Here is a 115,505-nt window from a genome sequence, read left to right as displayed (position 1 = left end):
CAGCAGGCCTGACAGGAACTCCTCAACCCAGAGTCACAGTTCTTTGAGGGACTTCATGTCTCTAGGAGCTAGCCTGCCTTTGTCTCCCCACTACACTCAGTCATTGGTGCCCAGGGTCTCTTTGTGGGAGACTGGGAAGGCACGATTTCAGGTCTACCATACCAACCACACACACCAGTTTCTTACTTATTTGAGAGCGAGTCAGAGTGAGCACAAGCAGAAGGAGCAGCAGGCTCCCTGCTGAGCAGGACTCCATCCAAGGACCCTGGGATCATGATCTGAGCTGAAGGAAGATGCTGCGCTGGCAGCCACCCAAGTGCCTCATCACACCAGTTCCTAATCTCTCCAGTATGTTCGTCATCGTCTCCCAGAGGGCTTCAGCTGGCTTGAATCATAGTTGCTGGCAGTGATGATAACCTCATTACTCAGAATTGGCCCCAAATTGTACAGCCTCACCGTGAGTCCCTTCCTCATGAGAGTATCCTAAAATGTAAAATTGCCTAATACCTTTAAAGCTAGATTTATTGAGGTATAAGTTATAAACAGTAAAGTTTGCCCTCTTAAACTTACGTGCATTACTGGTCAGTGAGTTCTGACAAGTGCCTCATTTTGTTTTAAAAGCTAATTTCCCTCAAGACCAGGAAATCCTAAAAATGGTCAGAGGTTGTAGAGCTGCAAAGTGCAATGTGTAAGGTGCTACACTGTAGTGATTCTGTATGGTTACAAGAACTCATCTCTAATGTGATAGCCATACGGTAAAGGGATTCGCCATCACCAATTGTAACAACATTTTGGTCTGTTGTTTCAGGTAAATTAAAGCACTAGAAGAACTTATACATGTAGTAAGAACGATGTAAAATGTCTGAATGTTTGGGAGGCCTGATGCTTTGATACGGCTCTCATTGTCCAAAATGTTTTGGAGACTGTCCTTCACAATGGAAATTATGGATAATGGGTTCACAGTTGCTGGGAGAGGCTTCAGACTTAACTGGCAAAGGCAGACAGGCTAAAAGTTTATGGAATTGGTTTTGATGTACAATGTTGACTGGCCTCTGGTCTGCTTCTGGACCTCCAGGCCTCAGTAATTTATGCTGGCTTAACCCTAGGCCTGCAGCCCTAACTCGGAGGGGTTTGGATGTTAACAATCCTCCAGCTCAATGAGAATGCCTAGCACAACATTTCTTGGAAGATATACTATGGTCCTTAGTTTAGGGCCTTTTACTTAAAAAGATCTTCAGAGGGACACCTGGGTGGCTCAGCGGTTTAGTGCCTGCCTTCGGCCCAGAGCATGATCCTGGAGTCCTGGGATCGAGTCCCACGTCAGGCTCCCTGCATGGAGCCTACTTCTCCCTCTGCCTACGTCTGCCTCTCTCTCTCTGTCTCTCATGAATAAATAAATAAAATCTTTAAAAAAAAAAAAAAAAGATTTTCAGGAAACTAATATCCTGAGCTTGATGATTCAAAACACAGGGTAAAGGGTGAAAGATTTGTCAAATTCTTAGCCATGTTAAGCTACTCTACAAAAGGCACTTTGCCCATAAAAGCTTAACTTTTGTAGCCATAGGTGTTGAAATTCCAGAGACACCTGCTGCTCAAGGACCAAGAGCTAGGTTGACATGAACACCCTCCAGCTCTGATCTCAATGAGGCTGTGCCCTCCCTTTGCTCTGGTCCTTCCGTTTCCATAACAATCCTTGTGTATCATTAAAACAAACCCCTTCACTTACTCTGTGAGGTGGTCTGTTATTCCAAATGAAAACTTTTTGACACACACAAGGTTCCTGTTCATCACAGGGGTAATGTCCTTATCTATGGTATGTGTGAGCAATTTTTCAGTCTTTGAAAAGTTTTTGATTTTATTTTCACAATGATTCTGCTCTCAAGCTTAGTATGTATCCTACTTACAGGGGTTCCATTTTCCATTTTAAAATCTTTTCCTTTGCTGATTGCTACAAACTTACTCTAAGCACATGGTTAATGCTATTTGGAAGCTACTGTTGTGCTGCCTCTCAGGGAGCTGTCCCTTTCTATACACTAATAGCTCTGCAGAATCTGATACAGCTCTAGTCTATGTAACCTGAACAAGAGCCTGTTAGAGATAACTGGATCAGGCTGTTAATATTCCCCAAGTTTGCCAAAGGTTTTCTAGTATTTTTGATAAAACTCAGGCTTTAAGGAAAAGTAGACCCTACTACTAATTTGTATTTTAGACATCTGTCAAAATTCGTGATCTAGTAACCTGGTACATAGTTTTTAAAAATCTCTTGGGAATAATATGTTATTTCTAAATTAACCCTAGCTACAGTGTACTGGGGACAGACTATTAGATTGAGCCATTTATAGTTCCCTATAGGAGTATTTTGGACTTAATAGAAATGATGAGTGCATATATTAACTTGATACAGAGAACTGACCATAGGAGAAATAATTTGGTCAAAAATCAACATTTAAAACTCAAGAGTGTTTGCCGTCAATTTGTTGATGCTATTGAAGCTCGTATCTGAATCATCTATCTGGGACTGTTTTTGGTCTTCTCAGTTTCTCTCCTGATGGGAAGTCATAAAAGACTTGCATTGATTGCCTGGGGCTATTGTAACAAATTATCACAAACTGGGTAATTTTAAACAATAGAAATTCTCTCACAGTTCTGGAATCCAGAAGTTCACAATCAAGGTGGTGGCAAGGCCATGCTCCTCCAAAGGCTCTAGGGAAGAATCCTATCTGCTCTCTCTGGTGGCTTCTAGAGGTGGCTACAGACATTCCTTGGCTAGTGGCCACATTGCTCCAGTCTCTTCTGTTTTCACATTGTGTCTGTGAGTCTAATTTCTCTCTGCTACCCTTTAAGGACAGCTGTGATTACATTTAGGGCCTACCCAGATAATGCAAAATAATCTCAGATCACATTAGCAAAGGCTTTGTTTTCCCTACAAATTAACGTTCACATGTTCCAGGGATTAGGACATATTTTTTTCAGCCTACCACAGGCCTCATTGCTCATTTTCAAGGGAAAAGAAAGTGTCAGCACATCTCTGTGGGTCCTTAAGACCTCATTAAGAAGTTTGTGGGTGCCCCTTAACATGTATTTTAAGTCAGCCACCCCAACCCCTGACACTTCAAATCTGGGGAAACTCTGTCCAGCTATTTTCATGTGCTGTAACAAGTATAAGTAATAAGGAGGGACAAGAAAAGGAAGGAATAAAATTTTATGAAAGTCACTAGTAAAATGGCCCTTGTGTTCAAGGGCATGTGCTTATTTCATGACTAAAATAATTTTGAAAGGCTTTGGAAAAATCCTTGCCTTCTGACAACTCTGATAATGAGTCCTGCTTACCCTCACTCCCACCCCCAGTTCATTCCAAAGAAAGAAACAACAGTTTAAACCCATATCCAAGAAACTTTGACCTTAATCTCCTTAGTCCAAACTCCAAGGAAATCAGAAATAGAACATCTACTCCTAAAAGAGCCCAGCTCCCATAATTGCCACTCTGAGAAGGAGGGGTTCCCAGTGTAGCCTCGTGGATAGGCATGGTGGAAGTCGTCTTAGATTAGGAGTGGGCACGTTTGGTTTCAGGTCCCAATTCCACTTGAAATTCAGTAAATTTTAACAACTCATCTTTTCTGCATTTCAGCTGACATTAAAAAAAAAAAAAAAAAAAAAAACAACTCCCAAGCAAAGTGTTCAATAACATCAACATCTCTCCTGGAGCGATATCCTTCCATATGTTTTTCTGGTGCATACATCTGGTATTCCTTCAGGGCTAGAGAGGCATTATAATTGAATAGGCAAATAAGAAAATTTCCATTCCCACCCACTCCCATGTACTTTCCTCTGTCAAATGCAATCTCTAATTGAAATGGATTCTTCAGGGGTAGGGGGTGGGGTGGAGGGGGGGGGTGGAAGCAACCCCAGTCCAGCAGAAAATCTTCATTTAAGTTTAATTCTCAGTCACCACTACTGAGAGCCAAACACCTTTTTCTTCTTTTTTTTTTCAAACACCTTTTTCTAAGTCAATAGTACTAAATGAGAAATCCTCTCCAGTTCTCAGAACTAAAACGTGTCTTTGCATACTGTCCTTCTAGAAAAGAAATGGCTTCTCTTCTAGTGAATGAGAGCTTCTTTAGTATCCTGAAACCAGGGTGGGTCCAGCTTCTCTAAAACGGATGAAGAAATGTTAAATCAAGCCGCGTGACACAGGGCCTGCAAGGAGGGGGGAAATGAGTTTGTGCAATATAACAAATTTAAATTCTGCTTTCGCTGCTGAAATAAAAGCAAGAAGGGGAAGAGGTAAAAAAAAAAAAAAAAGAAAAAAGGAAAAAAAAAACGAAAGCAAGCAGGGACGGTTTCTCAGAGTGTCAGAGTGCTGGGTTCTTCAGGGTTTCAATTCCCTTTGGCCCCGTTGGCTTTGACTTCATTCCCATATTTGGGTCTGATAGGTGGAAGCAGAAGGAGAAGTCCGTGGGACACACTGATGGCCACGTAGCGTGCTTTGTTGAGAAATGAGTACACGGAACGGGTTAGATGCCTTTGCCTATTAAATTCCACGGTTGACCCAAGCTGTCGGCCATTCCCTGCCAACCACAGCTGCCTCCGGGCCTTGAGGTCCCGGCGTGTGACCCCCGCCCCTCCCGGTGTCCACGGCTCGGCGCCGTCTCACAGTGGAACCCTCCAGAAGAGAAGGCAGCCCACGGAGTTGCTGCAGGGCAGGCATTCGTTCCGCTTCTGCTGCCCACCCAGACACGCTCGGCGCAGGCACCGGGCGCTGCGGGCGGGGAGGCACCATGGACAGCTCTCCGGGCGCCGCCCGAGCCTCCGCCGCCCCGCGGGACACCCGGCCGGGCACGCGCCAGTCCCCGCGCCCCAGAGCTTTCCCTGGCGCCCGCGGGGACGGTTGGTACGCTCTGAAGAAGCCCACGCGGGCGGGCCGGGGGAGGCCGAGCCTCCTGTCCCCGCCTCCCCAGCGGGGCGACCTGCGACTCCCGCCGGGACCCCAGGGCGGCTCTCGACGAGGGTGGCCGCGCGCGCGCCGAGAAGGTAGAGACCCGCGGTAGGGCTCGGGTGGGCGTGGCCTGCCGCCTGCCGCCCCGCCCCCCGAGGGGCGGGCCTTCCGCCCCCGGCCGCGGCGCAATGCGGAAGAGAGGGGCCCGCCGGAGCGGAAGTGACGCCTGCGGCGGCTGTGGCGGCGGCGGCTGCGGGTGAAGGAGGAGGAGGAGCCGGAGGGAGAGGTGAGCAAGCCGGCGGCGGGGGGGCGGGGAGCGGGAGCGGGAGCGGCGGCGGCCGCGGCCAGACCCACCGGCAGCCGGGCGCGCGGGCGGACGCCTCCCGGGCAGCCTCCGCCGCCGCAGCGCGGGCGGGAACGGTGAGGGGCGACCGCGGGCAGCGCGGGGCCGGGAGCGGGGAGCCCGCGGGGCGTGCGTGGGGCGGGGGGCTGCGGTGACAGCGCTGTCAGCCCGGCGGCGGCGGAGCCCAGCGCGTCGGGGCGCGGGGTCATCGCCTCTGGCGCATCGTGGAGGGAGCCGGCGGCCGGGCCGCCTCGTCCGCCGGGGAGGGAGCGGCTTTCCCGGGACCCCCTGAGGAGCCGCGGTCGGGTCCGGGTGCTCAGCGCTCCCGGGGGCCTGCGGGCGGCACCGCGCCGCCCCCCCGCCTGCCCTTCTCTGCCGCCCCCGGGCGAGCCTCTGGCGTCGGATTAATCCTCTCCCCTCCTCCTGCCCCCTAAGGAGCTTTGGAGGCCGCCTCGCTCGCCTCCCCACCCCCCTCCCGGGCCGCCGAACGGCTTGAAGTTTCCGAATCGGTTCCCGAATCGGTTCCCTTTCAACGTTAGTGACAAACCCCGAAGCAGGAAGCTGATAAACAACTCCGGACGAAATACGCCCAAAAATCTTATCTTTTTTTTTTTTTTTTCTTTTCTTTCTTTCTTTTTTTTTTTTTTTTTGCAAACGTAAAGTAAACGAGTAACTCCTCCGAACCAAAAACCGCTCGTGGACTTAGAGTTAATTCAACCTTACGTTGCGTTTGCAGGGAGAATCGGTTAGCTTTTCTCTCCTCCGGCTTTTTTTTTTTTTTTTTTTTTTTTTTTTGATGAAATTAAGTGACGGCTTCTTTTTTTTTTTTTTTTTTTTTGGAATGAACCATTCTCTACCCCCCCCTTTTTTTTCTTTTTCTTTTTTCTTTTCTTTCCATCCTCCTCCCCCCCCCCCCCCCCATCAAAACCTGGCAAGGAGGACTTCTGGACGCCTTGCAGTCCTTGCTGCAGAAGGAAACGTTAGCTTCATTTATTCGTTTTTTGCTTGTTTTTTTTGCAGGGCTGCCTCTGAAGAAAGGAGAATGGCGTTCAGCAAAGGATTTCGGATCTATCACAAACTGGACCCCCCACCTTTCAGTCTCATAGTGGAAACTAGGCATAAGGAGGAATGTCTCATGTTCGAGTCTGGGGCTGTAGCTGTGCTTTGTAAGTCATCTGTCATGGCCCAACTGATCGTGTCTCTGTTTTGATTTGAAACCATTCCGATGCAGCCGGTTCTTTGGAGGACACCCCTGGCAACCCCTTTCCTTCACTGTATTTTGCTAAGCAGATTATGCTCTAATTTTCCTTTCATCAGACCTTATTTTAAACTTTGACTTTCTATCCTGCCCCCTGCTACAGGTTTCTTTAGGAGGTTTGGGGGTGGGGTGGGCTGGAGAATGCAAGTTTGGTTACAGGTTTTTGCTTTCTTGGGTTCTTTGGCTGCTCATAACAGTAAATCTTTCTTTCCAAAAACAAAACAAAACCATATATATATATTATACACACACACACACACACACACACACATATAGTTACAGTTTATATCACATCACATTAACCCATAAAGGCTTGCTTGACATCTTTACTGTAATGAATGGGATTTCTTATATATCAGTTATCATAATGAACTACCAGGGTGCTTATTTATCTGATCTTTTCGGAATATCTTATGTTGAGGCCCTTACATTTTTTATTAAGAAAACTGTATGTAAACTTCTAAAAGCTTATGTGGGATATGTGATTGGGTTCATATTATTTAAAAAAAAAATTTTCTTGATAAGTCTAAAGAAAAGGACTACTGTACCACAAGGAAAATAGCAGATTGGTATGGTGTAGGTTATTTTTGGGCAGATGGATGAAGTTAAAAATAAAAATACTAATTTGAATATTAATTTTCTTTCATAATCTAAGATTTTGGCAGATAACTCCAGCTTGGAGTTATTTGAAATGCGATTGTGGTTTTTTTTTTTTTTTTTTTTTGCGATTGTGTTTTTAAAGGCTTTTATTAGTGATAACTACTTTTTTTTTTTTTTTTTTTGTCATGTTTTTGCTTTGTTAGCATCAGTTTAGCTACTGGTCATATTTTATGAATTAAAAATAGTGTTTGAAGGTCATACTTACAGGGGTGCCTGGGTGGCGCTGTTGGTTAAGCATTCAGCTCTTGATATTGGCCTAGGTCATAGTCTCAGGGTTGTGGGATCCAGCCCTGTGTTGGACTCTGCACTCATTGCAGAGTCTGCTTGAGATTCTTTCTCTCCCTCTGCACCTCCTGCTCCCATGCAGGCATCCTTTCTCTCTCACTCCTCTCCCTCAAATAACTAAATAAACCTTTAAAAACAAAAAAGTCATACTTACAAATATAAGCCCCTAGATATTTTAAATTGTTAAACTTTGTTCAGATTCAGTAAGTGAAGAGCATACGTAAGGCCCTAACTTTTGCATATAGAACATTAACCTGATAAAATGTTAACCTGATCTTAATATTCTAAAATAGTAAAATTTTATCCTGATTGGGGAAAAGAGAGTGGTGACATAATGAAAAAGCTTAAGCAAAGTTAATGTATAAGAAATGTATATATTTTTGGTACATACAGTAACATGGCTTGAGTGAGCAAGAAGAGCTATTTGGGTTCTAAGAAACAAGTATTAATGAGTTATACTTTATGGACTTAATTCAAAGTTTTTTTATATTTAAATAAACTGAAATATATCTTGCTATAATATTAATTTGCAGGTTTTTTTTCATACTACAAACATAGTTCTTATACTCATGAATTCTTAATATCTGGGGGGAATGGTGTGGTTTAGTTGTGAAATACTTTTTAGCTGCTTGCGGGTTTTTGTTTGTGATGTTACCTGATTTTCTAATTTGTCTAAATTTTAAATGTTTCTTCAGTTGTGATTACTGGTAATAATAGGGAGTCAAATTCTCAGTTATCCAGTATATATAAGCCATAGTTATTAGAATTATTGCTATATTTTACTCTCAGGAAACCTGAGAATAATCATACTTCTAAACCTCTAATGGCTCTCTTTTATATCAAATAATGGTTAAAAAAGCAAACGACCTAAACGATCCATTTTGGCATTAACATTTACTTTAAGGAAGAAAATATTAAAAATACTGTCTTAACATTATTGAGTGTATTTATTTTCATTAGATTTAGACTATATAAACAATTCAGGAGAAAAAAGTTCAATAATGCCTTTCTCAGTAAAAGTAGCATAAATGGATGTATAATTTTTTGGATATGTTATTAGCTTTCCTAAAATAAACTCTATTGTAATAACTTAAAATATTACTATGAAGAGCTAACAGACCTATTTATAAATCCTTTACTTATAAAATTAATTTGACATTCATTTGGGAGCAATACCAAGGTGCATATTGTGCTGTAGAGTATTCATTTTTAAAACATTACATTTCTTAAAGGCCTGTTATATTCAGGGAACTGTGCTTGGAAGATACTGAGATGTTCTTTTTCTCTTTAACACTCCCAGCCCCTTGAATCTCAAGACATTCTGCTTATTAATATGTAAGAAGAATCTTTTCAAAACATGTTGGACATTAAACCAGTTTTTCAGTAAGATTAAGTTTAAAGTCTTCAACTTGTCCATCAAGGCCTTCCATAACTCGGCCCCACCCTGTGTGTCCAGTGTCAATATTGGTCTCCTTCAAGGAGACTTACTTTTTCTCAGTGTTTTCCCAAGTTACCATGCTTTTTTTCCCCCTTCATCATGCTGTTCCTATTGCACCTTCTTCCTTCATGGCTGCTAGAATGCTCTTCTCTTTCTTTTTTTTTTTTTTTTTTTAAGATTTTATTTATTTATTCGTGATAGACATAGAGAGAGAGGCAGAGAGACACTGGCAGAGGGAGAAGCAGGCTCCATGCTGGGAGCCTGACTCTACCGGCCGGGACTGGGCCAGGGATCACGCCCTGGGGGATGATAGGCGCCAAACTGCTGAGCCACCCAGGGATCTCCTCTTTCTAATTCAAGCTCTTTCATTCTCGCTCAAGCCTTCTTCCTTCCTGAGAATCTGCCCACCCGCCCAATCCATCTCTTGTCTCTTTCTTTTCTTCATTTTGCTAGAACCCAGTCTGTTTTGCAGGATAACCCTTTTTTTTTATGTGCGGGTTTGTGATTCTTATGTGCAGGTGATCTTTTTGAAAGTAGATGGTAAAAGTGACCCTTGCAGGAAGTAGTCGTGCCCCATAAGCTGATGGTTTCTACAGGCCTCAGTTGTCCTGGCTTTAAAGTTTAAAAACTCAGACATCTTAGGCAGTACATATTGGATTGACAATCACTTAATTTTTTTGGCTTATGCCAAAAGTGCCATGAGATACCCAACAGGAAACCTTATACACAATATAATTGTGTATTATTAGCACATATCAAAAAATGAGGTGCAAGTGAAAACACAGTAAAAACAATTTCAGGTCATGGATCTTTGTAGATCCTGAGTGTCTACTAATCTAGCCTCAGGACTCTGTCTTTATGTTGCTAAGTTTCTAAACTTAAATCAGCCATGATACTATGACTTAATCAATTAGTGAGCCAGTGGTTTTCAGCCTTGGAGGCACATTGTAATCACCGGTGGGGGTTTACAAATGCTGCTGCCTGGGCTCCAGCTCCCTAGAGATTCTGTTGTAATTAGGTTGTGGTGATCGTTCTGAGCATAATTTATATAGGCCTTTTTAGGATAGATTATGAGACAACTTTTTAGCTTGCAAATTTTATCCAAAGTAGCCACATTTCCAAAATTTTAATGCTATTATTGACTATTATGGGCCAGTAGCTAGTTTTCTTGAAACCTTCAGCCTGAACCAATTGCTAATGATCCCATAAATACTTTTGATACAGTGCCTTCAGTGGAACTTCTGTGCCTGGGCACTGTACTCCTTGAAAAAAAGATCCATATCTTAGTAATCTTTACATCTCTACTGCTTAGTTCAGTGTTTTACTCATGCTTACAGAATAAATAGCTAAATTAGTGCCTTGAGGGGGAGTGGAGATTAACCTAAACTAGCTTACAAAGTTGACAAAAATATAGTATTCTGTGTTTGAAAGTACGGTACCTTTTTCTCTAAAAATTTTTTAAAATCTTTTAAAGAATGCTATTTGACAGAACTGCTGATATAAAAGACATAAAAATTATCAGTCCAGAAAACCAATTAAACTGAAATTCGATGTCCGTGGAGCCAGTGGTTCAGTGTAGCAAGTGGATTCTCTGTGTCCAGTATACTATGTCTGGACCAGTATAATAAGCAGCAAGTGTGATGGGCAAGTTATAACACTATTTTTTCTTGGAAACTAATAGATTAAAGAAAACATCTACTAGTTTTTGTTTTAAGATTTTTAAAATTTATTTATTTATTCATGAGAGTCACAGAGAGAAAGAGAGAGAGGCAGAGACACAGGCAGAGGAGGAACAGGCTCCATGCAGGGACCCTGATGTGGGACTCAATCCCAGGACTCTAGGATCATGCCCTGGGCCGAAGGCAGGTGCCAAACCACTTAGCCACCTAGGGATCCCCACATCTACTAGTTTTGAGTCAGGTTCGGTTTTCCTCATCTTTCTAAAGTTATTCGCACAGAAAGACTGCAACAGGAGAAGGACAAGTAGCCAGTCTGACCAATGCATGCATGAAATTCACAAGCTGTCCCATTATTTTTCATCCCATCTCCTGCTTCAGGAGAGGTAAATAATTTACTTCATAATTGTATTCTAAGTAGAAAAGAAAGGGAAGGGAAGGGCAACAGATGGGAAATGAAGGATGATTCTAAAAACAAATTATGAATATCTGTTTAAAAGATGAGATGGAGGGCAGCCCAGGTGGCTCAGTGGTTTAACACCACCTTCGGCTCAGGGCCTGATCCTGGAGACCTGGGATCAAGTTCCGCATTGGGCTCCCTGCAGGGAGCCTACTTCTCCCTCTGCCCGTGTCTCTGCCTCTCTCTCTCTGTGTCTCATGAATAAATAAATAAAATCTTAAAAAAACAAAACACAAAACAGATGAGATGGAAAGTGGTAATATAAATTCCTTACTTTTACTATTAGAGCTTTTGCTCTTTTCAGTATATGCTAGTATGGAAGTAAGGATTAATTGCTTCTGTCTAGTGGTAAGATTATTTTCAGGTTTTCCAACTCAGGACTCAAATCATGTACTTACTAGACAGCAAGGCCATCTCACTGTACTCTGGATCTAGTTTTACTCCAGGTTGTCCATCTGAATTTCTTCATATATCTAATTTTTTCTTTATGGAAATATGAGCCATAAAACTATAGGACAACATTCTGGTGATCTTTGTCACAGAATGTGAATTACACTGCCTTTTCTATGACCATAAAGGAGTAATAATAGAAATAATAGTTGCCATTTCCTGGGATCTCCCTCTGCCAGTCACGACATGAAGCCAGAAGTTCCAAAACCTTATTTTTTTATGTGTCTCATTAAGTTTTTCACAGCACCCCCAGGCCACAGTTCTGTTTCTTAAATAATTAGGTCTAAATGTTAAATATGTCTGTCATAACAACCCCAGTGGCTATTTGAAAAAATGATGCAGGTAAATGGAACATAATCTATTTCTTTCATAAATAACCAGTTACTTACTAATGTGATATTAATGTACATGTTGAGCATTGAGCAGCTTTTCAAACCTTAGAATCAGACTGGACAGCTCCACCCTCATTTCCTGTTGATTTTAGAGTGGTACTTGCTTTTTGTCACAGCAAGTACTGAAAACACAGCATTACAAAGATATGGTACCATTAAAGGAATCTAATGTGAAAACTCTGAACTACCTCAAGCTCATAGTTTGAGCTAGGCAGCATCTGTTGAGTATCTCTGTGTTTCTTTCGATTTAAAATCTCCTGCAGCTCTTATGGGAGTTTGTTGACATGTCCTGGAGCATTTCAGCCTAAGGAGATGTGGTCATAGACATCCTTTATTTCATTTAATTCTGTGGATTATGCTTTCATCTCCATTTCACAGATGTGCAAACTGAGGCTTAGAGAGACAGAATAACTGGTCTAATGATGTAATCTAACCATTTTATTTTTTTCACTTTAATGATTATTATTTTGCTGTGAGAGTGGTGGTGATTATTTTGGGAGTTAGGGAATGAAGAGCAAAAATAAGGGAATGCAAGTAGAAGTTAAGAGTGAAATTGGTAGCATTTTCTAATGAGGGAAGTGTTAAACTTGCTGTGTTTTTGCCTACAGACTATTAATATATTAGGGAACATGATTTGATTTAGAGTTAGGTCATTAAAACAAAGTTGCTGTGCTGAGCCAAGTTAAATGTCAGGTTCTGAAATTTTGGATAACAAGTATAGTAGGTGGTGATGACAAGCACTGTGCATAGTTTTTTTTTTTTTTTTTTTTTTCCTTAATTGCCAAATGCTGGCAGTCAGCATGCTTACCCTTTAGATAAGTTGCAGTATCCTATCTCTTTTTAAGAAAAATTTCAAGTTGAGGGAAGAAGTGACTTTTTATAGTTGACCTTTTCTGCACAGAATGATGAAATTTAGACTTGTTATATATCACTTTGTGTTAGGGTTGCAAAAATGCATTTTCATTTTGTAAGTAATTTTTGGAATGTTCTATTTGATAGAAAAAGTAAACAGCAACTTAAATATCTATGCTTAAAAAGAAAAAATTTAGCCTAACCTTTTACTCCTGGGCCAGAGAGCGGGATTAGCTTGTTAATATAGGGCCAAAGTAGTAGTTCCTGAGTGATTTCCTTTCTCTACCACTTAACTTTGCTATGAGAAAATAAAAGGTGAAGCACAGTGTGTCTCTTATTGAACAGTGAACCCCCATTATGTGACTTTTATTATGTAACTTCAGGTTTACCAGATGTTCTAACTTGTCTTATAACTAGTACAAATCCATAATAGAGTTTTTCTTCTGATCATGATGTTATAACAGGAACTGGGTTTACCCTTTTACTTTACATAACAACAAAACAACTAGAATGAAGCAGTTTTCAGACATGAACAACAAGCAGGTGGCATGAGACACTGATCCTTGAGGGAGGGGAAACAAAGAAGTGAGCCTTATGATTGCTCTAGCAGATCACTCTGCTTACTACCTTGAGTACTTCCAGGCTGCAGTAGCAGTGAGATGCGCCCAAAGAAAGCCTGGCAGTCTCCTGAGTTGAGGAGACAGAGTAAGGAATTTGTGGAAGCCAAGTCAATGAGAATTCTCAGGGCTAGTACCGAAGAGGAGGTAGCTGCACAGTTTTAAAGATGTGCTGAGGGTTCCACTTGAGATTTCAGCTGAGCACTGAAACTGTCCAAGGCAAGGAAAGAACCAGCAAAAAGGAGCAGTAAGAAATATTCCTGGACCTCACCCAGGGCTGGAAATAGTTAAGCTGTTAACAGCTTCCAGAATGAAAAAATATTATAGTACTCTGGGAACTCAGTTGAATATTCAGAAGGGTATATTGCTTCAGTAGTGGGGCAGAGTAGCTCTAGACTAAAGGCTTCTGTGGTCCTATCTGACAAAGCTTAAAAGCAAGACCTAAAGGGATCAAGCTGTTTCCAAATAACCTAATTTCTAAAAATCTTCACTGTACCCTAGAACAAAGTTTAAGAATATAGGAATACAAAATAGATATCCATATATCCAGCATTTGACTCTGTAAAATTCACAATGTCTGGCATTCAATTAAAAATTGCCATACATGGAAAGAAACAAGAAAACACACCCCATAATGAGGAGAAAAGTCAATCTGTAAACACAGATGTTAAAATTAATAAACAAGGAGGGGCACCTGGGTAGCTCAGTGCGTTAAGTATCTGACTCTTGATTTCGGCTCAGGTCATGATTTCGGCTCTGCCCTGAACATGGAGTTAGATTCTCTCTCCCTTTCCTCTGCCCCTCCCACACATGCTCTCTCTTTAAAAAAAATCAATAACAGTTATTGAAAATATACTTCATATTTCTAAGAAGTAGAGGAGAGAATAAACATGTTAAAGAGAGACATGAGGGGTACCTGGGTGACACTGTCAGTTGGGTGTCTGCCTTCTGCCTAGTGGTGATCTCAGGGTCCTGGGATCAATTCCTGTGTCAGACTCTGCTCAGCAGGAATCTGCTTCTCCCTCTCACTCTCCCTCTGTTCTCTCTCTGACTCTCAGATAAATCTTAAAAAGACAAAAATGTGAAAGACCTAAACCAAATAGAAATGAAAATAATTATCTGAAATGAAAAAAAATACACTGATAGGGATTAGTAGATTAGACACTGCAAAATAAATGATTGTGAATTTGAAGACATAATAATAGAAAGTATTCAAAATGAAACACAGAGAAAAGACTAAAATTGATAAACAGAGCCATCAATGGCCTGGGCAGCAACTTTATATGGCTTATATATGTGTAATTGGAATCCTAGAAGAAGGGGATTGAAGCAGAAAAATTTTTGAAGAAATAACAGCTGATGTTTTCCAAATTTGGTGAAAACTATAAATCCATAGATCCAAGAAGCTAAGTGAACCCCAAGCAGAAGAAACATGACACAAACTACACCTAGATACTTTATCAAATTGCTTAAAACCAGTGATATGGAGAGAAATCTTAAAAACAGGCCAAGAAAAAAGACATAACCTACTGAAGAAAGAAGACATGAGATGAATAATGATAGACTGTTCTTCAGAAACAATCCAAGCCAGTGGATGTGGAACAACATCTTGAAAGTACTGAAAGAAGAAGAAAATAAAACTGTACACCCAGGTTTCTGTGCCCAACCACAATTAAGATGATGTAAAGACTTTTTCAGATACCCCAAAGCTGAAAAAATATGAGCCAATTATGTGGGTAGCAGTTTAAATAGTATAGCTTTTCTTTGCATCTAGTACCAACATGTTCAACAATGGTGATAAAGTCTGACTCAGTGAAATTTTATCACTTAGTTACCATACAAAGTTAAACATAAGTTAGTTAAACATAAGAAGGAGGGTGGACTAGTGCATTTGGGGTTAGTCTTGTAATTCGAGTGCCAAAAGGAGACAGAACTTAAAAATTGAATACTGTACTTTTATTGGTGACAGATTATATCTGCTTGAGTTTTTTAATGGTTGTAAATAAGAATTTGTGTTTTTATCTTTTTCTACTAAAACGGAGTTTGCAAGGGTAAGCCATCGTTGTTCCTCTTGTTGTATTACATGATATAAGCAGGTGCTCACATTGGAGTGCATTTCACAGCCACTGAACTAGTCACATTCTTGTGAGTAAATGTGGCATTTGGGGAGATGAATTAACATGTTGGTCAGTTGGACACTTTTTAATCACTCTTTTAGTTTAGGTTGAAAGATATGCTCTTTAAATTTCTGGATGATTTTGAAATAAGAAAAGAAAAGGAAGGGAAAGAAAAGGAAGGAAAAAAATATTTTGGGTTAAATTGTAGGCTTAAACATTATATATTACTATGTATTGAATGTTATATTTATTAAAATCTTCATTTCCATTTTATCATAGTTTTTATATAACATTATATATAAAGTGTGTTTACTTATATAAACTAGGTCTTACCAATAAATATTTATTATGAGTTGTGTTTCCTTCTGCTTACTAGTAGACCATAGGATGCTGTAGTCTTTTGAGTACCTTACTGAAATGTAGATACACAAAGTCTTTTAATCCTATGAACTTTGTGTGAAGTATAGGAAGAATGAATCTTATAATTAAGTAAATTCCTAGCTAATTGTACATTAGTGCTCATTAGTGATCTGTGCTTGGTCCACATTGGGTCTAGTCTTTGGCTTATTTTGTTGGATGAGTTCATCATTCTCTTGGAGAATAGGTGGAAAGTATAGTTTACCAGACTTGTAGATATTGCAAAGCTGTGTGGGACTGATACAGAGCTGGGTAGAATAATACTTATGTTGGATGACACAATTGAAATCTAAGGGAATGGATTGGAACACACAAAATGAACATGAACTTTCTGTTGCACTGGATCAAATTGAGTTTTGTATCCTTTCCTGATTCAAATGCTGTGGCTGTAGGGGTTTCATATGCAATTTGCATTGGGCTGTTGATTAGCAAAATAAGGTAGAAATTACTATCATTGTCTAGGTTTCCATGATACCCCAATCTGTATGGTGGCTACACAGTACAGAAAGGTTGGAATAGATACTGGGTTTATAGTCACATCGATCTCTGCACTCCCTCAAACCTGCTCTTCCTTATCTTAGTGGATTGCAATCCATCCTGCCTTGTTGTTTAAACCAGAAGAATCATTCTCTACATTTCCTTCTCTCCAACTTCACACGTTCAATCTACTACCATGTCCAGTATACTCAACCTTCTAATTTCACTGAGAATCCATGCGATTCACCATTTAGCTGGTTCTACCACTGCCAAGCCACTATAGTCCCTTTCATGGACCATTACTATAGCCTCCTTAACTGATCTCCTTGTTTCCACTCCTCTTACCCACTGTCCAGTCTCTTTAAAAACAATTTAGATGATTATTATTTCCCTGATTAAAACCTTTTTGTGGTTGACCACTGACTTAAAATCCAAGCTCTTTAAAATGATCTGCATTAAATCATTGAGTCCCTGCCTCCCTCTTCAGTCTTAGATTATTTTGCCTCTTGGTTTTTGTGTCCCAGCCACTTCGGCCTTCTTTTAGTTCTGAATGTACCAAATTATTTCTGATCTCAGAGCCTTCACATATGCTGTTTCTTCTATTCGATATTTATTTAAAAAAATACATTTACTCATGCATGTAGAAAAATACAGAAATCATAAATGTAGAATGTGATGAATTATTAGAGTGAACATATGCATGTTACCACTGCCAGGTTGAGAAATAAACATTACTGGCTTTCTAGAAGATTCCCTCACATTCTTCCCCAATTATTATCTCAACCATGATTTGCAGAGATATTCACTGCCTGATTTCATACAATCACAGATTAGTTTTATCTGGTTTTTAACCTAATGTAAATGGAATCATTCAATATGTATTCCGTTGGATCTGGCTTCTTTCTCTCAATGTTCTATATGAGAGATTATCTATGTTGTAGCATGTTGCAGTAGTTTTCATTGTCAAGTAGTATTCCATTGTATAATTTTTCCAGTATTTGTTCTGTTGACATTTATTTCTAATTTTGTCTGTTATGAATGACACTAGTATGACATGCTTATCCGTGTCTTTTGGTGCATATATGTACACATTTCTGTTGGATATATTTTTAGGAATGGAATTTCTGGGTCATAGAGTATTTGTATGTTGCCTGGAATGTTTTTATTATTATTATTATTATTAATTATTATTATTATTATTATTTGTTTGGAATGCTTTTACCTCCACTCTTCATTTGGCTAGCTTTCTGTTTATTCTTCAGGTTTCCTTGTAAAGGTCACTTCTGCAGGCAGGCTTATCCTAACCGTTGCTCTTCCCCTAACAATTTTAAATGAGTTCCTCCTGTTGTAGTCTTATTGGAACTCCATCATAGTACTTACTACCACTTAGAATTTTGCATTTGTGTAGTTATATAATGGCTATCTTCCCAATGGAAAGTATTAGAACACTGACTTTTTTTATTTGTAGAACTTTGCTAGAGTGCTGGTACATAGTAAGCATTCAGTAGACTGGTTACATGAATGAGTGAAAGGTTATTATTATTTTGAAATGTTGTCAAGATTGGGATTTGCAGTTTATACAGAACATTAATTTGGATAGTTTAATGTCTTTCAGCTGGAATTTTAATTATTTAATTATACAAAGAGAACCTTTTCCTTTTAAAATAATTTTTGTTTTAATGTATGGTAAAATGGAAAGTGGCTTTACTGCCAGGTAGTTATATGATCTTGAATGAATCATCTAAACTCTTAGTGTTTTTTCCTTTTGAAAATGAGTAGCTTGTTTTGCATGATCTCCAGGATCCTTTGACTAGAGGCTCTCTCATTCTACACCAAAGTGCTACCTGTATGCAAATAAGCTGACCACAAACTGCAGTGCATGCAACCACAGGCAAATTGTGATTCTAGGAAGAGCATGCTAATTTGTAATCTTGTTTTCACATTCTTAATGACTTTTTTTAGTTTGGTCTTATCAGCTGAAGAAAGTCTACTGCCCAACTGGAAGGTTTGAGTCACAGTAGAATGTTGACATTGGGTAGCAGGACCTTCATTAGGTAGCTTTAATTGTTTAATTTGAATTATTGTAATTCTAAGAAGTCAGAGAAATTTTCCTATAAACTTAATCCTCAATACCATTTAAATTTAAAATAAATGACTTTGTAATTATCTTGTGATCTTAGGTAATAAGTTAATTTTGTTTCTTTCTGTTCAGATGGTAGAGTTAGCAATGCAGGTCTGATCACCAGTTATTCTCTGTTTAGTAAGCCTCTGTTTTAGAGTCACACTCATGAAAATCAAGAAATAGGGATATGATTATGTTTTCATCTGACTTTCTATAGATGATGTTATGCTTCATTATTTGCTTAACATTCTAATTTGAGAAGAGAAGGTGTGATACCAATAATGCTGAATAATGTCAGTTATGTCGTATGATATAATCCTACAAAAGCAAGCCACTCCAGCAAAGGAGGGTGCTGAGCAATGTGCTAGAGGACAATTAGTATGTTAAATTTTGATGAAGACCAATTGATACATGTATACTTTTGAGTGTTTTCTGTAGTCTATAAATAGATCACCTCTTCAGCTTCTATTTTCATTACTTTCTGTTGCTTCAGTAGGAAACATAGGTTAGGCCTCCTTGCTGTCCTGAATTTGTTCAGTTAAAAGAACTTTGAAAGCAGTACAGAGCTAAAACAGCTGAGTGAGTTAAGTCACTTGAATAAAGGTGTTGGATGTCACTACCTCATGGCTTAGTATAGTTTTCAGTATTCCTCAACCTCTCCTGTGATGAGCCAGGGCCAGCTTGTTATTCTCCAAGACTGTTTTCAAGAGAGGAGGATACTAAAGCTAAGTTATTTAAGATGAATGTAAGGAAAACATTTATGGCGGAGTACAGCATTATTTACCCTTCCTGGGGTCTCCATTCTGGAATCGCTGAGTTTTCCTTCCCAATTTATTATATATTTATCATTTGATGATTATATGATGGCCTTAGAGTGGGCTATGGGGTCATTTTTTTTTAATATTTTATTTACTTTTTTATTTGAGAGAGAGCATGTGTACCTGTGTATAGGAGGGGGGTAGAGGAAGAGGGAGAGAGAGAGAATCTCAAGCAGACTCCACACTGAGTGTGTAGGTGGACATGGGGCTCTATCCCACGACCCTGAGATCATGATCTGAGCTGAAATCAAGAGTTGGTTGCCTAACCACCACCCAGACACCCGCTACGGGTCTTTCTAAAGGCAGTAGGACTTACGGCTTCCTTTCAAGTTCTAAAAGTCCAGATGCCCATTGAGCTTTTGATTAGTATACCTTTGGTTGAAGGTAATTGGAGGAAAGTACCTCTCAGATTACTTAGAATTCCAGTAGCCCCTGCTCTCACTGACTGGCCAGAGTTATCTTGCCTTCTCTTCTTTCTGAACTTATCCAGCATGCCAAAGAATGTTGTCAGAATAAGTTTTTTTTATCATTTTATTTTGGGAAGTCTCAAACATGCATCAAAAAAGGGAGACTAATGTCATTGTACTCCATGTATCTGTCACCCAACCTCCATGATTATCAACTCATGGACACTTGTGTTTATCTATATCCCTATCTACTAGTTCCCCCTCCCTATTTATTTTAAAGTGAATACCAGATGTCATGTAATTTCATCTATAAATATTCTTATGAGAATAAATGTTGGGTAGCCTCGGTGGCTCAGCGGTTTGGTGCCTGCATTCGGCCCAGGGCATGATCCTGGAGCCCGGGATCAAGTTCCACATTGGGCTCCCTGCATGGAGCCTGCTTCTCCTCTGCCTGTGTCTCTGCCTCTCTTGCTGTGTCTCTCATGAATAAATAAATAAAATCTTTTTTTTTTAAAGAATAAATGTTTATGGCACATATTTTCTTTTGTTTTAAATTCTATTCTGTGCCTCTCTTGCTGTGTCTCTCATGAATAAATAAATAAAATCTTTTTTTTTAAAAGAGAATAAATGTTTATGGCACATATTTTCTTTTGTTTTAAATTCTATTCTATGATCTTATTCGTATTCACATACTTACTAGGATTAAAATCAGAAGACTTTCAGATGATCAGTTCTATAGAGGTGTGGATATATTGTAAAATAGCCCCATGTTCTCCGGAACTGCATGTTCGCATTAGATGGTAAATTAAGAAAAAATTGAAAGCGTAAGTGAAAGGCAGTGTTGGGTGTGACAAGGGAAAAAGAGCTTTTCTCTTTAAGATAAGCCTTAGAGGAAGTTGGGTACTGTTGAACCCTGAGGTATTCCAGTAGTAACTTGGGGAGTCAGGCCCTGCCTTACTTTACATGTTGAACAGATGAGCCAGAGAAGTCCAGCTCTACCTGAGTTGAGCTGCTACGGGTCTTGATGGTGGTTAGAAATAAGTAACTTTTAAAAAGAAAGGTTTGTTTTTCCTAGCATCCTGTTTGCTTAACAACATCAACATAAACAGGAGAAAAAAAATACAGAGCAGTCTGTTCCCCTGATTGAAAACCCAGTAGATACCTTGAAAGACAGCCCCAGGGGCAAGGAGGAACCTGAACCTCCGTATCACCACACCTGCTGAACTCTCATTCCTTTCATTCTTTCACTCTGTTTTCCTTGGGGCTCTCCATACATCCTACCATTCCATAAACTCCACTAGTTTAAGCTCTGGTTAGAAATCATTTAACAAGGCCTGTGTTGCCCACTCCCAACCTCACACCCCCAGAGACATCCACCATAGATAGACATCATATTGGAAAATTTCCAGACGTCACTGTGAGGAAAAGTCAGACTTTAGAGCATTCAGATGCTATTGGTAGTAAGGTTAAATGTTTATCTTTTTCTATATTATTTAAAAACTCACAGCACATTCCCTTCTGTGCTATAACCTCTTAATTTGTTTTGGTCTATTAGATGAATACTTAACAATCGCAGTGTTCAGTGTCTCTGGTTAGGTTGGTATTGTGTTGAGATAAAAAGAAATGAGGGGCACCTGGGCACTCAGGTGGTTAAGCAACTGACCCTTTGATTTCAGCTTAGGTCATGGTATCAGGGTCATGAGATGGAGCCCCTGTTCTGGGCTCCCCATTCAGTGAGGAGTCTGTTTGAGATTCTCCCCCCCCCCCCCCCCCCCGTTCTCTCCTTCTGCTCTTCTCCCCATTTGTGTGCTTACGTGCTCTCTCTCTCTCTCTCTCTCTCTCTCTCTCATTCTCATAAGTAAGTAAATAAATCCTTTTTAAAAAATGAGGCCATTTCTGTTGCTGTTCGTATACAGGGAATGAGGTATAAAATAACGAGAAGGAAGATTTACTTCCGGCATGATCAAGGAAAGCATTTGAGTTAGGTATTGAAGGATGGGTAATATTTGGAAACAGAGAGATGACTAAACCGTGTTCCAGATGGAAAGAACACTGTGAACAAAGGGAAAACAATGTGGAGCACACAGAAGGAGCCACCCATTATTCATTTTTTATTCATTTTGGCTGCAGTGTAGGATGCCAGGGGAAATTATGAGGAAAAAGGAAAGATGGGGATGAGAGAGTGAAAATTGGTACATTTTGTGTTTTATCTAAAGGTTATACACAGTATTTTAAAGTACTATGGCTTTTTAATTTAAGTAATCTCTTTGTAGTGGAAGATTCCCAAACTATTTTCAAGAATTAAAAGTTACCAGAGAAATAGAACAATAATTTAATTAAGTCTCTCCCTCTTACATCATGTACTTCTATTTCATAGAGTTTCATAAAATAAGAGAATTCTTTCCCCATTAAAAAAATGTTTGGGGAGGAGGTAACATGATACTCTAAGCATTTATCTTAGTGCTTTGTAGAGATAAAAGCTTCTTAATTTAGGAATGTGCATGTGTTTAAATTTTATTTTTGATGGTTGCATTTCATTTTTTTTTTTTAATTTGAAGCATTGTCAAAGATACAGAAAAGCTGAAGTTCAGTACAAAGAACTTTTTTCTGATTTATTGGAGAATATTGCTGACATAATAATGTTCAGTCACCCACAAATACTGTTACTTATTTCCTAGAAAGAATTGCTCCTTCATAACTACAATATAACCATAAAAAAGTTAACATTGTACATCTGTCTAATCCTCAGACTCCATTCAAGTTCACCAACTGTCCCAACGACTCATAGTAAAACGATCCAGTTTAGATTTATCATTTTATTTGTTGGCCTCCCTCTTTATTCCCTTTTAAATCTGGAAAAGTTCTTCAGTCTTTGATGTTTACGGCCTTGAAACTTCTGAAGATGAAGGCCAGTTGTTTTGTAGAATGTACCTCACTTTGAGTTTGTCTCATGGTTCCTTGTGCTCAGATTCGGGTGATATGTCCTGGCAGGAATATTACAGAAGTGGTGCTGTGTCCTTTCCATTATATCCTGTCAGGGGGCACACAGTTTTGACTTGTCCCATTACTGGTGGTATTTATTCTGATTATTTGATTTAGGTGGTCTCTGGCAGACTCCTTGTATAAAAAGTGTTTTGAGGCAAGGTACTTCGAGAACATGTAAACTTCCCCATGACTCATCACACTTTCAGTTGATGGGCTTATTCAGTGGGTTGTAATCTGTTAACTATTTTAATTTGTTTTGATGCTTCAGATTGTTCCAGATTTCTCTAGTAGACGCCCCTTGAGGCTGGTTTCTTATTTCTGTGACATTTCTCCATTATTCTTTGAGTATTCCTGTTGTGACACAAGAATATGTTCCAGGCTCCTCTTGTCTCTGCCTTTGCCCTAGAATAGCCATTTTTCCAAGGAATCCTTAATAGTGGACAGTGGTATTAGAAAGCAAAGTCTGGGTGCTAGGTGTGGCCATTGCTATTGGAGTACTGCTGATCTCAGGCCCTGTCAATGGATAGAACTAAGGAGAATGTGTAATTATGTGTGAATATGTATATATATAGTTATACACACTCATTTATATCTATGTCTGTCCATCTGTCTATCTAGAAAACTAGGAGTTCACATTGGTAACTCTAATTCCTATCAACACTGCAGTGCCCATTCTAGTTTTCTCTCCTTCCATATTTGTACGCTCATTCACTGACAGTGAGGAACCTGGTTCCCATTATCCTGATCATTCCCCTTATGATCAACCACTTTCCTGTTGCCACTGAAGCTGCCTCCACCGTGTGGGTGCCTTCCTCAGCCTACAGGGCCTCCAGCACCCTGCCCTGGGCTTCCCTTCAGTGCACCCTGCCCTCCCCACCCTGCCCAAGCTTCAACCTGCCATACCAGGCCTCTCCCAACATCCCTGGGTGGGCACCACCCTCCTCACCCTACTGAGACTTGTCTTATCCCAGGCTGTCCTCCCCCCAAATGAGTGCCCTCTCTCCCTGCCTCTGGCTTCAAATCCATGCACAGAGCCATTGTTCTTACTCTGCTTGGGCTCTGACAACCTGCAAAAGACCTCCCTCAATTCTACCCCAAACCTCTGAAGCGTATATGGAAGAATAGGAAAACATCTACAGTCCTTTACATAAAAAAATGTTTAGGAAGAAAACACTATGTTCTCTTAGGGAATTGAAAGTGTCTGGAATTAAAATTGCATATGGCTCTGAAATTTCATTCACAAATTCATTTGACATAATATCTTTGAACTCCTACTGAGCGCCGGGCACTGAGCTCTGCCACTGGGGATAGAGCAGTGAGCTAGGCCAAATCCCTTCCTTCCGGGGATCCCTGGGTGGCTCAGCGGTTCAGCGCCTGTCTTCGGCCCAGGGTATGATCCTGGGGTCCCGGGATCGAGTCCCACGTCAGACTCCCTGCATGGAGCCTGCTTCTCCCTCTGCCTGTGTTTCTGCCTCTGTGTGTGTGTGTGTCTCTTATGAATAAATAAATAAAATCCTAAAAAAAAATCCCTTCCTTCTGAAGCTGCATTCTTTGGGGCTGTTTAAGAGGTTATCAGTTTGTTAATAACAAATTGATCACCTCTCTAACCCTGTTTCCTCATGTCAGATGGAAATAGTCGTAATTTTGCTGATGGGATTCTTGTGAAAATTAAATAATATGTGTTACTGTCATAATCATCACAGAAACAATATACAGATACTTCAACTGCAGCATCATTTATCACTCTAAAACTTATTTTAAAATTTCATTTAATAAAAAAAATAAAAAATAAAAAATAAAATTTCATTTAATAGTTTGAGGAGAAAGCAAAACATTCCTGGGAAATAAAGTGATATCTGCTCTTCAAATTATTTTTCCTTTCCTTAAGCATACTTTTATCTAGGAATAGGCACTTTAGTTTAAATTGTATGCCTGTGTGTGTGTGTCCTGTTTCCTGAGTCTTAGAATATAATATAAAAGTGTAAATAAGCAGCATGACATTTGTTGGCAATGTTTGAATCAGATGACAGTTTAATAGGTTTTCATGGGGCCTGAGAGACACAACATATTCATATATTTGGAGCACAGTCAATGAAAAGATAATTATTATACATGACTAGAAGAGTGACCATGTACCAGAAGAGTCAGGCACAAGAGATTAGGGTAAATATCTGGTAATATCTATATTACTATATTAGTGATGGTATTTAAATACATAGAGCATGTATGCTCTAAAACTAACATTTGCCCTGGAAGCCATGCCTTCTGTCATCAGAGATGTAACAAGTCTCTAACGTTTGCTTTAATGTATATGTGGTACTCTTAATGAGGCAGTATTTAGGGATAGGATCCTGATTTACTTTATAAAATATAATTAAAATTAATGTGACATTTTATATTTGTGTCATTTGTCATTTAATGTTAGGAGTAACAGTTACTTAAGCATATGTTGTAATAAGGAGAAGAAGAACTCTGGGAATGCAGAAGGAAATACAAATCCTCATAACTTTAATGGCTGGGTGAAATCTTACTCTCTAATTTTGTATAGGCAGCTTTGATAAAGGTAAAGGCCTCACTGAATAATGAGCATGCTAGAGAATTATGACAGTATCAGCTAATTGAGTGATTAATTGAGTAATTTAGTTTTTGCCTGTGCTGCCAGCTAGCAGAGCACAACTCATTCCAAGGCAGAAGTGGGTTAACTAGGAAGAAGGCTTATGAGTAGACAGTCCAAAAAGAGGTGTATCGGGCAAGGAAGATGAGATTGATGAAGTTTTGGAATATAGGTGAAGTTTGGTGGGGTGAGGTCCGGAGCCAACGACCAGGAAAGAATTCTTGAGACGTCTTTGGTGCAAAATGGTGGGGTTTTTTGTTTGTTTGTTTGAAGATTTTATTTATTCATTCATGAGAGACACAGAGAGAGAGAGAGAGGCAGAGACAGGCGTTCCAAATGGTGGTTTTATTAAAGCACGGGGACAGGACCTGTGGGCAGGAAGAGCTGCTGCCCCGGCTTGTGAGGAGTGACTGATCATATACCTGAGAGTTGGGAGGGGCATACTGTCCAAGGAATTCTGGAAGCAAGGTTTCCAGAATCTTGAAGGGCCTAGCTATTGTTGGGAAAAGGTCTTTTATTACCATCTAATAAAACCTTAGTCATGAGACCCTTCAGAGGTATATCGGTGTGCCATGTGCTTGGGGGATGATTGCCAATATGTATCTTGGGGGGGGGTGTTTAGAGATAAAGGAGGTTTCTAAAGGAATTTTTATATGTTAAAGTAGACTTACAGGATCCTGGGGGTCGGGCTAAGATTGCCTTCTGCCCTCAGCAAAGTATTAACATCCACTGAGGCAGTTGAGTCAGTAGAGGAATGTCCCTCTACCTGCTTCAAGACTTTTCAGTGTGCTGCCCTGGGCTTGTGCTTTGTCCTCAGATAGTCCTCTGTTCCCTCATCATTTCCCCCCCTGAACAATTAGAACCCTGGAGAAGAGCTTGGGGGCAAAGGAAAAGTTCTCTAATACAAAGTACTAAGGAATATTAGGCAAAGTAGTAGGCTGAGAAGATAGCCCTTTTGTTGGCTGTAAATAAAGATTGACAAGTTGGAAGGCATTAAGGATCTGATAATATGCTTTCCTTTTCTTTTCTTTAAGATTTTATGTGTTTATTAGAGGGAGAGAAAGAACACAAACCGGGGATAGGGGCAGAGGGAGATGGAGAAGCAGGCTCCCCACTGAGCAGGGAGAAGAGTGGAGCTCTACTCTGGGCTTGATCCCAGGACCCTGAGATCCTGATCTAGGCAAAGGCAGACGCTTAACCTACTGAGCCGTCCAGGGGCCCCATAACATACTTTTCTAATGTGGAACACATACTGTTGCCAAACTGTATTATAATTCTGTATTGTAGATGAATGAGGAAAGGAGAAAGGGGTCAGGCACAAGAGATTAGGGTAAATAAGGAATGAACCAGTCAGTCAGGAGGTGAGTTGGGGAGTGTGGAATAGAGAGTGGAAGGGGAGAACAGTAAAGAAGGAAAGAAATAGAAGAGAAAGGACAGAATGAGAAAGAGGATCACACCTTTCTGGATTTGTAGACTTTAGAATTATTTGGAATTGTCCATTGAGTTACAAATTATGGCTTAAATTTCTTCGGGTGTTTTTGGTAAATTTTTTAATATTTGCTAAGAACTGGGAAGAGTTTTCCTTTAAAGTTTCAGGATTTGTTTTTGTTTTTCAACAGAGTAACCATAACACCTGACCTAGGGATATTATTCTGTGGATTGTATTCATCAGCAAGATAACATTAACTTGATAGCAGAAGAAATGAATCAAGACAAAGGTGCAACTGAAGATATCCGTTCCTCTGCTAAACTCTGCAGTCAAGCGTTGCTGTTAGCTTTTATCATTTAAACATTTGTCATCTTCTATGTTTCAAGCACTATTCTAAATGTCAGGGATAAAAGGATGCATAGGACAACATTATTGCCTTCAAGGATTGGGCTGGTTAATGGGAAAGAGAAGTGATGGGTCTATATAAAATGTTTTGACAACATGAAGAGGGAGCTCTGTGAAAGAAGTGTGCCTGTAGAGGTTAGAGAAAGGTTTCCAGAAAGTAACTTTGTGTGATGTTTACATAAGGTGGTCAGGTAGAGCCTTGTAGACAGAAAGCTAGATTGCTGTGCAAAGGTGCAGGAATGTAAAAGAGTGCTTTGGGGGCAATTAGGGACAGTTTAATGTGATGAGAGCATAGAAGGGGGGCGGAAGGAGGGGGAAAGTAATTGAAAAATGAAGCAGAAAGAGGAGGTTGAGGCCACATTCTGAAAGATTGCTGGTGAAGGAGTTGGATGTTGTCTACTAGAGGTGTGATAACACAGGGCAGTGCTGGTAGTAGACATGGGCAAACAGGTGAGTGGGACAGAGAAGATTCAAAAACAATCTCCAAATAAATAAAATCTTTTAAAAAAGGGGGGGGAATGCCTGGGTGGCTCAGTCAGTGGTTGAGCGTGTGCCTTCGCCTCAGGGTGTGATCCCAGAGGTCCGGAATCGAGTCCCGCATCCGGCGCCCTGCGTGGAGCCTGCTTCTCTCTCTCTGCCTCTCTCTGTGTGTCTCTCATGAATAAATAAATAAAATCTTTAAAAACAAAAAAGTCTCCAAAACATGAGTATTATTTAGGGCAGTACTTCAGATCATTGGGAGAGGCTGGATTTATTCATCAGTGGTGCTGGAAAAATTTGTTGACTCTTTGAGAAGGACAATTAAGTTACTAGCTGAGGAAATATTTTATTTGATATATTTATATTAAGAATATCAGGTTTAGGGATGCCTGGGTGGCTCAGTAGGTTAAGCATCTGACTCCTGATCCCAGTTCAGGTCTAGATCTCCAAGTCATGAATTCAAGCCCTGCATTGGGCTCCACACTGTGCATGGAGCCTACTTAAAAAAAAAAAAAAAAAAAAAATATATATATATATATACATATATATATATACACACACACACATATATATGTATATATATGTATATGTATGTATGTTGTATTTAGATTTTTGTTTGAAACTCTGGCTTTATAACTAAATGACCCTGGAACTTTTTTTGTAGCATCTGCAGAAAAAGAGGCAATCAAGGGTACATACTCCAAAGTACTGGATGCATATGGACTTTTAGGTGTTTTACGATTAAATCTTGGTAAGTTTATTATTCAGTATAATTAATAATCTTTTTTATCTCTATTAATTCTAAGGATTTGAGAGATTGCTTATATATCATTTCATATTCCATATTTGAGCTAAAAGCATGGTAACATCTTTTAAACCCTAATTATGCTAATCTTGGGAAAATGTCAGTTGAAAAGGCATGTGACATACTCAAGCTGTTGTGATTTTAAGTTTCAGAGACATTATCCTATATGAACACTTTAAGATTGGTATCAGTTGTTAAAAGAGAAAATCAGGGCATTGTCTTTTTTTGTTTGTTCCAGTGCTTTAAAAAAAGACATCTTAGAACCACACTGATTGCTCTGGTTTATAGTAGAAAGGACATCTGCTTTGTATTTAAAAGGTCACAGCTTGAGTCCATCCCTGCCACTTAATGTCACCGCAGGCTGCAGAGTAACCCTTGTGACTGCGTAGCTGGAAGTGTGGCCCAAGGCCTGGTACCAGTCTGTGAACCATTTTGTTATTGGTATGTGATGAGATAAGGAGCTTGCACCATCATGCAAATCAACACATGGCTCCCTTGGTTGATAGAGTCTTACTATGCAAAAAAAGTCAGCTAAACTGAACAGTGAATTTAGTGAGGTAATTGATTTCCATTCTGGAACATGCACCTTTCTCACTGTGACAGTCCATGGGCCAAACTTTGAGGAGGACTGGTGTAAAGTGGAGATTTGTCATTTGTTATGAATCTATCACATGTAAAGCACTGTGCCTAGGTGCTTAGCTAATACTGCCTCAGGTAACCCTCACAGTCCAGTGAGGTTTATTTTAATCCTGGTTTGTGAGGGAGTGTATCTCAGGTTGGTTCTGTTAGCACACTAAAGTTGGTCTAGATAATAAGTGGCAGAGCCAAGATTCAGGGCCACTTCTGCCTGTCAAAGTACACCACCACTGAATTTCGCCTTCATGCTAATTTCATGGGATTTTTGCCAAAATCAGTGAAAATATCTATGAAAGTTTTTGTAAACCAAATTGCTTTATAAATTGTTATCAAGGGCTTTCTGTTCATATGTCGACAACAGCAGCTCACATTTATATTTTTTCCATTTCTTTGAACTGTGCTATTTACAAAGAGCTCCCACATTTATTGTCTTATGTGGATTTCCTGACAAACATAAAGGAAAGATGGGGAAGATAACATATAGATTATTTTTTTACTTGATAAATTTTTTAATATCAGATTAATCAAAGGAATAATTTCATCAATGTGAGATTATTCTGTTAATGTTTAAATGGTTCATGGATCTAAATGTGTTTAATCAAGGATTTTTTTCAACTTTTGCAAAAATCCAGTTGTAAATGTAAACATGTCCATGTCAGTTTAAAATAAGCATGCTGTCAGATTTTAAAAGTTGGAAACATGACAAGAAAGTTGGAGGAAATTTTGAATAACTTGAAAAATATTGGGAATTCAGGGACTTTTCATCCGATGAATTCTTTGGTTTTTGCAGGTGATACCATGTTACATTATCTGGTTTTAGTCACTGGATGTATGTCTGTTGGAAAAATTCAAGAATCTGAAGTTTTCCGAGTTACTTCTACTGAATTCATATCACTACGAATTGATTCTTCAGAAGAGGATCGCATTTCAGAAGTGCGAAAAGTTTTGAATTCAGGAAACTTTTATTTTGCATGGTCTGCATCTGGAATCAGTTTAGATCTAAGTCTTAATGCACATCGTAGCATGCAAGAACACACAACTGATAATAGATTTTTCTGGTGAGTTTGTGTTAACGTTTTTTCCCTTGGTAATCATGTGCTTGCTGTGCAATAGTTTGGTGATTTGGTGCATAGTGTGTTCATCAGTTATTTCCAAAGATAGCAAGGATGGGCATTGCTGATTGAGCACCCCACTGTCTCCTGCTCCAGAATCCTCAGCAGAGCATAGCAGGCAGCCAGTGTCAGCTTATTGAAGTTCCCATGTGACATGCAACCCATTTGCTCTGCCCAATCTAAACTGACCTTTCGTTTCTGAAATATATTTAAGATATTTATTTTAAAATTAAGAATGAATTAGTTGTAATCAAGTTGTGATACTCATATTTACTGTTCATAGTTTTGAGATCTTGTTTCTGGCAGTACTGTTTTTCTTTTTTCTTTTTCTTTTTTTTTTTAGTACTGTTTTTCTAAGACAGCATTGCCTCATTTTTTTTTTTAATTTTTTATTTATTTATGATAGTCACAGAGAGAGAGAGAGAGAGAGAGAGAGGCAGAGACACAGGCAGAGGGAGAAGCTGGCTCCATGCACCGGGAGTCTGATGTGGGATTCGATCCCGGGTCTCCACGATCGTGCCCTGGGCCAAAGGCAGGCGCCAAACCGCTGCGCCACCCAGGGATCCCCTCATTTTTAATTTAAAGGTAATAGGTGCATAATCTTGATTTAAGAGCAATGGACTGTGAAGAAGTGATATGCTAGGATAAAGGTTAGTACTATAATAAAGTAAGACTTAAGTAGGTAATGGATATTTCATGATTATGCATAAACTGTACTATAGTATGCACAAAGGTAAGCACATGTAACTATAATTAGTGCTGCTTTATTGGAGCTGACCAGTTTTCTAGGATATTGCTTCTCTTGTCCACAGTCAGCATTGCTGTGGGCATTTTCCCCTAACATCATGTAGCAATTATATTTCATTATGTTTGCACGTTCTAAGACCGCAGTCCAGGACTCTCTGCCCTTGGGTCTCCCTCAGTAGGTCAGATTCAAGGTGTTCTGGATATTTTCTTTTCCTCCCACTTGCACCATCTACCTATAGTCCTTGAGTGGCCCGTTTAGTCTGACCTATCTGTCTTGGGTGTCAGAGGGCTCAAAGTCAACAAAACCTTAGGATAAGAAACAAACTTTAGAGGAAGCTTTTTAGCTAATGTGCAAGTTTTTTTTGGCCCAGCATAGTAATACAGAGGAGAAACGAGGCAGAATGAAAAAAAGACTCCAGCATCCTAGAGACTTGGAACCTCACAAAGGAGGAGACAATGAAGGGCTGGGAAGGAATGGTTAATAGGGCAATTAAGTGGGCCTAGAGGTCAGCCCCACACTTTTTCTGATGGAAGAGACATGGAAATCCCTGAAAAGTTAAGGTGGCGCAGATGGGCAGGGCAGCTGCCCTGACTTTTTTCTCCCCACTCTGGTCATTCTAACCCCAAATATCTTAGATTAAGAGATAAAAATTTTCTTGCCAATAATTAGAAGTTTAAGCAGGTGTGGATGCATTGGCTCCAATGATCAGCAGTTAAGCACATTTGCTAAGTTTAACCAGTAGGAGTAATTTATTTATTTATTTCATTTACTTAAGGGTGGAGGTGGCAACAGTTTACCTAACAGACTGAAGGGGTTTATTGAATAGGAGACAGGTTGAACAAAAGGGAGACTAAAACACCAAAAATGAGTTTTGGTAATTTTACGCTTTCTACAATTTTTCCAAGGATTGGCATTCTTGAGCTTCACCTTGCATAGAAAAATGAAAGCTTTATGAATGTATTATGCATACTCTTGTAGCTTAGTAGAAATATTTTCCAGGATACAGCCAAGTAAGTTTTGTTTCCAGAGTCACAAACACCTATCACAAAAACTCCACTCATTTATTCCTTTGGAGATTTGAAGCTGCGGCCAGTTGAGAGTTGTTTATGAATTTAAATAGAATTAAGACAGCAATTCATTGACAGCAAAGAGAAATGAAAACTGATGGTAGAGAGAGAAACTACCTGAACAAATACATAGGATCCCACTTGTATTTAAATGGAGACAGGTATATTGCTTATACCTCTGCCATGACATGGGACTCTCTATGGTATCTGGACATACTGGATCACAGTCATTTGAACTTCACCTCAGATCAGTATAGGCAATAGTAGAGTATGGAGGCTTATGTCATATTTTGAAAATACTTAATGGCCATTGGATTGAGTGTTAGTCTAATAGTAATCTCACCATTCACTTACGTAGATGGTTTATCAGAACTGCACATGCCCACCAGCTGTCTTATCTCTACCATCACCTATACCCTGAGGAGGAGGGCTGGGCAGCTGCTGGTCTAGCAGTAGTGCTGTGTATTAATGAGACTAAGACAGCGAGATAGTGCAGAGTACTTAAGAAAAATTTCTACCTAAAACAGGGGAGTTTTAAAACTTGAGAACCAAGCTTCAGTATTATAGAAAATTCACTTTTATGAGACTCCTGGTTCTCTGAAAAGCCAGCCAGTAAGTTTTTCTGCACAACAATATATTTCCTTTGGTGATAAATTGGTCAGGATATTCCATATGCATTCTTTGGAGGGCTAGAGTCCAGTATAGAGCCCAGAAGAGGCAGTCAGCAGGATCAGAAGGTAGCCAACCTGGCAGGATTCCAGCCCCTATCCCTGCTTTAGCCATAGTGACTCAGCTCTGGTGAGTTTCCTACTCATTGGGCTTCTGTATGTTTATTTTAATAAAACTTTTTGCTCTGAAAAAATTTGAAAACGAGGCCCCCACTAAACCATTCAGAGTAATGGAAAAATCTAGACATGTATTAATATGGTAGCTACTAGTTCAGTTGGCTATTTAGAGCCTTATTAAAGTCAAACGTTAAGAGTAGAGCTTTATAAAGTGGGGTGGGAGTATTTGTATGAAATCCTTTTTTGGGGGAAAGTTAGGTTATATATACATTATATGAAAAGACAACAGAATGGAGCACAGATACTAAAAACATAAAAGATATGTTTCTTTTCTTTGAACCATAGATCATATGCCGGAGGATCACATTTTATAGCCTCATCTTTTGATTCCTAGCATGGTAAATGTAAATGAATTGACTTATTTGTAGGGCCTTTTAATTGAATGACATTAAATTAATGTTTCAGGAGCACTGTTTTAAAACTTATGCTGTGTTATCTGGTACTCAGTAAGCTAATGAGTTATTTTTTTTTCTGCTAGGAATCAGTCTTTGCATTTGCATCTCAAGCACTATGGTGTGAATTGTGATGACTGGTTATTACGCCTCATGTGTGGGGGAGTAGAAATCAGAACAATTTATGCTGCTCATAAGCAGGCAAAGGCTTGCCTCATTTCCAGACTCAGCTGTGAACGAGCTGGGACCAGGTTTAATGTCCGAGGAACAAATGATGATGGTCACGTTGCTAATTTTGTAGAAACAGAACAGGTACATGGTGTTTTATATTGCTTGATTCATGTATTAGAAGAGAGGCTCAGAAAATAATAGATCCATAGATTTCTACTGGATTCAAAACTCCTTTTCACATCTGTAATGTCATTTTGTGGTTGTTCTTGGCTGCTTACTAGCCTTAAGAAAGACTTCCCTAAGACAAACTTATTTATAAACAAACTTCGGTATGACTCTTCAAATGAGTAACAAGATTTTTACTAATTAGCATGATGTCAGTGCTATACGTTTTGGTATTGAATTTAAAAATCCTCAATTAGAGAGCTAGATAATTTAATAAAATGTTTTCTTGTGTGAAATTAAATAAAAAATAAATAAATAAAAAAAATTAAATCAAGCCCAGCTCTTAAAGGTAGATATATATACCAACTAAAAGTAAGTTATGACATTTGCAGTCAGAGAAAGACAGATACCATATGATTTCACTCATATGTGGGATTTAAGAAACAAAACAAAAAAAGAAACAAACAAACAAAAGTACTCTTAAATACAGAGAACAAATTGGTGGTTGCCAGAGGGGAGGTGGGGGAGTGGGGATGGATGAAATAGATGAAGGAGATTAAGAGTACACTTATCTTGATGAGCACTAAGAAATGTATAGAATTGTTCAATCATTATATCATATGCCTGAGACTAATATAACACTGTTCATTATATTTGAATTAAAAACATTTTTTTTGGCTCTGAAACTATATTATTGTACATTCAGGCCTCCCCCCAGCCCAACTCAGTACTTCAAATTAGTTTTAGAAAATATAAAAAGCTAAAGAAAAAAAATAAATATAAAAGTATGTGTGTAAAATATTGAGATTCAGAAGGCATTCTAAAAGTGATTTTTATGCTTATATTTTTACTATTTTTTTGGTTAATTTATGGAAAAACTATCACTAGTTAAGAGAAAAATCACACTTATTTGGTGGCCTTTTCTGGATATTTTGTTAGGACAATTAGATGTGAGTTGGTTATAAGATAAAACTAGCATGCAAGAGATGTTAGTATATTTGTCTTTGTAATGTAGAGGTAGTAACTTTGTGGAAATATTTTATATGTTATTTTTCTCTGTAGGTTGTATACTTAGATGACTCTGTTTCTTCTTTCATACAAATCCGGGGATCCGTTCCTTTGTTCTGGGAGCAACCAGGGTTGCAGGTATCTGTACAACATTGTTTTGTCTTGTGTTTTCTCTTGAATGTTTTCTAACCTCTCAGGGTAGTTCATTACTTCATTAGTTAGTTATTCAGTTTAGTAATATTAGCTAGATACACAAATGAGGGTCTAAATACAAGCATTCTTGGAATTGTCTTAGATATTTTTGTTTAATATTCTTTCAGATGTCCATAGAAATTCAACTGCTGTTTTTAATATTAAAATTTTAATGTTTCCATAGCACGTTGATATTTAGTGTTTCATATTTACTATCTCTGTATCTTTATATAACAATTTTGCCCCTTTAGGTAGGAGAATGTAGTAGTTAAAAAGGCATCTGAAACGAGACTTCTCAGTTTGGATCCTTACTCTGCCACTACTAGCTGTGTGTTCATGGGCAAGTGGTTTAACCCCTCTGTGTCTCAATTTGCTTATCTGTAAAATGGGAATGATAATATTAGTAGTTCCTCTTCATAGGGTTGTAAAGATAAAATGAAAAATATTAAAACCAGTGCTTGGTACCCACAGGCAACACTGTTGTAAGGGTTAGCTATTGTCGTAATCAGTAATATATCTGATACTGAAATTTTACTTTATGATTTGTAGGGACCAATCATCTGTAGTATGTTCTTTGGTTTGCTTCCTGATGGTTTCTTTTTAATTTTGTTGATATAAATATCTAATCTTTAAAATAAAAGATTTTTTTCATGTAAGTTCATAACATTAGATTGCCCATAATAGCGTGATTTTGCATTTTATTTTTATTACAAAATATTTAGTCCCTAAAGTATACATTATTTTCATTTTAGGCTTCTAGTGTGTATTGTCTAGTAAGTTTTATGCCTTAGCCTATAGTACTAAGAAAATGGACAGAAAAAAATCTTGCTTCCTTTTAGCTCACAGCTTCCTTTTAGCTCACATTTTAGGATGGCTGTTATGGAGAATGATTGCAGGCCAATTGAACCTTTGCAATACTGCAATTTATATAAGACAGGCCAAGAATTAACAAGGATTAAAAGCAGTTACAATTCCTGAGTTCTTGTCAAGAATTTTAACTTATGCAGGTTTTCTCTTTGGCATGTAGGGATAACTTAAGTAGATATATCTCTCACCAAGTCTCTTTTGGGAAAGAATCCCAACCCTATTCCACTTCCTCTAAACCTTTGTGATCAGCGATGGGTGTTTAGAATATTCAAGAACATTCCTAAAGCCTTGTTTTGATGCAAGGTGAATGCTTTTGCTTTAGAGACAGAGGAGTATAAGAAATGGTAGTGATCTATTTATGGGCTCTGTATTTGCCACTCTCTGTGATATTTTATTAGAAGCTCAGAATTACAGTGTTTGACCATTCAAGATGGTCGGATGTTGAGTAGTCACATTGATGGATGAGGCTACCCTCCTCCCTCCTGCTGTGATCTGTGGCTGGCCCACACAGTTTCTGTCTGGCTAATGTCATCTTGTTTATGGGCTGAGAACTGTGGATTTTTAAATCATGCATTTCTTGATAGAAATAATAATTTTTAAGACGTTGAAACAGTCCAGCAGTTCTACTAAATTGTCATGGAGCTGGCCTATTGTCTTGAGTTGAGGACTAAGTGATTCTCAATTATTTAGCTTAGTAGTTTTTAAAGTCAGCCTTTTATGGAACAGAAATGGATTATTTTTATAAGTATCTTTTACAGAAAAACATTCTCCCCATCATTCTAAGAATTGGTAATAGAGGAATGAAAATATTTTATCAATTTTTAAAAACTGAAAAATAGACATTAATTTTTAAAAATAAAAAAATGCCAAGTCCCCAAATTTATTTTCCCTTAGAAGACAAAGAACGGCTTTTGACAGAGACTGGTTGAAAACGATTGTTAGGTATCCTGTGTATTCTCAAGACTGGAATTAATTTTGGGGTTCCTTGAAGTCAGTGTTACCTAGTGAGATGTCCCACTTCAGAAGGCACGGGCAGAGAATCCTTAGGAGTTGTTCCTTGACTTGCCTTTTATCCTCCACAGTTAATTCCTCAGAGGTTTTTTAATTGTAAGATTTTGAAGGAATCACCTGAAATGATTAAATACAAATTCATGGCCTCAACTTCACATCAGCTGAAATATGAAATAGAGCCTCTTGGAATGGGGCCAGCAATATGTATTTTTAACCAGGTTCCCTACCATTCACATTTGAGAACTTCTGTGTACATGATGCTATTCTGCTATTCTTTAAGCATCTCTAAGGTCTGTTGACCTTCAAGCAGCTCCAAGCCTATCTGTTCCAACAGCCAGTCCTGAACCAGCAAAGGTAGCCTGCCCTGTGACACTTAGCCCAGCGTTCTCCTAGGCACTGGGACTCTCCCTTTCTTTCAGTTCCCACTGCTATCATCCCAGTTAGGGTCTTCTCATTTCTTCTTGCCCAGAAGACTCTCACAGTTTTCTAACTGGTCTCCTCCCAGCTCTCTGGCACTTTTCCCGGCTTTTGATATATTATGTTCATCAGATCTACAAGATGCCCTTTTCTTCACAATCTGTCTTCCTCTGCTTTCCTCTACCTATCTAACCTCATGCCTTCCTGTCTTCTAACAGGTGTCCTTTGCTCCCCAAATAAAGTTGTCATCCTTCAATATAGGCCATTCAGATCTCCTTGAATGGAGTCAGTCCCCCCTCCACACTGATCTCTTCATTAAATACTTAATACTTCCCCAATGTATATTATTCTATACTGGGTGTATAGTGTTGTATACTATGAGAGATTCAAAGACTGTACTGATGCTGCTTCAGAGAGAGCTTACCATCTGTTTGGAGAGGCAGGCCTTTTATAGAAAAAGCAAATGTCAGTATGAATTAGAGGAATTATAGGAGTTGTCATAAGGTGCTACACAAGTAAGAATGATATTTTAAGTGGTAGCAACTCATTCATTTTACTTATGACTTTGTTTCTTTGAAATTATTTAACATTTACAATTTACACTGTTACTCTGACAGTATGTTCTAGCTTAAATTAGCCTTAAAAGATGGTAAACATCATCAGATCTATGTCTAGTATTGAGTGTGCAACGATTTTTGGTCGAATTGAAGTTTTAGAAATACATGAACATGAAGCAATAATATTGATGGAAAATGATGTCCCATACCATCCAATTAACTGTTTTTTTAAAAAATATCTTTGATACAACTTTTTAAAAAAATTGGATAAATTTGTGCTTATTTTAAGCCTTAAAACTTTCTGGAGTACTACTTTTATCATAATTAATATAAGAGCTCTTTTATTATAGAATTTTTTTAGGCAATTGTCCTAAAACTTTAGTAATAAAATCAATCTAGTTTAACCAATATATTACTATTAGAGTATGATGTGTGGCTAGTTGTGTGTTATAGCAGGATGATGGGGAACAACCCCAGCCATTGCTTGAAAAACAGAACTTGTATTTTGTTTTACCTTCCTGACAGTTGGCAGTACTGTTCAAGATAAATATTAATCAATAGACAAAATGCTAAGTCTTGGATTTTTACAGAGTTATAGGCAATTACCTGAGAGTACTCCAATGAAGAGGTATCGACTTCTGCTGAATTTTCTTCAGTCTAAAATGCTTAATGTCCTGGGGTACACATCTTTCAAATTTTAAAATTTTCATGAAGACTACTAAGCACTATAAAGTAAAATTGAATATAGGCATAACATTAGGCTAATCTATTTCTTATTGAAAAGAAAAAACAAAGGGCATGTGGGTGGCTCAGTGGTTGAACGTCTGCCTTTGGCTCAGGTCGTGAACCCTTGGTCCTGGCATCCCCCGGTCCTGGGGTTCAGTCCCGCATCAGCCTCCCCACAGGGAGCCTGCTTCTCCCTCTGCCTATGTGTCTGCCTCTCTCTCTGTGCCTCTCATGAGTAAATTTTAAAAATCTTTAAAAAAAGAAAAAACATTAAAGAGAGGATACTGATTATCAGGAGAGTTAGTAGGTTGTCTTGCTTATCAGGAGAGAAGAATGATGAATGAATAATACTGTTAATTTAATTTTCAAATTGGATGAGCGTGTTAGAATTTATTTTCTGATTTTATCCATTGAACTGCATGACTGATTTGGTAGCCTTCTTCCCATGTCCCTTTATTATTGATTGATTGATTTTTTATTAGAGTTCGATTTGCCAATATATAGCATAACACCCAGTGCTCATCCCTTCCACTGCCCACCTCAGTGCCCATCACCCAGTTACCCCAACCCACCGCCCACCTCCCCTTCCACTACCCCTTGTTCGTTTCCCAGAGTTAGGAGTCTCTCATGTTCCGTCACCCTCACTGATATTTCCCACTCATTTTCTCTCCTTTCCCCTTTATTCCCTTTCACTATTTTTTATATTCCCCAAATGAATGAGACGATATAATGTTTGTCCTTCTCCGATCGACTTACTTCATTCAGCATAATACCCTCCAGTTCCATCCACATGAAGCAAATGCTGGGTATTTGTTGTTTCTAATGTTCCCATGCCCCTTTAAAGTCACTTTGTCCAGATTAGGGAGAATGAATTCTGGGGAACTTTGATCTCAGAGCTTCAGAGGGAGATGTTTAAAAGTGAAGCTCAGGGAAAATCTGGTGTTACTTTTATATTTCGTCTTGGCATCTCTTGTATCTTTCTTAATTTTGTCTCATCTTTCTGCTACTCTCCTTTGTGAGAACAGAAAAACTGTAACAAAACAGAAAGGCAGATATTTTCCATTTTGTTTAATTCTCTTAACCCATATTTTCTGATTCTGTGTGTGTGTGTGACTGTGAGACTGCCTTGGAAAGCCAGTTTTTCCAGGTACAGTATTGTTTTTAATTTGTTGACTTGATGTAGGTGAAGTGAATAAAGCATTTAGTGTAACAAAGAAATTTGTAGACCTTGTACTTGTAGTCAGCTTGGAAGAGTAGGAATTTAGTTCAGAAGACCTAAATTCCCATGTGAATTGTTTTTTGGAATTCTGTTGACCTAAGAGGACAAGTTATTTCACTTGTCTGAATTTCAGTTTTTTTATTGCCCAAATGGCAGTAATATGTTAACTTACACAGGGCATATAGTTTGAGTTTTAAAAAAGATAATGTATATGAAAGACCTCTTAAAAATATCTTTCATAAGTAAAAATTCTTGTTATTTTGTAAGTGTTTTATAACTTCTTTTTTTTTTATAACATCATGTTTTTTTTTGTTTTTGTTTTTGTTTTTTTAAGATTTACTTATTTGAGAAAGAGAGAGGGCAGACAAGCTAGGGAGAAAAGAGGGAGAAAGAGACTCCCCACTGAGCAGGGAGCCCGATACAGCTTGGTCCCAGGATTCTGGGATCATGACCTAAGCCAAAGGCAGATGCTTAACCAACTGAACCACTCAGGTGCCCGAGAAGTCATGTTTTTAAAAATAAAGGAAAAGGAAACCCTTTGAATTTTTTTAAACAATAATATGAATGAAAATCAATTATTCAATTTACTGTTGTATGTTCAGCAAATGAATTACTACATATTATGAACAGTTTTCCTTTGTCTACATGTTGGCTTCTAGTATAATTAAATGTATTTCTCTTGTGTAGGTGGGATCTCATCGTGTTCGTATGTCAAGGGGATTTGAAGCCAATGCACCTGCTTTTGATAGGTAAAACTGATTATTTTTACATAATGCTATAAGTTTTGATTAAAAGTGTTGTTAAACAGCAAATCTAGTTATTATATTTTACTGATTCATTTCAGCTTGCTTTGGCTGTAAGTAGAATTTTTTCTGACTACTAATTTAATCAGAAGAAAGTGATACCCAGTTTTGGACTTCTGGGGTTGGTACCACTAGGTTGTGGTCTTGATCTCCTGGCCTTAAAGCCACGTCTTTGGATGTGCTGTCTGATAGGGTAGCCACTAGCCACGTATAGCAATTGAGCACATGAAATTCAATTTGAGATGTACTGTAAGTATAAAATACAAACTAGGTTTCAGAGACTTAGAGCACAGCAACTTCTTTGACCTCAGCCACGGCAGCTTCTTGCTAGACATGTCTCCAAAGCAAGAGAAACAAAAGCAAAAATGAACTATTGGGACTTCATCCAAATAGCTTTTGCACAGCAAGGAAAATAGTCATCAAAACTAAAAGGCAACCTACAGGATGGGAGAAAATATTTGTAAATGACTTCTCAGTTAAAGGGCTAGTATCCAAAATATGTAAAGAACTTATCAACCTCAACATCTCCAAAACAAAAAATCCAGTCAAGAAATGAGCAGAATACATGAACAGACATTTCTCCAAAGAAGACATACGAATGGCTAATAGACACATGAAAAAATGCTCAAAATCACTCATCAGGGAAATACAAATCAACACCACAATGAGATACCATCTCACACCAGTCAGAATGGCTAAAATTAACTCAGAAAACAACAGATGTTGGTGAGGATGCAGAGAAGGGGGAACCCTCTTACATAGTTGGTGGGAATGCAAACTGGTACAGCCACTCTGGAAGACAGTGTGGAGGTTCCTCAAAAAGTTAAAAATGGAACTTCCCTACAACCCAGCAATTGCACTACTAGGTATTTATCCGAAGGATACAAACATAGTGATTCAAAGGAGCACATGCATCCCAGTGTTTATAGCAGCAATGTCCACAATAGCCGAACTATGGAAAGAGCCAGATGCCCATCAACAGATGAATGGATAAAAAAGGTGTGATGATTATATTTATATATATTACATATATATAAAAAATATAAATATATGTTATATGTATATATACTTGGTAACATATATATATATATTAGTCATCCAAAAAATGAAATCTTACCATTTGCAGTGATATGTATGAAACTAGAGGGTATTATGCTAAGTGAAATAAGTCAGTCAGAGAAAAATACCAAATGATTTCACTGGTGGAATTTAAGAAACAAAACTGATTAACATAGAGGGAGAGAAGGAAAAATAAGATGAAAACAGAGAGGGAGGCAAACTATAAGAGACTCTTAACTCTAGGGAACAAACTGAGGTTTGCTGGAGGGGGGTGAGTAGGGAGATGGGGTAACTGGGTGATGGGCATTAAGGAGGGCATTTGATGGTAATGAGCACTGGGTGTTATATGTAACTGATGAGTCACTGAATTCTACCCCTGAAAGTAATACTTACACTATATGTTAACTAAATTGAATTTAAATTTTAAAAATATTTTTAAAAATGCAAAATGTAAAATATCTTATTAATATATTACATATTGAAATGATATTTTAGCTATATTGGGTTAAATAAAAAAATATAAATTATTTTCATTGTTTATTTTTGCTTTTCTTAATGTACCTTCTAGAAAATTTAAAATTATGTTTGTAATTATGTCTGTTCCTGTTATATTTCCTTAGGATGGCATTGCTCTATAGCACCTGGAATGATTAGAAGCTAGAGAGAAAAAACCCCTCATATTTGGGGCCTATTTTTCTTAAGACTAGAACTGTTAAGGAGATCTCCCTGAATACCCATGGGGTATGTGATGTCCTCACATATGAGGTGCAACCCTCCTAAGTGGCTGCCATCCCCAAGTTGGATGGCTTGTATTCTCTGTGCTTGTCTGGCACCAGCCTCACATGTTGAAGAGGGTGGGTCCAGCAGCTCCAGCACAGGTGGAAGTCTCAGCATTGATGAATCAGAGGAAATGGGCATTAACTGAATTTTCATAAATTCAGAGTTTTGAGAAGAATGATTTGGTGCAATGAATTTGTATCCAGTTTTGCCAATTCTAGGAGTTTAGAAAACTGCCTTGAAGTTTCTATTTAATGGATTTCTGATTGTCCAAAAAAAAAAAAAAAAAAAAATTAGCTTACAGGCCCCTGTGCTCAGTAGGTTAAATATCTGCTTTTCACTCTGTCATGATCCTAGGGTCCTGGGATTGAGCTCCACCTCTGGCTCAATGCTCAGTGGGGAGTCTCCTCCCTCTCTCTCTCTCTGGTGCTCCTCCTGTTTGTGTACTCATTCTCTCTCTCTTCTCTCTGTCAAATAAATAAAATCTTTTTTAAAAATTAAGCTTATCACTTGATACATGCTTATTTCTTTTTTTCTTTAATAGGCATTTTAGAACACTTAAGAATTTATATGGTAAACAAATAATAGTAAATTTGCTTGGATCTAAGGAAGGTGAACATATGCTAAGTAAGGCTTTCCAGGTAGGCATGATCATTTTTTCTTCTGTTCTGGCCCACAGACATATAGAACAATATTTAAAAATAATATAATACAATAATGAAATTACTTTCTAGAAAAAGACTGGGTACTTGTTGGAACCATTACCTCTTTGGGCTACTAAGAAACAGTCTTGTATAATGTTGCTGAAATTGGGATATGGAAAGCTTTCAAAGCAATTGAAGCTGTTTTCTGAAATATGCTTATTTATGCTGTGGAGAAGCAGAAGAATATCCTCCCCTCTGAAAAATATTCATCTGTCACTGATAAAAAGATACCAGGCAGTTTCCTCCTTCATCTGTTCATTGCCTTGCCTATTTCTTAGAAACCATCGTCATTGTTTTAAACCTGAAATGAAATGGTGAATAATGCATTTGTATAACTGCAAGGCTATGCCTTCTTGTATTGATGAGAGAAAACCTGAGAATTTCGAGTAAAAAAGAATCCAAAGATATGTCCAACTTCTAAAACCAAAGTATTCTTCATAAATACTTATTGAATCAATAATGAATTAATGTAAATAATGGTGTAATAAAATTGTAAGCTTAAAAATGGTTTGAGAGTATTTTCTGAAGTTCAATCTAATGAAGTCTGGAAGTAACTTAATTATGTGACTGTTCTGTTTTAAGTTTGTGAAATAAATATTGTTAATAAACAGATTATACTTGAGAGAATGACTTAAAACACTTGAATGATATTATAAAAAATGAATTTTTAAGTCTTTAATAGGTTTTGTCTGAAATCAGTTACTTTATTTTGAGATTCTATAACAGATACATTGTAAAAAATGAAGTGCTAGGGTTAGAAATAATTTTTAATTTTCTAAACCAGATGAGAATATTATTTAAGTTCTCTGATGTTAATTATGTCACCTCATCTCTCGGGGGCAATGTGTGAGCTTTTACAAAAAAGATGTTATTGGATATCAGCAAGTAATTTTCCATTTTACTGCTAGTATTGATGCAAGCTTTGTGTGCGATCAGTGAGGTTTCGAGGGACAATGCTGAGCTTTAAATTTAAAATGTAAGGTTCCAAAAATAAAAATAAAATAAATAAAAATAAAAAAATAAAATGTAAGGTTCTGTTTTAATGTTACTTGGTAAGGTCATATTTAGTTAACATTTAGATGAGTATTTGCCTTTTTTACTTTCAGAGTCATTTGAAAGCTTCTGAACACGTTGCTGATATCCACATGGTGAATTTTGACTATCATCAAATGGTTAAAGGAGGAAAGGCAGAAAAATTGCATAGTGTTCTTAAACCTCAAGTCCAAAAGTTTGTAGATTATGGATTTTTTTATTTCAATGGAAGTGAAGTCCAAAGGTTTGCTCTATTTCTCTTTTCTTTGAGTTGGCACTGGTTATTGTAAAAGTTATTCTTAACATTGAACTTTTAAATTTTCTTTATATCAAAGTTTATAATAAAATAAAATATTATACTTGATTTTTAGGCTTGTTTTTCTTTACAGTTGAACAAGTAATATTAATAATAGCTTATATTATTGGGCACATATTATGAGCCAGGTAGTGTACGTAGTCTTTACATCTATTTATAGCAACAATTGTAGGAGTAGGTACTATATTATCTCCATTTACATTTGAGGCGACTGAGGCATAGGCAATAATTTGCCCAAATCACAAAGCTAAGAAGTGTTAGAGCTAGGATTATCTGGCTCCAGACCTCATGCTCTGAGAGGTATTCCCACTTCTCTCTTTAAACTAATCTTTTAATATTTCTTTTTTTTTTTTAACTGCAAGCTGCAATTTTATTAACACTATTTTTCTCTTAAACCAAGTTCATCATGCTGACATTCCCAGTGTTGGGAGGCACAGATACCATTAACCATCTTCATTATTTCTTCACCTCAGTAAGGACGTTTAAAAATGCCAATAGAAGTGAAAGACATTGCTTATTGTCTGCTTTAGTATAATTTAAATCTTCAGTTTTTTATTATGAAGTAGAGGAGGAAAATAAGTATTGAAAAAATTAAGATCAGAGTATAGGATGAGGTAAACTTTAGTGGATAAAGCTCAAACTTTCATTTTTTTTCAATTTGTGAAATATTTAGCATCAATGCCATAGAAATTGTAAAGGTCAGTAGAGAGAACAGATCGTAGGTTTTTAAATTTTCTTCCATAAATATTTATCTTTTATGTGCAAAGAGCTATGGGATTATAAATCTGAATACATATTTAGCTCCTGACTACTGACCTAATTAAAAATAAGTGGGTGTAGATAAAACAGATATGTGAAAAAGAATATATGACAGAAGATGACTGGTTGTAGAATCTAGATGGTGGGTATTATAGATGTTTGCTGTAAAATTCCTTCATCTTTTTTGTGTGTTTGAAATTGTGGTAATAAAAAGTTGGGGATAGAAAGTAGATGCTATATTTTAATCACCTTAGTTTTTCTCATTTTGTTTTAGCTTCATTATTTTTGTTTGAAACTAGCTGTTAAACTTTACTGAATTTGTTGCAGATGCCAGAGTGGTACTGTTCGAACAAACTGCTTGGACTGTCTTGATAGAACAAATAGTGTGCAGGCATTCCTTGGCTTAGAGGTAAAAAAAAAAAAAAAAAGTTGAAATGTATGTATGTATGTGACTTGTATCAAAAGCCTCTTTTCTTTCAATGTTCTTGTAATATTCATGTTTCTTACTGGTTTTCATAAAATGAAATTATGCTTCAGTAAAGGCGTTTCTTCTCTTACTGGGTCCCCCCCCCCAAAAAAAAAATTCCTTTTCATTTAAATAATTCCCTTACTTGTTTCAAATACTCTTTTTAGATAGGTGATATTTCACTGTATTGTTCCCTCACTTTCCCTTAAAAACTGCTATTTATACTATTCCAATAATTACTTCTTTTGCCTTTTGGAAGAATAAAATATATATAGATATGGGTATATACACACACACACACACACACACAATGTTTATATATTGGCCTTTGTTCTTTGTGTAATTTCTTCAGAATTGGGGAGGATCTTTTCCACATGTGCAAATCTATCGGATTATAGTTTTGAGAGTCTGTAACCCAGTACAATTTGCATGGTATTCAAATCAGTAGCTACAAAAACCAGGATCAGTGAAAATGTCTTTGTTAGTGAGAATGAAAGTGAATGAGACCCGGCTTCTGTAACCGTCTTTGTTTAAAACTTTTTTCCTTTACCACCTATGCTATTCAGTCTAATATAGTCTCAACTATATGACAAACTTACAATGCTGAGCTTTCTAAGTCTTTCCTGTTATGCAGCAATAGGGGTCATAAGGCTGCCGTTGGGTCTTCATTTACTTACATAGGAACTTAGCATCGTTCTCAAATACTATAAAAACAGGAATAGGAAATAACATGTTCTTACTTCTTTTAGATAATGATCTTAAATTTGGCCAGGACATTGGTTAATTAGTTATTTTGCAGCTGAGGTCCTTTCTATCTCAAAAAGCAGAACACAGGGTGTAGAGTTCTTCTGCATTTCTTCTCTGCTACAGAAATGCAGCCTTATGTAGCTAAATGAATTTTACTGTTTTGCCTTTTTAAAAACTCTATCATTGAGTCTTATCATTATAGTTTATATAGAAAATATGACAGAGACAAGAAAAGTGAAAAGCTTTTGGTCATTTGAATGGCATTTACCACATGGCTTGGATTTGTTTTGAGTTGTGTTTTTAAGTGGCTGAATATGTTTATTTAAAAGTCTTCATGAAACGTATAACAAGTATTAGTTCTCAGAATCTGAGTTAGGTGACTATCCACTGTTGGTAGTTAGGTGTGAGAGTGTACTCCCTCTAAAATAGCAATTGGTTGCCTGGTTACGAAATTTACTGCTAGTAGGCAAAGCCAAACTAGGAGTGAAAGTTAGTTTTTCCTTGAAGAGAGGGACCCATAAATGATAAAGGAGGTCCTGGAGGCTAATATTGTTTTCTTCACACTAATGAAGAACAGCTCTGGATCAGTCCTTAGGTAATCAAATGAACCTAGTTTAGTGGTTTTTTTATATTATTTTAGTTTTTTTTAATCTCTCTATAAATATGGATAATCGTGATACTTATAGATAAAAAGAAACACAAACGGGAAGGAGGTAAGTAAAAACACAAGGCATAAAATATGACTGGATTCCAAATAAAACATAGACTGGGTGAGAATTATGCATTGCTTTGACTGTCAGAGGCCAAAGTTCATACAAAGACCAATGACTCTTCTAAACACGTTTATTGTTATCTATGATGAAGGAGTTGTGGTAGCCTAAAGACCATACATTCTTGCATGATGTATTTCCCCTCTAGTTTCCCTTTATAGACTTTGCCAATATAGATTTTATGCATTAAATCAGACGGTCATGACTTTATTCAGAAATAGGACTAATTTATTTAATTCTGTGACAGTTCAAGAGCAACTCTACTTTTCTCATAATTTCCTGATTTTAATCACCCAAATGTGTAGAAACCAATCCAAAAAATAAAGAAAATTAGTTATTTCTATATATATTTAAATAACCTAGGTAGATATTTTCCGTGCCCTATTGCATGCAGTTGAATAATCAGTTCTTTTAGTGAACAAGGTAAGCCAGTCTGATTTATAGAGGCATTCTAATAAGGTTAATTTTTTTTAATAAGGTTAATTTTATCATTTAACCAGAAAGAAGTTCTTATTGCTATATGGGAATATTAAGGTACTTGTAAGCTTCACTGATGTGATATTTACTTTAAAATTGAAATGGTGAGACAGAACACAGCTTGGTAAACTGGTAGATTTTCAGAATCTAGTCCCATGTAGTGCTATAAACTATAAATTTTGATTCTTGTAGTTCTTAAAAAGTCACATCACAATGTATTAATATACTTATAAAAGTTTCTTCTTTGGGTGGGGGGATGGGGTGACTGGGTGACGGGCACTGAGGGGGGCATTTGAAGGGATGAGCACTGGGTATTATATGTTGGCAACTCGAACTTCAATTAAAAAAATAATAAAATAAATTAAAAAAATAAAAGTTTCTCTTGCTGTTTTAGATGCTAGCTAAACAGCTGGAAGCTCTCGGCTTGGCTGAAAAGCCTCAGTTGGTGACTCGCTTTCAAGAAGTTTTTCGGTCAATGTGGTCTGTGAATGGTGATTCCATCAGTAAGATATACGCAGGGACTGGAGCTCTTGAAGGAAAGGCTAAGGTAGATATAGATTTATCATAATGTTATAAAATGTCTTTATTTTCCTTTTAATAAGCTTTTAAATCATCTCTTTTTAAATTAATAATTGGTGGCGCCTGGGTGGCTCAGTTGGTTAAGCGATCAAATCTGGGTTTTGGCTCAGGTCATGATCGTATAGGTCCTGAGATCCAACACACAACCCCTCCTTGTAGGCTCTACGCTCAAGAGGGAATCTGCTTGGGATTTTCTCCCTCTGCCCCTCCCCTGCCTACACTCTCACTCTAAAATAATTAAATCATTAAAAAATTAATTAATAGTTGGGTTTTTTAGGTATCTCTTTCAGAATTCTATTTTATCATACCTTCATATCCTCTTTAGTACTTCCTTCTGTAGCGAATACTAGTCATTGGATGGAAGAGAGTTATTTCCTTCGGTCTGGGGGGCATTACATATGTTGTATTTAGTCATTTAGTGATAATCCACTAGGCCTATGTATGTATTGCTTGAATTTTTTTCATGATTTTCCCTTACATATCTATTTTACTTTTTATGTTGTTTATTTGGATTATAAATATGACTTATTTTAACCATAGTCATCCTAATAAAGGATCCTATCACATTTGGCTTTGTGCTCCTAGCACTTGATGCAGTGCCTACTGTTTAATTAGAATTGTGACAAATTACTGGATGGATGAACAAGTCCCTTGACAATTTATGCAGCACTTACTATATGCCCAATACCTTTAGAGCTTGGTTATTAAGTTTCTATTCTTTTATTTATCTTACCTTGAAAAGGAGGCTATCAAAATGTACCGAGGTGTGAGATGGACTTACTTATAATTCAGTGCCTTATCGTTACTTTTTAATTACTGGCATTATCTACAGACCACTTTCTCTTCTAGTATTAAGGGATGTTGAAAGCATACTAGAGATATTTTTCATTATTTTATATATTTACATACTGTCTTTTTAAGCCTTCTGTTCTTGGTTGGATTTTATTAACTTTTAAATTCCTACAATTCTTCAGATTACCTCAGGTGTAGAAATAAGGAATTTATCATTTTTATAGTTCTCTAGCCTCCTCAGAACAGTACCTGAAGTTCTTTGAAAACCATTCATCATCTCTAAGTTGTTGCACTTAGTTGTTGCATCATCTCTAAGTTGTTGCATCTCTAAGTTGTTGTTGTCTTTTTTTTTTTTTTTTTAAGATTTGTATTTATTTATTCATGAGAGACACACAGAGAGAGGCAGAGACATAGGGAGAGGGAGAAGCAGCTCCCTGCAGGGAGCCTTATCTGGGACTTGATCCCAGGACCCCGGGATCATGACCTGAGCCAAAGGCAGACACTCAACCACTGAGCCACTCAGGCATCCCTCTAAGTCTTCTTTTAATGTCTAAATCTTTTTCCTCTTCTATGTCTCATAAAATGCCATGCCTCTCTCTGTTCAGAGGTATTGGCCTTACCTGCAAAGCTTCTTTTGTTCAACTCACAGAAGTGATTTTGTTGACATTTACAAATATTTGCTTCTTAAATGGGCCCTATTTTTTGAAAACCTGAAATTGTTAAACCTCATTTATTATTCCTTTAAAATAGAAAATATTAAGTCTTACTGTTAAAACTCGATTCTTTACAACTGTTGCTTAAAATAATCTTTTATGTTCTTCTGTCTTCTTGTTTCTGGAGTGACTAAGACTATATATATATATATATATATATATATATATACACACACAGAGGTTACATATATTTTCAGTGGTCTTTTGTCTCTAACATAATAGAAATGAAGTTTCATGTATTAAATATACTAGCCTGAATTGAACTAAACTCTAACATCTGAACTGCTCTTTCTTTTCCTTTCTCTGGGTTCCTTTTGATTAATTGCCTGATAATATGAATGGTGAGTGTCTTTTCAAATAATGTAATTTGTTTGTGTTGTCATGTGGAAGACATTTCAAATTACTAATCTCTAAGGAATGAAAATTATATATTACAAACACGTATTTTTCTAAAAGGCAAGAGTTTTTTTTTTTTTCTAAACAGTCGTTAAATATGTAAGAGGGAAGGAAATCTTTATGGTAACTAACATGCTAAGTAAAATATGTATTCATTAAAAGTTATAATCAGGAAATACAGGTTTCCAGTTATGGAATGAATAAGTCATGGGAATAAAAGCTACAGTATAGGGAATATAGTCAATGGTATTGTAATAGTATTGTATAATGACAAATGGTAGGTAGCTACCCTTGTAGTGAACACAACATAGTGTATAAACTTGTCAAATCACTTTTAGACACTTACACTAATATAACATTGTGTATCAGCTGTCCTCAAAAAAGTAGCTATAATCAACTCTCTCACTGTAGGAATGGGCTTCAGTTTATTATTTTTATTATTTATATTTACATAAATAAATGACCTAAGATATAAAAACTAGTTTGCATTTAATATTTATTTATGAACTGTAATTATAAATTTCTTTTTAGACTAGTCCTTCATTCGTGTGTTCATTCAGTCTTGGTTTTAACTAATGTGAATTATTTAGGAACAATTCCAATTTTAGTTTTCTGTTAAAGTACTTTGAAGTTTTTCTGAGAGCATGTGAGTACACCATATCCTCCTTGATCTCCTCTGCTTTCACCCACCCATGCCATCCCCAATTCTGAAAGTTACAGTGTAAAAAGTAATTTTCTTGTTTTAAATAAGTACACTTCACTTTATTTCCTTTATAGTAAACAATTTTAAACATATACAGCTCTCGATGTCATTAGTGGATGGGGTTATAGTATTGAGCTTTTTTTTTCTGACATCTTTTTGTGCAGAGCTCTTACGCAAAAGGAAGAAACAATGACATCTTGAGCCATTTTAATAAGACGATATGATATTCAAAATAGAATGATTAGGTCCTTTTTATTGCAGTAAAGTCATTTAAAACTGGTTTAAAGTTTCCGAATGCCTAGTGAGTAAAATCAACACTATTTATAACAAAAATCCATGCTCTTTTTTTTTTTTCCCCCAACAGGCTGGAAAGTTAAAAGATGGTGCTCGTTCTGTTACTAGAACGATTCAGAATAACTTCTTTGACAGCTCCAAGCAAGAGGCCATAGATGTTTTACTACTGGGAAATACTCTAAATAGTGATTTAGCTGACAAAGCTCGAGCACTTCTAACTACAGGAAGTTTGCGTGGTATGCCTACTTTATATTTTGATTACTTTATGTTGTTTATATCCCTTCTAAAAGTCCAAGAAATAAATGTAAATTTATTTACATAAATATTTTTTTAGATCAAGTTGATTAAAATAGTTATGGGAGAAGTTTCTATTAATGTAATTTTTTAAAATTGTATTCTCTAAAGGAAATTGATCTTTTTTGAAATGTTTTTATCATCAATGGTATTACTAAACTATAAAATGAGGCCCATGCATGTTTTCCTTTACAGCTGTAATTAGGGGGTATATGGTTTAAGTATTGCTATATCTAAGGCAGAATTTCATAGAATATTCACTTAGTCCTTTTAACAGGACATCTAATAACCTAATTATGTAGAAAACAAATGCTTTATTGAAAAAAAATAGTACCTATATTGGTTATTTTGCTAATTTCTAACCCCAGATTTCTATAACTTGATCTTATCTTGCTATTGTTTGAACAAGCATTAAATCATATGAATTAATAATTTAGAATATTGCTTAATATTTGACATAAATATATGGCTTTCAGGGCGGCTTTTAATCTTTGAGTCTTTTATTAAAATCAAATGAATCTGAGCTCATATCATTGAGTATGTATTTAGTATCACAGGAAAACAGCATTATTGTAGAACTAGTGAATTAACTTCCTTAATTCCATATTTTTTCTGTCTTAACTTTTCAGCACTTTGAGCATTTTTACTTCTCTGTTATCCCCAAACCAAACCTTTCCCTGTCCATGTAAGAGATATTGTTCCCCGTCAGATGATGAACTCTTGGATAATTACTTGGTCAAATAGGTTATCATGGATTCTTCCAGAATTCTGCATGGCACTGGTAGTTGATTACAGTTAGCTGGGAGACTGAGACCCTAGTAAAGCTCTAAAAAAGTCTGATCTTAGCTACCACTTTTAACTTCAGGCTTTCTTCCTGGCTCCCAGCAGTGGAGACTTGGCCAATTTGCATTTTACCACTTCTTTCCTGTGCCTACTTTGATATGGAGGCATTACTAAATAACAATTGAAAGTAAACAATTGAAGAGGAGAAGCAAGGAAGCTAAGAATTCCCAAACCTGATCATAAGTTTTTTTTTAATATCCTTGCACATTTTACTATGTGTTAAATATGCTTAAAAAGAAGTACAGTCAGTTCCGCTATAATGCTTCTGAGAATGGGAATTTGTTCCAACATGGACGCTCTACGAGGGAACATTTGGAGCATAATGTCAGTTCTGCATTATTTTATGAATGGTTTCACCTAGCAGAATTTAGAGGAGTAGAAATATACAAAGCACACATAGACTAATGCATACACTTAAAACCTTTCTCTACCTCAGTTCCCCACATGTGTTATGAGATGTACCCATTCACATCTGGTATTACCAATTACCATCCCAATTTTAGAGAACCGTCTTCCATCTTTCACAATTACAGTTGACCCTAGAACAACACAGGGCTTGAGGTGCCCACCCCTAGAGTCGAAAATCCATGTATAACTTTTGATTCCTCAAAAACTTAACTACTAATTACTTACTATGGATTATAAGCCTTACTGATAACATAAACAGTTAATTAACACGTTATATATGTTATATGTATGTTATATGTAGTATATACTGTATTCTTACAATAAAATAAGTTGGAAAAAAGAAAACATTAAGAAAATCACAAGGAAGAGAAGATACATTTACAACATTGTAGTTATTGAAAAAAATTTACATATTGATTGGACTGGTGCACTTCAGACCTGTGTGTTCAAGGGTCAGCTTACTTACAAGCTCTACCTCCTGATGCCCACTTCTACAAGCAAACTTCAGGTCTTTTTCAACACAAAGTGCTATACTTAAATTCATACCTCTCAAGCTATTTAACAGTGTAAAACTGTACTACTATTTTTATTAGGTTCCCATCTTTTTTAGTATGTCTCTGTTGGAAGGTTTTGAGTGCTGTGCCCTAAACCCATTTTCCCCCTAAGCTCTGTGGCTATTGGAATTTGTATATTTCGGCGCTGCATGATTATTTTTTGGAATGTATATAGTTTTGTTATAACTGAACTGATTGTACTTATCAACTGAGTCCCAGAAAGAATACTAAAAGGTAGATATTAGGGTAGTATCTTTCATGTGCTTAGTATCCTCTATTTCAGTAGGTTTTCAGATTTGTACTCTCCCTCACATGTATGTGCACATGTACACATGCGCACACACAAACACAGGAGCAGTCTGAAAAGCAGGCTAAGGACTTCCTGATTGAAACTCTGGACATTACTGAATCACTGTAGGATCTTTCTAAGATGCTGAGGGTTTGCATCAGATATTGTCATATATTTCTAATATTTGGTGTCCGAAAGGCATCAAATTGACTTAAAAGAAAAAAATGAGGCCATCTTAGAATGTATTGTCATGACACTCTAGGTTTTAATTGTAACTTGTTGTTTTACTAATGATTCTTTGTTTTCTTCTTGATGCATCCATAGTTTCTGAACAGACATTACAGTCAGGTACAGTATAGAAACTGATCTGTAAATAAAAGCAAATTTTTCTTTATTTTTTTCTAAAGTTGGTATTGTAAATATAGAGAGCCATATAAATGGAAACTTTCTCTTATTTTGCCCTCAGATTCTAACAGGATAAATTAATATCTTGTTTTAATCTGAGAAAAAAATTTTAAGGTTGAGAAAACTAAGTACCTCATTTAGAAGAAAATATGTAATGCTGTCTATCTTCCTGTAGCAAATGCTTAATTCTAATTAAATATAGCTCATCTAGTTTTATTTTCACTTTTATATTTCATTGAACAAACATTGTTAGTGTTCTACCTTATACTCTTAATAGGCTAATGGAAAAAACCCAGACGACGCTATTTGGGATTAATTTCGGAGTACTATCTGTACTATTGATGATTGTTCAGCAGCATTTCTCACACGTTATTATTTGAAAAAGCTTTGACTTGTTTTCTCATACAATGGAGGAATTATTTTTTTGTAACCATAAGACCTGCACTAAAATGTGATCTGAACTCTTTTAAAAAGCATCAAGATTGCTAACCAAGTTAGAGGAGTTAAGTAATTAGGACCTAAAGGTCATTATTTTTCTCACATTTCCTACCTCTAAGAATCTCATGCCTTCCTTTTCTGGACAAGATTCATGAACTTGTCCTTAAATATGAGTCAGGAAAAAGGAAAAAAAAGGCTAAACTCTTTCCAGAAATTTAGCAGGAAAAGACATCTCTTCTTCCCTTCACTTAAGATTTGGTATCACTTGAGATTTGTTTTGCTTATTTACTGTTTAGAATGTTCTAAGACATTATTGGTTATTCTTGTGAGAAGGATTGAAGAGAGCACTTGGATATATTTTTGAGTTAGGTAATGAAATCCATTTTCTGAAATGATATGGCATTTAGGAATGGACATCTTCTTGAACACAGACTCATTTCTTTCTGCACATTAAGGTGCCTGTTAAGAATACACTAGAAAATTTTTAAAATGCCTTATTCCATTTATAAACTGATTTGACTTTATTCACACAACATGGCAACATGTTTTCACACAATTCATTATTTGTCTTGCTGAGTATTTTAAGCTGTTAAATCATTTCAGAACTTGTGTTTTGATATAGAATGGATCACAGAGGCAGTTTTCATAATAATAGCAATGGCAGTGCTAAAGACAGAGAATGATTCTTTAGGTACAGCCAGCTTTCAATTAACTATACCAAAGACCGGAGCAAATCATCTGCTTCCATTACCACCCAACACCTTATACAAGTAATCAGATCAAATAGCAAGAGACTAGAAGTCTACATGTTTGTCCCTGGAAACAGTGGGATGGGCCCTATATCTACAGTTCCCTCGGAAGGTTCACAGGTCAAACTATTTTCATTCTAATATTAGGATGCTATTTGCCTTTTCACTTTCATTCTCTCACAAGTCTGCTGTTTCTTAGTATCATAAAATAATTAATAATAATAAAATCATTGATAGAGAATAATAAAAAGGTGAGAATCATTGTGATTTCCTTTTCCTCTTACCAGTTAAGTACCAATTAAGTATTCATTCTCTGTTTTTAGATTGAAGTCCTGTTAAGGTTCTAGCTACATTAAGTGCCGAGAATTTAATTTAATCAAAATGAAGTGTGATTTAGAAGGAAGATGGATGGTAGTCAAAAAATATGCAGGAAAGAGATTGAAGATCCGAATGTATTGAGCATTCATTTAACAGTGATTTACTGAGCACTTACTGTGCACCAGGCACTCTATAGTCACTAGAAATACTGCAGTAAACAAAACAGACCAACATTTCTGCCTTTGTGGATCTTCTCCATGTCTGTCTCCACTCTTGAGACAGGAGATGACAGTGACAGCATAAATAAATAAAACTCGCAGTCTATAAATGGTGGTAAATGCTATAGAGAAAAATAAAACAAGGAAGGGAAATGGAAGGTTAGGGAAAGAATGCAGATTTTAAGAAGATGGTGAGGAAAAGCCTTGCTGGAAAGTAAAGACTGGAAGGTGGTGAGGAAAGAATACTGCAGGCAGTGGAGACAGTCCATGCAAGTCAGTGCAGAGGCCGCCTGGTAGGACCAGGCAGGCCTCTTACTGAAACAGCAGGGAGTCAGCAGCTTTGCAGTGAGCCAGCTGGGAAGACGTAGCAGATGAGGACAGAATGGTGATGCACGTTGTTTAGTGCCTTGTAGACCATTGTTAAGGACTTTGGCTTCTACTCTGAGATGGAAAGAATTTCATAGTGACTTCAATCTCTGAAGCCTCATTAGCATACATAATGTGTATTTTTGTCAGGGAGCCATTTTTCTTCAAGCGACCTGTCAGTAGCTAGATTCTTAAGTGTAAGGGTTCTTAAATGTTTTTGTTTGGAAATAAATAAGGTTTATTTTTTTCCAGCCTTCAAATGAAAGTTATATGAAAGTCAATCGCTATATTCCTAAAAATGTAGTCTCTAGTTTTGTACATTATAAAAATGGTATACTTACTTCACTGAAACAGAACTGTTTTGCATGTTTTACGTTGTTGCAATAATTTTGTAAGAGCATCTTTACCATGACTATTGTATTAAATGTCAAATTTTTTAAAAAATTGTGTTGATTACTTGCATTATGCTGGGCTCTGCATGTATCTTCTGCTTGTTTGTGTATGGTGATAGCTGTACTTTCCAAGCATTATTTCTCAGGTATAAAACTCAATTTCTAAAAGTGGTTTAATGCAGCTAAAATTTTGTTATGTTTTGTTTTTGATTAGCATCTTCCAAAGTACTAAAGAGCATGTGTGAGAATTTCTACAAGTATTCAAAGCCCAAGAAAATTCGAGTATGTGTTGGAACCTGGAACGTGAATGGTGGGAAGCAGTTTCGCAGTATAGCTTTTAAGAATCAGACACTCACCGACTGGCTTCTTGATGCACCTAAGTTAGCTGGCATCCAGGAATTTCAAGGTCTGCTTTTTATAGTAGGGATTCACTTAATAAATCCTGACTGTGATTTTATTAGTCTATAAAACACCTCACAATGTGCATTACCTTATAAAAGAAACTTGGATTTATAAGTATGAAGGCCAAATCTTTATAGGTAACCACACATATAAGAAAAACTGGTTCTGTTCTTTTAAACTGACACAAAGCAAGCTTATTTTGTAATTGATAATTTCTTAAGCCTAGTGTGTTTCATTTTTTAAATCTAGTTCTCTAGTTAATTACAAAGATAAGAAATTTGGGGTGGATTTTGAAAAATCTTACAAAACTGGTTGTGACATTTGTTGGTACTCTATAACTTAACAGTACTGATTTATCCTTGTAAAAACCCAGTTGCCATTCAGCCACCAACCTCTTAATAGCCCAAACCAAACACTGAGCTGAGGATGCTTTTAAGAATTGATTAGAATCATAAATTTAAGGCTGCCTTCTTTTTTTAAAATTCACTTTGAATTCCTTTTCAAATGATACACATCTAGCAAGTATTATGTTTAAAGGTGACATACACAGAAAAAATTGTGAGGTACAGATTTTCTTTTCTTAGTTACCTGTAATCAGTCACATCTTAAACCCTAAGATTTTCCCCAGACTTTTATTAAAATTCTCCTTTTCACTTATATTGAACCTAATTGAAATCGTAGTTGTCATAATACGTAGTAGTATAATAGTACTAAATAATACGTAGTAGTAGTAATAGTAGTAAATAGTAGTAATAGTAGTAAAATAACAGCTAACACCACAGTTCTCTAAGTGTGCACATCTAGTCATTTATTCCTCATAACAGACCTGCACAGACACTATTATTATTCTGATTTCACAGATAAGGAAACTGAGACATAGCAGAGGAAGTGACCTGCCCAAGGTCATGGTTGGTAATGGCAAGTCAGGATTTGAACTCAGGCAGTTTGTTTTGGGGTCATTGTGCCATACTGCGTAAATTTCTGGGCAAGTTCCTTAGGTTCTTCAAAGCCTCAGTTTCTCCTCTGTAACTAAAGGACAAAAATAATCTCTTATAAAGTGTGTTGCAAATGAGACGAGGCATGCATAATCCTTGCACATATTAGCAGTCAATAAATATTTTTGTTTTATTTCTCTATTCATATTATTTATAAGCCTTTTTCTAGCTACTCTCATTACTGAATACTTGGGCCACCCAACTACCCCTGGGCTGCTTATCTCAAGTAGCTTCTGTTCTCTCTCTTTGCTTGTCTGTTAGGAGAGAGCGAATGGCTGAAACAGGGGGGCATATCTAAACCCTCGATCTCTATTAATTTTCTTGGATTCTTCTAGGAATAGTAGAAAAATAGTAAAAAGGAAATAGTGAAAAGGTCAAGCCTCTGGTTTTCAAATTTGGATGTGAAAAATCCCTCCTGTTATCTAATTTGAGATAGGCACAGCCACTTTGTGCCTTTTCAGAAGAATCCCTTTATCCAATATCTATTCACTTCAGCCTTTGAGAAGTGGCTTGTTTCTCTGATACCCTTGGTATAGACTTTAGCGAGAATTTGTTGAAAATTATTTCTTAAAGAACTTAAGGATCTTGATGAATAACAGTCTTAAAAAAGCAAACTTGGGCCTAAATATAAGCTCACTTTAAAATAACTTTTCCCAATCATTTTTTTTGCCTATAATTTGAATTTGGTTAAATGTAAAACCCAAAAAAGGACTTTCATGAGATCTGGTGTTGATCTTAGTTGTGCTGGGTGGGTGAGAGGGGTGCCAATTGACTAAGGCTGTATTTTAAAAGTTTTTCTTGGATGCTTAATTGTAGATAAAAGAAGTAAGCCAACAGATATATTTGCAATTGGTTTTGAAGAAATGGTTGAGTTAAATGCTGGAAACATCGTGAATGCAAGGTAAGCCAGCAAAGTAATTGTCTAGTTGAGGGGCATAGAATGCAGATAACTAAGTAGTTGTTACAAAGATAGATTGAGATAATATATGTAAAGGTGCTTTTTTTTTTAAAGAGATATAGATTTATTTATTTATTTATTTATTTATTTAGATAGAGATAGATAGATAGATAGATAGATAGATAGATAGATAGATAGATAGATAGATAGAGATAGGAATAGAGGGAAAGGGAGAAAGAATCTTAAGCAGACTCTACACTGAGCATGGGCCAGATTCAGGGCTCAGTCTCATAAGCCCTGAGATCATGACCTGAGTGAAAACCAAGAGTCGATCGCTTAATCTACTGTGCCACACAGGCACCCCTTTGCAAGTCTTTTGATATCTGACTTAAAACAGCTGAATTCTCACATTTACTTCTATATTAGTCTGTTGCAGTATGTTGTTTTGATTGAAGTGTATGAAGAAAATCATATAAATATTTCATTGGAAATGGAACTAATTTAATAGCCTTTTCAGATACTTTCTTCTCTGATGCTACACCAAAGCTCAACAAATAGTTTCTTAAAGGTTAGTTCAATATGGAGTCTGAAACCACATCAATGAACTTGTTTTTGTGTTCTGTTACACTAAAATTCATTGGTCTATTTTTTACCCTTGCATGATTTTGAAACATCATGTATTGGTCATTTTGAAAATATTAGTTCACTGAGTTATATAAATTTTCCAAATTTTGACACATTTCATTGTATATCAAAGCATCATATTGGTTAGTCTCGTTACAGTGTCATCAGCAAATTCTTCAAATATTTGGAAGCTGCCAAGATCACAGTAGCAGATTCAAGTTTTCCAAAATTCTAATTTTTGCTGGAAAATTCAACTTTTATCATTGGAAATAAATACTATTGGTTGTTTCCCTTAAAAATGTTGGCTCATTTGAAAAATATTTGTCAAAATAACTTCTAAGTCTGCATAACCATAGTTTGTCATTAGTTCTTTCAAATAAAAATGCTTTTCCATGAAAAGAGTGGCAGTTAGTTCTCAACTCAAACTATCCAGTGCTTTTCTAACCATCTGTGCAGAAGTGCTTTGTGTGTATTTCCTATTCATCACATAGAATATGAAAAAGATAGGACTCAAGACTGAGCTTTGATCAGATTGATAACATTTATTGCTTCAACAAGGATATTCTGAGGTGAAATGATAATATTTTAAATGTAAGTGCATGGTGGTGAAGACTGATGTAATCCTAGTACGATTTGGTGTCTGGATTCATCTGCAACATCAGCACTTTTACTCATTGTTGCTTTCGCATCATCATGCAAATGTCAGTCAACACTGAAGAAGACAAAAAAGTCTTAGTAGTATTCTGAAGATAATTTTGACCTCATTGATTTGGGGGAACCCCAGGCCACACTTTGAGAACTACTGTTCTGAAATCTTATTACAAATGCAAATTACTTAAGTGGAACTTAAAGCTTGAGTGTTTTATTTTAATAAAGTATGCTTGCTTTTAAATGAGCAGTTGCCCATCTTCTGTGACATTTTTTAAGATTTTCAGAATAAAATTATAGGCTGAAATAGTATGGTATAGTCATCAATCTTGCAAACGATTACATTTTTTTTCTTAGCTGCAGTGAATAGCATTCATATAGGGAAGTAGAAGTCCAATTTCATTCATTTTGCTGTTTGGAATCTCTTTTTTGAAAATAGATATTCAGGTCTACAGGGCACCTGGTGGCTCAGTCAGTTAGGTGTCTACCTCTGACTGAGGTCATGATCCTGGAATCCTGGGATCGAATGCCGCCTCTAGCTCTTTGCTCCACAGGAATCTGCTTCTCCCTCTCCCACTATCCATGCTTGTGTTCTCTCTTTTTCTCTCTCTGTCAAGTAATTAAAAAAAAATCTTTAGGGACGACTGGGTGGCTTAGTGGTTGAGCATCTGCCTTGGGCTCAGCACGTGATCTCTGGTCAGGGGATCGAGTCCCACATCAGGCTCCCCGTGTGGTGCCTGCTTCTCCATCTTTCTATGTCTCTGCCTCTCTCTCTCTCTCTCTCAATGTCTCATGAATGAATGAATGAATAAATAAATAAATCTAAAAAAAAAAGAAAACAGATATTCAGGTCTTAAAATACAACATACTCTTACAGTTTCTACTACCAAATTGTTCAGTTGGTTGTCAAATTATTCTTTTTTAAAAAAATTTATTTATTTATTCATGAGAGACAGAGAGAGGCAGAGACACAGGCAGAGGGAGAAGCAGGCTCCCTGAGGGGAGCCCAATGCGGGGACTTGATCCCAGGACACCAGGATCACACCCTGAGCCAAAGGCAGATGCTCAAACACTAAGCCACCTAGGTGCCCCTAATCAAATTATTCTGAAGTAAAGTGATTATTCATTCATTCAACCAGTATCTATTGAGCCCTGTTCTAGGTACTAAAGATATATTAGTAAATAAGATAGGCAAGAACCCCTACTTCCATGAATCTTCTATTCTAGTGGAACAGACAGGCAATAAACAATAACTGTAGTAACTAAGTTACAGGTATACCTTGGAGATCTTACAGGTTCAGTTCTCAACCACTGCACTAAAGCAAATAGGACAATAAACCTAGTCAAATTCCAATGCATATAAAAGTTAAGTGTACACTATACTATAGTCTGCTAACTGTGCAATGGCACTATGTGTAACTAACAACAAACACCCCTTAATTAAAAAATACTTCATTGCTAAAAAATGCTGGTCACCATCTGAGCTTTCCACTAGTTGTAATCAATCACCATAACAAATATAATAAAAATAAGAAAAGTTTGAAATATTGTGAGAATTATCAAAATGTGACAGAGACAGGAAGTAAGCAAATGCTGTTGGGAAAGTGGCACTGATAAGCTTGCTTACACAGGAATGCCACAGACCTTCAATTTGTAAAAACCACAATATCTGGGAAGCACAATAAAGCAAGTCACAGTGAGACAAGATGTGCTTATATGTAGCATGGTAGAAGATGATAAGTGGAATGGAAAGTAAACAGAAGTAAAGAGGGTCAGCCATGTGGTGTTGTGCAGTTTCAATGGAATGATCGGGTAGGGTTCACTGGACCTGAGAAGTGAGCTGGATAAATAGAAGAAAGTCATGATTCTCTTCTTAGAATCCAAGTTGTAGTGGTAGGATTATGGTAGGTAGTAGAGGAGAATCCATGTGCTGGATTTGTATTTTGGGGTCGGTATGGCAGGGTTAGATTAGATAAATGGGCGTGAGGTCATGTTCTGGCTCACCACTTATAATGTGTGTGGCCTGGAACTGTAAAAACACACTCTTTTGCTCTCCTTGTAGGTTCTTGGGCATTCTTTGGAGATTCAGACTTATTACTCTGAAAATCTATAAAGACCCCAGCATTTATGCTACCTTCTCTGTATGAACTGTGTTTCAGACTAATTGAATAGTTGAGAAAAGTTCTTTATAGAAGAATTCTAACTTACTGCAAATGCCTATGGAATGCTGAAATTATAAAATCAACATTGTGCAACCCTTAATGAAGTAATGGCAGTGATCAATAGACACTAAAACCTTAAAAGGATTAATGGGAGAACTTTTCATTATAAAGAGTTGATTAGATTGTCAGAGTCTGCATAGCAGATCAGGTTTAACAGCACAGAGATTAGGTACTTCCTGCTTTGATGCAAGGGTGACTGTATTTGCCATTAGGTTATTTTTGCCAAAACAAATAAATAAATTTGAATGGGTTCCTTAAGCTTCTGCATTAACCAGTTTAAAGCAAATACGAGTGTTAGAGGAACAAGTTAAGATACTGTGAAGACACATCAGTCAAATCCAGACTGTTGAACATTTCACAGACAAATGGCCCAACTTCTTAAAAAAATAAATAGCATTAGAAAGGGGATGGATCTGGGAAGATTGAGAGACTATTAAAGATTCAAGAAATATAACAAGCAAATGCATTGTGTGGGCCCTGTATGGACCCTGTTTTATTTGTATTTTTATTTCTTGAAGATTTTATTTATATGAGAGAGGGAAGGGGCAGAGGGAGAAGGAGAGAAGCTCAAGCAGACTCCCTGCTGAGCACAAAGCCCAATGCGGGGCTCTATCTCACAACCTTGAGACCATGACCTAATCCTAATAGAATTGTGATTATGTAAAAATTAAAATGTCCATTGCATTAGATGGTACATACTAAAGTATATATAGGTGAAATGGCATGTGTCTTAGATTTAGTTTAAAATATTCTAGGTTCATGCATGTGTATACACATGAGCACACACACAAGTGAGGAGAGATAGAAGAAAAAAGATTGCCAAAATGTTACTTGTTGAAGCGAGGTAATAAGTTTATGGTGCTATATCTTACGATTATCTCTTTTTTGTACATGTTTAAAATTTTCCATGATAAGTTTTAAAAAGATATTAATTATAGTATGGAAAATAAAAAGGTGGAAAGCATGTCTGGAAGCATGTACTTCTCTGTTATCCTAATGAAAACTAAAGGAAAAAGTACAACTGTAGATTACTCAAATGGTGAGCACTCATTTGATAAGTATGCTCAGATTTTCTTTGTAAAGGAGTAATAGACTTTGAAGTATGTTATTCTTTTGGCTAAATTTTAGGTTTTTCTTTTTAAAGGAAACAAAAGATAGCCTACATAAATATTTCACTGTTGGTATGGATCTCATAATTGTTTGATCTCATGTAGTCTTATGAAATTTGAGTATATAAAGATATATTTGACAATTGCCTTATAAAGTAGGCTGTGTTGTAAATGTCTATTAAAAGATTCCCTTTTTAAAAAAAAAAAAAAAAGATTCCCTTTTTAATATTTTCTGGTAGCACAACCAATCAGAAGCTCTGGGCTGTGGAACTGCAGAAGACCATCTCCAGAGACAACAAGTATGTGCTGCTGGCTTCTGAGCAGCTGGTGGGCGTCTGCCTGTTTGTTTTTATCAGACCACAGCATGCTCCTTTCATCAGGTCAGTAAACACTGCACTCTTGGAAGGCTACATCCTACTATCATGTAACAAGAAAAAGACCTGGAATGTTTGTTGCTTCAGAGAAAACGCTCTTGAATCTTGGTTTTAAATGTGTTTTTAATTAAAGAGTCATTAATAGTTTTACCATATTGTTGCCCAGCCTTGTTCTCAAACTGTTAGTTTTATATTTATGTCATAGACATTCCTAATTTCTTATGTGCACAGAAATATTGGAAGTTCTGATCTTTGATTTAGAGTCCTTTGTTTTAAAGGGATGTTGCAGTTGATACTGTGAAGACTGGAATGGGAGGTGCCACTGGAAATAAGGGAGCAGTTGCAATCCGAATGCTATTCCATACAACAAGCCTCTGCTTCGTCTGTAGCCACTTTGCTGCAGGGCAATCACAAGTCAAAGAAAGAAATGAAGATTTTGTAGAAATTGCACGGAAGTTGAGTTTTCCAATGGTAAGCTCTTACTGATTGTTCTTGAAGATGAAACTTTTTTAAAGATTTTATTTATTTATTCATGAGAGGCATAGGGAGAGGGAGAAGTAGGTTCCTTGAGGGGAGCCCGACATGGGACGTGATCCCAGGACCCCAGAAGCATACCTTGAGCCAAAGGCAGATGCTCAACCACTGAGCCATCCAGGTTCCCTGAAGATGAAGCTTTGAAATGCACTTTAATTTATCCCTAATTCTCTATCAGTTTTTAAAAATTTAAGATAGTTCCTAGAAACATCAACAGTGGTCACCTAAATAGATGTTTCATGTGTTATTAGTCTCGGGGCAAATAAATAGGGCCTGGCCAGAGGAAGGCATATCTGAAGCATATCTGAAGCAAAGAAATAGTTGTAAAACATTTTTTAGATTGACTTTTTTGAACCTAAAATCCCTTCTCCTTGCCTTCAGGGAAGGATGCTGTTTTCCCATGACTACGTATTTTGGTGTGGTGATTTCAACTATCGGATTGATCTCCCTAATGAAGAAGTTAAAGAGCTCATAAGACAGCAAAATTGGGATTCTCTTATAGCAGGAGATCAGCTTATCAATCAAAAAAATGCTGGACAGGTACATACATATTTAAGAAGATTCTTGTGTTGAGAAGAAGGGGATGTTTATTACGAGACATGCTTTCCTTAATCATAGTGTCCTCCCCACCTTTTTTAAATTCTCTTGGAGTTTTTCTTTTCTCTTCTCTTTTTTCTTTTCTCTTCTTTTCTTTTCTCTTCTTTTCCTTCCTCTTCTTTTCTTTTCTTTCTTTCAGAGGGGGAGAAAAGGTGGAGGGCACAGGGAAAGGGAGAGAGAGAATCCCAAGCCCTGGGTATGGAGCCCTACAGTGGGGCTCGATCTCACAACCCTGAAATCATAATCTGAGCCAAAATCAAGAGTTAGATGCTTCACCGACCGAGCCACCCAGGTGCCCCTCTTGGAGTCTCTTCATACTTAAATACATGTCTCTAGTTTAACATACACTGAATTACCTTTCCTTAAAGAATAAAAAAAGAAAAGAAAAAAGACACATATTTCCCAGGAGGAAAAATATGGTAAGCCTCTGTAACATTCACCTTCAAGTAGAAGAGTATACATTTTTGGTTCTTTCTTTTTTCAATAGTAGTGAATTTAGAATCTTAGTCTTTAGAGCCAGTTTTTTGCCTTTAAGATCCCGTGAAAATCTACTTTATTCTTTTGTTTCTAATATCATCTAAAGATTTCTAAAACCTGTTTTTTAAAACTTACAGCCACAAAATTTTAAAAGGTTAAAATAATTTTTTTTTTTTTTTAAGTAAGAGGTAATCGAGGCCACTTGAAATGGTTCCTTTCTGATCATGTGATTTAAATTCTAACACTTTGGGCCCCACTTAACTTTTTAGGCTTTACTTCCTCATTTGATAATTAGATGTCAGACTATATGATTTCTAAAAATCCACTATAGTTTTAATTGTCTCTTAGAACTCAAAGGCCTGATAGAATTCCCTTATTCACATTTTTGTACTTTGTTTAATCAAAGGTCAAACAAGTGGCATGAACAAGTCCTAGGTTTTTTGTTTTTTTTTTTTAACCTTTGTTCCATTCAGTTAGAAGTGTTTATCTAATGGACACAAATTTTGTGTGAATCTCCACCGCATAATAAACATTTAATGAATGGCTGTCTGAATGAAAACAGAACTTTTTTTTTTTCAAATAATTTACTTTGCGTATGTTTGTTTTAGATTTTTAGAGGATTTTTAGAAGGAAAAGTGACCTTTGCTCCGACATACAAATATGACTTGTTTTCTGACGACTATGACACCAGTGAAAAGTGCCGCACCCCTGCTTGGACAGACCGTGTCCTCTGGAGAAGAAGGAAGTGGCCTTTTGACAGATCAGGTTCGGACATGGACTTCCTCATTTAAATTTGCTAATGCGAATTTTAGGAGGAAGAAGGGAGTGATATAAATGTTAAGGGAGGAGGGCTGCTTTTTTTCAACAAAGGTTTCTAGAATAGAAGAGATAAAATATAAAACAATTTTAAAAATATTCTCAGACTTGTTTATAAAAATTTAATTTTTTAGTCTATTTTCTTTCAGTGACATAAATTCATATAAAAAGAAACAAGGAAACACTTTTCTGAAATTTTTATGAAAATCTCAATGGAGTGCTAATGAAGGTTTTTAATTTGAATAACAGCAATAATCGCACCTCGGATAAACCTCATTGGCTACAATACTGCCACTGCGCAAAGCTAATTTGAATAACTAATATGGTTCATAAATATAATGAACTGCCATTTGTCTGTTGAATTACTTATGAAACACTATATGGTCACAGGCCTTTAATCTCAGAAGTAAAGCCTTAATTTTTACTAAGTAAAGCATACAATGATAATTTAACCAAAACACCTCTCTAACTTAAAGGTATCTAGACTTCCTGCTGACTAACAAGTGTATCAGGCATCCCAGCCTTGGGTGACTGAGGCCAATAAAGCAAAGCAGCTAGCTCCTTGCTCCCCATGATCTGTCATGCTCATGTAGCTTCTCTTGTGTGTGTGTGTGTGTGTGTGTGTACTTTTTATTTCTGACTACAGCTGAAGATTTAGATCTTCTAAATGCTAGTTTTCAAGATGGAAGCAAAATCCTGTACACATGGACTCCTGGCACTTTGCTGCACTATGGAAGAGCTGAGCTGAAGACTTCTGACCATAGGTTTAAATAGTCTTGGTACTTCTAATGGTGCTTGAAATTTATTTGAAATACATCCTTTCTTAAACATTTCTAACACACTCATCTTCCTTTATGCCTCAAGGCCTGTCGTTGCCCTGATTGATATAGATATATTTGAAGTTGAAGCTGAAGAGAGGCAAAACATTTATAAAGAAGTAATCGCAGTTCAGGGCCCACCAGATGGTACAGTATTGGTCTCAATCAAAAGTTCTGTCCAAGAAAATAATTTTTTCGATGATGCTTTGATTGATGAGCTTCTGCAGCAGTTTACAAATTTTGGTGAAGTTATCCTCATAAGGTGAGTAAGATATTTAGTGTCCAAAAGCAGCTCATGACTCATGAGTATTTTTCTGTATCAGAAATTACCTTTTTATTGTTTGAATAGCATAGGAGTATAGTAGACCCTTGAATAGTGTGGGATTTGGGGGCACTGACCACCCCCAGGCAGCCAAAAATCCACTAAGAAGTTTGACTCCCCCAAAACTAAGAGCCTATTATTGATCGGAAGCCTTACTAGTAAGGTAAACAGTCAATTAACATATTTTATATGTTATATGTCATATATCCTTATAATAAATAAAGTAAGTTAGGGGAAAGAAAATGTTATTAAAATCATAAGGAGGAGAGCAAACACAGTACTGTATGTATCGGGGAAAATCCACATAAGCAGACATGTGCAGTTCAAACCTGTGTTGTTCAAGGGTCAACTGTATTTTTATTTCCAAACTACAGGAATATCATACTATAGAAATGTTATTCAAAGGATTCATAGGTTTTGAAACTAAATTGTGGTTAGAAAGCTTTGCAATTGAGTAACAAAAGTTTGTGTGAACAATTGATGACAAAAATATGTACGCATTTAGATATGGTATCTTAAGACTCCCATACAATCTAATGTATAACACAACCCCATGGCAAAAATGGAGCTACGATCACTGTTTTATTTTTGTTAGGAGAGCTAGGAGTAAAGCAGAGTGACTTTTCCTCCCTCAGTTTAAGAAATCTGATGTTTTAAGAAATTTTAAGTACATTTAATTTCCAGCTAACAGAGAAACAGCACCACAGGAGGAATAGTCAGGAGTCATCCATTCCAGTCTTCATTTCCGGCTTGACTTAACCATCTGCCTTTTGCAGAACCAGATGCTTCTTTCCTTGTTTAAAAAAATGTTCTCTTCCAAGTGTTCAGCAGTTTTTGAGAGACTGAATGACATGTATGTGTTTGAATTTCATGGGGAAGAGGTTTGATTCCTTTCTGTGCTTTTCATCTACTCATTTAGGTATGTTTTATAGCTATTTGGATGCTAGATCTCTGTATTAGGTACTGTGGAAGAGCAGAGGAGAATTGAAGACTATTCTTGCTTATAATCTAGTTGGGAAGACCAGAATTGTGTAATGGCTTCCCTAGATCTTAAACAAAGTACTCCACAGACTGAGGATGGTGTGCTTTCTGTGGAGCAAGAAGAATGCCCAAGAAACCTAGAGCCCTTTCAGAGAGTAAAGGAGCAAATAGAGAAGAAATTGCATTTATATGTCCCTCAAAACTTTTTAACAAAGATCCATCCCAGAGCTTTAAAATAAAACAAAAATTTCTAAAATCCTAAGGTACTAGGTAGTACGTAGTAAAATCTCCCAAGTTTACAGATGAAAGTAAGCTTTGCCAAGTACAGAAAGCCAAATTATCAGGAGCGCCATGTGGGCAGCATTGTAGCAGACAAGTGTCCTCATGAGCAAACGTAAAAGAATCCAAAGTGTACATAAAGGATGAAAGACTCTGATAAAGAAAAACCTCTTTATAACCCAGTCTCAAAGGAACTTGGTATTAAATTTGGAGTCAAAAGTTTTCTCCAAAGTACTTGTCATCATTAGAAAAAATATTGGTAACAAAACAAGGTATTACCCTAACATTATAAAACTATGCATTTCCTCCACACATGGAATATTCTCATTGTTATACCTGTGGACAACCAACTTAGAATAGAAAGAGCAGACATGGAAGTAAACAAGGAGAGGACTACTGTCACCAGTAAAGCTAGACTGACCATTATCTTTTGGTCTAGAATAAAACAACCATTCAGGAGTGACCAAAGTCTGTAAACCCATTTATTTGTAAATAAGAGATTCCCTGGAAATGTAAACCGGGCAAATTTAGATACTTTTATTGAGAGAAAAATCTAGAAGCTTTTACCCTAGTAGTAGAAAACAGGAAGAAAACACAGCTTCTGAAAAGATCTACATAAGCCCATGGTTATTAGAACCAGAATCATGGGGGCACCTGGGTGGTTCAGTCAGTTAAGCATCTGCCTTTAGCTCTGGTCCTGATATCAGGGTCCTGGGATCAAGCCCCATGTTGGGCTCCCTGCTCATCAGGGAGCCTGCTTCTCCCTCTTCCACCTTCCCCCTACTCACATTTGCTTGCTCTCTCTCTCTCTCAAATAAATAAAATCTTTGGGGAAAAAAAGGAACTAGAATGTCTTGCTAAAGTTAAAAATGCATAAGGAGCACATTGCTAATTAAGGATAGGATCAAGAAATGAGCCTTGCCATATGACCACAAATGATTTGGTTCTACTACCAAAGAACAAACACTGTGGACCCCTCTTTATCCATGGTTTCAGTTACGTGAGGTCATCTGTGATCTGGAAGCAGATGATCCTCCCTCTGAGGTAGGGTCAGAAGGTCAGTAATAGCCTGATGTTATTCCATAATGCCTATGTCATTCCCTTCACTTGATCTATCATGTAGGCATTTCGTCATCTCACATCATCACAAGAAGGGTGAGTACAATCCAATAAGATATTTTGAGAGAGACCACATTCATATAACACTTATTACGGTATATTGTCATAATTGTTCTATTTAATATTATTGCAAAGCCCTTGCTGTGCCTGATTTATAAACTGAACTTTATTGTAAGTATGTATGTAGAGAAAACATAGTATAGACAGGGTTTGGTACAATCTGCAGTTTCAGGCATCCACTGGGGTTCTTGGAATGTATCCCCCATGGATAGAAGGAGAGCTGTTGTAATGTTTGAGGTTGGGGGACTGGTGAGCATAAGTGCAACTTTATGGTAGTGGAGTATAACCTTTGGAGGAGGGATCTTCTCCATTGGCAACATGGAGGTATTCAGGTATTCAGATGGGAATGATGTCCCTGTGTCTTTCAAATGATGGCATCCTGTAGCTTAGTAACTTTATGCCAAAGAAATTAAGTCACTTATCTTGGTCATATTTGGGTGATTGTAGAATCTGTTCCAGCCCTCTGATTTAGACAGGATAAAGTACTTATTCATGTTTCTGCTTTTTAGCCTCTTCCTCTTGATATACATCGGCCATACTTTTGAATCCTAGGTTAAGTGTGTGTATGTACACGTGTACATATATACACATTTACCCCTTTGAAAAATCTGCAGGGATTTCTGGTCTTGATTTGTATAATTGGGAGTCGCTCAATGTGTAAAATTGTTTCTATGAATAAGACTGATACTATTCTTGTTTTCCTCTTTTTTAAAAACCATAACATTATTACATGTCAGTGATCATCTTATTCAGAACTTGTTTAGTGTCCTTTTTATTTTTTCTTTTGGGGTTTATTTCAAAATTACAAACTTAGAATCATAGCAAAGGCCACTGAAGTCCCAAGAGAGTAAATGGCTGTCAGTGAATAAAGGCAAGGACCACAACAAACTAAGGCAGCTCAGGGCCAGTCAGATTTAAACATTCTAATGACAACTCCCTAGCTTATTTCTTGATCAACGGAAATTTGCTTCAGGGAAGTCATCGAGACCGTGAAAATATATAGTTCTGGACTACAGGGATAGGGGACTTGGATTCTAGCCCTGTAACTCATTATCCTTCTAGAGTCACTTTGAACAAGCCACTTAGAACCTCTGGCCCTTTTTTCCCTTGTCAGTGAAGTGAAGGATTAGATTAGCATGGATCACAAATGGGAGGTCCACGGGTCCTGCTTTATTAGCATAATATTTGAAACAAATTTGAATTTGAAAGCTTTTAGAGGAAGAGTGCCCTCTTCAGATCATCAGTGATCCTGTTGCTCTCCCCATTGTTTTTCACTTCCTGGCCTCTATGGGCACATTAATCAATAGTCATTGGGCTAGTTATATATAAGGTATTAATTATTTTTTATGGTTTATTTTTTTTCTTGAAGATTTGTGGAAGATAAAATGTGGGTCACATTTTTGGAGGGAAGCTCTGCCTTGAGTGTTCTGAACCTAAATGGTAAAGAGGTAAGGTAACATTTGTTGTTTCTAAACCATTTTGAAATAAGGTATCTGAAGATTATGTTTTTATAGACATGCAGCGAAATCATCTAAATGTATTTCCAGTACAAAGCCTTATGGTGTGTTTTAATATTTATTATTTAGACTAGGTTTCTGACTGGCTTGGAATTACTTTGATCCTCCCTAAAGATACTAACCACTGGTAAGAGACTAAGAAGAAAACGTGTTTACCACCTAATTGGATTTTTATTATATGGAAACTTTATTAATTGAGATACATATTGTGGCTCATTCATTGTAGGAAAGATTTCTATCAAATAAAGAAAATGCTTTATTTACAAGAAAACATGGGGAAGAAGATATACTGTATTCCTAGGAACTTGTTTTATTGGCTTAGATCATGGTACCCAGATACCTTATTCAGGTATAGGTAAAATAATTCCCATAGATGACAAATCCATCTCCCTGAAATATTTTTGGAAACTTTCAATTAGTGGAGGTATTCCTAACCTATGATTTAAAAATGTTATTGATGGAAGAAATTTACATCAGTGACCTAGAATAGTTTACTTCTATAAAGTCCTGTGTCTATTTTTTCTGAATGCTTTTGGATAGATCCTAAATTACTAAGTATATGGTCACTAGACTAGATGATCTAAAATCCAGGCCTAATTTCTCCCAAAAGTGAGCAGGCAACTCATAAGGACTTCTCTGAGCTTCCTCTTCTATCACATTACTTGAGTTTCCTTGGAATAAAAGTAAAATTTCCACACATATATTGCTTTTGAAAGAGGTTTTATATGCTAGTTTTTCCTAGTGTAATAGTCATACCCAAGCAAAATAAATTGTAAAGAAAGATAAAGAAGAACACTAATCCAACCATTACAAAATAATTTCTCTTAACCTTCATGGATGCATGTATATAAAAACCAATGGGATTACATATACATTTGTGTGTGTATTAACACAAGTGGGATATACATGTTCACATATACATACATGCACAGACACAAACAAGATTGTGTTGTAAATGCTGTTTTCTCACTACCTCTTCACTTGAGACTATGTCGTGGACATTTTTCTCTATGAGCAAATATGTCATTGTTAATGTCTGCATTAATTTCATTATGTGGATAAATACATAAATTTATTTAACAAACTCTTATTAATAGCTAGATTTTATCCAACTTTTAATTATTAAAACCACTCCAGGGAAATCCTGTGTACACTACAACTTTGTGTGCTTCTCCTGTTATTCCTGACCTTAGGATAAATCCCTAAATATTAAATTTGCTATATTAGAAAGTATAGACATATTAAAATTTGGTGCTTGCTGCCTAATTGCTCTTCAGAAAGTGTAGATCTAATTATATAATGCCTCAGATTACCTAAGATCTGCATCCTGATTGATGCTGGGTAATTTCTAACTTTGACAACCTAGAAAACCAAAAATAGTATGTCATTTCCATGAAGATTCAGATTGCTGGTTATCTTAATTTATTGGCCATTGGTACTTTCTAAATGAGCTGTTTATGTCCTTAACCCATTTTTCCCTGGGGTATTTATTCATCTTCTGAAGCAGCCTTGGTGTAAAGTTCAGTCCCTTTCCATTTGTGCTGCAGACATTCCTGTCAGTATTGTAACTTTATTGTGTCTTAACTGTATGGAAAATTACAGATTTTTTAACTTCTAGCTTTAGTTTCTTCAAAAGCATGTCCTCATCCCCAAGGATATAAATATTTAAGAGCAACTCTCAATTTGACCTTGCCAGCTTACTCCCTTGCTGAGTATTTCTTTTGCCTTTCTCTGATAGTTTAATTTTCCTTGTTTTATTTTTTCCCCTCTAATTCAGCCCTCTCACCTTTAAATCTAGTTATCTGCATTATGCTCTTAGGAAATACCCTCTCTTAGCTCCCTAAAAATATTTTGAAAATTCTGTAAAAATTATGTTTATGGAAAGTACATAATAATGTTTAATTTGTCCTTTTGAAAGTTAGACATTTCCAAATGTCTAGTCTGCTGCCTTTGTTAATAACATTATTTCAGCCCCAGATCTTTTAGGATGTAGATCATAAGAGTTCTTCCATTCCAGGGGAGGATCTGGAAAAAGTTAGTTTAAATGGGGTAAACCTAAAGGATTACCTTTTTTTTTTTTTTAAAGATTTTATTTATTTATTCATGAGACACACAGAGAGAAGCAGAAACATAGGCAGAGGGAGAAGCTGGCTCCTCACTGGGAGCCTGATGCAGGACTCGATCCCGGAACCCCGGGATCATGAATCATGACCTGAGCCAAAGGCAGATGCTCAACCACTGACCCACCCAGGTGCCCCCAAAGATGACCTTCTTGAGCATGTTCTTGAAAGACCTATGACGCGTGTTGCCAAGTTCTGAAATGGAATTGATTTGCTCTGATAGGCAGGTGAAGGATGATTAGCTTCTTATAACACTAACTTCAAAGCTCAGGGTGGATTCTAAATTGCTATTAAAAACCGTACCACTCCGGCCAACAGCTTTCAGTGTCTCCATTCTGTGCCTTCAAGGAATTCTAATTCGATAGCACTTGGAGCCAAGGAAGATCTGTACCCACAGAGGTGCCGGCTGTCTTCTCAGCATGTTGGTCACAGCTACACAGCTTATTTGGAAATACCAGAAAAGTTCACTTATTTTATATACTCCAGAAGCTCTTTAAATGAAGGGAGTTGAAACTATGTAGGAGAGAGCTTACATTTTAAAAAGCAAATTTGTTACATGGTATGAATTTTAAATGAGAATGGTTTTCTGGTGCATCGTCTCTGTTTGAGACCAGGGAGTCTGTGGCTGTCTACAAGTTTTTTGAGATTTATTTTTTAAATACATCAACAGGCTGGTGTGACTTAATTATAATGTGTTTGTTTTAGATTATACTTTTGTCTAAAAGCCACTCACAGTTATAGGAAAGGCAGAATGCCAATCCTTCTCTTCTAGAATTGTTTCATGTAAGAACAGTTACTTAACCTGTGGATCAGAATCAAAGGAAGTATAAAATTATGTAGCAAAGTCGTCAGTGAATTTACATCTGGCCAGGGAAAGATACTGGCTACAGCAAAGGAAACCTGGATCTGTGTGCATCTTAGAAGAAAGACCTTAGATTTAGCAACACGGTCTTTTAGAGCGAAGATTGGGAATGTTTAAGGTACTTAAAAATTCAGTATATATGAGACAGTATACATTGTATTGAATCTAGCTGAATGAAGTCTAGATTATTGCATAGTGTAACTAAAACAGTTGCTTTTTTCCAAGATAATTTTCATGCCAATGATTTTGTATTTTCCATCTCTTTTTATCAACTAGTTATTGGGTCGGACTATAACTATTACTTTAAAAAGTCCAGACTGGATCAAAAATTTGGAGGAAGAAATGAGTTTAGAGAAAATTAATGTTGCATTGCCATCATCGACAAGCTCCACCCTGCTTGGTGAAGATGCGGAGGTCACTGCAGATTTTGATATGGAAGGTTTGTTTATGGAACACATTGACTGACTTCTGTGCTTCTAGATAAGTGTCCTTCCTATCGGTGAAGTCTTAGTCTCCAAGTTTATCCATCTCTATCTTCTCGCCACACACAGAGCAGTATTAATTAAATTTGTTTTGCATTGTATTGTGTCTCTTTTGCCTGTACCTAGACTTCAGATTGCAAATGTATTGGCCATTCTTCCATTTAAAGGTTAAGATCTTTACAAGTGTAGGTTTATGTCGTTCTGTGCTAGGAGCACGAATTGGTATTTCTGGTATGGGGTTATGGTCCTACTAGTTGCAGTTACGGTAGAAAAGTAGAAGTTCAAAATGGGTGTTCTAACAACAGAAATGAGTTCTAAGTAGTTACAACAAAAGAAGATCCTTTTCAAAGTAATTTTTAAAGGATTCTCAAGAAGGCTAGGAACACATGCATTTAAATAGATCCATATAAATGTAGCCATTTCAAATTTAGTGTTTAGTATCCAGTTATCTGGATAATAATTTCCTTAAATGTGATTTTTTTTGAAGATGTTATGTATTTATTCATGAGAGACACAGAAAGAGAAGCAGAGACACAGGCAGAGGGAGGAGAAGCAGGCTCCATGCAAAGGAGTCTGAGGTGGGACTCAATCCCAGGAATCCAGGATCAGGCCCTGAGCCAAAGGCAGATGCTGCTCAACCGCTGAGCCACCCAGGCGTCCCTCCTTAAATGTGATTAAGAAATGAAGGTGCCTTCTCATGCTATATGCTGTATTATTCTAGCATATTTCCCATGACAGTGCATCCCTTAGTTTAAAAAATGACAATATATCATACTGTGAGGCCATGTATATCCAGTTAACACAATTAAAAGTTGAATCCTTACAACTCCAGCTTTCACGTTCCTCTGTTCATTCATTGGCATAGTCCATACATTTATATCCTACGTTGTATGTGCCAAGTGCATACTAGGTGCCAGAAATTCAACAGCTGTCATCCTGCCCTTCCAGAACTCCTAGCTTAGTGGTGTTACAAGTGACCAAGCAGTGAGAATTAGTGACAGAGATGCAGTAATGAACAACGCTGTGGTAGTGCACAGGACAGTTGCCTACCTCAGATTTGGGAAGTTGGGAAAGGTTTCCCAGAGAAATTGAAATTTGAGAATTAGATGAAGGAGAGAGAGAGAGTGAACCAGGAAGAAGGAACATACAGGAACCAAAAGAGGAAAAGGCTTAACGTTCTTGCATAAGTATTCCACTCATGAGGAAATAAAGGGAGAGAAAAGAAAGCAGGTGGGGGGGGAGTGATGTGGAGTGGAAGATGAATTTGGTTTGGAACATGTTGGACTGAGGTGTCTTTGGAGCCTTCTGGGCCCACATATAGGCTGTGGGTATGTGGACCTGGTGCTCCGCAGAGACCTCTGGGCTCACAGGGCAGCTCTGATGGCAGCTCAAGGCATGCTTTTTCATTAGCTTGGTAAAAAGGACTGTATAGAGATGGGAAAAAACTGGTCCTGGGAATGAACAGATTTTAAGGTCAGGAAAAAGGCAGCCGCTCACAAAGGGAAAATGAAAAAGAAACAACTATAAATGTCAAAGAGCCAAGAGATTGGCCTAAAAATCAAGGAAAGAACTGATAACAAGGAAGGCATAGTCAGAGGAGTCCTGTGTCACAGAGAGATGAGAAGATATGGAGACCACCACTTGCCCTTTGGATTTAATACCAATGAAGGAGGCTGTTGGCAACACTCATGAGAGTACTTTCAGTGCAGCGATGAAGGCAGATGGTGGTAAATTGAGGTGTGGAGAGAAGGTGAGGAAGTGGAGAGCGTGTCTCTACACAGCTCTTTAGGGAAGTGAAGATGGGGCTGGGGAGAGAGAGGCACTTGCTCCAGGGAGATTGGGGATCCAGGGAGTGCCATTTGAAATGAAAGAAGCTTGAGAGTTGGCTGACAATGTTAGGGACCAGCGGGGCAGAAGTGGTGATAGAACAGGTCACGGGGAAAATGGGGGTGGGCAGAACCACAAGACCTGAGTGCAGCTGTGGGATTGGACACAGCTTGGCAGCAGGTTGTTGAAGGGGATAGGGGTCCCATCTTAGGACTTCTTTTTCCTCTGAGAAGTGTTAAAAGTTGAGGTTATCTGTGGCAGTAGGATAACCCACAGTGTCTGGAGAGTTGAGAAGCTTTGAGATAAAGCCCCTGAGAAGGAGTCAGGGGAGAACCAGTCATGAAATTGCCAGGCAGCTTTGGGATCCCAGAGAAGGCTAAATATTGCAAATTTAATACAACTGCAATCATAGGCACCACGGGATTCTCTCCAGCAGCAGCAGCAGCACTCAGCAGCCCTGGTGCAGTGATGGAGAGGTTAAAAGTGGAACTGCTGCAGCTGGGACAGAAGAGTAGTGCGTGAGGGTGGCCGAGGTGAAGTGCCATAGAAACTGAGGACAGATCCAGAGAAGCAGAAAGGGATAGGGACCAAAAGCAGAGGGATCAAAGGCCTGGATCCTGATAAAGTCACAAGGGGCAAGAGTCACTGAGGGAGAGAACTGGCAGGCTGGGAGGTAGTGATCAGAATGAAGTGTTTTTTGAGTATTATTTCAGAGCGAGGGCAGTTGTGAGGGCTGTGTATGTTTGAGTGGAAGAGGATGTAAGGACAAGACCAAGGTATTATGGTTGTTGATGTCCTGTCTCCATGGATTTTGAGGTCACCCAGAAAGATGGTAGGACCCAACCATCATCCTACTCTCTGCTTAGTCCTTGATGAGTGGATTCAAGTCACTGGAAGGATGGAGGTTGGAGATGATGGCAGCTAGGGGATGCGGAGGGCGTTAACATAAATTCCTGCTGGCATAGCCTCAAAGAAGTAGACCTTTTTGTTCAGAATTGGAGGATTAGTGTTCTGAAACTGGAACCAGGTTGCAAAGGGCACCCTGCCTCTACTCTCCAACCCTGAGGAAAGGTGGAGAGATTGGGAGGCCTCAGGTGAGGAGACCTGACAAAGGGTGCATGGCTGTGAGGGCTGGAGTGGAGCTGAGGGCAATGGGGAAGGAGTGGTTCCATGGAGCAAGTAAGAAGGTTTGGAAGGAGAGTAGTAAACTTCTGAGTCAGCCAGCACTGAGATAGCTGCTCAGTGGAATATTGAAAGTCGTCATGTTAGCCCAGCTCCAGATGTTAGGCACTGCTGGCATCCTCTGCTCTGAGGTAATGGGCTATCTTTACAGTTTTCTGTAAGGGCGTATATACTCATTCTAGTTCTATACATATACATTTTTCATATATGTCTACATGTTTAACCTGTACGTGTTTGCAATGTCATAATGTTAGCGTTTATTTTGTGTATTGAACCTCTTAAAACCTGGATTGGTGAAAACAATCTCTGAGAAAGTTAAAATGGTGGTGATTTTGACAACCTCCTTTCCTTAGGTGATGTCGATGACTACAGTGCTGAAGTGGAGGAAATTCTTCCCCAGCACCTCCAGCCATCTTCAAGTTCTGGCCTGGGCACTTCCCCAGGCTCTTCACCCCGGACCAGTCCCTGCCAGTCACCGACCATATCGGAGGGCCCTGTACCTTCCCTTCCTGTAAGACCAAGCCGAGCACCATCAAGAACTCCTGGGCACCCGAGCTCACAAAGTGGGTATTTATTTAAAGTTCTATGTAACTTTCCCTAGCTGACCTATTTGATTTTAGGTGGTCAAATCTCTGATGCCTTTGGATCTGTCCCATGTTTTCTGTGCATGCAAAAGAGGAAACTTGTAGATGGTAAGCCCTGAATGGAAAGGAAACTCATCATCGCTTTCATTAGATGAGAGTTTTTCTTAAACCTTTTCTTCTGTGAGGTTAGGTTTATCCATATCTTAAAATCAATGTTTTTTTGGTCAGTATATTAAGATCTCATAACTATCTGGGCTTAACTATCTATCTATGCATAACCTGTATTATAGTATGAAGCAAGGAGAGACAAAGAATTTTTTTGAATTCAAATTTAAGAGTCATTACTCCTCCAAAATTGGAAGATTTGTCTCTGGAAGTTGTTATATCCTATCACTAAATCACTGTTCTATGCTTACCAACATCTCCAGAAAATGTCTTCCATTTCATAAATTTCTCCAGTTCTCCATACTACTACTCTTAGAGGACTGGCTTCATTAGATAGGTATAGGGAAAAGAAGAGATGTGTTTTTTCTTCTCTGGATAGGCCAGCAGGCTGCAAATGACCTCATTGAACCAACACTTTTGCCCTCTTGATGGGGCCACTCAGTAAATCAGTGCTCCTGGGGCCTAGCTGAGGTGTCCATATGGAGCTAGCTAGTGCTATTGCTTCTGTGGTCTCGAAGGGGAATTTAATGGCAGAACTGCTTGTGTTATTGGTAATAAAAATGCATGTCAGTGTGCTATAGTACCAATGGAGAAAATGATCAAAATTGTGAATATATCATATGTCTTGGTAAGTACCATATCTTTGTGCTCACACCCACGTAGAATCTGATCTTACTTAACATACTTTTCTAGGTTCTCCTGTCGACACTCTCCCAGCAACACAGCTACAGCAAAGAGATTCCCAGCCCCTTGAGCCCAAACGGCCACCTCCTCCCCGCCCGATTGCTCCCCCCGCACGCCCTGCGCCCCCCCAGAGACCACCTCCACCTTCAGGTAACAAACCGTTTGATTTCCACTAATGCCAGACTGGAAAATATTCCTCCATTCTCTTTTAAAAAGTCTTGCATTTTTCAAACCCGAGCTTCTAGATTTTGTTGTTTTTCTGTCATTGTTGCTACTACCTGAGCTTTTCTCTCAGGAATGTGGTAGGAGCAACAGAACAGGTAAAAAGAGTGTTTCCCAACTGGATTTCAGAGATTAGGTTTTTCTAGCTGCCTTCTTACAGGTGTGCACAAAATGTTTGGTTTGTTTTTGCTAATTTGATGTAGTTGTACTAATTTCTGTAAAATATATAGTTAGAACCAAGGAACAAACATACATATACTTATTTATGATCAAGTTTTATATGTTTGCTTAAATATTCTTTTTAAGTAAGTATAGTTAAAACTTAAATTGTTAGAAGTATTTGCATTAAATAATAGCTTTTTTACAGTACCAAGATACTAATATGTAGTTCCCACATGATATTTAACATCATGAATACTATAGTAAATATTTGACAGTTCTTTATTTAATGTCCTTTCCTTCTTGCTGCATATTTTCTTATGAACTATAAGGGGCTAGGAGTCCTGCACCTGCTAGAAAAGAATTCGGAGGTAACCATTTATATTTGTTCTAATACATGCTTCTTGGTTCATTTATGTTTTAGAGTTTGATCCGTGTAATGAAAAGACATTTTAGATTTGTTTGATAAAAGCCAAAGTGAATGATATTTATACTCCAAGTTAAAAATAGTGCCAAACTTCCATTATATTCCTGTTGAGTAAAAGATTATAGTTTTATAGTTTTATAGTTTTATTAGTGAACCGAACTGATTAAAGGCTTCCATTCTCCGAGTAGACGTAGTTGAATCAAGTTGAATCAAGGACTGATACACTTTTTCTTAATAAATATAGTTAGTTTGGTTACGCAAATATAATTCCCCTCAAATCACATTAACTTTAAAAGGAATTCAAGTATAGTAAATATGGTAAATATTTTCCAAGTATTTGATTAGTGATGCACTGGTACTTTCCTTTTCTAGAAGCTTAGCAAATATAGTGATTAGCAAAATTTCCTAGGAATGCAACTTAAAGTTATAATTATCTGAAATATATCTTTCATTTTGCATGGCTTTATTGTAACGTCATAAAACTCATGCTTCACTTTTTTTAACAATGATTTTTTTTTCAATAAGGAAATTTTTTTAATAAGGAAATTTTTATTAACAAATGGGTCACTTTTTTAAAAAGTGTACTTCATTTGTTTTACATGAAAATTTCTCATAAAAATCAGTTGGAGGTATACTTTTGACAAGTTCATTTAATCTAATTCTCAAGAGAGATTGAGGCTGATTATCATTGATCTGCAGAAGAACAGATTTATAAATCCACTATTAATATTGTTAAGGTTCACTCACTATGCATGTGTGGTTGTTCTATGTCAGCTCTGGCTACCTAATGCCATTGCTGGCCAATTCACATGTTATCACAGGTTGACTTTGCTTGTATATAGATTTTAAGGACTTTGTATGAAAAGTATAGCTTGATTATTTTAGCATGACAGCTTCTGCAGAACACTGTTGGATGATAATTTTTCCATTAACTTACAAAAAAATTAATTTTTCCCATTTTAAACTCCTGCTTTTATTTATACTTTTATGTTAAGTTCTATTTATCCCCTTCCTTTAATAAAGAAAAAACTACAGAAAATAAACTTTTAAGTGAATTTGTGAAAAATTATATCAAACTTAGAAATCTGACTGAATTTTTTTAAAGTTGCTTCTTTTCATAATTCTTTTGTAGGGATGTTTGCAGCATATTTTTTTGAAACTAAACTATAACCAATAACTATAAACCAATAACTCTTCTAAGGCAGTCACTAAGAGAAAGTCATTATACTACTTACAGAGTTTTCTTAAAATAATCCATCAAAAACTAACTTCTAAGAAACTAATATAGTCTCATAGAATTTTTTTTAAAGGTTTCATTTACTGATGAGAGACACACAGAGAGAGGCAGAACATAGGCAGAGGCAGAAGCAGGCTCCCTGTGGGGAGCCTGATGCGGGACTTGATCCCAGGATCACAACCTGAGCCAAAGATAGATGCTTAACCACTGAGCCACCCAGGTGCCCCTGTCTCATAGAAATTTAAAATGAAATTGAAACTATGATTTTTCTACCTTTGACTGTCAAATATTAGAGCTTTCATTAGTGATTTAACTGTGAATATAATGTGATGATCATAGAGCCAAAGCTTTCATTAAGATATTTTAAAATTCTGTACAGCTAGTAATCTATGTGAATCTGATGTGAAAAGAACAGTGTCATCCCCTTCCTATCCTGTTTGAGGAAAGAGAGGACTGGGGTTTGGGCTAGGCATCGAAAGTCGCTTTGGTTTGTATTGGTATCTTTGAAGAAATGTAAAGGAGTAAAAGAATCTTTTTGCAAAAGTCAGTTGAACGCAGAAATTGTTTTGTGTGCCTGCCTTTCATTCTGTGCTGTGGGCCCTGAACAATATACAGCTTCTGTTCTTTCTCTAAAAAGGTGTTGGAGCCCCTCCCAGTCCTGGGGCAGCTAGGCGAGAGATGGAAGGTAACAAGACTTCTACACCATAGAAATGGACCTCTCCTCTCACTTGTAAATGTCAGCCCCCCGTGTGTAAAGGCACACTAAACCTGTCCTTAGTCTACCTGTAAACTTCCTCACCTCTCTTGTGTACACCATGTAATCTTGTACTTCTTCTCTTTCCATCCTGTGTTGTAGGTAGTTTCTAACGGGTTCCCCATTTAATTTCCCTGCGATTCTTATGTCATTTTGCACTCTGTTTTGTATATATTTCATATCTACTTAGGATGTGGAATTACTGTACAATGTTTTTTTAAGAAGAATGCCTTTCAAAATACTTTATGAAGTCAGATGTTTAGAAATGTACTATGCCAACTCTGAAGTTTTACAAATTAATTAAAATTTATAATTAAACCCTATTAATTCAGGCCCAAGACTATGTACTTTGTGGGTGATTTCAAATAACATAAATTTTTATGTATAATGATGCTGAACTAAGTTTGCTTAAAAGACCATTAAGACAAAGCCATTCATTAAGATTATAGTTGCCAGAGGGCTGATGTATTCAATGTAACAATGGCACTTAAATTTCCTTTTAAAAAGAATAAATTTGAGATGCTACCTTTAACAGCCCCCCTCCGCCTTTTCACCCCCGGAGTGATTTATTTCATTTCATTTCATTTGTCCATTACCTTTCTTGTGAATTTGAACCACGTGTTAACACTATCGCCCATAAGGCAAATACTTAGTTGTAAGATATGCCTACCTTCTACCTTAGTCACAGGATTTTGTTGCAGAAATCTGAAATACCTCCTTTTAAGATTACTTAATCCATAGTGATATCTAGAGCATGAAGCTCTAAAACTGGGTTGTTAGGAGCACCCTTGTGTAACTTGGAAAATGCTGTTTGCTCAGGAGCAGTTTGTCTGCCAAGCTCTGAGAGGCAGTCGTGTCCCGTCTCATGACCATTCACATAAGCTGACCTTATGTTTTCGAGGTTCACAGGAGAGAACTCTGGAAAGGTCACCTTAGAAGTAGCTCTGTGATTGATATATCAGCCTGAGACCTAAGTCGTCTCTCATAAATGTCACTCTACATATTCTACTAATTTTTCTCTCTTTGGGGACATTTTCTTCAGGGCTGATAATAGCCTTCATCATTATCCAAAGCAGTGTACCTTTGGTTCCCATCTCACGCCCCCATTTGTGCTGATAATGATACAGAACAGCCAACGGATATTACACAGTGTTGCTTGAGTGTTTACTTATGACTCATTTTTTTTTTCCCCTTCTTGCTTCAAAGCACCCAAAAGCCCTGGAACAACACGGAAAGATACTATAGGTAAAAACACTTGAATTTAGCTACTTAACTTTAAAACTGGACCATGTAGACACTTGGGGATATAAGTGCATGGCTTCTTGTTTCTTTCTTTTTAAAAAATACCCTAAATACATGGTGTGATGTCTTTGTTTCAGGACGCAATCAGCCTTCACCTCAAGCAGGATTCACAGGCCCAGGACCTGCTGGATACAGTGCAGCCAGACCGGTAGGCAACACCTAGCCTATGAGCCAAGACATTTTGGTTCTAGGTCCCAGTTTGCTATTAGTCATATGTGTTATGTTGGGAAATCCTGTGGCCTGTCTAAAATGAGGGCATGGCACTTGATGCCTCCAGGGTACCTTTCAACTATAACATTTAGCACACTCTTCAAAAGTAATGAAATATACTTTATTATTTGAATAAAAGTGATATACTTAAGTAATTATGGTCACTAAGCAACTTAGAATCTCAAAGTTTATGAGAGGGCAATGTATTTGGGCAGCATTTTAAGCTTTTAGTATCTGAGTAATTAATGAGGATATAAAGTCATCCTTTAATAAGAAAGATTTAAAAACTAGATTGCAGGGAAAACGTTTATAATAAGAGTCCGTATACTAAACCTGGTTCTCAAGGTAGTAAAAGTAGGAGAGCAGATGGCATTTCAGGGCTTCTCCCTTCCTTGTAAATCTATGGTTTTCTGTGTTTATTGTATTTTCTCTTATATACATAATTATTCTAATGTTTACCTAAATGAAAATTTTCTCTGGGATCTAACAAATAATAAAAGAAAATGGAAACCAGAATCAGTGGCTTGTCCAGTGGCGCCTGGGATGCCAGGAGGTGGGGTGGAGCACCAGCGAGGTGCCTCTAGCTGAAGAGTGGAAGCGGGAGCTGGTACTCTCAGAAGAAATGCAGGGGCCTCTTCTAATGAAACTGCTTCTAATTCCTAATAAGAAATGGTCATAACATTTCTAAGACAGAAATCTTTGTCTTTCCTGTTGTAGCTGTCTAGTTAACATCCACCCTAAAAGTCCTTTACTCCACATAATATTACTCTCCACATTAGTGTCTTAGCAGGGCCCCTGGGTAGCTCAGTTGGTTGAGCGCCTGACTCTTGATTTCAACTCAAGTTGTGATCTCAGGATCATGAGATCAAGCCCCATGGTAGGCTCTGCACTGGTGTGGAGCCTCCTTAAAATTCTCTCTTCCTTTCTTTCTCCCTCTGCCCCTCCCCATCTGCTCATGATCTCTGTCTCTAAAATAAATAAATAAAAATAAAGTGTGGGATACAGATACAGATATACAGACACAGCTAGAGGATCTGTTACCCATTCCCCTTTTCTCAGAAAGGGAAAGTCACTCTTCACTGACTTTGCCAGCCACTTCCCAGAAGCACTTTATGTATTCTGTTTAATGCCATCAGAATAGGGAAGGTAAGTCAGGATTTTGTGATTACAATAATAACTTATGCCAAAAATAAGAACCATTGAGGGCTTAGCGCCTCCAGCAAACTTATTAAAATAGCGTATTTCTCACCAGTGTCTGTCTTAATGTATTTAATTTAGCACATTGAGTTAGTCATTCAGGAGTTTTTACATCTGTGTTTGAAAAAAAAAAATATCAGGGTGTGGATTTTCTTAAGTGTCTTAGTTGTGTATCTCCATCTCCTCTTGAGCTTTCACAGCATCCCTGGCTCCAATCAAGGTATTGCTTAGGGGAAGGGTGTGGCCCTGCCATTTGTGACACTTGAGCTCCGGTCCTGGCTTTCCTTCCTAGCTTTGTGGCCTTGAGAAAATTGTATACGTTTCTTCATCTTAATTTAAAATAGAGTTGGTAAGGGCACATGGGTGACTCAGTGGCTGAGCGTCTGCCTTTGGCTTAGGTCATGATCCAGGGTCTTGGGATCGATCCCACATCAGGCTCCCTGCACGGAGCTTCCTTCTCCCTCTGTCTGTGTTTCTGCCTCTCTCTGTATGTCTCTCACGAATAAATAAATAAAATCTTTAAAAAAAATAAGATAGAGATGATAGGGGCACCTGGGTGACTTAGTTGGTTAAGCATCTGCCTTCAGCTCAGGTCATGATCCCAGGGTTCTGGGATAGAGCCCCTTATCTGGCTCCCTGCTCAATGGGGAGCCTGCTTCTTCCTCTCCCTCTGCTCCTCCTCCTGCTTGGGCTCTCTCACTCATTCTCCCTGTCAAAGAAATAAAATCATAAAACAAAATAAAATGGAAAAAAATAAAAATAAATAAATAAAATGGAGAAGCTAAACCTATCTCGAGGGGTATTTTGAAGATGAAATGGAAATACCTATATAGAGTGCTTAGTTAACATCATGTTTGCCACATAAAAAGTCAAAATAACAGTCAAAAATAAAAAGGAAGGTTTTATTTATTTTTTTAATATTTTATTTATTTATTCATGATAGACATAAAGAGGCAGAGACACAGGCAGAGGGAGAAGCAGGCTCCACGCCAGGAGCCTGATGTGGGACTTGATCCCGGGACTCCAGGATCGCGTCCTAGGCCAAAGGCAGGCGCTAAACTGCTGAGCCACCCAGGGATCCCCAAAAGGAAGGTTTTAAAACTTAAAACTATCTGACTATAAATAGAAAGCAATTAAAATGACAAGATGGGAGCTAATGCCAGAAAGGAGACTAAATGAGATACAAAAGCAAACGTATTTATAAAATCTTATCTATCAAAAATAAATAAATGTCTCAAATGTTATGTTTCCCATTTTCAGACTGTTCCACCCCGTGCAGGAGTGATCAGTGCCCCCCAGAGCCATGCTCGGGCATCTGCTGGAAGATTGACTCCTGAAAGCCAAAGCAAACCATCAGAAGTCCCAAAAGGTAGACCCTATTGTAGAAATACCAGTTTTGTTCTGAATTTTTTCACTTCTCTTTTTCCCTCCTCTCACTTTCCACGATGTACTCAAGGAGGGAGAGCCTTCCTTCCTTCCATGTGCCTTGAGAAATGAGGCTGCTAGGTGGAGGAGTAGGGGACTAGAATCTCCCAACAGCTCACTGAAAGGAAGAACAGAATGTGGCTTTCAAGAAAATACCTAACATCTGAAAATTCATTGTTTAGGTCCAGTTCTTCTTCCTGAACCACTGAAGCCTCAGGCTGCCCTTCCTGTGCAGGCTTCTCTGCCCCCACCTGTTCAGAAGATGCAGGAGCCTCTTGTCCCTGTGGCAGCACCTTTGCCTCAGTCTGCCCCCCAGCCGAACTTAGAAACCCCGCCACAGCCACCCCCTCGGAGCCGGTCGTCCCACAGCTTGCCTTCAGAGCCTTCATCACAACCACAGGTAAGTCCCACTTGTGAACAAGATAGTATCTTTGATGCCTTCAGTAGTCTCTGAACAGACTTACTTTAATTAACTCTGCTGAGATCAGGGGTTCTCAGAGAGTGAGCCTAAAACCAGGTTCTTGAGGGACTTTCCAAATGGTTCCTAGGTGGTTTTATCTTGGTTACATTTAAAGTGTTTGTAACTTTTTCATTTTTTTAAAATGCACAATTTACTTTGGGCAGTTAATATATGAGGATAAACAATAGTTTATTTTTCTCATTCATAGCTAATATATTAGATTTGGCTTTTACTTCCTGGAGAGAAATTCCTCACTATTGGCAGTATGGTCAATTTCCAGTAAACAGAGAATAATCCTTTTATCCCTCCAGCTACAAGCAGTCATTCTTTTCTGAGGTGGAGCTGGTCCTAGGATCCTCAGGTATTTCCGTGACAGTCATTGGTCCAGTTTAAATGGTTTGGCTATGCCAAATGGTTGGTAGAAACCATCAAAAAAATAAGGTCACCTCATTAGTGTTGCACAGAAAGCAGTGCCATTACCTTAGTGGGTGAAATCATAGGATCATAAGGACTTTTATTATGCCAGTGTGACCTCATATTGGAAGAACTTCAGCATATACATACAGAGTTATTTTAATATAGCAATGGTCATGCATGCAAGTTAAATTGTTTTTATTGGGTGCTGTTCTACTTTGTTTTGTTATGTACATTCTAGTAAAATTGTGAATATAAAATTTATGTTTAGTAAGAACATTTTTTTCTTGTATAACCTCACAATTTTATCCTGATGTTTTAACTTGAAAATGCCATCAAGGCCAAAGAAATGTGTACAGTTTTATGAGTCTGCTTTTAACTTTGTAAAGTTCTAAAATACACAGATACTATACATTGGCTATGCCCCGTAAGCACATTTATAAATAATAGTTTATATCTATTTTTACAGATATCTGGGGATGTCCAGCTAGTAGGGAGAAGTTAACAGCTTCTTATGCTTCTATATAGTGAAAAACAGATAATAGAGTAAATATGAGTCTTAAAAATGAATATTGTTAGCAATTAGCACTTTCTCAGATGATTGGTCACATTTGTAAAAACTGAAGAAGGATACATAATTGAGAGAAATGAAATGTTCTCATAAGCTGATTAACATCAGAAAGTATTCTATGTTTTTTAGTTCAGAAAATTGAGGATGTTGGTGGTGTATAAAAATTGTAGAAATCCTTCAAACAGTAAATGTCCACTGTTTTTTTCTTTCTGCCAATCCACTTTTAGTGAGTCATGATTTTTTCTTCTAATATTCTTGTTGTATGTTCTATTGTATTTTTTTTTTAATGTAATTGGGGGGTGGAGCAGCTGGGTGGCTTAGTCGATTGGTGTACAACTCTTGATTTCGGCTCTGGTCATGATCTTGTAGTCCTGAGATGGAGCCCCGCGTCGGACTCCATGCTCATCTGGAAGTCTCCTTGAGGATTCTCTCTCCCCCTCTTCTTCTGCCCCTCTCCTGCCTCTTTCTCTCTCTAAAATAATCTTTTAAGAAAAATTTTTAATGTAATTGGAAGGCAAAAAAACTTTCAACCTAGCCATCTATTGCTTTCTACTACTGTTTTAAGACAGAAAGGGAGCATCTATTTCATGTAAAAGTCAACCTTAATTCCTAAAAGTCTGTAATGGTTTAAGTATTCTTAGACCAACATGAACATAGAATACTCTGAAAAACTTGAGAAAGAGCCAACTGTCCAGTAAGATTGCAATTTTCAGTAGGAAATCATAACAGAAAATCTTAACACAGGAGTATTATAGGACAAATATTCCCATGACTACCACATTATCATTTTCTTAGGCCATTTTCATTATTTTGGTTTCTCTTTTTGATTGGAATGGGTGTAGTGATTTGGTGGACGACAGCATGGGCTTTGTGTTTGGCTTGGTAGAGGATGTTCTCGAATCTTGTAGTATTCACTTCACTGAAATTACCAAAGATGTTCGTTTTAAATTCTGAATATTCTTTTTACCTCAGTCATTGATATCAGATTCCTCCAAACATTACATACACACTTTTATTTCTTGGGGGAGTGGGGGTCTTGTTTGTGTGCAGACCATCTTTGGGAACGATCACAGAGTGGTTTGACAGTTTCCTCTAAGTAGTGTTGGAGGGATGGAAGGAAGGGCAGCATTTTACCTTCTTGTGCCTCTTGAATTTTGAACCATAAGAATAATGCCTATTCAAAAAATAATAAATATCTAAAATTTAAATATCTTCCAGAGCCTTGGGTTGAAAAGGATAAGAATTTAAAATATGATATATTTGCTATTTTGGTGATATATGAAATAGTCGTAGAATTGCATACTTAACAATTTTTATAAGTCTTTATTAATTCTGCCCAAAATATGGAGGTATTTAAAACATAAAAACATATATGGCCCAGCTTTGCTTTTTATTATTATTTAAGTGCTCTCTGACTCTATAATTCTATGTCAAAAAGAGTCATCCAATTCAAATGATTATATAACATGTACAAAATGTAGAAATGCCTCACTTCTCTGCCTGACATGTAGCATCTTAGTCATCTGATTGTCATCTAAGGACCCGAAGTTAGGAGAGTCAACAAAAGATAAAGGAACAGCCTCAGTGCTGTACCGTTGTGAGAGCTGACAGAGGGAGAGAGAAGAGATCACGTAGAAAATCTCAGCATTCTGGATCTGTTCAATACCTCTTACCTTCTGTCTGTTAGTACCAAAGCTGATAAACGTAACCCTGACGTCATCGAGAAAGTATTCACTTAAATTCAGGAATCTCGTGGTTCGTAGGCAGGAAACTCTGTTCATGCTTAATATATTTCTGAATGTGACCCCCTCAATTGTCAAACTGAATTTTGGTATTTTAAAATAAGGTAAGCTTTAGACATTGGGGAAGAGTTGGTCAAAACTGTTTTTGAGACTATTGTGTTAAAAAAAATACTGCTATATTATGGAAAGGTGATTTCATTTTTAAACAACAAAAAATAGGGTCCATTATTTTGTTGTACCTTCCAGCTAATAAATTGGTGAAGTCATGATAGTGACTTCTGAAAATTTGCATGATACGGAATATGCCTGGCTCCTGATCATTTTGTTAAAATAAATACTGATTTTTTCAGTAGGGTACTGCTTTTGCAAAGTGGTGCCATTTTGTACATTTTCTAAATGCATAGGCTACTTTGTGGCTGTGTCCTACTCTTCGTGGGCTACCATAACAAAAATACCATAAAACGGGTGGCTTAAACAATAGAAATGTGTATTCTCACAGCTCTGGAGGCTTGTAGTCTGAGATCAGGGTGCCAACACAACTGAGTTTTGGTGAGGGTTTTTCCCAGCTTTCAGACAGCTACCTTCTCACTGTGTGCTCACATGCTCTTTCCTCCATGCTTCCAGTGGGGGAGAGAAAGCTCTCTGATGTGTCCCTTCAAGGGGACACTAATCCCTCATGAGGCCCCACTCTCCTGACCTCATCTAACCTCAGTCACCCCCCAAAGGCCATGCCTCTAAAATATCATCACATTAAGGGTTAGGGCTTCACCATATGAATTTGAGGGTAGGGGACTCACAAACATTCAGTCCGTAAAAGATTGCTGAAAATATCTTAGAGCTCCAAAAACCTAGTTGGAATATTATTTTTGTAGTAAAAAACTTCTTTGAAGTAGATAGTTATCAACCTCTGACAAAATTAAATCTTGAGCCCTAATTCAACAGTACATTTTTTATTCAAAATTACAAAAGAAATTGGAGTTGTCTCTTGAAGGTTTGGTTTGATCTACAAATAACTGCTACGCTTAGCTTCTGTGTATAATCTAGAAATAAAAGTATTTTGAAGACAGAATTCTTAGGGTTGCTGGTTGGTCTCAGATTGTTCTCCTAACTCTTTCCTTTGATGTCTGTGTTCCCTTTCTCAAAGCAGGAGCAACCATCAGGGTAACAGGTATTGGATTCTTTCTCAATCTTATCTGTGCTTTTCATCTGTCTTAGCACATTAGATGTATGAATCTTTTGGCTTCATACATCTAAGGTTTCACCCATTTTTAAAACCACCTGTCCACATTAATAAATTCTATTATCATACCATAAACTTGCTTTTTTTTCTTAGTATTTCAAATTTTTAGGAACCATTTTAGTTCTTGTTAATGCTTTATTATTTTTTGCTTTGTTTTTTATTAAAATTAACAAAACTAAAAAATGTAACTTCAAAAAGGTAAGCTCTAGGTTTTGGAAAGTCTATTTGGCAAGACCCAACCCTGTCCTGGTTTTAATGATAGCATAATTACATAAATACAAAATTCAACTTTTTTTTCTTAGGTTTCTTTTGGGAAATTTTTTTCAAAGAATTTTAGTAACAAGATTATTTTTGGTAAGGAAGAACTGATGATTTGGAAAGATAAAAGTGAATACTATTACAGGATTATTTAAAGGTCCTTCCAACACCTTTCTCTGTAAAGATACCATCATTTAAAAAATGTTAATTCATCACAAGTCCTGCTTAGATTACAAATTAATTCTAATACAGTGAATAGTGGTGTGGCTTTCATTGTAATTTCAAGTCTGATTGGGAAAAATGATCTTGCTTCAATCAAATTGCCTTTGACATCTCTTGAAAACAAAATTTTTTATATGAAAATAAAGGTATTTAAACAAATAGCATTTATTTGCCAAAGGCCTGCTATTCTAAGTTGGGCAATGCATAAAATTCTCCTGTCCTATAAATAGTGTCAGTGTTTTTGGACTGTTCTATCTGCTGTGGGAGAATTGGGTTCCAGACCTAATCAGGTACTTCATTTGTTGTATTAATCATAAATAATCCAGAGATTATTGGTAATATAGAGTTAATTGTAGTTTTTTATTCAATAATAGATCTTTTAGGCAGATTTCCATATATAAACCTGCTTACCTTCAATACACTTAGACTACAGTTTTGATTCTATTAAAGATTCTATTTTTGTACAAATTTATGGTCATATTCAATTGAAAAATATACTTGTTTATTCAATTATAAAGTATGTTCTAGGACAATTGAATAAAACAATCAGATACTTGAAAGTTACTCACTTAATGAAGTTATGCACCATTTCCTTGTACAAATGAACAGTTTTCCCTGTTAAAGTAGCAAGTTAATACTTGATAACATGCAAGTATGTCTTTAGGGGGGAGCTGCTGCTCTTTTTTTCAACACAGCTTATGAACATGTAGCTATTTTGCTTTAACAACTATGTGAATTAATTTTGGGTAGTGCTCCATTTGGTTACATTGTAGGTCTTGAGCTAAATTTCTCCCTCCCTGCCCTTTCCAACCCAAAATTAGTCTTATCTTTAAATTTGGCCTCAATATCCAAGTCATCTATTTAGTTTCAATAATTGTGTACAATTGCTGGGGTTTTTTAAATTGAAATGAAGCATATGAACTAATTTGCTCATAAAGCCAGCATCCTCTTTCCCATAAGAGAAGTTGGCTTTGCTCAGTCCCACAGCCACACTCCACTTCCAGCTGGCTCATCTATGGACTAGACCCTAAGTGCACACTTTTTTTAAAATTTTTATTTATTTATGATAGTCACAGAGAGAGAGAGAGAGAGAGGCAGAGACACAGGCAGAGGGAGAAGCAGGCTCCATGCACCGGGAGCCAGATGTGGGATTCGATCCCGGGTCTCCAGGATCGCGCCCTGGGCCAAAGGCAGGCGCCAAACCGCTGCACCACCCAGGGATCCCAGTGCACACTTTTTATGACCATAAAGTCCTTCAGAACACTCTCCTACGAGTTCACTGCCAACCCTGTCACATAGAAAGGACTGTCCCACTCATCTCTTAGAATTAATACACCAAATAGAAAATGGCTTTCCGCCCCCCACTCCGGGTTCAAACAATCATTGTGTATGATTATTAATAAGCATATCTGTTTAGAAACATTTTTTAACAAGATGGGAAGGTCAGTTAAAGAATATTGTCACATTATTCACAAAGTTCAGTCTATAAGGAGAACTTAAAAGGCAAAGAATGCTTTGAAAATTCATTTTTCCAAGTAGAAAAGGAAAAGATGCATTGTCTTTAGCTTATGAATACAAATATACTAATGAAATCTATTTTCATTCATAAAGTTGAATTTCCATAGTAACATTAACTTTAAATAAAAGTGTATTTAAAAGAAAAATGAAACCACATCATCATCATCATAGATGGGTGTTGGAAGTCTAATATATAAGTTTAGCATGAGTTCTGAGTATAGGTTTTTTTTAAGTTCATGCTAACATTTGATAGAATAGGGCATGAACAAAAGTCATTTGCTAATTCTGTAAAATTCTCCATTTTACCATATTAAAACTTGCATGAATGAAATGGGCTCTTTCTAATTTCTTTGGGATTTAAAAAATGTATTTAATAAAAGGGTTTATTTAGTAGGGAGTTTTTAAAGAGTAAGGTTTTAGTTGTTTTTCCTAAGCCACTAGAGTAACAAACTATACAAAGCTGCTTTTTACTTTCAAACTTGTATACTTGTCTCCCCCCAAAATGAAGAATAATTGAGATAGGAAGCATAGTGGGGGGTGTTAAAAGTAATATATTACCTTTTATTATTATTATTATTATTATTATTATTATTATTATTATTGAGTGCTCTCTTTTTCAGGTAAAAACAAATGGAATCTCTGCTGTCAGACTGGAATCACCATTAAAGAGTGACCCATTTGAAGATCTGTCATTTAATCTGCTTGCTGTATCAAAGGCTCAGTTATCTGTTCAAACATCATCTGTTCTAACTCCAAACCCAAAAGGGTTGATTCAGTTGCCTTCTGCAACACAAAGTAACATGAGTACTTTGAGTTCTGTAAGTTGCATGCCTCCAATTCCAGCCCGGAGTAAGTCCCAGGAAAATATGCGATGTTCTCCAAACCCATTTATTACGAGCTTGACCAGCACAAATCCTTTTACGGACAGGACTGCCGCTCCTGGAAACCCATTTAGAGCTGAGTCTCAAGAATCTGAGTTAAGTTCATGGCTTTCCAAAGAAGAGCCTGTTGCTAACAGTCCTTTCCCTTCTCTGAAGCCTCTTGGTTATAACAATAGCAAGCCTTCATCTTCATTTGATGGTTTTAAGGACAATTTTGATCTGCAGGGCCAGTCTATGGCAAAAGTCAGCAACCCAAAAGGATGGGTAACGTTCGAGGAAGAAGAGGACTTTGGTGTGAAAGGAAAGTCAAAGTCGTCTTGCTTAGACATACTGGGTCATCAGCCAAGTTCACTTTCTGGCTCCAGCATGACCTTTGATGATGACTGGAATAAAGGTACAGATGTTCCTCTCTGTGTGCAGCCATCAAGAAGACCACCTCCACCTCCTGTCACTCTGCTCCCATCTGGCACCACCCCTTCCGTAGCTCCTTTCACAACCTTGGCATCTAAGGCATCACCCACACTAGACTTCACAGAAAGATAAGTAACGCAGTAGAAAACTGTTGGTTTTTTAGGTTGGGCAGGTTAGAGCCAAAAAAATTGGGCATTAGTTATTCATAACGTGCAATAAGTAATTGTTAAGTGCACTGACGTTGTCATGAAATACCACTATTTAATGTGTACAGAGTTGGAATATGTGTATATTGGAAATAAGGAAAAACCCTTCTCATTATTAACTGGAGTTTTTGGTGTGTTTCTGTTTGGATAAGTCAGAGAGAGTAGTAGCCATAAACCGTGCTCAAAACTACTTGAGAAAATAGTCCTTATTCAGAAATTGGCAGTCTTCTCTGAAGAATCTCAAAAAGCCCAAATAATGTCCAGCTGACATTACTGCCGGCTCTTTTGTGCTTGTTAACAATTGGTGTTTCCAAGTATTTACCAAAGAGCTATCAAAGTTATACTGAAACAATTTTGGAAAGGCATGGCTTTAAAAAAAAAAAAAACGTGTGTGTACAGTGTGTACACACATACACGCATATATATATATACACATACACTTCCTACTTGTAAAACTCCTAAATTAAATTCTAGGATATAAGTCAGACAAAATTTTACCTAAAAGTTCTAACAGAGTTATCTTTTCAATATTTTCTTATTAAAGGGATGGCTATAATTGAAATCTGGACATTTTGTTAATTTTCTTTCCAAAACTAGAATCTCACCACAGACCAGATTTTCCTAGCATTCCATCCCCCTCCCCCAAACACATACATAATGCACATCTATGTTACTTTGCCCTCCAACACTTCCATATGCTTCTCTCTGGGAGGAGGTTCTTGAAGCTGGAAGCAGCCTATTGTGTGGACACTGTGATGTGGATGGACACTCCAGCCCTTACAAAAAAGCACTATGGCCTTATCTGTCAGGAAGGCACATACCTCTAAGTTCAAAGAGAAATATTAGAGCTAAATGTACTCCCCTCTCTCTGCACTAAAGTGTATGTTGCCCATTTCTACCGCACACTTGGTCTTTGCTGCTTCCACTCTAGAACTTCGTTAGCAGGGAAGGCAGCAATCCTCAGAATGCTTGGAATTGGGGATCTACTCAAGTGTGTGTGCTCTGTCCCTTTGAGAGGCTATGCAACACATCTGTGATGCTGCTTTACATATTTAGAGGCCGTCCCTCAAATCAGCTGTGGATTTTGTCTCCTGCACTGCCAATATGCAACTGATCCTGCTTTTGTTAATTTTATGAAGTTCACAGAATTTTTACACAATGTAGTATTTTGATATCATTAAATAATTCCAAACAGAAAACTCCTCGGGCAGTAGTTGTTTTGTTGTCGGTTTTAGTTAAAATCATCTTTACCCGTTAAGAGTTATATTAACGTTGCTTTTATAAAACGAATTGTATATGTCCACCTAAATTCTGTTGTCCACATTTAACCTTTAGAGATGTGCATTGGGAGAATATCAGAAAATAGAGTTCATGGCTAAGATTATGTAAAATGGAAAAGCACAGCAAACTGCATTGCACTTAAATACATAAAGCAAATCTAGTAGGAAAAAAGCACTTTTCTAAATGCTCAAATGTTATCAAAATACTATATTTATAGAAGTAATCCTCTCTGTTAACAGCCCAGATTTGCTGTTAGAAGTAACTCTTGTGAGTTTTATATTGTGCTTTTTGGGGGTTCTAATCATTTCAGCAGTAGTATATTTTAAACAGCAGTATTACTATAAGCAGTGTGCTTCAGAATGTGAATTAACTTGTTGAAACTGTGGCTTTAACATCTATGTGATTAGTGTATATGGTATTTGCTGTCCATTAGCAGAAGAATTCATTATAAACTTCACTAGTGCAGATTGCAGTTGTGTGAGCAATGTTTCCTATTGAATATAAACTACTGTCTAAAATATACATATCGTGCAGCAGCTCAGCCTTTATCAGGAAAATTATTTGGCAAGTTGCTGAAAGGGCACAGAGTTAGGAAAGTTAAAGGTATGCTGCAAATAACTAGCCATTATTCTGTGTTATTAAAATATTTACCAGCTCTGTTAAAAGCAGAGCAGAAATTAGACACTAAGGATCTCTTTGTGAATTCTTTGTTCTCTATAGTAGATTGCTGTTTATATGTAAGAATTTTATTGCTTATGTGGCATACAATATTTATAACTATATACTTTATAGAAGTACAGTATTAAAGTCAGTGGTATACAAACATTCTGTACATATCCTGTGAAATGTGCTGTCATATGAAATAAATATACCTGTCTTTACCGTGTTGACTGCTTTGCTCAAGAGGGAAGAATTTTTCTAAGCCATTTTCCTTGAACTTTTTTATATCCAAGTTTAATGATATCTGGGAATTAACTCATTGTCAAGTCAGGTGTTTTGATTCAAGACCTTGCTTCATCCATTTCACTTCTCTATATAATACTCTAAGATATTCTGAGACTACAAATCATCATTTAAGAAGTCCATGCATGTACTCTGTCAGGCCCTCATTCAAAGTCTTGTTGGCTTGAAAACAACACTGAAGGAGGAATGATGATTCTCTAACCCACAGCAAAATAAACAAGTGGGGGTAGAAAGGAAATAGGCTCAAGGACAGCCAGACATAGGACACTGACCTGAGGAACCCAAAGGCCAAGGCCAAGGCCAGTAGATCCCTTGAGTATTGCCTTTATGCAGCACTACATGATTGCTATTCAGAACAGAAACCTTGTTTTTTTTTTTAAAGACTTTATTTTAGAGGGAGAGCGTGAGTGGGGGAGGGGCAGAAGGAGAGGGAAACTCAAGCACAGTCCCTGCAGGGCTTGATCCCAAAACCCTCAGATCATGACCTGAGCCAAAACCAAGAGTCGGACACTTAACGAACTGAGCCACCCAGGCACCCCTAACCTTGATCCTTAAACCACTGGATTATGTTCATTAACCTCTAAGAAGTTATAGAGAATAATAGGCTTTTTAAAGGAACTTTGCATTTTAAGATGATTGAGATATCTATTTATCTATATATGCAGTTGTAAGAAATATTAGAGAGATTCCATGAACCCTTTACACAGTTCCCCACAGTGGTAATATTTTACAAAACTATAGTATAACCAGGATGTGAACATTGATGCAAAACATTCCCATCACTGGGAAAAGATCCTTGTGTTGCCCTTTTCCTGCTGCCTTCCCGTTGCATCCCATCTCCCCTCCCTTGTCCTTAGCCACCAATCTATTCTCCATTTCTATAATTCTGCCACTTGAAGAGCATTATATAGATGGAATCGTGGTAGATGACCTTTTGGGAGTGACTTTTTCTACTCAGCATAATTCCTTGGAGATTCATCTAGACTGCATGTGTCAATAGTACATTCCCTTTTTTTTTTTTAAGATTTTATTTATTTGAGAGCACAAGTAGAAGGAGAGAGAGAGAGAGAGAATCCCAAGCAGTCTCTGCGCTGAGTGGGAAGCTTGATTCCAGGACCCGGAGATACGACCTGAGCCAAAATCAACAGTCAGACCCTTAACCCACTGAGCCACCTACGTGCCCTTTGTCTATTCCTTTTTATTGCCAAGTGGTATCTCATGGTATGGATGTACCACGGCTGGTTTAACCATTCACCCACCCACTGAAGGCTATCTGGGTTGTTCCTGGTTTGGGACTGCTATAAATAAAGCGGCCAGGAACATTCTTGTACAGGTTTTTGGTGTGAACGTTAGTTCACTGTCAACCAGGTTTTGAGCAGTAGGCTTGATGGATACAGAATGGGACTCAGGATAAACAGGGGGATGACCTTATGGCCAGCAGTGAGGAGCTCAGATGCCGCAGCAGGCCCCCTTCCCCCTCTGGGGAGAGAGACCTTGGCCGTTGGTGCACGTCCCAGGACATGAAAACTCCTCTGCTCCCTGGGCTCCATACGCTGTCTGAGCAGCATCACTGTAGCCCTCTTCATGGGAGGCCCTGGGTCCACGGTCACACACCACCCGCGCGGCACGCCCCCCCCCCCCCCCCGGGATGAGGTGTCCACGGTGAGCGCCCAAGTCTCAGGAACACAAAGCAGCAGGTGCAAAGCAGCAGGTGCAACCTTCCAGTCCATTCCTATTCGGCAGCCCTGAAGGAGATAACCTTGCACCGTTATCAGGCTCGGTGCAAGCGTCCTCCCCGACGGGGCCCTCCATGTCTAAAGAGCCAGTCGCCCTATTTGGTTTCCTCTAGACTCCTGTGAGAATTGCCTTGTCCCCGTATTTTGTATTCTCTTTGTCACTTCCCCTGGACTGTGAGCTCCAGGACCGCAGCGACGCCTGGAACAGCGCCCGCTCAGTAGGAACCTGTCGGGCGACGGCTGGCTGACAGTCTGGGGACGGCCGCCGCGGCAGCAGCCGCCCGAGCCTCCCAGCACCGGGCCCCGAGACAGCCCCGGCCCAGGGCCGCCCCATACCCAGCAGCCCCCGCGCGCACTTCCCGAACTCCTCCAGCCCGGAAGCCGCGGGCAGCACTTCCGGAAGTGGTGGGGCGGACGGCGGAGGCGGTGCTGCGCGGACGGGGACGGGGCTCGCTGCGGCGCTCGGGGCCCGGAGGTGCTCACCGCCCCACTCACTCCCGACCTAGCAGCCTCCTCCCGTCGCAGCCAGCTCCCTGCGTGGAACCTCGGGCGGGACGTCCCGCGTCCCCCTCCGGCGGCTTGCGTTGTGTTGGGCGGTTGCCCAGACAACAGGCACTTCCGGAAGGGGGGCTCGGCGTCGAGCTGTGTGGATCGTTGCCAGGCAGCACCTGCTTCCGGGAGCGCGACGCCGGACCTCGCGCCCTGCGGCCTCCCCACCGTCGCTTCTGACTGGAGCCGGGGGCCTCTGTGTTTCTCTGTTGCTCCTGGCAACAGCCACTTCCGGGAGCGAGTGCGCCCCCCTCCCCCCCCCGCCGCGTCCCTCCAAGGCGGGCGCGCGAGCCCCGGGTTCCGGTCTCTAAGCAGCGGTTAGTCGGTGGTCGCGGGTCCCCCTCGGGTTACGGCCTCCCGGGCCTCCTCGCCGCCGCGGCGGGGTCTCCGGGGCCGCCATGGTTCTGCTGCACGTGAAACGGGGCGACGAGAGCCAGTTCCTGCTGCAGACGCCGGGGAGCACGAAGCTGGAGGAGATCACGGTGCGGGTGGCCCAGGTCTACAACGCGCGGCTCAAGGTGCAGCGCATCTGCTCAGGTGCGGCCCGGCGGCGCGACGCGGAGAGTGGGCGGCGGGGGGGGGCGGGCACAGGACCCCCGGGCCGGCGGGGCGGGCGGGGCGGCGGGGGCGGGGTGTCAGGTCTGCAAAGATTTGCAAAGACGTGCGGCTGGCGGGCTTGGAAAGGATCGCCGGGGTCCCCGCGAGGTGCCCGAGGAGGAGGCTGGGCAGAGCGCGTGCGCGGGACCTGCGCGGGCGGGCAGGGGCGGCGGCCCCCGGGCCTTTTCACCTGCGGCGCGCCTGCGCGTCTCAGTCCCTTAAGCGTCGGACTGGATCTCAGCTCAGGTCCTGACCTCGGGCTTGGAGTTCAAACCCTGCCCCGGGCTCCACGCTGGGTGTGGAGCCTACTTGAAAAAGCCTGAATGCACCGGGTTGAGACTTCAGTGGAGCACGCCCCCCCCCGCCCCCCCGCCGGGGGCGCGGGGGAAGCACCTCCCTGCAGGATGCTGCCCCCCAGGGTGGGAAGACCGGCCCAGGGCTTGGTGTTCCCTGCCCTTCTCCAGGAAACCCGAGCTTTTTTCTCATTATTACAGCATTTGGTCACTTCCGTCCATGATCTAGAGCAGCGCCGCCTGGAGACTTCCCCCCCCCCCCCCGAGGGGGGTGATCCCTACTTGTGTGTCCAGTAAAGGCACCCACTTGGCACGTGTGGCCGCCGAGCACGACCCCAGGAACTGCGTTTTTAATTGCATTTCTTTTTCATTTAGGTTTTATTTATTTGTTGGAGAGGGAGGGAGCGAGCAAGAGCAGGGGGTGCGGCGGAGGGAGAAGCCGACATGGGGCTCCATCCCAGGGCCCTGGGATCAGGACCTGAGCTGAAGGCAGATGCCCAGCTGACTGAGCCCCGATTTTTATTTTAATCTTTTTTTTTTTAAAGATTTTATTTATTTATTCATGAGAGACACAGATAGAGAGGGAGGCAGAGACCCAGGCAGAGGGAGAAGCAGGCTCCACGCCGGGAGCCCGACGCGGGACCCGACCCCGGGTCCCCAGGATCAAGCCCTGGGCTGCAGGCGGCGCTAAACCGCTGAGCCACCCGGGCTGCCCCGATTTTGACTTAAATAAAAGAGTTGAGTGCCGGCTGGTAGCTACCACAGTAGACAGCACAGTACTTGACAGGATGGTACACTCCAGATGTGATCTAGAATGTTACTGTTTCTAGAACTCTGTGATTTTTGTGCCCTGGAGAACTCCTTAAGGGTCTTGGTGTCTACCTTTAGGAGGCAGACACGTAGTTTCTTGGTGATATTTACTGATACCAAAACAAGCTCAATATTACATGTTTGTTTGTTTTTTCTTAAAGCATTTGGGGGAGAAAAGGGACTCCCAATTTCTTTTTCTATAAAATAATCAGTTAAAAACGTGCCAGATGTTAATTGTCATGTTAGTGACTCCTTCATGTGTTCTGCAGCCCCCATTGTCAACTGCGGTTCAGGCAGGCCCCAGTGCTATGCCTGCCACAGACCAGCCCCTTCCCCAGATACTTAGACTCTGGCGGGGAGAGAGACGGTAAAGACCCCGTGAAGTTAACACCGTTTGTTTTGTAGTACTGTATTATTACACGCCATCTGGTGTCCTCTACAGCACTGTGGGAAGACCTAGATCTGTGTGCTTTTCTACAGGAAGGAAGGAAGTGCACGCAATTTTGCAAGGTTAAAATGTGGATTAGGCGGTGCCCTGGTGGTGGCTCAGTCTATTAAGCATCTGCCTGCTGGCTCAGGTCACAATCTCAGGACCCTGGGATCAAGCTCTGCATCAGGTTCCCTGCTCAGCGGGGGACCCTGCTTTTCCCTCTCCCTCTGCCCCTGTTTGTGTGCTCTCTCACTTGCTTACTTTGTCTCTCAAATAAATATTTTTGAAAATAAAATGTGGATTAGTTTTGGGGTAAATATATATGGGATAGGAAAAGTATAAAGCCATGCTTTTGAATACTGAACATGATACTAGAAAACCAAAGTCTTGTCCCAGAGCCACTTTGGAAGGGCTGTGAACTGCCTTAAGTCCTCCCCACTAATCAGATTTACCCAAATTATTTTTTAAGTGTGTATATAAAATAGCAACGCTGAACAAGCAAGCCTCAGATGATAGAGGTGTAAATTAGGGGAGATGAGGATGTTGATGGTTTTTCTCCCAAAAACCTGCCTACCTCACACCTACCTCACAAGGTGAAATTAAATAAATCAGTGTGAACACACTTGGAAATTATAACGCCCTTTGTGGATGTGTGTTCAGAGTGTCGGTGAATTTTAATTTGTGCCTCCTGAATGCCAGGAAGTACAACCCAGCAGAGGATCAGAGCAAGGAACCTGCAGCCCTGCTGCCTGTGACCACAGTGAGCTCCTACATTCTCTGTCCTGCTGGTGACCTAGGACATAGCCATGACCATTTGTCAAAGGTCAAGGACAGGTCTGGCACAAACCAAGTGGTATCTAATGTTAAATAGGGAACCAATGGGCAAGACTGGTGACCTGTAGGGAGCTTACATTTCATTGGGGTACGAAGTGTTGTGATGATAATCATGATACATACTGTCTAACTTTTTCTTATTTTTAAGAAATGGAAGAATTAGCAGAACATGGCATATTTCTCCCTCCTAATATGCAAGGACTGACCGATGACCAGATTGAAGAACTGAAATTAAGGGACGAATGGGGTGAAAAGTGTGTACCCAGTGGGGGCTCAGTATTTAAAAAGGACAACATTGGCCGAAGAAATGGGCAAGGTAATCCAGCCTGCTGTTTCTGTGGGCACAACGTGCAAGCAGCTCTTTACATTGAAACACTGACCTCCGTTTTCTGTACAAACCTAGGAGATGCTGCTGCACTGGGTAGCTAAGCCCTTGTGGTGCAGTGCAAATCCAGAATGAATTGGGCGGGTAGAGGAAGCGTCTGTCTTCTTGCTTTTACTAAGACACTGCTAGCTTTTAAACCTGTTAGGTGAACCACTGGAAGCTACCATTATTGTAGGTAACAAATGGTGAAAATCAGCAGTTTCATGTGGTTCAACCTAATTGCCTTTGGGGGAAGTCATTGCAAATGTATTGAAGGTTCCGTTCTGTTTTGGTTTTGCAGATAACGGGGTTTATTTAGAGATTCCTTGAGAAAGAAGGAAATTAACGTGGCCACACGGGTCTCCCCTTGAATTGAAGGCATGCCTCTCCATGACGTAGAGCAGCTCAGTACCTGTCAGAGAATTCTGAAATTATTCCCCCTTTAGTGTGTGCTTGGTCATGTGGAATTTCAAGGAGGAAAGATGGTAACCCGTTCTGATAGCTTATCCCTTTCAACCTGTGAGAAAGCTCCATTTAGAAGACTAATTAATCACTGAGCAAACACTTAAGTATCTGCGGTGCTCCTAAAACACTGTTAGGAGCCAAAGAAATAGAGAAGTGTCCCTACAAGGACTTTACACCCTCAAAAAATACTTTTGCAAAAAAATTTTGAAGATAATAGCAATTGTATTATTTCCGTTGAGTTTTAGCCTGGAAAATGGTTGGCTGTCTTCCACGTCTTTTTGTATATAGGCTCCTTGTCAGTTTGGAGAGATTCTTTGCTTTATAGAAGAAATTGCATCAGTGAGAAAAATAATAGTGATAGTGTCTCAGAAGAATCAGTTAATATGGTTTGTGGTTCACCTTTAAACCAGTATTGTCTTATATTAGCCATTTCTACTCTAACAGGGCTTTAGGTTTCTAGCATTTGCACTGCCTGATTAGCACTTTTATTCATTAAGAAGTTAAACTTCGAGGTAGTCTTACCTGACTTCTCACAGTCCACTTTCGCGTGTCCCTCACCTGAATTCCACACAGGTCCTTCTCTCATCTCCCTGCTCCCTGACTCAGCCAGGAGGGATTAGGATACTAAGAATCGTTTTAAAGTTGGCCATTTCTCTTCCTCTTCCCTGTTTTATTTTCACAGCTCCAAATGAAAAAATGAAGCAAATTTTAAAGAAGACTATAGAAGAGGCCAAAGCAATAATATCGAAGGTTAGCTTTTTAAATGATGCCCTAAAGCCTGTCGTTTGAAACAGACTCTACTCCTGGCTTCCAGAGTTCTCCTCGGACCGGCCTTTGATTTCTGTTAAGCCTTCCAGAGGCAAGGGAGACCGGCATGCCTGGGGTGGCCCCTCGCTTTGTCTTCCCACGATGATGACACTGATGATGCCTTTGAGCACATTGAGGATCCTCCTATCCTTTCCCTCCCAGCTCCCCTGGGTGTCCTTGCTCTTGCCTTGTACATTTAGTATTTAGGAGACACAGAACTTTCTCCTTGGTCCTCCTCTCCCTCCTCTCTACTCTTCTCAGTGTTTTCCCTCCTCTGCCAGATGCATGCTTACCTCTGCGGTAACTCAGATCTGCCTCCTCCCCTGACTCCTTCCTTCCTTTGCACCTGAGTTTCCACCTGGTTCCTAAGTGGTTCTCCCTGAAAGCCCGCCAGCCGGGACTTCAATCTCAGCTCTCCTAGACTGGACAGCTCATTGATTTTCTTGCTCATCCCCGTGTTCTGGACCCGGGAAGAAGCACTTCCCGCAGATTTCCCCCTGGTGGCAGCAGAGCCCCCGGTGCCTCAGCGTGGGTCCCTTGAGGATGCCTGTCCGACCCAGTTCCTTGTCCCTCACCTCAGCCAGTTTTATTGCAGGCCTTTCAGGCACCAGCAAGGTGGCCTGAGTTCAAGTTTGACACTAACTACTGGGATCAGCTCGGATCCCACAAGTGGTAGGACGAGGCCCCAGAAGGACCCCCACACACACACTTAGTTCAGGCGCCAGGTAGCCCACACTGCTTCCGAATTGGCCCTAAATGTGGAATGTGGATGTTCCCACGACCCCCGCTCTACATGCACCAATCTGCTGGAACAACTCACAGAACACACTGCAAGTGCAGTACTTACTAGTATAGTTTTGTATCAAGGGTACAACTCAGAAACCGCCAGGTGGAAGAGATACTTAAGGCAAAGTCTGGGGGGGTTGGGGGCTTGCAGAGCTTCCCCACCCTCTCCTTCAAATATCAGTGTGTTCTCCAACCAGGGAGCTCTACTGAGCTTCAATACCCAGAATTTTTATCAGACTTTCATTACATGGGCAAATTATTGGCCAGTGATTTAAGTCCTCTCCAGCTCTCCCCTCCCCCAAGGGGCGGGTAGTAGTGATGGGGGTTGGATATGGAAGTTCTAACCTAACCCTCTAATCCCAGCTTGGTCTCCCCCAAGTGGCCAGTGGCCAGCCTTTCCCTCTAGCCCCCCCCCACCTCATTAGCATAAACTCTGGTGCCTCCAAAGGGACTCATTATGAATAACAACAGACATTCCTACCACTCAGGAAATCCCTGGGGATTTTGAAGCCCCTGTGCCAAGAACAGGGCCAGAGAGCAGATGTATCCTCCACTGTATCCTCTCCTGAGCTCTGCTGAGCCTGCCACCTGCCCTCCCTGAACCAGGGCATTCTTCACCCAAGATGAGGTTAGGCTCCCGGTGCCCCCCTCCTTCCCAGGAGAGGCACTCTGGCCTGCATGGCCCTTCCGGCCTGAGCCCCAGCTCCCTGGCCAACACTGGCTGTCCCGTCCCTCCACCCCCTGCAGACAGCCCACTGCTCTCCACTGCTTCCTTCTGCTTCTGCTGGGCCCGCAGCACCCCGTTCAGTTCCCGTCTTCACCCCGTCACTCACCCCTCCTGCTCCTGTGCCGCCTCCTTTCAAGGTGCTGCCTGACTTTCAGTGTGTACTGCTGAGTGTCCTGAGCCCCACTCAGAGTCAGCTTTATGGTCTAGGCCATGGTGGTTGCATGGAAGCCCCAGACTTAGACGGAGTGGCTTTGGTAGCGAGCACTGTTGGAGTCCTTATTGTCACGCTGGCAGTACCTGGCAAGAGTCTCCTAAAAGAGCTTGTTAAATATTTACTGAATGGATTAGCCGCCTTGTGAACAATGAGGCCTGTCCTTGTCCTTTCAGAAACAAGTGGAAGCTGGAGTCTGCGTTACCATAGAGATGGTGGAAGCTGCCCTGGACCAGCTGCGAGGTGCTGTGATGATTGTTTACCCCATGGGGCTGCCTCCCTATGATCCCATCCGGAAGGAATTTGAAAATAAAGAAGACTTGTCTGGAACTCAGGTATGTGGCTCGTGGGCATTCTGTGAGGTGCATCACCGCCCATTTGACCCCTCTGGGTATAGCATTCTGCTCTGTATGCAGCTCCCCCCCCCTGCTGCGGTTTACCTTTTGCTTCATGTTATTTTCTTGTTTTTCTCATTTATTTCTTAACCTACTGGGCAGTATCCGTGGCTCTGAGCCACCTTAAACAGGTGGCATATGCAGAAGCACAAAAACAGCCTCATTATGCCTGTATTTAAAACCCAGCAGGATTCCAATGTTCCTTCTTGGCAGTATCCTAAAAATCCATCCACAGAGAAGGGTGCAGATGAGCTCAGATACTCTCCCCTTCCTAGAACCAGAAGTTAACTGAGTCAGGGAGTGAGTTGGCATCAAAATGAGCAACGGCAAGGGCACCTGGAGGGCTCAGTTGGTTAAATGTCTGACTCTTGATTTCAACTCAGGTCATGATCTCAGGGTTGTGAGATTGACAACTGAGTCTGCTTGGGATTCTCTCTCTCCCCCTCTTAAAAAAAAAAAAAAAAGGGCAGTCTGACTTGGTGGAGGGGTTGGTTCTTCCTGTGTGGGGAGTGGGACGTGAAGGGTGGAAATGCCAGCCCCACACTGGCAGGGAGCACCAGCCAGGCTGCGCACACATCAGGGGTGGGATCACACACTTGGGGCGGTGTCCTGATAAACCTTAAAGCCGGTTCTTGCTGTGCCCCAGGCAGGACTGAATGTCATTCGTGAATCAGAGGCCCAACTGTGGTGGGTGGCCAAGGAGCTAAGGAGAACAAAGACGCTTTCCGACTATGTGGGCAAAAATGAAAAAACCAAAATTATCGTCAAGATTCAGCAAGTAAGTACTTGTGCTTTAACATGTCACAACTTTTTACTAATTATTTTCCAACTGATAAACATGTTGAATAAGTCTGACTTTACCTCCTAGTTGCAAATACTTGAATCCCACTAGTCCAGGCTTAAAGTCAGACTCTTTGTGCACCAGCGAAAACTGCAAGAATCTGTGGATGGATTATTGATTGACACTGTCTGGAGTTTGTTTTGTTTTAACGGGGGGTGGGGGAGGGGAGTAGATAAGCCTTGTTGACTTCAACTGTAGAAATGGGCTATAAGTAACTAAAAATATTTCCTCAATCAAGTGGAGGCCAAGATGAAGTTCTCCAGCTGGGGACACTGTCAGTTTCTTGAAATGAAAACTAGAGCCTAGAGGACTGATTTCAAGTTTTCAAAGTACTGATACTCTGTGAACGGGAGCATTTACGGATGTAGGTAGCCTAGAGCTGTATCTCCACAAGGCTGCTTTGGTCACATGCTGTCATGAATCATTTTTCTATGATTTGGGGGAAACGGGATCCTCCATGATCTCCCTCCGTTCCCCACTGGACCTGCAGTGGCTGCCTGGGGAATGGCCACGGCACACAGCACTGCCCGGCCTCTGGTCTCCGTCTACCATGAGGGCCCAGGGCGAGGGGCTGCTGGAGTCCAGACCTTCCCGTGCCGATCAGCATGGATCACCGTGTAGCAGTCGGCGAAGGCAGTCGTAAAACATTCTCTGTGACCTCCTGGATTGCCCCTGTGAGAATGCTGTAATCCACAGTCTGCTCCACCCTCCTCTTTTCAGAGAGGACAAGGAGCTCCAGCCCGAGAACCAGTGATCAGCAGTGAGGAGCAGAAACAGCTGATGCTGTACTATCAGAGAAGACAAGAGGAGCTCAAGGTATCGGGTTGGCAGAAGGTTTTCAGCGGAGCTGGCGCCAGGGGCATTCACCCCCTGGCCTTACCCAAGTGCAGGATGTGGGGAGGGGGCACTGCTACAGCTCCCAGCTCTCCAGGACCGTGGGGACCCCACCTGGCAGCATCCCACCTGCATCCGAGTCTGGGAGCGCCCTTCTGGGCAGGCGGGGAGTGGGAGTTTCGACACAGGTTCTTTCCTCAGCCTGTGTTTATGTTGCAAAACACTTTGCAGAAATGCCTTCCTGAGTAAAACATATTTATTTCTAGAAATTGGAAGAAAATGACGATGACTCCTGTTTAAATTCTCCGTGGGCAGATAACACTGCTTTGAAAAGACATTTCCACGGAGTAAAAGACATCAAGTGGAGGCCAAGATGAAGTTCTCCAGCTGACGACGCTGTCAGAAATACTAGCTCACCTTTCATTTGAGCAAAATAATACAAACTTAAAAAAATAATAATAGTAATGGTAGTAAGGTGTTGAATTTCTAGTTTTCTTAATTTTTCTTTCAGTTTGAATGTTTAAAAATTATTCAACGTTTCAGAACTTAATAAATACATCCTCAGAAGAATCAGCCTCAATTATTTTTATTTCAAACCAACCATTTAGTATCTGAGGTTTTTCTTTGACTGAGTCCTAAGGATGTAATGACAAACATTTTTGGGTTTCGGACTTATTTGTTTTATATTCTCACCACCACTGCCTTGGGGAGGAGATGGAGTTCCTCTTCTCCCTGCGAGCCCTGCGTGCGCCGCGGAGCTTGGCCGGCAGTGGCCACTAGAGGCCGCCCGCCACCTGCCGCTCGCTGCTCTGGGCCGACCTGTGGGACCCGCAGCCCGGATCCATCCACCGTGTCTGTGATTTGACTGAGAGTGTAAGTCACCAGGCATCGCCCAGCCTCCAAGGTAAAGCTCGCCTCCTGGCTGACACCTGACTGGCCTTGCTTTCCAGGTGTACAGGCTACACCCATGATGGAAACCAGGTAACAAGCTTGTCTGACCTGGAAACAAGTTCTGGCATTGCTGGGTTTTTCCTGAAAACGAATGCAAACCCCGTAACAGATGCTTGTCCCTTGTGGCCTCAGCCTGCAGCTCTCCATGGGCAAGACTTCCCCTGAGGCTGACAGTGGCGTTGGGGTCGGTGACCACCCATCCTGATGGGTTTTCTAGGATACCTTTGATTTTATTTTTTTTTAATCCTTTTTTTTTTTTTTTTTTTTATTCATGAGAGAGACAGAGAGAGAAAGCAAGAGTGGCAGAGACACAGGCAGAGGGAGAGCAGGCTCCGTGCAGGGAGCCCGATGCGGGACTCGATCCCTGGTCTCCAGGATCAGGCCCAGGGCTAAAGGCGGTGCTAAACTGCTGAGCCACCCGGGCTGCCCAACACACCTTTGATTTTAAACCCCGACCCATCATCCCCACAGACCCTGAGACTTGAGTTCAGTTCATCTCTGGGACTGCCTGGGCAGCCAGGGTGGCCTAGAAATCCTGTCCTGCTTAGCTTTGGGTCTGTAGGATACCGTTCCCCTAGTTGGAGGACTTGCAGTGTGCTCACCATGAGGAATTGTGAAGTGACAGGGACTTCCCCTGCTCTGGCCCTCCTGTGCCCACCGTTCCTCTTCCTCCCCCTCGGCCACAGAGATGGGGCTGAGATGGCAAGGGGGGTGGCGAGCGGAGAGGATATGCTTTATACCTGCTGAGGGGCAGGCTTCTGGGGGGCAGGGGAGAGCAGGGCTAGTCACTTCCCCCTCTGCCCATCTCCAGCAGCAAGATTCTCCAAGACGCTGCCCCCACCTCAAGGCAAGGATCGGGTCCTTGGCAGAGACTAGCTTCCCAAGAGCAGAAAGGACCTCAAGCATCTATCCAGGTTCTTCTCCCAAAATGTTCAGCCTCCCCACCATTTCCAGTTACTTAGAGCTGCTGCCCCCAAGCTGGCTCCTGAGGTTCCTTCTGTTCCCAAAGCAAAGTTTCCTAAAGTGGGTTGTAGCCCACCCTAAGTCTTGATTGCACCTCACTCTTCTGTTTGTCAAATTTCATAAAATCAAATCTGTATCTTCTTCCTTTTGACTTTGATTATAATTTTGAGCGTCTCCATGAAGAGTTTTTGTATTGGATGACGTGAAGTTTGCAATGAGATCTTATGATTTTATTTGAGGAGCATCCTGCCTTTGACAATGTATGGCTCATGTGCTTTGCATCGGTGCCAGACTTGCAAAAAAATGTTAGCAAGCCACACAATCATACTAGATCTTTCCAAGAACTACTGTTCTACATCATTAGGAATTCTTATTGACTCGATGGGATATAAATGCTTTAGTGGCCATGATAGTTACTCTATGGCTTCACATAATCCAAAGTTATTAGCCAAAGAGTCACTCACTTCGGGGTATAGAAATCACTAGACTTCTACATCACACTACACTTCTGTGTTGGATACTCATGTTAAAAAGAACACTCCTCTCTGCCCTTCGCTGCTTCAATAGCTCCAGGCTCTCTATTCAGACAGAGCAGCCCCTTGGCAGCTGTCCATAAAGCAAGGGGGCTGGCGGTCACTGGTGCCCACTCTGTGCCCACCGTGTTGATGTGGAGTCAGTCACTGTGCATCACCCACCGTGGAGGCTGGCGGTCATCTGAGACAGCGACCTGAGTCCTCCTTGGTCACGTTCCTAGTGAGGGCAGAGCCGAGGGGTCATACTCAGGACTTGCTCAGGAATCAGTTTATCAGCAAGTCACCTGGCCAGACAGGAGGTTACAGACCACCCTACAAACTCAATCTTGCTATTACCTTTTTTTTTTTTAACCCATCTTCAGACCAGTATCCAAAGGAAACCAAGTGCCTATTGACTGCAATGCTAAGCTGGGCCCATAATTTTGTCCTTTTACGTAACTTGTGTTCTTATATGGTTATTTCGTGGAGACCAGGAATGCTAGTAATAAAATTTGACACCACCTAAAAACCCTTTGGACTAGCAAACTGAAACCCTGGGCAGTATTTCTGTCACAGGATTACTGCGTTCCTTGACAACTGCTCTGCAAAGAATGTGCCATCAAGCTTGAAATTAACAGCCACATGCTTAGAGCACAGCGGCCTCGCACACTGTGGAGGTCCCCTGCAAAGCCTCCAAAACTGCCCCCACCACGCTGTGATGGCCAGGAGGTCCCTGGGGTCATCACTCCTTGTTGCAGAAAGCTCTACTGGCCTGAGTTCAAGGAGAGAGATGGTGGGACTTCCAGTAGAAGTCCAGTACGAGACGTCACGGTAATGGTAGCCGCCGCTGGCACCCTACTGTTTCCCAGATGCCTACACTAAGTGCTTCACGTACATTTTCTCATTTATACCTCACAACAGCCACATTAGGAAGAAACCAGGATGGTTGTCATTTCACAAACAAGGAAACCAAGGCCCAGGAAGGTTCATTGGCCCAAGATGAAGGATCTAAAACCCCACCTGCTTGTCCCAGAGTCTGTGTTAGCTCTAACGGGAAGCTTCTATTGACACCTGAAACCAGGGGCTAGTGAGCAGCAGGCCGGGGGCATCCAGGGAACACACATCTGTGCGGGACCTAGCCGAGGGGCCCTCCTGATTGGACACAGGGCAACCTGCAATTATTTTCATGCCTCAGGCAACAGTTGGGGGACTGTGGGTCCTGAGACTGCTCTGGTTCACCTGTCACTTAAGAGGAGAGATGCCCACACCCACCCTTGATCAAAATGGTATAAGCAAAACAGAAGCTGGACTCCACTCGGAAAACCGCCGCCCCAAACGAAAGGAAGAGTGAGGGGTTATGTCCTGGCTGGAAGACAGACTGCGCACAGGACTCTGGGTCACACCAGAGTGGTGCAGAGGCCAGCGATGAACAGATTCCCACGGGCCAAGTCCTGGCCCATCATTGCTTTGAATAGATTGAAGTCTGTTCATTCAGACCAAGCAACCAACAGCCACGTCTGTCTTGCTGTTTCCACCACAAGGCAGGATCATCCTGAAACACAAAATGAAAGCACCCAAGAAACCCATACCAGTTTTGTCACCCGAGTCCCCGATCCCATGGCTGGCTATGTTGGCTCATGGAGAGGCCCACATGCCCTGGGCGCCCCAGCGGCCGTCAGCGCCAGGCTGATGAAGGTGAGAACACACCCGAGCCCTTCGTTCTGTCCCTCCATCTGCATCTTCCTGAAATAAGACGAGGCCATGTATGAGCGACACGGATGACATGATCATGGTGCAGTAAATGTCCACAGGCCTCCTGGACTCCCTGGCTGCTTATCGCCCCTCCCACCCCAACCCTCCACCCCCCCCCAACACTGGGCAGACACAATAGCAGCATTATTCATTCTTGTGGCTTCTCATTTCTTGTTATCCCATTTGCATTGTGCTGGAATGGATCCCATAGGCTCAGGGCAATTTGGGTTTTAGCGATAAATTTGCAAACTACAAAATGCACTCAGCTCTTTCGATCTGATCTGATTCTTTCGATCTGATCCGAATCCGGTGGTATGACTAAATCACTTATGCTGTAAAGTAAAAGAAATGGAAATAAAACAACTAAGGGCATTGATATGCAAAGCAAAGCCGCAAACCGGAGAGCTGCTTTGAGTTTAACTACTAGACCTTCACAAAATGAACTCCGCTCACATGAACACACGTCCACCTTTTCTGGCAACTGTTTCCGGGGCCGGAAAACTCTTGGCATTTCTAGAGGCAATTTACACTGAGCTGATGAAAGAGCTCTCGAGCGGGGATAGCTCTTGATTTTGCCTGGGAAGTAAATATGATTTACGTGATTGAATATAGGATTTTAATAGCTTTATGCTATAGGGACCCCCTGATTGGTGGACATCTATAGAAGAGAAATGTCACGAATTGATTAGCAAAAATTATTTGGCCTGTGAAAATTTCACCCAAGCTGTCTACATTGGAAGATTGGCCTTGAGCTGAGATGGAGGAAAAGGATAGGAAACCTACCTGGCTTAACAAACAACTTGCTTGGGGTAAAAAACAGAATTTTTAGGGTGTGTGTATCCCCTGTCCTTGTTGAAACACTTAAAAATCTAAGACTGAGAAAGTGTCAGACATTTTTCTTTCTTTCAAAGTGGACTACATTTCCGAAATGCCATTGTCAAAATATAATTTCAAAATTAAGCAAATTATATTCTCTGTAATTTGTAAAATCATAAATTGTATTAGGATGATGACATGTACATGATTTGTAAAACTATGAATTTTATATATGTATTTTTTAAAGTAAAACCTTCAGGTAAGGGGGACGCCTGGCTGGCTCAGTTGGGAGAGCATGTGATGCTTGATCTCATGGTCCTGAGTTTGAGCCCCACATTGGGTGTGGAGCCTACTTAAAAAATCTAGGGAGCATTTCTTTAAAAGAGAGGCTGCCTTGAATTTTCCAGAAAGAGGAAACCTCTGCTGAAACCATTGAACTGTGTCACCAAAACACCTTCCTAGGAGCCCCACATTTAGCTCAGGCCCTCGGTGCTCCCACAGCTACCTGAGAAGGTGACGTCCATGAGGCTGACAGCGAAGCGAGCCTGCGAGTTTTCACTCGGGAGCCACCAGAGTTACAAAGGCAGCCTGTAAGTATATTTTTAAAATTATAAACTTAAATACTTCTCGTTTATAATATTTTTCTCAGTTGAGGCATCAGCTACGTAACACAACCCTCCGATTGTCACCTAACTTCCCCAGCCCAAGTGAGGCTGAGAAGTGGCTTCTGTCCCCTCTCCCAATGTCCCTGCACTTGGCCTGCTACACTTTCCCATCCTCCCTCCAGGCTGCTAGTCATTGTAGTCCCCTTAAACGGCTGTCACCCTGGACGGACGGGGAGCTCTGGAGGCAGGGCACTGTCTTAAGATTTAGTTCTTTTCCCTCAGAAGCAAGTATTGTGACACTTGAAGACAAAGCTGATGTCAGGACCAGTGAAAGGACGGTGCCTTCTCTCCTCATCCAGGGGCTGCTTTGCCTTTACCCTTAGGGATAAAGGGAGCAATGGGGCTAGGAGGGGGGAGAGAGATGTGAATTCTCCACAAGGTCATGCTCCAAGGTCAGTGACGGTCCACAGTCAGCACCTGCCGGGGTCAGGGATGCTCTTGCTTCCACAGGCTGTGGCTGAGGTGGGATTTCCTGGTGCAGGGTGGAGTGTGGGTCACTCTGTGCCTAGTAGAGCGCTGTTTTCTGGCCCACCGTGTGTGCCATTGTCACAACCCGATTTGGAGGCCTGCAGACTTCCTCAGGGAAGGTCAGTCTCAAAGCCTTCTTGATTGGGGAAGTGGTCACACGATCATAACTGCATTTTAGAGGAGGAATCGTTGGCAGAGTCCAGGAAATCCTATTACTACACAGAGCACACCTTAAGAGATCAGCTAACTTAAAAAAAGCAGCATCCTAGTGAATCCATGCCACCCAACACAGCTCCAAATGGGGCAGGGTCTTCCTGTCCTTGGAGGCTTCCATCCGGTTTTGTGTGTCTGAAAAGGGCCACAGAAATTCTACCAAACAGAAAAGCTACCAAACCTTCGTGCAAAAATGGCAAGTAGGAAAAGAGAAGTGTCTCTGAGAAGCTTCTGGTGGGGCGTGTGAAGCCGGATGGGTAGACGCCCACACTACCCCCCCCCTCAGGACTGTATCTCCCAAATGCGGGATGGAGCACCCTCCCCTTGAGAGAGTTTGGGGTCCTAGAGCCCCCTTTTGGCCTCACAACAGCCAGTGTGCTGCATGATAATTGTTCCTTTAGGCCTTTCCTCACTCCAGCTGAATTCTAGCCCTGTCCTCCTAGGGCCACCTCACTGACCATGCATCTCTGCACTGTCCCGCCCTGAGGCCACTTCTAGTCACCTGTGGGCCTCTGCAGCCCTGACCTCCTGGTGAGCAGAAGCTCCACCAGCCAGCACCCGGGAGCCCAGACTGGTTTTAGATCAGAACCCAATGATCAGGTTTGCTCTTCATGACTTTTTAAAATGCCTATTTAAGGTGGGGGGGGGGGGGGGGGGACATTTTCAAAATCAAATACCATCCTCCAGAAGCACCCAGAAGATAGAGCATGTGACTCTTGATCTCAGGGTCATGAGTTTGAGCCCCGTGCTGGATGTAGAGATTAGCCAAAAAATAAACTTCTAAGAAAAAAATACCGTCTTCCAGAGAGAAGGTGTTAAAAATTTTTTATCATGAAAATTGAAATTTACTGGGAAAGTACAAAAAAACCCAAACCATGTTGAACTCCCAAGTACCCACCATTCAGCTACAAAAATTATCAGTGCCTTGTTGATCAATGCTTTGCAATCTGTTCTCGCAGTGGCCCCTATTGAAATCTTTTAAAGAAATGCCCAGACATCACTTTTTCTGTAACTTTTTTTTGTCAAAAAAAGTTTTACCAGAGGCACCTCAGTGGCTCAGATGGTTAGGCGTCTGACTCTGATTTCTGCTCAGGCCATGATCTTGAGGTCATGGGATAGAGCCCCATGTCAGGCTCCACACTCAGTGCAGTCTCTCCCTTTCCCTCTGCTCCTCCCCCTGCTTGCAAGCTCACTCACTCTCAAGTCAATAAATCAAATCTTAAAAAAGAAAAAAAAGTTTCACACATAGATTCACACATAGAAAAGTCACCAAAAAAATAAAAAAATCCCCAAAGTATAATCAATACAAACAGCATTTTCTGATCATAGTGCAAACCACAAATTCACACTAACCCCTTGAGAGATAGGAGATCCTCCAAAGCTGTACAGTTTCTAGAAAGTAATGATGTGAAAGCAGCACAGAACATATGATTGTGCTACAACAGGATCTAGAAGAAGGTCTAGCATTAAATACCAGAAACCATAAAAGTGAAAGTCAGTCAGTTAAACTGATTTAACTAGCAGAGGACCAGCGAGGGAACAAAAGAAAGCAAAAGGCAGGAATGAATGAGGTTAAAGCAGAAATGTAATGAGTTGAAAAAGCATTTAATACATCAAAATTGATAGTTTGAAAAATAAACGGTATTAGAAAACTATTAGCTGCCATAACTAAAGGCAAAAAAAAAAAAAAACCCATAAATACACAAAGTAGGAAATGACAAGAGTAAAATAAGCAGAAGAATTTCTTAAAATGAGACGACAGATCATTTCCACCAGCTCCGTGTCCGCAGCCGCCGCCTTGCCGCCAGCTCACTGCCTGGCTGTGGATGTTTGACCCGTGAAATCTCCTTTTCTCCTTGCATTTCCCACCCCCTGGGTCCCGAGCAGCTCCCCTCGGAGCAGCTCCCCTCGTCACGGTGGCCAAGACTCAGCCTTTGTACTGAAGCCTTGTGAGCCGTTGAGCCAGGGCTGGAGACCAGGGGTCACCGGGTGTGCGGAGGGGCCCTTCCCTGCGTGGCGCGTGCTCAGATTGTGTTCATATTCCACTGCGAGTGGCACAGAGTCGGGGGCTGGTTGACAGCGTTTTGAATACACCAGAAACAAAATATATTTTGCACTAGTTTAAGCAAATCTAAAAACTTGGAAGGGATGGATAAACTTCTAAGAAAGTCAAGTGTAGGGATCCCCGGGTGGCTCAGCGGTTGAGCATCTGCCTTCTGCTCAGGGCCTGATCCTGGAGACCTGGGATCGAGTCCCACATCGGGCTCCCTGCGTGGAGCCTGCTTCTCCCTCTGCCTGTGTCTCTGCCTCTCTCTCTGTGTTTCTCATAAATGAATAAATAAATAAAATCTTAAAAAAAAAAAAGTCCAGTGTACCAGAATCAGCCCAAGTAGAGGTAAAACATGTAGGCAGAGAACTTTCATAGAAGAAAGAGAGAAAACTCAACCCCCA

At 39.4% G+C, this 115,505-nt stretch overlaps 2 protein-coding genes and 1 pseudogene across 15 annotated transcripts; 2 read left to right on the top strand and 1 right to left on the bottom strand.

Annotated features, from left to right (window-relative positions):
* Positions 1-5,105: 5,105 nt before the first annotated feature.
* SYNJ1 (synaptojanin 1) lies at positions 5,106-95,954 on the top strand. Of its 14 annotated transcripts, none has more exons than XM_072806781.1 (33): positions 5,106-5,222; positions 6,300-6,445; positions 28,303-28,389; positions 29,870-30,137; positions 33,330-33,555; positions 34,642-34,725; positions 40,264-40,325; positions 42,760-42,856; positions 44,026-44,195; positions 45,354-45,435; positions 47,881-48,033; positions 51,043-51,199; positions 53,676-53,699; positions 56,452-56,643; positions 58,451-58,535; positions 63,375-63,515; positions 63,788-63,980; positions 64,425-64,583; positions 65,726-65,882; positions 66,580-66,697; positions 66,798-67,013; positions 70,882-70,960; positions 74,288-74,450; positions 77,856-78,065; positions 78,945-79,085; positions 79,649-79,687; positions 81,618-81,665; positions 82,941-82,979; positions 83,114-83,184; positions 85,704-85,812; positions 86,051-86,268; positions 90,200-90,223; positions 92,914-93,051. In XM_072806781.1, the coding sequence occupies exons 2-32, from the start codon at positions 6,322-6,324 to the stop codon at positions 90,218-90,220; spliced, it is 3,933 nt and encodes a 1,310-aa protein (XP_072662882.1). In that variant the 5' UTR covers positions 5,106-5,222; positions 6,300-6,321; the 3' UTR covers positions 90,221-90,223; positions 92,914-93,051. The 14 variants fall into 14 exon arrangements, with proteins under 14 accessions (XP_072662882.1, XP_072662881.1, XP_072662879.1 ...); XM_072806780.1 differs by having other exon boundaries at positions 51,034-51,199; positions 90,203-90,223; XM_072806778.1 differs by having other exon boundaries at positions 51,034-51,199.
* Positions 66,107-66,239, bottom strand: LOC140621854 (U4 spliceosomal RNA; annotated as a pseudogene).
* Positions 95,955-98,154: 2,200 nt separating the features above from the next.
* Positions 98,155-107,284, top strand: CFAP298 (cilia and flagella associated protein 298). The gene is made up of 7 exons (XM_072806785.1): positions 98,155-98,857; positions 101,433-101,600; positions 102,796-102,863; positions 104,821-104,979; positions 105,686-105,817; positions 106,601-106,696; positions 106,981-107,284. The coding sequence occupies exons 1-7, from the start codon at positions 98,719-98,721 to the stop codon at positions 107,089-107,091; spliced, it is 873 nt and encodes a 290-aa protein (XP_072662886.1). The 5' UTR covers positions 98,155-98,718; the 3' UTR covers positions 107,092-107,284.
* The last annotated feature ends 8,221 nt before the right edge of the window (positions 107,285-115,505 follow it).

Source organism: Canis lupus, chromosome 30, assembly GCF_048164855.1.
Source record: "Canis lupus baileyi chromosome 30, mCanLup2.hap1, whole genome shotgun sequence".
NCBI classification, from domain to species: Eukaryota; Metazoa; Chordata; class Mammalia; order Carnivora; family Canidae; genus Canis; species Canis lupus.
Note: the sequence above shows the minus strand (reverse complement) of the source record. Positions and strands in the feature narration are given on the sequence as shown.

Excerpts from the sequence above, each read along its gene's own strand:
- CFAP298 (XM_072806785.1), top strand. The coding sequence starts at position 98,719 with ATGGTTCTGCTGCACGTGAAACGGGGCGACGAGAGCCAGTTCCTGCTG. Across the intron at positions 102,864-104,820 it reads CCAAAGCAATAATATCGAAG|AAACAAGTGGAAGCTGGAGT; the intron begins GTTAGCTTTTTA and ends TTGTCCTTTCAG. Across the intron at positions 106,697-106,980 it reads GAAGACAAGAGGAGCTCAAG|AAATTGGAAGAAAATGACGA; the intron begins GTATCGGGTTGG and ends ATTTATTTCTAG.
- SYNJ1 (XM_072806769.1), top strand. The coding sequence starts at position 6,322 with ATGGCGTTCAGCAAAGGATTTCGGATCTATCACAAACTGGACCCCCCA. Across the intron at positions 33,556-34,641 it reads ATTTTGTAGAAACAGAACAG|GTTGTATACTTAGATGACTC; the intron begins GTACATGGTGTT and ends TTTTCTCTGTAG. Across the intron at positions 45,436-47,880 it reads AGGCATTCCTTGGCTTAGAG|ATGCTAGCTAAACAGCTGGA; the intron begins GTAAAAAAAAAA and ends TTGCTGTTTTAG.